At 41.9% G+C, this 121,161-nt stretch overlaps 3 protein-coding genes across 3 annotated transcripts; 1 reads left to right on the top strand and 2 right to left on the bottom strand.

Annotated features, from left to right (window-relative positions):
* Window positions 1-11,785: 11,785 nt before the first annotated feature.
* On the bottom strand, window positions 11,786-13,189 carry LOC115407960 (transmembrane protein 26). The gene is made up of 2 exons (XM_030118537.1): window positions 13,025-13,189; window positions 11,786-12,523 (listed from the first exon to the last, which is right to left on the bottom strand). The coding sequence occupies exons 1-2, from the start codon at window positions 13,187-13,189 to the stop codon at window positions 11,786-11,788; spliced, it is 903 nt and encodes a 300-aa protein (XP_029974397.1).
* Window positions 13,190-30,264: 17,075 nt separating this feature from the next.
* Window positions 30,265-48,489, bottom strand: gabrd (gamma-aminobutyric acid type A receptor subunit delta). Its single transcript, XM_030118502.1, has 9 exons — window positions 48,134-48,489; window positions 38,801-38,916; window positions 36,690-36,757; window positions 34,919-35,139; window positions 34,168-34,250; window positions 33,832-33,969; window positions 33,198-33,353; window positions 31,913-32,124; window positions 30,265-30,852 (listed from the first exon to the last, which is right to left on the bottom strand). The coding sequence occupies exons 1-9, from the start codon at window positions 48,199-48,201 to the stop codon at window positions 30,520-30,522; spliced, it is 1,395 nt and encodes a 464-aa protein (XP_029974362.1). The 5' UTR covers window positions 48,202-48,489; the 3' UTR covers window positions 30,265-30,519.
* A 4,742-nt stretch (window positions 48,490-53,231) lies between these two features.
* cfap74 (cilia and flagella associated protein 74) lies at window positions 53,232-113,044 on the top strand. The gene is made up of 38 exons (XM_030119489.1): window positions 53,232-53,298; window positions 53,428-53,509; window positions 53,650-53,808; window positions 54,709-54,807; window positions 54,897-55,001; window positions 56,091-56,264; window positions 56,465-56,575; window positions 57,093-57,195; window positions 57,761-57,918; window positions 58,075-58,288; window positions 58,385-58,540; window positions 61,098-61,244; window positions 61,317-61,435; window positions 77,430-77,496; window positions 78,927-79,016; window positions 79,309-79,494; window positions 79,598-79,724; window positions 81,016-81,113; window positions 82,780-82,902; window positions 83,004-83,125; window positions 89,373-89,501; window positions 95,845-95,932; window positions 99,842-100,015; window positions 100,564-100,697; window positions 100,825-101,077; window positions 102,321-102,455; window positions 102,611-102,729; window positions 103,206-103,340; window positions 105,905-106,014; window positions 106,148-106,203; window positions 106,463-106,582; window positions 108,593-108,748; window positions 108,822-108,954; window positions 110,368-110,522; window positions 110,737-110,869; window positions 111,988-112,124; window positions 112,227-112,361; window positions 112,905-113,044. The coding sequence occupies exons 1-38, from the start codon at window positions 53,232-53,234 to the stop codon at window positions 113,007-113,009; spliced, it is 4,914 nt and encodes a 1,637-aa protein (XP_029975349.1). The 3' UTR covers window positions 113,010-113,044.
* Window positions 113,045-121,161: the final 8,117 nt, after the last annotated feature.

Below are 121,161 nucleotides of genomic sequence, written 5' to 3' on the forward strand. Positions count from 1 at the left end.
CCTTTTCAACTTTTTGCAGTGTTTTCAAACTTTTGTAATCTTTTCAACTTTTTTTCAACCTTTTTCAACTTTTTTCAACCCTTTTCAACTTTTTGCAGTGTTTTCGAACTTTTTTAACCTTTTCAACTTTTTTTTAACCTTTTTCAACTTGTTGCAGTGTTTTCAAACTTTTTCAAACTTTTTCAACTTTTTTAAAACTTTTTCAACTTTTTGCAGTGTTTTTAACCTTTTTCAACATTTTCAAGTTTTTTTTCAGTGTTTTCAACCTTTTTTCAACTTTTTCAACTTTTTGCAGTGTTTTCAACCTTTTCTAACCTTTTTCAACTTTCTGCAGTGTTTTCAAAATTTTTCAACCTTTTTCAACTTTCTTCAACCCTTTTCAACTTTTTGCAGTTTTTTCAACATTTTTCAACCTTTTTCTACTTTTTGCAGTGTTTTCAACCTTTTTCAACATTTTCAAGGTTTTTTTTCAGTGTTTTCAACCTTTTTTCAAGTTTTTTTACTTTTTGCAGTGTTTTCAACCCATTTTCAACAGTTTTCAACTTTTTGCAGTGTTTTCAAACTTTTTCAAACTTTTTCAACTTTCTTCAACCCTTTTCAACTTTTTGCAGTGTTTTCAACATTTTTCAACATTTTTCAACTTTTTGCAGTGTTTTCAACCTTTTTCAACTTTTTGCAGTGTTTTTCTACCTTTTTCAACCTTTTTCAACTTTATTTCAGGGTTTTTCACCTTTTCTTATTCAGTTTTTCTGCATTACAGTTTAACATTTTCAGCTCAGCATTCACACTTGCAGTTTCTTCAGGAACTGCAAATTTTTTCTAGTTCTTCTTATTATTATTATTCTGACTTCTTCCGCCGTTTTTTAACGCTTAACTACTCCTCCAAATTTGGTCCGATTTGAACCATTCATATATCAAATTGTGCAGCTTTTTAAGGACTTGGGTGCTATGTTCTAACTTTTTTATATCTTTTAAACTTTTTGAAATATTTCAACTTTTGTGCAACTTTTTGCCCCATGTTAACGGATGGAGATTTTTTCAAACTTTGGAACCTTATAACTTCTTCAAATCTTAACCGATTTTAACCATTCAACTTTTAAAATATTCAACTTTTTAAACCCTTTCTTCAACCTTTTTCAACTTTTTCAACTTTGTTCAACTTTTTGAAATATTTCAACTTTTTAAAATTATTTTTAACATTGAAGTGGATGGGAAAACCCTTCAACTGACCTTTCAACTCCTTCAACTTTGAACCCTTACTACTTTGTCATACTTTCACATAGACAAGTCATTTTACTTTTAAAACGTAGGCATTTTTGTCCTTTATTCAGGTATGTAGTATCATCTCAAGATCTTCTACCAAATTCAAACTGTGGGCCTTAAAGTACAGAGAGAATTTCAGCCGTTTTTGGAGTTTACAATGGGTGTGTATTGGAAAAGCTAGAGTGGGAGAGTGGCAGTTAGAGTGCGGGAGGCTCTGAATTTTAACCAAAAAAAAAATGATTTTCTCGTCCGTACGGCCACATTTCTGGCTCAATCTGCACAATAACCCCTCAAAACGTAGGAATTTTTCTTGTGACCCGTAAAATTGAGTCACTTTGTCTCTATCTCAAACGGTTCTCTCTCCAGAGGCATTTGTTTGAGGAGAGTGCAGAATTTTCTCCCATCCGCTGCAATGCATTTTCGAGACGCCTGAATCCAAAACTTCACTCGTGTTCGCACAATCGCCGTGGCTGAATGGAAGATCCTACAGACATGATTCCTGCACCATTAAATTCATGAAAGGCTTCTGAATCTGACTGTGTGAAAATCTTTTTCAATTTCACATCTTGGTCCCCGAGAAACGCCATTTCTTCAACCATGCGCACTCCATTAAAAAGTGCTGATTCACTGTCATGGCTGCTGTGCAGCTGGTCTCCATTGCAACAGACACACCTGTTGTGCTGCTGCTGCTTGATTAGTCTGGATTTTTCCATTAAGACTGGAGCTCTATTGATCCTCTGTTACTCTGACACTGACTCCACTGCTTCTTCAAGGTATTTCAACGTTTTTAAATTTTTTGCACTGTTTTTAACCTTTTTCAACTTTTTTCAACATTTTTCAACTTTTTGCAGTGTTTTCAACCTTTTTCAAAATTTTTCAACCTTTCTCAACTTTTTTCAACCCTTTTCAACTTTTTGCAGTGTTTTAAAACTTTTTCAAACTTTTTCAACTTTTTTCAACGCTTGTCAACTTTTTGCAGTGTTTTCAAACTTTTTCAACCTTTTCAACTTTTTTTTTAACCTTTTTCATCTTTTTGCAGTGTTTTCAACATTTTTCAACCTCATTCAACCTTTTTCAACTTTTTACAGTGTTTTCAGCCTTTTTCAACGTTTTTCAACTTTTTTGCAGTTTTCAACCTTTTTCAAAATTTTTCAAACTTTTTCAACTTTTTTACAACCCTTTTCAACTTTTTGCAGGGTTTTCAACATTTTTCAACCTTTTTCAACTTTTTGCAGTGTTTTCAACCTTTTTCAACATTTTTCAACTTTTTGCAGTTTTTTCAACCTTTTTCAAACTTTTTCATCTTTTTGCAGTGTTTTCAAACTTTTTCAACATTTTTCAGCTTTTTGCAGTGTTTTCAACCTTTTTCAACATTTTTCAACTTTTTGCAGTTTTTTCAACCTTTTTCAAACTTTTTCATCTTTTTGCAGTGTTTTCAAACTTTTTCAACATTTTTCAGCTTTTTGCAGTGTTTTCAGCCTTTTTCAACTTTTTGCAATGTTTTTCAACCTTTTTCAACCTTTTTTGACTTTTTGCCGTGTTTTAACATTTTTTCAACCTTTTTCAACTTTATTTCAGGTTTTTTCACCTTTTCTTATTCAGTTTTTCTGCATTACAGTTTAACATTTTCAGCTCAGCATTCACACTTGCAGTTTCTTCAGGAACTGCAAATTTGTTCTAGTATTATTCTGTATTCTTCCCCTGTTTTTTGACGCTTAACTCCTCCTACAGTTTTTGTCCGATTTGAACCATTCAAGTATCAAAATGTTCAGCTTTTTAAGGACATGGGTGCTATGTTCTAGCTTTTTAAAACCTTTTAAACTTTTTGAAATATTTCAACTTTTGTGCAACTTTTTGCCCCATGTTAACGGATGGAGAAATTTTTAAACTTTATAACCCTTTAACTCCTTCAAATCTTAACCGATTTTAACCATTCAACTTTTAAACTATTCAACTTTTTAAACCCTTTCTTAAACCTTTTTAAACTTTTTAAACTTTTTTCAACTTTTTGAAATATTTCAACTTTTTAAAATTATTTTTAACATTGAAGTGGATGGAAAACCCCTTCAACTGACCTTTCAACTCCTTCAACTTTGAACCCTTAAAACTTTGTCATACTTTCACATAGAAAAGTCATTTAACTTTTAAAACGTAGGCATTTTTGTCCTCTATTCAGGTATGTTATATCATTGCAAGATCTTTCACCAAATTTAAACTGTGAGCCTTCAAGTACAGAGAGAATTTCAGCCGTTTTTGGAGTTTACAATAGGTGTGTATTGGAAAAGCTCGAGTGGGAGAAAGGAATTTACAGTGCGGGAGGCTCTGAATTTTAACCAAAAAAAAAATACTTTTCTCGTCCGTATGGCCACATTTCTGACTCAATCTGCACAAATTATAGCTCAAAACGTAGGAATTTTTCTTGTGACCCGTAAAATTGAGTCACTTTGTCTCTATCTCAAACGGTTCTCTCTCCAGAGGCATTTGTTTGAGGAGAGTGCAGATTTTTCTCCCATCCGCTCCAATGCATTTTCGAGACGCCTGAATCCAAAACTTCTCTCATGTTCGCACAATCGCTGTGGCTGAATGGATGATCCTACAGACATGATTCCTGCACCATTACATTCATGAAAGGCTTCTGAATCTGACTGTGTGAAAATCTTTTTCAATTTCACATCTTGGTCCCCGAGAAATGCCATTTCTTCAACCATGCGCACTCCATTAAATAGTGCTGATTCACTGTCATGGCTGCTGTGCAGCTGGTCTCCATAGCAACAGACACACCTGTTGTGCTGACTGCTGCTTGATTAGACTGGATTTTTCCATTCAGACTGGAGCTCTATTGATCCTCTGTTACTCTGACACTGACTCCACTGCTCCTTCTACCTTTTTCAACCTTTTTCAACTTTTTTCAGCCCTTTTCAACTTTTTGCAGTGTTTTCAACCTTTTTCAACTTTTTTCAACCCTTTTCAACTTTTTGCAGTGTTTTCAAAATGTTTCAACCTTTTCAACTTTTTTTTAACCTTTTCAACTTTTTGCAGTTTTCAAGCTTTTTCAAACTTTTTCAACTTTTTTTAAACGTTTTTGACTTTTTGCAGTGTTTTCAGCCTTTTTCAACATTATTCAAGTTTTTGCAGTGTTTTTAACATTTTTCAACCTTTTTCAACATTTTTCAACGTTTTGCAGTGTTTTCAACCTTTTTCAACTTTTTTCAACCCTTTTCAAATTTTTGCAGTGTTTTCAACATTTCTCAACCTTTTTCAACTTTTTGCAGTGTTTTCAACCTTTTTCAACATTTTTCAACTTTTTACAGTGTTTTCAACCTTTTTCAAACTTTTTCAACTTTTTTCAACCCTTTTCAACTTTTTGCAGTGTTTTCAACCTTTTTCAACATTTTTCAACTTTTTGCAGTGTTTTCAACCTTTTTCAAACTTTTTCAACTTTTTTCAACCCTTTTCAACTTTTTTCAACCCTTTTCAACTTTTTTTTAACCTTTTTCAACTTTTTGCAGTGTTTTCAAACTTTTTCAAACTTTTTAAACTTTTTTTAAAACTTTTTCAACTTTTTGCAGTGTTTTCAACCTTTTTCAAAATTTTTCAACCTTTTTCAACTTTTTTCATCCCTTTTCAACTTTTTGCAGTGTTTTCAACCTTTTTCAACATTTTTCAACTTTTTGCAGTGTTTTCAAACTTTTTCAACTTTTTGCAGTGTTTTTCTACCTTTTTCAAACTTTTTCAACTTTGTTTCAGGGTTTTTCACCTTTTCTTATTCAGTTTTTCTGCATTACAGTTTAACATTTTCAGCTCAGCATTCACACTTGCAGTTTCTTCAGGAACTGCAAATTTTTTCTAGTTCTCCCAACCTTCCTTTACCTACCTAGGCAGTGTGTTTTCCACTGATGCTGACTCCAGAAAGAATGTACAGGCAAGAATCGGTGAAGCTAGATCTGCTTTTCTTTTGCTAAAATCAAAATGGAGTAATTAAGCCTTAAAAGCAAGCTGAAGATCTTCAACAGCAACATCTGAGATGTTCTACTCTGAGACCTGGAGGGGAACCAAAAGCAACACAGACAGGGTCCAGGTGTTTGTTAGTGCCGTATGTTTGTGGCTATTTGATGCTCGTCTTAGGAGCAATTTGGTTAATTAAGTTAAATGACTTTCATTGTTTTCAGTGGATTTGTGTAGACAGAAATATTCCTTGATGCAGTTTCATCGACAAAGGAGCACAGTTCTTATTTTCCAAGTAAACACCTAGTTTGTCTTTGCTGTAATGCGTCAAGATATTCCTTTATATTTTCTAAGACGTGACTATTAACTGTGATCAGTTGCAAAATTTTATGAAGTCCTCAAGCGCTCCTCATGACCTGAAGTGGTGTGATTCAGCTGAAAGTCGAAGTGACTGAAGAGGCAGTGTCAGAAGTCGGCCCGCTATCGTCACTCTCCCTTTTGAAAATCACTAAAAAGCTGCACAATTTTGCCGAAGGTAAGAAAAAATAATGACCAACTCTGTCATGTCTACCCTCTAAAAATCTCCCTCTCTGGGAAAGTTGTCACTTCAAAGTTGGGGAAAGAGTTTTTAAAACCTGCCAGTCTTCCTCACTCCGCAGGGTGCTGATTGCTGACTGGACCTTTTTGTCCGATCCGGCCATTACTCTGTGACACGTCGGTGCATAGCCCAGACACTGATGCAATACAGACAGCAGAATATTCTTGCTCCTTTTAGTTTTGTATGAAAATCAGTGTGAGCCACACGCCCGACGCGTAAGACGGCGGAATGCGCCGCACGCATACTTTAAATGTGGATCGCAGTGTGTGTTCTTGTTCTTATACGCTGAAGGTGACGGCTGGTCAACACATCGTTTTCCACGTATTAAACAGCTGGTTTGAAGATGCTGTTGGGTTAAGGTTTGTAAGGTGGAGGCACTCAGCTGTGAGGGCTGAGGTTCATGTAAAGATCAAGGGAATACAGTATGTCAATGGGCTGGACCCAAATGGAGTGAATTTCATGTGTGTGTGTGTGTGTGTGTGTGTGTGTGTGTATATCTCCCATGGGGAAAAAAAAACCAAGCCTGCCGCTGTTGACTCTGATCTTCGACGGACATTAGAGTGAATTTCAGCTGAGTGTGAGGCGACATCAAAGAAATAACTCGACTTCCTTATTTAGATGACTGACTTCCTCGTAAATTCAATACTTAGTCTTTTCTATTGCTTCAGAGTAGATTGTAGTGGGGAGTTTTTTTTTTTTTTTTTCCATACAAAGATAAAGCTTGAATCGTGTCAAGTCGTTTGACCTCTTCACCAACGGACCAGCACATGCTGTATTTACCAAACTTTTAATCAGTTTGACTATAAATATAAGTGAGGATGCCGCCTTCACTTCATATTTGATTTGTTTTACGCCATCCTGCAAGCCTGCTGTTATAAAAATAAGCCTGAATTATTTACTTCTTTCATAGTGTTTTGTTCGGTATTTGTTTGAGAACACTGTTAACATTAATAATGGTGAGTAGACAGACATTCTTATGGACAGGCAGAGAAACTGAATTGCTATTACTGATAACTTTAAACCATAAAACTACCAAGTCCCTGTAGAATATGCACTGGGACTCATGACGTTTCACCACTGTTGTCCTTGCTGTTATTATTTATCCACTTTTTGCATGTTTTATGCATTTTCTCCAGTTTTCACCTTGATGGAGCATTTTCGAAAAGCTCCACCTTGAGCGCTGTTCTCAAAATGCTGCATTTTCAGTGTCTGCAAGCAGCCCTGCCCTGTAAATGGACCTCCACAATGCAATGAAAGTTTCCCATCTTCACTTGAAAATGTTGTGTAAACAGGGCTTAAATCAGATCTCCTGGCTCATGCACGTCTACTCTATATTTAAATCAGAATGGCTGTTTGATTAACTTGGCAGCACTTGAAGTGGCTGTATAGGCACTTCTATATTACGCAGCTGACTCCTTCTCAAGAAATCCTGTATCATGTGAGAGCAGAACAACATACCGGCTCCCTGATCTGCAGCCAGTGAAGTAAAGCTCATTAGTTTCCATCCATGGCAGCGCGCGAGGCGGCGTGAGCTGGATGCACAGCCGCCTGTCAGAAAGTTGCGGAGTTCATTTGAAGTTTGTCTTTGTTTTCGCCGTACCATATCAGCCACATTTTGACGGGTTTATCTGTAGGATTGGAGGCTGATGAGGAGCACCTCGGCGTGTTTGGACTTCCTGATTAGTTGACACAAAATAGGGAAATTGTGTCATGTGGTTAAAACCACTCCGCACGCCGTCTTGTGAAATGCACCTGTTCAGGTTGACTGAATCTCTCCCGTTTTCATTCCAGTGCTTCTTTCCGGCCTTCAGGTAGTGTTAGAAATTTCAGTGGTGTGCTTACTTACACCCCAGAAACATAATAATCCGATAAAGAGTCTAAAAATGGCAAGCAATGATTTTCTGCCGCCGTTTTCTAAACACTTGATTGCTAAATAGGCTCCCTGCTAACTCTTGCAGGAGTATAGCTTACAGTTTATTGTTTCATCAGTGAGTTATTTTTTTGAAGTGCACTGTTAAGAGGAGCGACTTCCTCGCCTTCAAGATGTTGGTTGCAATTAAATTCCTGAATAGACGGAGACTTTGCAAGCTGCTGTGTATTTTTTGTTGACTGGCTGTGTTGGATGAACTCAAATGAAATAGATCAGCCGACACTCTTCTCGGCCTCTGCTGTTCTGGCATAACCTGCTGTCAGCCGGGGAGAGACTGAAATATAGATGGACAGTAATGCTAGAAGCCATGTTGTCAAACATTCGACCCCCTTGAATCTCTTTAATTTTCAATTTAACTTTCATTTTGTGATCAAATCAACAGTTTCTTCATAAAGTTGAGGGGATCAGATTGTTTTATTAAGAGTGAATGCTAATGAACGTACAGCTTAACGTTCCAATTGTAATGCAAGCGCATTATTTTTGCTTTTACACAGCAATGTTTCGAAAACTATGTCTACACGGAAATGGCAGAAATGCTGAAACTGATTTAGTGAGCATGCCAGGCCGCGAACTAGAGCTGTTTTTTTATTTTCGTAATCAAACCACACACACAATCAAACACTAGCAATGGTGAATACACAGACATTTGTTCAGACAGACCATAAAGTTAGATCGCTATTATGAGTGACCCTCAACTATAAAACTACTAAATCCCGGTAGAATATTGACTGAGAGTCATGATGCTAGGGAGACCGCCATTGTTGTTATTGTCCATTTACTCATGCATGTGCAGAAAAGTCTCCACATCCATGGAGACAGATTAAGAGAATTTTCAAAAAGCTGCATTTTCAGTGGATCCAAGCGCCAGTGTTGCATAAAGAGACATCCAAAGCGTTGCATATTTTTTCCATTATCACTTGGAAAATGTTGTGTAATCGGCGCCTGAGTCTCAGCGCGCTTCACACCATCAGTCACCATCATCCATTCACATGGTCTCACACAGATTCTCACGCCAGGTAGAACATTTGCATCAAAGCTTTGCCATGAGGGTGACTTTATTAAAACATTTTTAATACTTTTCTATCATTCAAATCAAAGTTCCACAACTTGAGATGGTACCTTCATGATTTTTTTTTCTTTTTTTAGCTTTTAAATGTGTGAAACTCCAGAAAATCTGTTGCTGATCATCTCAGTTAAACACTCACAGTTAATAACGAGAGAAAACCTTGCGTGTTAGAGGATTGACAAAAGGCAGTTCTCTGTGCTACGGAAGGTTAATTACAGTTTTTTGAAATCAGGCTCGATGTTGCGCTGGTAGATGATGGTTCCAATTAAATTAACCAAACAGATGGAAAATTCAACGGCCTTTAGAGTAAATGTATATAAAAAAGCGTGAGAGAATCGGCGTATACAGACACCTGAAAAGTACGTCCCACTTCTGGCCTGCACGTCAAACCTCAAAGAGAGTAGTCACATCCATAATCTATGATGGTGTGTGACACATGAGTGTAAGCTTGGGAGAGCAGCGATGGAGCCGCTGGTTGAGTACCTTCAGTATGACTAATGGTCTCATCGCTCAAGCAAATGATATGTTGTCAGTGATCAGTCATCCCTCTTTGTCCTTAGAAACATGATCATATAAGTTTGAAAGATTTGACTGGGAGCTGTATCCGTAGCAGAAGAAAGACTCCTCAAGGACTTAATGATTTGATGTAATCAGAGAAATAAACGCCTCACAGAGTGCTGGTGTCTCTCTTTTCCATGTGAACAGATATGGCCTGTGAGGATTGGTTTGTTTTTTTTTAATATTCATATTTGTTTTAATACAGTCATGTGTAGCGGAGTTTCAGGCTCTCTCTCTCTCTCTCTCTCTCCCTCCCTCTCCCTCTCTCTCTCTCTCTCTCTCTCTCCCTCTCCCTGTCTATGTAGGGCAGCCCATGGATCAGCTGACATCCCCATCCTCCCACATACCCACACAATCTTGTTAAAGCATGCAGTTAATCTGAGGAGGAAAAGGACTCTCTTTCACCAGCATGCGCCACTTTCATCACCCTATTGTATTGCCCACATCATTTTGTCACACAAATATCGGATTCTCCCATAACTCAGGTGCTTAGGACGAGCTTTCTGTAACGGCCCCATGCGATGTCATTTGGCTGCGAGTGACTGTAAACTGGGCATTAGCGAGCGCTCGGGGAGCACAGAGAGCATTATGCGGCAGAAAGAATTAACGTCTCAGTGGGAGACTCTCTATTACTATTTTTTTTTTTCTTTTTCTTGTACAAGTTGGCTCTATCGTTAATCATTTAGAGGGCCACCACAGAGGAAATACAGTGGTGCTCTCCAGAAAGTCCTTCACACAGGTACGCACACACTCACCTTTTCGGCAGAATGCCGTGCAATCTTTGCATTTTTCCAGCGCCTTCTTTCTGTGACCTCCGACTCTTTCTGTCAATAAGTCTCATTTGGTTCACAGCCCCAGCTCCTATCATCATCTTACAGCCCAGGTGAAGTGTGGCAGTTTGGTGAACACAGACACAGGCCGGGGCTCAAAGGGCCTCTGATTGAATTGCCACTCGCCACCGCAGCGCAGTGTGAGAGGCGAGCAGTGAGAGGGTCATCCATACATGCAAGGGGGACGGCGTCCCTGGCCCTCGTTTGACAGGAGAGGCATTGTCTGGATCAAGCCTCAAAGAGGACGCGTGGAAAGGGTTTACGCTGAGGAGCTTTGTCCCCCTGCACCATGAAGCAGCAGCTGAAAACCTTGAGGCTCTGGACTCACTCGTCTCTCTCTCTCTCTCTCACTCTCTCTCTCTCTCTCTCTCTCTCTCTCTCTCTCTCTCTCTCTCTCTCTCTCTCTCTCTCTCTGTCCTTGCAGGTTCTCAGAGAGTCTCTCACTTTATAGACTGGCAGAGAAATATCTCAGAAGCGCCTCGCATCTCTCAGAAAGTGGTAGCAAATCATGCCAAACTTAAACAACACCCACATAATCACGGGTGTGCTTTTTCAGACGTAATAAAAATGCACGCAGCTCTCAAACAGTCGTCCATGGGCTGATTGTGCTCGAGAGGAAAATGAACCTTGAAAAGTGAAGCAAACCTCTTCAGCCTTCCACCTACTTGTTATACTTTATGAAGAGTCTCTAGACTGGCTGCGACTGACTATTAATTACAGAGACAATGCCTGAAGGTGACTAAAGCTTTCAGGTACATTTATCTCGTGTGTGCCGATTACCTGCCTGCCTCACAGAGTCCCAGGAAGAAAATCTCCTCAACAAACACCAAAGGTGAACGCTGCTGCCCGCCGCCGCCGCCGCCGCTGCTGCTGCCTGGCAGTTCATTTCTCCTATGTTGCTTGCATGCATGTTCCAGACAAATAAACATGCATATCAGTGCTCGTGCATATTGGTTGACTTGGCAACACTGCCATCTCATGGCCATCACAGTAAACAAACCTCATTCTGCTTTTCCCATGCACATTTTTTATTTTCAAAAGGTTTATGAGTGTAGTAAAGTGGGATTACCTGATCAGCTATCACAGAGAATTAGTGCACATGTTGGTTCCCCTTCAATACCAGGTTTATTTAAAGAAAAATGTTTATAAGCAACATTAGAACATCTTTGCATTTCATTCTGATGTGGTGAAAAAGACAAATTAGTCCAGCTGTAAGGCACAAGAGCTTCAATCACCTGTTTGCACCGTATTTCCTCTTCACATTGCAGAGACTTAAAGATCATGGTAACTTGTTGAGCTCATTTTCCTGAGCAGAGAAATCTCCCGTGACTGAAACACCACTTTTACTTAAAGGTTCCACCAAAGGGGTTTGCAAAAATTCATCTGTGATCTCTTCAGCAGCGACTGATTCTCTCCTCCTGTGGTCTATTTCTAGTCACTGAACCTCCAGAGAACTGAAAACTGTCTCTGAACAAGGCTACGATGGAAGAGATGGCAGATGGGTTCAACTTTTCTCTCAGTGTGTGAAAGCCGTTTCCTCCTCCTCCCCCCCCCCGAGGGCCTAAGTCATGCCTCACGGCATTTTGAGCCTTTCTTTACCTGGACGCCTCTGATCTTCCCCCCTCATGGCTCCCACCCTCCACATCGTCGTGACAGCTCTGCCCACCACAATCTTCCTCTTTCCCTGCGTCCTCCTCCACCCCCTCCTCCTCCTCACTGCCCTCCCGGGCTTGACGCTGAAGCACCCGAGCAGCACGCCTTTCCGGCCGCGCTCCGGCTCCCTGCTGCTCGCACTGCACTACCAAGATCCTGTACAGCTCCAAGACGATGCTGAGGATGTTCTTGCAGGTGAAGAAAATCATTAGCTGGTTGAGCACCCGCTCCTGCGCCATCAGGTAAATGCGGTAAATCAGAAACGGGCCGTCTTGAAGTCCGACCGTTATCAACAAGCTCCACACTTCACTGGAGCAGCATGAGGCAAAGGACCCCGGAGCGCCGGAGAGGCAGGTGGGACCACCAGCCCTCCCCTGGGGAGGCTCTCCCTTCGGGGATTGGGTCTGTGTGGGAACCAGAGGAAACTGCATGAGCGCCCAGGAGAAAAGGGCCAGGCCCGCGATGGCGACAGGCCACTTGTTTTTGATCTCGGGCTCCTTGAAGGTGTCCAAAATGTCCAGGATATCAGCCCCCAGTCCTACGTAGTTCACGAGGAGCTGGGAGAGCTGGTCACGTGACATGTCCCCCTTGGGCATCAGCCAGCGACCCAGAACCAGCACGATCAGCATGGTCTGCTCCAGCCCCTGCACCCAGTTCTCCGGCTCCAGGTTCTTGATGCCCTGCATGAGAAAAAAACAGGCAAAGCCTCAGTCCCATCATTCCTTTGGGCTCTTCTGTTGTTTCTTTTATTATTTAATCATATTCATAATTGAATTAAACAGGCTTGAGTCTTTTCTTTTATATCCAATATAAATTTGATGTCTTCAGATTCAGCTTGTTGTTGTGTCAAGCTTCATTATAATGATCCTGCCAGCATCTCTTCCCAAAACACTACGTCTCCAAGTTTCTAAAGCTGCCCCCCCCCCCAGCCACGATTACAGCCAAGGGGCAAGAGCGGCTCCCAAATCCTACTTGAAAGAAAGTGTACTAAAACCGTCCCGGAAGCTGAGAGATCTGAGAGTCTCTCCAGCAGGAGCCGATCTGGATCTCATCTCCGTGCGTCTATTACACATTTCCTGCAACTAATAGTTTTTCCACACCCCCCGTTTGCTAGATTTGAATCTTATCTGATATCAGGTGTTGCTTTAATGTGGAGGGCAGTTCTGCGGTGGGACGCCTACCTCTGGCATGCGGATGTGATCAAGTGCGGGAAACTCGTGGCCGGAGGAACCGTGGCTGGAGGAATCGTTGACGGAGGAACCGTTGGACTCCAGCTTGGACTCCAGCAGATTCAGCTCCAGGAACCAAATGGAGGGGACGACAGTACTGAGGTAGAGAAAAACCATGGGGGAGAACCTAAAAGAGGACCACCAAAGGAGAGGGATGAAGGGGGGGAGAAAGGTGGGGATGGATTATTTTAAGAAGCATGCTTTTCTTTTTCTTTTTTTTTTTATGCCACCCTCCAAAGAAGAAAGACTGTCTTTTTTTCGTCTCTCTCTCTCTCTCTCTTTCTCCCCACCCAAAGGAGCATCGAATTTCAGACAGGCAATTATTCTCATCATATATGCAAATCCCACTTGACAGTGCAAAGCCTTCTCCATGAGGAGAGAACTTCAAAGTATAGCGCAGTGAGAAAGAGAGAGGCGTGAAGAAAGCTGGTGTCTGAGGACGATGGGTCCGTGTGTGGCGGAGAGCTCCCCTTCCTCAATGAGCCCGGCGCTCGGCGCCGAACGAGGCGTGACACTAAACGCTTATATCAGTTTGAGGCTGGCGTAATAAAGGCCGGCGTCAGTCTGTGTTTACTCAAGTCGCGTGTTTCTCTTCATTTTAATGACAAGAGCAGGGTGGGTGAGAGACGCTATTTCTCCGCGACTGGACGGAGGGAGGCTGTGACAGAGACGGCGCTGGCAGGTTCACAATATCAGCTCGGTGAAAGACAGAGCAATAACGCGGCGGGCGAAGAGATTTGTTTTTGATAGACAGTGAAAGAGAGAAAGAGGCGAGAAGTGGAGTGCAGAATTTAGTGGCATGCAGGGAATATTACAGGCCTTATGGGCGAGCTGCCTCGCATGGCCCCGGGCGCACGGGCTGAAAGTGTTCGCACGGGTTCACCCGTTATTTACTCAGGTTTACAAAGGCTGCCTGCAACGTCTCAAACCTTGTGAAGTTTTTTTTTTTTTTTTTTCTTTTAAAGAGTGAAAAACAATCTGGGAGCAGCTGGCTCACATTTGGTGATTTATCACGCAGGTGAATTGTTTTTAATCACAAGTGAAGCAACGGAGGGAACTTTTTAAATGGCAAAGTTATTGCTTAGAACAGGGGTGTCAAACTTAGTTCAGGAACCACAGACAGTCCAATTTCATCTTGAGTGAGCCGACCTGGTAAAATGGCTCCATAATGACCATAAAATTCAAACTTACTAAAGTTTGTTCTTGATGTGGTTTAGAGTATATGTAATTGAAATGATATTATTTGCAATTTCTACTGAAAATGGCTACAATCTCAATACAAAACCAATTTCATTGATATCCTCTGATGGGAAATACAGTCGAATGACCAAAATATCTCTTATAGTTTGCTGGAAGCGACGTGGCTTATCTTCCATGGCAGCATCACCGATTTCTCTGCTCAGGTTTCAGATTTGTATTTTTGTTTTTATAAATCTATGTTTGCTTTGAAATTTTTGCCGTCTGTTTGGTGGTTTGGCGGCCTGGATTGGAGTTTTGGCTCATGGGCTTTGTGTGTTTTTGCGATAGAGTTGCACATTCAAGTCGGGTTGCGTGTAATGAGGAGCAGGTGTGATTCGGTGGAGGGACTATCTCTCTCTTCTTCCTTTTACTGAACTATTTCCATTGCATGCGGAGAATTAAAGCTACTTCACCAGCAGACCAGACAAAACACGTCCAATAATGGCGAATATCAGGGTGTAACAGATAACGTGTAGCATGCCCAGTCTGAAACTAAATGGATATTCTGCTTGAATTATGGTAAAAAATTACTTTCACACCCCTTTTTTAGACCGTTATATTTCTCTGTATTTTACCCACATTAGCTCAGCAGTGCTTTTATGAAAGTGCTCCAAGCACATTCAAAATGCATATAAACTCCAGCTCGAAACGGCACCTGAACACCTGCTGTGTACACACACACACACACACACACACAGATCTGCGAAGGCTGCTTATGTTGATCCTTTATTGTAGACTCAGTGCAGCTCTGCCGCTGCTGTAGCCTGGTAATATTTAGCTCTTTAAAGTTGTTATAATAAATATGTGCTGTCTCGTAGCCAAATCTGTTCGCAGGTGTAACAGCAAGCTCAATGTTGATATGAACATCAGTTTGGAATATTTTTCCTCAGTGCTTCTGTTGCATTCATCTTTTCTTTTTTTTTTTTCATCAGTCCAATAGATATGAGAAGAAAAGGGCCCAACAGGGTGCGATATGAGCAGAAGGAATGGTGTTTTCCAGCATCTTTCAAACAAAAGTCAGTGATGCCTTGATGTATTTTGTTATGAATCAAGACAGAATTTGGTAGTTTCTTTGAAGCAAATGGGCCACAGCGTGAGCGAGAGTTCATCACATTACTTTTATGGGAAAATGAGAAGGTTTGTTTTTTTTCGGTAGAACGCATGACGGACAAGACAAAAAGCAACTTGCTCTTGGGTTTGAAAATAACCTTTACTGCGCTCTCCCTCTAAAATGGGTGTCAAACGCATGGCCCAGGAGCAAAAAGTGGCCATTCAGAGAGTCCAATCGGTTCCGCAAGATCAAATTTATCAGCTGTGACAAATTCTGTCACTAACTGTTACAGGTTTATTTTACCATTACTTTAGTTGGTGTCATGTGGTGAATCAGTCCAGGTGATCAAGATTACGACATCGATGCAGAAATGTGTGCACATTAAAGGTAATTTCCAGAATTGAACAAGTTATTCTGGTCTTAATATCAAACACTCGAAGTATTTGGAAAATGGAGAATTTCATCACTTATGGGTTTCAAAGTTTTGCTTTGTTTTTTTACATGTTGGACATTTTAAGATCTGTTAAAAACACACACTTGCAATTAAATATTGTGTGTAATAATATATATGATGTAAATTGCCAAAATACCAAAAAAGCTAATATATTTTGCAACTTCCAGGCTAAAATTCTCATTGGAGGTCTTCAAAATACTCTTACAAACCTGTTGTATCGTTTTAATCTCAACATGCTACAGATATTCTACAAAAGAATGTTTGAAAAAGAAATATTGTAAACTCATAATGGTTAATAAATACATATTTATGTGATATAACAATCTGGACTTTGACCTGTGAGAATAAAAAAAAAAAAAAAAAGATGTATCACGTGTAAAGTGCAAGTCCTGGTAAATGTTTGAATCCACACGTGCGTGTGTGTTACCGTTTCCACTCCGCATTCTGGGTACATCTCAGAGTGACGGCCATTTCCACGCAGAGCAGAGCCACGCCCATCAGCAGCAGGCAATAGAGCGGCTCCCGTGTGACGACCACCACGCGCCACACTGTCATCACGCCGTGCACCAGGAACAGGAAGCGGCTCAGCAGAGCCAGCAGGACGTTCAGGACACGACCCATGATGCTCCACAGAAAACCTGCAACAAATAACAGCTCAAATAGAGTTGACCAGTTTAAAGCCTGTGTTGAGCCGGTTTGGCTTCGTGTTTGCAGTGACTGAACCTTCGATCTGGACCAGTTTGTGGCATAAGACTGAAAAGGAAAATCCTTTATTTTATGTGTCATATTTGCTTTGTAACTGATCACTCTTGTAAAGTTGATGAAAATGTCAATTTTTGGCCAAAAACTCAGTGAAGTGAGCAAAATCAATGAGCGGCTGTGAGCAAGTGAATTGTTCAAAGAAATACAAAATTTGAATCCACAAAATTGAGGCAAGAAAAATATCAATTTGCCAAGTTTAAGCAGAGAATGTTTGATTTACTGATGTGTGGTTGTAGTGATACCAGAACGTAAACTAAACTACAACCACTGGAAAATCTGTGAGATTTTTTTTTTTTTTTTTTTCGTTAAGAATAAATTAATTCAACCAAACATGAAAAATTATCAACAAGCTTATGTAACCACCAGCAACATTACACATCAAAACAAAGTCAAATCTTCATTATGGATGAATATTACACCATGTGTTAGTGCACAAACAGTCCTCACTGTCAGCTCATCAGCAGGATAAAAGCTTTTCAGCTTGGAGAGAATTCAAAGGAGGCAGTGATTAGGAAGAAAAGAGTCAGACAAACTGATCTGCAATCAATATGGAAGGACTCCTGGAGGCTTTGCATGAGTTTGCCTGAATTTGATCCCCGGATCTCGGTGGACGGTTGTGCCGGCTCTGTGGCGTGAAAGCGCTGCTTTATTACAGCTGGATATTTATTATGTGGTTCGCATTTGTCCACAGACAAATCCACTTTTATCCTCTATAGAAGGCAGAGTTAAAAAGTCACAGAGTACAAGCACATAAATCCTGAAACTATTTTTTTTTTCTGCTGTCAGCACTTGACTATTTGTTTTTCTCACAACGTTATGCTTCTGTTAACATTTCAACTTTTATCCTACTCTATAGAACTGTCTGTTCATGTGCTCAACTGAGCATTTATCATCAGTGGTCATTTATAGTTAAAAAATAATTTTCTAATATGAAAGAGGGATTGTTTTGTCATTAGGAATTTCAAAAGACGAGGCAAATAGAAATGATTCTCAGTCTTCAAAACCATTCAGAGACAAAGCATACAAAGAAAATCCACCATGATTTAACTTGACTTTCTTAGATGTTCAGATCAATCGAATTGATTCAGTCAAATTAATGTACAGTTTTCTTGTAAATTCCAGACTGTCTAATATAAGTGCAGGATTATTCTAGGTACAGATGCAGTACAGACCTGGAGGACTCCTGTCGTGACCGTCAGTTTCGTCAGTGAGCTCCAGAAGTGTCCGGATGCTGTGGGATGAAACGTGAAAACCCTGCAACAGTCACACATGGAGTGACCTGACTTCTGTCTGACGGTCTTTTAAGTGACAGCCTACAGCAACAGTACAGCACAGCATGTGGAGTCATGTGTGTTTGTGTTCTTCTTCTTCCTCAATACTTTTGAGGACAGCAACTTCATTTACGCTGTTTTCAAAAGGTAATTCTTTGACTCGGGCTTGGAATTTGCAGCTTAATTTAAATAAATTCTGGAGGAAGTGATCATTTAAGTTGATTTATGTACCTTTAAAGGTTAAAAACATGTGTCTGTGTGTGCAGTTTGAGGACCGAGTTTAAGTAAGTCTGTCGGAAAGGATTGTTAGTCGATGGTTAATAAAATTACTTGGAAACCTCAGCTGATTTACATTGATTTACGGGAATGCGATCTGAGGCAAATTCAGGCAAAGACTTGTTTGTATGACGCTTCGGCAAATAGTTGCTCGGGCTGTGTGTGGGTGGGTGGGTGGGTGGGAGTGTGTGTGTGTGTGTGTGTGTGTGTGTGTGTGTGTGTGTGTGTGTGTGTGTGTGTGTGTGTGTGTGTGTGTGTGTGTGTGTCTGTGTGTGTGTGTGTGTGTGTGTGTGTAGGCGTGTGTTCAGCGGGGAGTGACTGCCGTTCAAGTCCACTGGATTATCGCTGATCGACAGCGTGAGCCAGGAGTGTATGGGAGTTTGTCTCCGTCGCCCCGGTGCCACCGCGGGAGATAAGTTTCGCCGCCCCTCGACTCCACGTCTTCATCACCATCCGTCATGATGTCATCTCTCATGGCCCAGAACAAAGCTATCTGCCTGGGAGAAGCCCGGCTGCCGCGCTCCCTGTTCAGAGAGCGGCCGGCCCTGCCCGGCTCCCGGCCCTCCTGATAACGGCTCCCGCTTCCTGAGTGTCTGTGCACACAAAGACACGGAGCAACAGCGGTTAAAAGGAGATGCTTAACGCCCCGTGAGCCGTCGCTACAGGAGTGTGTGGGTATGTTACAGCCGTTGCATCAGAATGAGGATGCTGCGTGGGCTGAGGCTGTCCGTGAACGTCAATCCACTTAACTGCTGAAGGAGGGCAGAGACAGATGATTGACAAGATGTTTTTATATATATATTTATACTTTGGCCAGCATGTAAATCTGCTGCACTGAGGACAAAGTTCCCTTAAATCTGCATCACACAATTATTAGAATATTTTGAGAGGACTGGAAACAGAAGAGAGAAGGAAGAGAACTTCCCCCCAGAGCGCGAACCACAAATGGCAGAAAGCACCCCTGTCACCCAGGAGCCCCACGACGAACGACAAGGCCAGGAGTGCCACCCCCCCGCCAAAAGGACCAGGGTGGACGGCGACCATAGCGAGAGAGCCACCGATCCAAGAAGCATCCATCTATCATGCATCAGGAGGAGTGAAGGCGAGGACAGACAGGAGGCAGTGGAAGAACCCAGACCCAGGGCCCACCACCCCCTGGCCCACCGGGGCCACCCCCCACAGGGCACCACACTCACTCCTCACATATACACCAGTGGTGGGCCGTCAGGGCCTGCAAGGCCTTCTCTGCTGGCCTAAAAAGTATCTGAATTACAGACTGATGTAAATCCATGAATACTTATTAAATGATTTCAAACGGTATGTTCCGGTTCCTTTCATAGTTTTTCCCGTGGTTGCGCTGTTTCCAGACATTTTTTTTTTTTTTTTCATATTAAATCATTTAACCAATCAGATTTCAGGCATCATCTCTTGCTAGGGTCAAAGAAATCTGCCTGAGGCCTTCACAGTCCGGTCCTGATGGCTCAGTAAAGTAAAGTCAAATGTCAAACAGACAGTTACTTCAACCAATCAGAATTCGAGTTGGCGACTCAGCGCCTTCTAGCATGCATACACTAACAACCGCATATCCAGGCCTTCTGATTTACATTCACCAAGAGATACAGTAGGTGGCGGTATGCACCTAAGTTGTTGGTCGCCTACTGCAATTATTCCAAAGAAGAAGAAGAAGAAGAAGAAGAAGAAGAAGAAGAAGAAGACCTGAAGAGAATTAAAACTTACGCCAGAAATACCACAGGGCAAGCTCAGCTTTCAGCCCCAAAGATATCATATAAAAACCAGATGCCTTAAGGCGGAGTTAACGTCGTTCACTGGCGGCCATCTTAGGACAGTGGACCATTCTGGGGCGCTCTGTATAATCTAAGGGAAGGTGAGTGATTTGCACTAACTAAAATACTCAACTCATTGAATTCTTGACGGATTTACAGACGGTTTGATTTATTACGAATGTTACGTTGCTATGATGCAGACTAAATGATGTTAGCATCACAACTTTTCGTTTTGCACGCAGTTAAATATCTACGTGTCTGACGTTTATAACAAACCAAGTCGTTTGAATCAATTGAAAATCGAGCAATCTATAGCTATTTCAAAGTTGACGCTCCATTGACATTAATGTGATGAGTGAGTGAGCGGCCCTGTACCAATATGGCCGCCATGTAACACGTTAGTCCCCATTGGGTCACAGCGCGCATGAGCTATCTTGTGTTTGTATATATATCTATGTTCAGCCCTGGCTTTGATGGCAATCGAGAAGGATCTGATGGAACTGAAACGCACGGATAATCTATATGACAGAGCAAATTAACTCTTTTTGAGGAAGGAAAGGAGGATGGATTTTGTTGACAAATAATTGGGATTTTGGTAAGTACAATTTTCCTCTTTTCCTAAATAATATTGCTGTTTTATTAAGTTGTTGATGCTTATTCTATGTGCACAGATGTAGTAGGAGACTTGTGCACTTCAGTAAAGGCATTGATTCTGGCTGCACAAGTATCTATTTGCTATGCACCAACTCTTTATATGTGTATCTGTATAATAAGATGTTTTTTATAGACATAAAGTAGTTACTGAGAGGTGGACTGGTTCAGGTGGATCTGTTCTGAAGGCCTTAGTGTGAAATGCACGGTCCGCCACTGATATACACCCATACATAAACAGCCTGAAAACATCAGACTTTTAACAGTCTTATTATTATTTTTTTTTAATATCAGTCATGAACTATGTATCATTTAAATGTATCTTTACATTTCAGCAGGGTTACATGTGCATGTTTGGTTCTTGAAAAAAAAAAGTGAAGCTTAGCAAAAAACAAAACTTACCAAACAATTAATGACTCTATCCATAAGTTGATAGTTGTAAAAAAAAACAATAATAATAATAAAGAAGGAAAAACACACAGTTCTTTCATTAAAAAGTAAAAAACAAAAACATAAAACTATTTAAAAAAAAAATAGCATTATCATCCAAAAACCTGCAGTTCCACCCATGTCCAGCAGGTGTCGGTATGAAGCTGACACTGTGTGTGATGCAGCAAAAACAAAAACAAACAAAAAAATCGCAGAGAACAAGTTATTAGCATTTTTTCAAATCTGTTTTTTTCAGTTGAAACCGTTATTTTTCAGTTGTATCTCATCTCTTGAACAACATGGCTGCAGTGCAGACTCTTAGAGAGTTTATTCAGGACGAACTAGCTGCTGCCACTGGAGAAATCCTCATACTGTTTAATCAAATAATTCTTCAACAACAGCAGGAGATTGATGGGCTGGACAGAACTCTGGATTTCAGCACAAAACCTCTAATGAACTTCTCCAGAACAGGTATGGAAAATGAACACTTGAATGGTGTAGGACCATCTTCCTCTCACGTTTCTTGTTGCTGCTGGATGTTAAAAACGTTTTAATGAATTGAGAATTTTTTTGAATGTTGTAGCCTGTCCTGTCTTGTGCATCTATCTCTGTAAAACATTCACATCCATCACATCAGTGACTTCCTCTTGTTTCCCTCCAGAGAGTCCACAGCAGCACATTGGCGTCCAGACGACGATCTCCTGCCTGGAGCAGGAGGAACATGAAGCTCCACATATTAAAGAGGAGGAGGAGGATGCTGAGGAGTCTGCTACTGATGGTGGACATTCCCTGGACTCTGTGAGAGACTTGACCACCCAGATTCTGACTGCTGCTGCTGAGGAAATCTCCTCCGTGCTCGAACAAAAGATCGTCCGGCACAAGGGAAAGGTTGCTCATCGTCACAGACAGCTAGAAATCATCTGGAAACCTGAAATCAAGTTACACAGAACAGGTATGGAAAAGTGTGAATGAACACATAAATCTGACTGTGGAGGATCTAATAACTCCAACTCCAGTTACACTGACTCCTCTTCTCCACTTTCTACTTCAACTCAACCACACAGCGCCCCCTCTGGTGTGGAAGTGCTGTGATGTGTTGTTTCATCTTGTGTTCTAAAGTCAATTGCTATGTGTACATGTACCGTATTAGACGACTCCGATTATAACACAACCCCTATTTTTCAAAGATCATTTTGTGTAAATTAAAAAAAAAAAAAGTGCTGAAGACAATAAGGTCTCTCATAAAACAACTTTTTATTATACAATTATTATAAACTCAAAAACTCACAACTGAGATAACATTTCATGAGATATAATACTAAAAATATTACTACAGTGTTGAATAAAAAATATATTCTCTTTCTCAAAATAAGAAACAATAAGCAACAAATAAGAAGCCTCAAGGGGTCAAAACTGCATAAATGATGTAAATAACTTTCCAGTGCCTTCAGCTGAATCACGGCTCTGGTGCTAGGCATTCCGTCTTTCCATTTTTCAGTGATGTATTCACTCACCCTTCTATCAATCTCTCTGAAGCTTCCACTCTTGGGACCACAGAAAGCTTTTCTCATAGTGTTAGCATTCTGTAGGCGTTTTTTCTGTGCTCTCCAATATCGAACGAGGCACTCTGCTACACCAGATCTCTTGGCGGCTTGGCAGTTGTTTGATGACTCTGCTGCGTTGATCACCATCAGTTTAAAGTTGGTATCATAACTTCGCCTCTGTTGTTTGCTCAGTTGTCCAGCGTTCAATCCCCTTTGTTCCAGATGATCCGCCATTTTTCATCAGATCATTTGATCTCATTTCATCACTCCACTCGCTCTCTGATCAGTGATACTTTGGCTCCATCTAGCGGCGCGGATGCGTATTGACCATCTACCGTAAGTCCGCGATTATAACATGACCCCACTTTTGGGGATTCAATTTCTGGAAAAAAACATCGTCTTATATTCGGGCCAATACGGTAGTCAAAGACCCTTTCATAACTACTGACAGCCAGCGCTGCTGCCCTGTAAGCCCGCTCAGTCATGGCGGACTGGACGCGGTCTGCTTTCCCAGCGTGGGATCCCTGGAAGAAGCGGCCAGCCGCGGGTGCAAATGTGCAGCGACTAGCGGCTCCATGTGGGGCATACGGAGAATACTGAGCTTGTTCATGCCCTCACAATCCAGGGAGGAAGCTCCATGTATGGAGCTTCTTCCGCTGAACGGGTGATCCTTCCATGAGGAGGACAACTGTGTGGCATGCCAGGACATGAATCTTGTACCACATAACACACACGCATTCATAGGCAGGCACATGCACATGCTACTGTGTAATGGCCTGGGCATGGATGATAAAATTATGTATAAATACAACAACATTGCCATGTGACCCTCAGTGATATAATTACGAGATATGGGAAGGGGTAGGCACTGATAAGCTTCTGCTTCAGCCTACTCCTTTTGGGCTTTCATTGAATGGTTTTGTATATTTTTGTTGGTTTACAGTCAGGTCGGCACCACTCCAAGTCGGCCCCAGCCAACTCGGCACCGCCCCGGGATATAGTCAACTCGGCATCAAGCCAAGTCGGCATCAAGCCAAGTCGGCATCTCGCCAAGTCGGCCTCGCGGGCGGGGGGGCTCTCGAGTGGCCGAGTTGGTCGGTGCGGACTTGACTGTAAGCTGCTTACCAACTCGGCCAAAAGCGTCTTTCTTTTTTTTTTAATCACGATGGTGGATAATGTACCTGGGAGCTTCATGTTTGACGTCCGAGTAGCTTAGCTACAAGCGCGCAGCGCTTAGCGGCTGTCTGGTCATGTGACCGGTCCCAAGGCATTCTGGGAATCGTAGTGCAGCAATGCCGGCTGCGCCGCGACGATTTGCAGTTTTTTTTCGTGCCGGCAGCGCTGCTTCTCCTCACGTAGCAGGCAGGGGACTGGAGGACAAACTGTGTGGTTATGGTGACTGACAGGTCAGAGGTGGAGAATGGACCTGGAGCTTCATGGTTGACGTCCTGTTTGAACCGAGTAGCTTAGCTACGAGCGCACAGCGCGAGCGGCTGTCTGGTCATGTGACCAGATCATGTGACCGGCATGTGATCCGCGAACGCCGCATGATCAAACCAGTCGCCTGCATTATAATTTCATTGTAATGTTCTCCACCCCTGAAGTTTGGTCAGCCAGTACAATTAGATTTACAATTAGATCTAAAACATGTAGGGACACTGCTCCTGAGGAGTGGAGTTTGACACGTGATTTAAATGTATACATGACGACCGTCATTTCAGTGAAATGAAATGTATATAATATTTTACCGGAGGGCTACGTTTATGAGCTTATGAACGCCAAGACACCATATGAACAGCTTAACATGTACTACTGGTAATCGTTTGATAATACAGTCCCAGTTGCTATTACTGTTGACGCACACTAGATGGCGGGCAAACAACATTTACAACAAAATACATGCTTTTGCAAATGACAATGTTTGTTAAAGAAAAGAATAATGACTGATAAACTAACAATGTTGATCAGAAATGAACAAATCAGCCTAAGCATAATGCAATACAGGTATTATGTTGTGGTTGGGATGCAATACAACAAGTATGATCGAGTTCGTCATGCAGCTTCGGTCTTCCTAGGTTTCCACTGATTGGGTAAAAATAAATTAATTGTACTGGCTGACCAAACTTGAGGGGTGGAGAAAATTACAATAAAATTATAATGCAGGCGACTGGTTTGATCATGCGGCGTTCGCGGATCACATGCCGGTCACATGATCTGGTCACATGACCAGACAGCCGCTCGCGCTGTGCGCTCGTAGCTAAGCTACTCGGTTCAAACAGGACGTCAACCATGAAGCTCCAGGTCCATTCTCCACCTCTAACCTGTCAGTCACCATAACCACACAGTTTGTCCTCCAGTCCCCTGCCTGCTACGTGAGCAGAAGCGGCGCTGCCGGCACGAAAAAAACTGCAAATCGTCGCGGCGCAGCCGGCATCGCTGCACTACGATTCCCAGAATGCCTTGGGACCGGTCACATGACCAGACAGCCGCTAAGCGCTGCGCGCTTGTAGCTAAGCTACTCGGACGTCAAACATGAAGCTCCCAGGTACATTATCCACCATCGTGATTAAAAAAAAAAAGAAAGACGCTTTTGGCCGAGTTGGTAAGCAGCTTACAGTCAAGTCCGCACCGACCAACTCGGCCACTCGAGAGCCCCCCCCGCCCGCGAGGCCGACTTGGCTTGATGCCGACTTGGCTTGATGCCGACTTGGCTTGATGCCGAGTTGACTATATCCCGGGGCGGTGCCGAGTTGGCTGGGGCCGACTTGGAGTGGTGCCGACCTGACTGTATCCCATTTTTGTTGGCATGTTTGTTATGTTATGTGATATGCCCAAATAAACGAAACGAAACGAAACGAACTCGTCGAGCAGCTCAGGGAAGACGGGGAGCAGCTGCTTAGCTGTCCTCGCAGCCTGTGGGAATTTCTTCCCTTCATAACGGGACCTGGTGGTCTCCATTATTGCTTCAGGCCAGGGAATGTTCAGCCGGGATGCAGCGCGTTTGCACACAGCCTGCATGTCCATGCTGACAGCGGAGGGAGCGGGCGCGCTTCCCTCCTCGTCCCCGAGCCAATCAGCGTTGCCGCTTTTTGTTTTCAAATTTTTTTGGCGAATTCCGGCGGCTAAACCGGAAGTGCCGTCATCGCGGAGCGTAGTGGAGATTACGGACTTTAACTATCCTCTGAAAGCTGCAATAAATAAAGTTACAGCCAAAATACCAAGTATTACAACAATCAAGCAAGAGCAAGAGTCTGCGCCTGGTGAGTTTCTAACAGAAAAAGACGTTTTCATGTGTCTTTGTGTGTAGAGAAGCTAAAGCTAACTCTTAGAGAACCTAACGCATTTTGATGACGTATTTGTTTTGAAGCGCTGATTGGCTGAAGTACGCTGTCAGTCAAAGGAATAACCAACGCCCCCTGCACGGAGTTTGTATTGGCTTGTCCCCAGACCCACCCCAGCTACTAAATCCGAATGTGGATGTGGAGTGGGCGGGGCTGGTTCATGAGGCTAGTTCGATACGACTTCTGGCACCCAATTCACTGGTAAAACACCCACAGAGGTAAACAAACACAGCGGAACTCCAACACAGGTGCAGCACAGCAAGCGTGGAGGAAACAAATGACTTTATTATAAATTTTGGGTGCATGATGTAGCAATAGGAACTGCTCTGCGTGTCATTGTTTTACCCAGACATGTTAAAGTGTAACAAGCAGGGCTGCTGCTCAAATGTCTTATTTGTAGCCACTGGAGGACAGAACAAATACAAACAGATGTGTGGGGCACATTTTTAATTTCTCCGTCACGTTCTCTCCTTTTATTAATGATGATCATGAAGTACTGCTGGTGGATCTGCCTTACTGCTGCTGCTGCTGCTGCTGTTTGTTCTTTTGGGATACAATTTGACCTTACCCCGAATATTGATTTTATGTAAACATAGCCACAGACAAGCCCCTTGGTCCTGCTGGTGTTCGGGAGCAAGTCATTGTTCAGACACCAGGATGTGAGGACCTGGACCTCCTCTCTGTAGACCGTCTCCTCATTGTTGATTATGAATCCCGCCTTGGCTGTGTCATCAGCTGATCAGCATGTACGGTCTGTGTCGTGAATTTCACTGAAATCATGAGTTGAAAGTGAGCATGAAGCTCAGTGAGGACTCAGCTCTGGGTGGTGTCCGTGTTGAGAACAGTGCTGGAGGAGAGCAGCTCTCAAAGTCTCACATGTTGGAAGGGAAGTCCTTCATCCAACTGCAGAGGTGCTTGATGGAACTATGACTTTATTTTTCCCCCTCAACTCAGCGTGGTAAACAGTTAACAGAATGCTGTGTGAATGTGTGTTTCACCGCTTTGAGTCCCAGTCTTGTTTTTGTTTTGTTTTTTAAGATGGAACTGTTTAAGAAATGTAACTGATCTTTTTATCTTGTACATTGTTTGTCCCTGCAGAGCTCCAACAGCACCATGGCCACAGGAAGGAGCAGCTCTTTGAACAGGAAGCAAGCCACTGTCGAGGGCAGGAAGAACCACGACTTCCACAGATTAAAGAGGAGGAAGAAGAGCTAGGACTTTTACAGGTTACAGAGGACCAGGAGGAACCAGAACCTCCTCAGACTGAGGAGCACGAGGGTCTGCGTACCAGCCAGAAGGCAGAGCAGCTTATTCTGAAGTCCGAAAGTGAAAACTTTAAGGTTCCTTCTCTTCAAGAGCAAAGTGCCCTGACTGAACCACAAGAAGCACCAGACACCGGACAGGTCCTCTCTCAGGACTCTGAAGTCCACCGTGAGAAAGAACATCTTCACTTTCCTGTTTCAAAGAAGCGGGCTGAATGTGACGAAGCATCTGGTGAAACTGTCCGTAAAAAAAAGCAGCTAACTCAAACGGTCGGGCCGCTCACCGGGAATGTTTGTGAAACGTGTGGCAAAAGTTTCAGTTCACAGAGTTATGTGTTGATCCACATGAGAATTCACACAGGTGAGAAGCCATATCCTTGTGAAACATGTGGGAAACGTTTCAGTCACTGCAGTTATTTATTGACCCACATGAGAATTCACACAGGTGAGAAGCCATATCTTTGTGAAACATGTGGGAAACGTTTCAGTCAACGCAGTAGTTTATTGAGCCACATGAGAATTCACTCAGGTGAGAAGCCATATCTTTGTGAAACATGTGGGAAAAGCTTCAGTCAATGCAGTAATTTATTGACCCATATGAGAACTCACTCAGATGAGAGGCCATATCTTTGTGAAACATGTGGGAAAAGTTTCCGTTGGAGCAGTCAGTTATTGATCCACATGAAGACTCACTGATGAGCTCATTAAAGAATCTATGGAAGAGCTATTTCTGGAAGTCAGCCCAAAATATGAAGATGTCCTGTTCATGCTGTTCTTCATGATTTTTTTTGTTTTGTTTTGTTTTTTTTTTTGTTTTTGTTTGTGACTTTGTTTGAGAAATTTTGAAAAATGCAAATAAAAAACTTGATATGAACCCAGTGGGTTTGGTCATTAAGTCTTTCTTGTTTTAGTTAACATGGCTGAATTGTAATTTAACTTTTCACTCTTTTAATCCTTCATAGCAAAACAGTTTTTGCTTCCCCACAATGCATAACTGCTGTCAGGGACTCCAGCACCAATAAAACTTACACATGGGGTTTAATGAGACCTTCAGGGGTCGGAGAGCTGCCGAGACAATGTTGAACTGTTGATCTAGAAACACTGTAAGCTCATTACAAGGCTTTTTTTTTTCATCTTTTGTGCAATTCTGATCAGTATTGCTCCCAGTAAATCATAGCTATATGTTGCTGTGGTTTCCTTATGACTCTTCAATTGGGAAGATTTTCTGCACGTCTGAAAAAAAATACTCAAACTTTAAACAAGTACTTTCATTGTCCTTGGATTTGCATTGATGTGTAATGCCAATGCCAAACTCTCTTTTGCTGCAAAAAAAATTAGCTTTTTTCCACATAATTGTTTAGTGGGAAGATGGTTTATAAAATTACTTGGAATCCTCAGCTGACACTGATTTACAGGAATGGGATCTGAGGTAATGACAAGTGAAGTTGTGAAATATTCAGGCAACGACTTGTTTGTATGACGCTTCGGCAAATACTTGCTAGGGCTGTGTGTGTGTGTGTGTGTGTGTGTGTGTGTGTGTGTGTGTGTTTTGTATTTCCATTTCAACTTGCACTCATTTAAAGGTAGTTATTTTTTATATTTTCAAATTCATGTCAAACCATATAGATCTGTGGATCACTGGTGATTGAAGACATACAGTTAAGATTTATGTTTGTTTTCAATCTAGGAATAATACAATATTTATATCCTATTTTCTATATACATTATGTATTTATTTTCCAAATCATCAGAAATCACAGGTGTGCACTGTATGATGGCAGGTTCTAACATATGGTAGTGTGCATATTGCCAGAGTGCTTAAAGTGTCAAACTTAAGAGTACAACTACTCTTATGTTGCTTAAATTACAATCAGGTATATACAAGTAGAAGTGGCTAAAACAATTTACTGGGGTGAAAGTAGATTTTTCAAAAACTCATTAAAGTATTACTTCTGTTTCACTGTACTGTCTGTAGCAGGAATTAATTTTAGTTTACCCTTTTGGAATATATGAACCCTATTTCTCAGAAGGGAATAATAATAATAATAATAATAATGATAATAATAATAATAATCAGAAGTGATTTTAACTCACCACATTAAAGTGCTCCTCTGAGCTATAGTGTGTATTTTTTATAAAATCAGCTCCTCCTATACCTGTAATTTATGTCTCCTTGTCTTAAAATCTTAAAACATGAGATCTGATGGTGACCAGAGGAAGCAGTGACCGTCACAGAACCGTGCTGCGACGTGAGAGCCAAAAAAAGAAGAAGAAAAAAAAAAAGAGGTCATTGTTGTGTCTGAAGAAATGGTGCTTTCTCATCCATAAATATCCTGGAATCAATTTCCACAGTTCAGACGAAGGATGGACACGAGTGTGACATTTTTACCACGGTACTGTTCCTGACCTGTAATAATTTGACGAGTCAATTTTTCCACAATCCCTCAAGAAACTGTGAATCCAAGATCACGCATGTACAAAAAGTTGCATTGGCATCCAGAGATTTGAACTCCTAAAAAAAAAAAAAAAACCCACACACACACTGAAGAATTGTGGATTTAATGCTGCAGCGATAATTGAGAGAGAGAGAGAGAGAGAGAGAGAGAGAGAGACACACACACAGGTAGTGAAGGAAGTCCTTTAATGGAGAGGAAACAGGCAGAACTGGCAGAAGGAGATAAGACACTCCAGACTGTGTCCTAAAAGTGGAAATGAAGTTTAAAAAAAAAAAAAATGGGTGGAGGACCAAAGGAGAACGAAAAAAGAGAGTGGCTAGCGATGGTGGTGGGGAAGAGGGCGAATGAGTTATCAGCCATGCAGAATAGCAGAACGCCTCATCTGGTTATCCTCCTGTCGGGGTGGTGTCTTCGCTTTTTCAGATAACAGGCGGCGGCTCGCCGAAGACTCGGGCTTCGACTTAAGTCAGGCTTACTGTGCTTGTTTGTGTCTGTTCGGGGGAAGAGTACAAGCCTCTGAGTGGGGGGGGGGGGGGGGGGGGGGGTGTTCAGCGTCCTGTTTTGAGTTAGTTCTTACAGCAGGATGGCGGATGGGAATCTCGGTTGTTAGTTGAACTGTATTCGCCGTGACGTGTGAACCTGCGGCAGGCAACGCAGTCCTCTGCCTTTATACAGCCGCCGCTTCTATGCAAATGTAATGAAGTCCTCTTAACACCTTTTAAACTCATAACTACTTCCATTAAATAGCAGATTTCCATATTCACAGGCTGTCTTCCGGAGGCTTGAATTTTTTTTTTTTTTTTTTTTTTTGTTCCTGTAACTCGAGGCCTGCGTCAGTCCGCCGGCATCAGCGTGGCGCCGCTCCAGCAGTTTCTTATATACAGCTCTGGACGGCGGCCACTCGCGCAGGCTCCCGCTGCCTCCTCTTCACATGGTGTACGCCACCCAGTAGATCACGTTCACCACGGCGAAGGTGAAGGGGAACACGGCCCGGGCGTAGATGTCGATGGTGTCGGCGTCGATGGGCTTGCAGACGCACTTGGAACAGCACTTCTTCTCCTCCTCGCTCTCCTCCGCCTGCTTGGACCGCCTCCTCCTGGGCTCGGGCTCCTCGCCGCCGCCGCCGCCGCCCTCCCCCGGGATCTCGCTGCTGGCGCGCTGCGCCCGGCCCTGGCGGTTGGAGATGACCACGCCCTGGTTCATGCCGGTGACCGACAGGGAAAACAGAACCATGGCCTGTTTTCCATTCTTCACAATGGACTGGAAAGAAAAACAAACAAACAAACAAACAGACGTCAGGCAGTTAAAAGGCGCTTAAATGTAAAAATGGCAGCGAGCCGCTTGGCGCTTGAGTGTTTAATTGCAAACTTCTCACATCCACAGTGAAAGTTAATACAGAACAAGCACAAATAATAAAAAGAAAGACCCTTGAGCAGAGATGTTTCAAAAGCCCTGACTCGGCCTGGAGACCCGCACATTAAGAATTCATGGTTGATTCGTCTCTCCAACTGTAAGCTTTGCATATCATCCTGCAGTTGTGATCCACTCTCTCCTTCAGTAAAATTACATTTTATTTTGGAATCGCTTTGGTTTGTGTTGGCTCAGATTAAAGTGTTGCTCATTTGAACCATTTTACTCCAGTTTACCCGCAAATCTCTCATCGCAAACAATCAGTTCTGATGCACAGTGGCAGAGGGCAGACTTTAAAAATAACACCTGAGTTGTGTTATTGTCTTTAAATTCACTGTTGTCACTTTGGAAGAAAACATAAAGAAATTTAGAAGTTAATTATGGTCATTTGTGGAATAAAGGGTTAAAATGAAAACTGGTCTATTGCAGTGATTACTTGATATACCGTCTCCTGTTGGTTTTCTGGAATCGTAGCTCTCAGCATCGCCGCTGCAGATTTCAGACTCGATATGCTTGCGCAGTGATGTTAAACTTTAATCACCTCCCTCATACCCCTCTCGCTCCGTCATATCATCAGGCACGCTGTTAGGTTTGTATTTCTTTATTCATAAGAAATTCCGGCTCCCTGTGTTATTCTGGAGACGCAGCTGAAAGTTGCAATGATGGAAAAACAGGAAGTATGAAGAGAATCACTGTAACTCCCTGTATGGATGTCATCTATTTTCTCATTATGCCGCGCAGAGATTCATTGTCTGGCTGAAGGTCAGAAGGAAGGATGCTGTCAACACCAAGTCTAAAGCCGGACTCAGGCCTATGTGTGAAAGACGTGCTCATCATTCCCTCCGCCGCCGCCGCCGCCGCCCCGGAGCTCTGCACGGCCGTTTGCCAGCAGCGGGAAGGAGTTCCTCACCTCAGAACTGAGCTTGTTGGCCTTCACCTTGGCCTTCTCTTTGAGCCGGTAGTCCGCGTTGTAGTGAGCGAAGGCGTACTCGATGAGCGCCGCGAACACAAACACGTAGCAGATCCAGAAGTAGACGTCCAACGCCTTGATGGCCGAGGCTCGCGGCAGGGAGGAGCGGGCGCTCACCATCAGGGTGGTCATGGTGAGCACGGTGGTGATGCCTGAGGAGGGAACAGCCAGGAACGATATCATAAAGGGACTCTGAGTTAACCGTTCTCTGAAATAAGAACAAGGAAGTAAGCAAAACAATACGAGGGTCATACAGTATTTATTGGTCTTCTGTCTGAATTTTCAGTATCTGCTTAAGCAGGTGTTTAATTTTACTATAATTAAATGCATTTGCGTGTCAGGATTACTGGCACTGCTGGTTTTTAAAACAGAATAGAATGCAAATTTGGTATAATCCTAATATTCAACTAACTGTCAAAAAAGGAGCAAAATAAAAGTTTACTTATTTAAATGTCCTGCAGCTGCTACTAGGTTTGCCACATTTCTACAACAATCCGTTTTAAGCTCTTTCAGGTCTGCACGTGCGCTCCCTGCGGAGGCAGGCTCCGGCTCACTTCACAGGGTTTCATTTGGATTTATGTGTGAACTCAGAGCCGTTCTCCTTCAAATCATCCTGTTGTGCTTTTGGGGCTGAGATTTGGTTCTTTTGTCCTGCTAAAAGACCCGAGACCTTCATCTAATTTTTCTCCCACCTGGTGACACATTTTTCTCCACAACGTCCAGCTAGCGCTCAGATTACATCAATCTTTTGATGCATTTAATGCTTCTAGTACCAGAGGCGGCGAAGCAGCCTGACGGGGCTCCATGTTTTACAAGCTGTGCCTCTGTTACAGGCACAGAACGCCTCAAGAAGCTCGACTTTAATTTTGTTTCTCTCTGTAATTTTTGTAATTGTTTGGGAAACTTGCTGATCATCAGTGTCAGGTGACCTTTGTGAGGCTGACCTTGAAACATCTACACCCTGTGAAAGTCAAGCTCACTCCAGAGAAGTCAACTCTCAGTTAATCAGGTTGCTCATTTCAGATTTTTGTAAATTTATGTAGAATTCCCTTTTGCTTAATAGCTTTTATCCCATTTCTGCACTATGAGTAACTAGATAAATGTATATATCTACAGTTTCTGAAGCTCTGTGTCTAATATTTTTCACATTTTAAGTCATGACTGATTACAGATTTTCATTTAAATACCCTTTAAGAAGAAACAAAGAGACTTTTTCAATACCAACCTAAGGACACCCGGGCAGGGACGGCTGACTGGCTGATCCAGAAGGAAACCCAGGACATGGCCACCAGAAGTATGGAAGGCATGTACGACTGGATGATGTAGACGCCTCGGTTCCGTCTCAGCTGAAAGCGAAGACTGAGTCTTGGAAATCGTCCCGCTGGAGGAGCAAAGCAAGAAGACACCCCGTTTCACTGTTTGACTTCAACAGCAAATTAACCACAACAAAGTAACCCACTGTTCTTCACAGGCACCGGCATTACGGACCATCTGCTCACTTGCGCCCCCTAGTGGCAGAACTTCTAGCCGTGAGACGTAAAGAGGAGTCGCAGACTGCATCCTCCCAGCAGGAGCACCTGTCATCTCCTAAATCTCCTGCCTGGCTCGGCGGCGTCTCTGTCTTGATCCATTCCTTCTATGCATAGAATATATCCGCAGAAGCGCCTGAAGTTGTGAAGGAAGCTCGCTTCAAAAAGAATGTGCTAAGTTTTCAAACATAAAGAGTGGAGCCAAGTTCAAAAAGCCCCAAATAGTACACGGCGCATGAAACATTCAAGCCACTAGGACGGGGCTTTTAAAGCGCCAGAGCGAGCCTCAGAGGCTGGAGGGAACAGACACCCAGGAAGGACGCTGCTCACCTGATTTGAAGTTCATCATCTCGGTGACGAATCGGTAGTCTGTGATGGTGAACTGGGAAAGCTCCAGCTTGTCCAGGCCGTGGATGTATCTCTGGCTCTCCGACCAGTGATACACGATGTCCTCTGAGGAGTACCCGTCTGGAACGTTAAAAAAAAAGAAACGTTTCATCCATGAGGAGGACCGAGGTGTGACACGGTTTCGATGTGACCTTTTCTAAATGTCACTCTGCTCGGACAATGAAAAATTTCAGCAATTTAAACCCCAAATTTACCCAGAAAGGTGCAAGTGGGTGAAGAAAAAGGTGGAAAAAAAAACTAGGAGTATGTCAGACTTACAGCTTTCCAAGTCCAGCATGCATTCCTGTTCGTCCATGGGATACTTGGTCAGGTCCATGTCGCACGCCACCGTCGAAGTGATTCTATCAATGAAAACAGCACGTTTAAACACTGTAATACATGGAGATCCACTGGAGCAACTTTTCATGACTCATCATTCAAAAGAAATCCAGAAACAATCAGTTTTATTCAATATTTTTTAAGTCTCTGACAGCAACCAGTGTCAAAACCCAGCCTCTCCAGGATGTCTAGTTTATCATAAACAGATTTCAAATTATTATTATTATCATGAACCATATTATTTCAGAATTGAGTCAATACAAATTAGCAGCCTCCTCCTTTGTATAACTGCTCATGATGAACCTTCAAACTTGTAATTTCTCATTTCTGATGATGTTAATGCCAGTGTCATACTTGACTCACTGCATTACTGAAAAGTGGCTCTCTTTGATCAAAATTTCCCCACTTAATGTGATTAAAGTATTTCCTATCTTCATTCTCTCTATAGATGAAAGAAAATTAAAATTAACAGGAAAATGCTCTATTATGCTAATTGCAAGCCGCTAAATTTGCCCGTGTTGTAAACAGAAAGCTTCCAGAAACAATGCAGTGGAGATGCAATGCAGTGCACAGGAAAATGAAAACAACGACTTGGAGAAAGACTGAAAATCTCCGCCGAACCGAGTGGGAACTGCAGAGTTGGCGGGCAGTCCTCTGAGAGGAGCGAGGACAATAATCTGTTTGTTCCTACCTGCTGCTGTATAGGATGACTCCGTTGGGCTGCAGGCGGATCAGCTTGTTCTCCACGGTCACGTCGTGAAACCAGGCGGATTTGGCGTTGACGATGAAGGTGTCGGGCAGCCACAGCTTGTCCACGAAGCGACTGTCCAGTCCTAAAGTCTTGTTGGTGTGGTTGTAAGACAGGCGGTCGTCGTGCCAGCTCTGCCGCAGGAATACGGTCATGGTGTATTCCTGTCGGGGAACAGCACAGCAAGCCAAGAGGGATTTCAAGAAAATATACCAGAGTACAGTGTTCAAATCTGTTTTCTAGCCGGACTAATGCGTGATATTATTATGCGTGCATAATATTTGAAGGTTGGTACAAAGTCTTTGAGGATATTCAGTGCTGTTTTAAAAGAAACAGAGTTGAACTGAAGTCGAAGTGAAAATCTGCCACAAATGTAACGGCCTCCATTTATTCCACCTCTCGATAGGCAGTCAGATAATGCATGAGACCTACTTCAGAGCAGATTAAGAGAAATGTGCAAAATCTAACAAAGTAGATGACAGTCTGGATCCAACTCCATATCCTTTCATCTTTTTTTTTTCATAGTTTAACTGTGTAGTCTTTTACTTTGCATCAACAAGTTGACAGAAAACTGTGTGTCAAAAAAAAATATGAAGAAAGAAATTATTACACTTCTGTTACAATTCCAAACGTTACATCTCATTAAAGGACTCCCTGCGGTTTGACACTCTTAGAAAAATGCTTTTAAGTAAGTCTGGATTAGCCAAATCATCTACATCAAACGCATTCCTCTTAAGACGGAAATAATCCTTTGAGCCGTTGTAGTTGTAAAAACTGTTGAGTCGCGTTATCAGCTGTCAGTTTCCTTGATCCCATTGATATGAAGAGCTAAAGCTGCACCTACTGGAGCCACAAAGTAAGATTTATGGTGTTTTATTAATTATTGCAGAAGCAATGCTGACAGGAAATGAAACATAAAGGAGAAAAGAGTCTGCATCAGGCTGAGAGTCTCCATAATTTATGAGGATCTGTGTTTACACTATTGGCTTTAACGAATCTTAGTGCAGCTGCAAACGAATCGGCGAGTCATTTTGATAAGCTGGTCCTGGTCCGTCGTCCGGTTCTATTAAACTCCAACTGAAGTCTGAACACATCACGTATAAAAAATAAGTAAACAGAACAAAACTCACGATGTGACAGACTGAAACACTGGAGATCAGCAGGTCAACAAGACTTTTTCATCCATCTTTTGGATATAGAGTGTACGCACAAACTTCTTGTTCAGCTTTTGTCTAGATCAGGTTCTCCATGTGGATAAAAAGTTGGATCACATGCTTAACGTATGCAGTTAACTGACCAAATATGACTGTGTTTTCTTAAATTTTACTAAATTTCCTTAAATCTACCTGTTTTTCTGTTTCGTCTTCAGCTGTAGGTGCTGCTACACAGGTGAAGCTGATATTATGTCGACCTGCGTTTTCTTGAGATTTTCTTGAACACGAAAAATATTTATTTCCTTCGAGCAAAATCAGAGCTCCATACATTAAAGGGAATCATCCCGCTCGGTTTAATTTAAAATCCATAAAAGTATCGAATTATCTAACAACTCAGCCAGTGTGTCACACATGTTCACAGTGAATACTTCCAAACCTTCAAGTAGGATAAATCAGGATTATGCAAATGCAAATCTTTGATCTTTTGCTGCACTGGTGAAGCTGAGTGATGATGGAGAATCTGAATGTGGAGGGAAGGAGGGAGCGGCTGTGTACTTTACCATGTTGGCTTCGGAGATGTGGTCAATGCTGGCCACCTCAATAGCCATGGCCACATTCACAGGCGGACCTGCAGAGGAAGAAGTGAGAAAACAGCGCAAACCTGCATCCTCCCCGCCTAGGAAAACACACCTTCTAACTGCCTATTGTGAATCCATAGGTCCCTCCTATCACCCATCTGTTCCCCCTCCCGCCAACCGGCCTCCCCCCCCATCGTCCCAGGCGCCCCTACGGTGCACGGAAGATTAGACATTATCCAGTTTAACCATGCTAAGTGGCACATCACACTGTGGGCATTCATAAACAGCACTGGGCTTTCACGGACTCGCACAGAGAGAGCTTCTGCCAACATCCATACACACACACACACACACACACACACACACACACACACACACACCGTGGCGTTTTCACTCAACAGTTTGCCGTATGATGAGCATGAAGTGGGCCGCAGCCATCGGATGCTAGAGGGCACAAACCACAGGGGAGCTCGCCGATGCCCAACAGAGTGGCTATTTATACTGAACATTAAGGAATCATGCATCACGATTTCCCATCATTCAACACCTCTCCGTGACCGGTTCTGCATGTCGGGTTTATCTTTTTTGTTTACATCCAGCAGACATATAAAGCGAGCTGATTGACAGGAGGTGCCTCTAAGTTTACTTGAAGGATGCTTGCACTGATTGTTAGCACAGTTTCTACATTGTGTATTTATTTATGTCTAATGGAAACAGCAGTCGCACTGACGTATTTAATTGGAGAGGATTGAGAAAATGCTGCAATAAAATGTTTCAGGAAAAAAACAAATGAAAGGAGAAAAAAAAACCCTCCACTGTCGCGCTGAAGCAGCTCTTATTTATGGGATGATGCACTTTCAGTTTTTAATAACACTTGACACTTTGGAGCCGAGCTCATTATGAATAAATGCCATGAAATAATGTAGTGGAAAATGTTGTAAAAACACACAAACAATGAGAGCCACCATGTATTTTGTTGCACAGACAACAACAAAAATACCACTGTTGCATCAAGAAAAAGAATAAGGTTTTTTTTTTTACTGTTCACAGCAACCATGTTTGTGACAAAATCCACAAATTTAGAATTGAAAAAAAACTTCGGGCTGTCTGAAACATATTCATTTATCAATAACAGAAAAGATGTGAATATTTTAAAAGCATACCAGCTGTGCATCATTGAATATTGTACTGATATATTATGTTCAGATCGCCCAGCCTATTTTTCCAAAGCCAAATCACTTTGCTCTGATGAGAGCTTTCAAAATGGTCACGTCATCTTATCTGTGGATGTTGCACGCTGACAAAACATTCAGAGATTCAGATCTTCTTTTCAAGTTTCACTTCACACTGATGACACAAATAAATGTCATGAGCGATGGGATTTGTGCCGAATGATGGAAAATACCACGAATAGCCGAATAGCAGACACGATTCCTCAATGGTCACAACAGCCCTTTGTTTTAGCGTCTCTTTTCAGCCCATTGTAATGTCACATCAGCAGGAGTGCGGTGACCATGATGCTGCGTCACGATGGCTGGTGAAGGTGTGTGTTGCACAGGGCGTGCGTGCATATGCGTGTGTGTTTGTGTGTGTGTTGTGATAGCAGCGTTTCAGCCCCACATTTTCACCTCTGCTCAGCTGAGTTAAGCTGTGAGATTGAGAAATCTATCGCTGTGGTCATTGGATGTTTCACATTTTGCAGCCATTCTTAGCAAAGTCTGTGGAGCGGCGCGCGTCGTTCGTGCCGCTCCTTCACTTCAGTTTGTCCTTGGAAGATATCATCCTTTATAATCCCCTTTCAGCAAAGCTGCTCTTTACCTTTGTTCCTGTGTGAGTGTGTGTGTGTGTCCTTTGGGAGCGATTCACCTTATTGACAAGTCAAAGCAGGTATTTGCATGAGGTAAACACAGCTTTGTTCTAATGCAGTGCGAGAAAAGAGAGGCAAAATGAGAAGACACCACTCAGGATAATGGAATCGAGAGAATGGAATGCAAACATCCACATTTCCACGGTCTGGGTTATGCTAAGCATGGCTGTATATGTGAGAGGGTGAAAAGCAATCCAATGCCACAAGCAGTAGATCTCATACTCACCTCCTATCCCAGGGCGAAAATTTCTGGCATAGCCCTTCATTAAATCATCCAGATTAGGTAACCAGGATATTTCAATGTCTGTACCTACATAGTCCCCAATGTCACTCAGCATGGCCCTAAAGGAGACAAACAGCAAACAGAGCGGCCTTCAGAGTGTGTTGGCGGGACGGAACGGCAGGGCTTCAGGTTCGCTCGGGGACACACACAAGAAAAAAGATCAGGTCACACAAGGAAAAGAATTACAGAGAGCCACAACTACATCGGCATGGGCTTTCTCCTCTTGCATGTCCTCTCAATCATTACTGATAAATGGATTTTAAGAGGGTTTTTTTTGTCCATTTGGGGGCAGCAGAGCACTCATATTATCATTTACAGTAAAGAGCTGCATGCTTTCATAAAAGTAGGTGCTTGTTGTAGTTGTTTATACTTACCTGATACACAACTGTAAAAACCTTCTGTTAGAGGAAAGATTCACATGTTAGCCAGAGAAATGATTCTACACCCGCTCCCAGACTCCAAGCTCTATATCAACTCATGAAAGGATTACTTGACCTTGTGAATAGTGTCACGTTGAAAAAAATCAAGTTCATTCAGACGGAACGGAGAGCAGAAGAAGATGGAAGTTTACTCAAACCTGGAGTAGATTTTAATTTAACTACAGTTGTGTTCCTGTCAGTAACAAATTGTCCACCTTATTTTATCGGCAAGTAATCGGAAGTGTCCTCTTGCACCACCGTTTAGTTATTTCTGTCTGTTTAGTGTCGATATTGTTCCTGCATCCCACACTGTTTTATCCCCAGATTTGTCACTGCGGCACAAAAAAGACTTCAATGGTGATCTGTTGAAATAGACATATAGATAGATATGAATATAGATTTAATATAGATATTACAGAACACACATGAAAAGAAGCTTATTGTTGGTGTACAAACCGTTATTAATAGATCTATTCTCATGAAATTCAGGCCCACAGTGATATTCTGGTGAAAATCAATTTACCATGATTGACAACCACAAATGCAGCACACGTGATTCATGTCATTTATCCTGTGATGTTCTATCAATTAAAATGAAAATGACTCCGATGCTGTGACAGCAAATCAGAAAGTGTATGACGTTACAAAAATGCAACATTTTTGTGCATTAAACTGATAAAATCTCAGCTGATAAAAAAAAAAAAAAAAAAATCTAATAAATTTCCCATCCACTGCATCCTTCCAGAAAGCTGCAGTTGTATTATCTACCCAGAAGCCACATTGATTAAAGCCTGGCTGGCATATTTTCCTTCAGTGGCGTGTCGCACAGTGTGGTTTTGTCCACAGCAGATACGGATCTGCCAGCTTCAGAGTCCACACACAGACTGAGCAGCAAGCTGCGCCGCGGTCCGTCAGCCTCCAAACCTGGTTGTCATGAGACAACAGACCCTCAGATTAATGGATTTGTCTCTTACAAGTCATCACCTTTCTACACTGACGTTTATTTGACAGCGTGATTATTGATGAGATGGGGTAAAGCAGTATGGAGTATGGAAACAAAACGCCTCCACTGAGGCCAGACTCAGCGAGAGCAGCTTGGCTCACACACCACCAGGTGGCAGTTTTGTATTCTGGAACGCAGATGAACATATTCTGTATACAGCGGGGATTTTCACTGCTTGCTCTGCAAACAGGCCGAGCTTCACCAGCAGCTATTTTCAGCAGGCGAATCAACATTTTGAAACTGTTGAGACTTGAAAGCGCCGGCTGCTGTTGCGGTGAATAAACTGAATAAGACTAAAGGTTTCTCTGACATTCAAAGGCACAAAGGCTGCCGGTGCCACTGACAGGGAAATTGACCACATGGGAGAGGGGGGCGTTGATCGAAGGTCTTCCCTTTGACCGGCGATAAAAAGACATTTGGTGACCTTTCAAATAAAGCTGACATTTGAGTGCGGCCGGCTTGTGAGAGAGCCCAATGCTGCACACAAACCAACACGGGAGACTGACCGTCTCCACAAAACCGAAAACCAAAAAAGTCACATTTGCGCCCTGTCGTGAACATTTTCCTCATTTTATAGTGGCAGGAGTATTTTTATCCTGGCAATCACAGCAGAGCGGAGTGGATTCATTAATCACTATGTGACTCCTGGATTTCTCCACTAATTGGCACGTTCTAAATCTGGACATAAAGAGTTTTTCCTTCGTGAAATTCGTAACCATGCCAAGGTCAAAGAGCCCTCATCACACGGAGGGACCAGGCAGCGTGTGGAAGTGTCAGGATGCCAGCGACAAACTCCACAACATTACAACATTTAATGTCGTTTAATAGTAACGTATCACAGGAACTTGTCATTTTGTGTGTGTGTGTGTGTGTACAATCCCACAAACTCCTGACCTGTAACAGCTCTAATTTCCCGATACCAGCTAAATGTAAATGAAGGCACGACTTTTAGCTCCATGTCTCAGCCTGAAGCCGCGTGTCGCTTCTAGCTGAGATGATGGCTTTTGGCTCGCCTCAGTCCTCAGACAGTGACGACCGGACACGCACGGCGCTGTCTTTATTTATTTGACACACATGAGAAGCGAGCCGTCCAGCAGGGGATTCCGAACACACACTGATGGCTGTTTACCAACCGAATTAGGCTTGAAATACCAGGCGATGTGTTAAAAGTCGCTGCTTTATTTAAGGGCCGTTCACCGACGATCTGACTTTTCCTGTGAGAAAAAGAAGCGCTCTCGCCGTGTTGTGCTGAAAGACATGCACAGGTTTGAAAATTTGATTGCGTTCTGGGAGGATTCGCCGAACAGTCGAGATCCCGCTCCGCTTGCTTCGATATTTCACTTTCATTAAACGCCTCTCTCGGGGCCCGGATCTGCCGTCTGTTGACGAGCTAACATTAAACAGATGGGGAGAGGAGACAGAGGAAAGACGGAGAGTGGCAGCCTCGCACCAAATTATGGCGTCTCTTTTTTGTGAACCCAACGTGCGGCTCGCTCTAACAAGCCTAATTAGTTTTACACACTGACACTGCTGGTTACCTGAGCGCCAGACGGGCGCCGGTCCCCTGATCCGCACTGTTTAATGTTTTCTACATCAGAATACAGTTGAATAATCAGAATGAAATATGCAAAAGATGTTTCCATTGACAAACAGCTCCTTCATATTTAGGAGGGTATTTCTGTGTGTGCACTGAATGGATAATGTTCCACTTATTACACAGCTAAATATGGAGTTGAAGAAGCAAAATACATCTTTAAATCTTTATCACAAACACGTCCTGTGGTTTTATTTTAATGTATTACTGACTTTATCATTCAAAGAAATGTGTGCAACGACAGAGTTCAGAAATAAATTTTAAAAACTGTATGATAACTAATGTTTGGACACGATTTTACCAAGAACAGAAGTTGAAAACTGTGACTGAGCCTGTTTGAGTAAATCACAGTGATCCTTTCTTGGAATTAAGTTGCTCAGCACTGTCAGCTGTATTGATCATTTGGAGCAGAGAGAAGAGAAAGACTCGAGCGTTAAATCTGTGGTCTATGAGAATGTAAAAAGTCTCCTGTTATTAGAACAATTAATAATGTTTTTTGCACAAAGTATCACAATCAAAAGCATAGTAGTTTCCATACATAGATTTGAGATTTGACATCTCAAGTAAAAAGGTGAAAACAAGGTTCGTTCACACGGAAACAGCAGAAACTCTGAAAGTGATGTAGTTTTCATGTTGAACCACTAGTAGGTGCTGACATTTGTTTTTGTAATAAAAACCACACACAGAAAACCCAATCTACTCATACATGTGCAGAATATCTATTTACTACGACCGTGATGCACATGCACACTGGCAGTGTTTTCAAAAAATTCCACCTTGCGACTAGTTTTCAAAGTTGTTGGCAACAAATAAGATACATCCCATAATTATTGTCTTTCTTGCAGACTTTCCAGTCCTGCGGCTGAGCTGATGGAGCAGAGACGCTTCCAATCTGAATAAGGTTGGTAGTTCAATCCCCTTATCTGAATGTGAATGTTTTTAGGCAGAACAGGGAAGAGTGTAGAGACTGTGACTGATCACGTCGAGTCCACCACTGACACTGCTTAAGCAGCAGCATCTACCAACTGTGAAAAAACTTGCATCAGACTAAAAATCATCTCTGACTAATATTATACAAAAATGTTTTTGTTCAGATTTTTAACGTGATTCACCGAAATCACTCCAGTAAATGAATCACTGCGATCAAGCCAAACGATTTACACAACACCACAGATCAGATCCAGTACATGAAGGTCTCTGAACAGTTTCTCCTGCAGGACAGATCCAAATCACTTCCATCTCACAGCATTTGATAAATTTTCCTTTCCTTAGGGAGGTGATGTGTACTGTGAAAGATCTGACTGCCTGGTATCATGTTGCTGTGGATATTCACTTTTAACGTGATATTTTTACATTTTGGTAAAGATATGAATCACAAATCACTAAAAGACGTCCTCACTTTCGTACATCAGAACATCAGCAACAAAGAAATGAAAATCTCTGTTTTTTTTTCTGATTAGATTTCAACCTTCTCTTAAATGTCATATAAAAATAATATATTAAGCAATTGACCCTCATGACTAAAATCTAAAAAGCATTACCATTCTTCATGGAGTCATTACACCAAATGAGGCTGTTCATAATGTGGAAATGTTGAGTATAATTACCCTTCATTCAGCTCTGATTGCAACAGATAAGTCAACAGTGAGGATGTTATCTGCTCATAAAGGCAGGAGTGGAGGCATAAATCAAAGCTCTGACCAGCAGATTAAACATAATTCTTGCACAGACTCATTTCTGGATAATGGGGTGAATCCAGATTTGACCCTTTGAGTAGAGCCTCCTATAATAGATCAGTCTGTTTACTATCAGTGGACCGGAAGTAGAAGGAAGAGGATCGTGAACGCACATGAATGGACACATCTTATAGACCAGGACAGATAAAGGAGACTGTGTAACAAATCAACCAATACAGATTAAATTTGTGTGGGAAATGGAATTGAAGAGTGAACAATACAATAATCTGATTGTGTAACGCACGTAATACTCTGCTAAAAGGAAACGGACCTGACAGGAGCACGGCTGGACTATAAACAGGGCAATAAAAAAATGACCCTGAAGCACATTTGAGTTCAAGTCTAGGCTCCCAAGATGCTGCAGAACCCAGAGGGGCCAACAGAAGTACATCTTGAAAACATAAAAAGAAACATTGTTGGCATGTTTCAGCTTTACACAACATGTCCGATCACAGATAAAACACACTTTATCGGTATGCCGCCCTGCATCTCAGCGTAAGCGTCACGCTTGTCCTCAAACCTGCGCTCAGGTGACACGGTTCTCCTGACTAATCTGCGTGAGAGGCTGACTCAGCGGATAAATCGCTCCCACCATCCAGGGAGCGCATTTCCCCAATAACACAGTGATTCGATCATGTTGCTCGGGCGCCGTGAACCGGCTCGAAAGCCCGAGTCTGCGCTGGCTGCAGGCTGAGGTGATTCAGGAACACTTCAGCGCCTCCGCTAAAAGCCTCCTACTCTATTTGAGGTGACACATACAGTGCAAAGAGGGAGAACTACCAGTACAGACCGACGTTTATCAGATAAATACGCTGACAAGGTTTCTATTTTTAACATGCGTGTCACATTGAAGGCGACGAGCGTGTTTGTAGTTGAGGATTGAGGTTGAAATTTAAATGTATGTTTAATTTCATGCATTAGTCACTAATTTTAGCCCACTGGTAAATATCCTTGCTGGATTATTAGTCCCTGAGAGGAGAAACTCAAATGTCAGCGCAGCACATGACAAATATTAATATAGCAAGATAAAGAATAACATTAATAAAAACAGTGCGACACGTACTCCAGAATTTGCACTTCTTGAAATGATACGTTGGGTTAGGTTCTGATGCGTGTGTGAATCGATCGACAATAACGTTTGCCTCCACAGTGATGCAACCCTCAGTCCATATTCTCCTGAGACTTGGTAGTTTATTGTGCAGAGTCACCCGTAATAGCAGTCCAGCTTCATCAGATGTCTTTACTGTCGTCATTGTTGATGTTGTTCTCTTCGTGCATGTGGTTTCATTCCGAAAACGGCAAACAGCACCCACTAGTGGCGCAACATGACAACTGTGACGTTCTCATGTACATGGAGATTGTTTTCAAAATGTTGCCGGATAAACATACAACTTTTCAAAAATTAAAATACAGAAATGATGCATTATCACTTTGATGTTTGTCATGTGAGCAGGGCTTCAACAAGAGATGGAATCTCCACTTTTACGAGGAGATATCAGTCAAATGTTCAATTCTCACGCTTTAAAAGGAAGATCGAGATTAAAACGACTAAACAGCTGAAGTGTCAGTGTGCAGGACACTGAAATGCTCACAGCCTTTCCACAAACTGACCTTTAACTATCCTGCAGAAGGAGGAAGGAAGCAGAAATGTTCTGTCTCTGTAAGTTAAGAGTCGCTAATCCATTCAGACAGAATAAAAACTAGCTGAGTGACACATAAATCCACTGAACGCAAAGACTCCCTTTACCAATTAAAGTCTTCATTTCAAACCGGACACATGCAAACCGTGCACCGACAATGATGTGCTTCACCCACTGAGGCTACGATGCAGCACAGTTTCTCAGGATTTCAAAGGCAAACGGTTGAATTATTTCACCGGAGCTACAAGTCGAAGGCAAATTGTTTATAAATCATTTGAACGTCTGTCAGCTGTTTTTCATGACACATCAAGAGGCCGTGAAGGAAAACAGTTTGGCTCTCTGCAGCTGAAGTCAGCTGGTTTAAGCATGTTTGGACAGAAGACCTGATAGGTGATGACGACACTGAGGCTCTTTAATTCCAGAACAGTAGAAATATGGGAATTATTCTTATATCCACTGGTTATTTTGAACCTAGATTGACACTCTTGTTGGAAATCTTAGCAAAAAAAAAAAAAAAAATTATAACAGCATTTGATTGATGTCTTTCAAAATTTTTGTGCTGTAGTGGTTGCCTCAAAGAAAGATTATCCCGGGTTTGATGAGGAACCTCCTGTGCAGAATTTGCATGTTCTCCCCAGTTTCATCCCACAGTTCAAAACATGTAGTTGAGGCCAATAACTGTAAAATTGCATGCGGATGTGTGATAAAGTGGGGATGAAGATGGCGAAAAACATTTGTTTGTCTTTGGGATTGAAGTTTCGACCACAGCACCTTTCTTTCAAACCTTCCCACTGAATTTAGTTTCACATCTTCTCATCTCATTGACTCAACTCATCCAGTACAGCAGGCCTGACATGAAACATTTCAGCATCTCATACACGATCCTCACTTTGTACCACAGTGACAAATGTGAAAAAAGGGAAAATGTGGCTCGCCTGAAATGGACCAGAGTAGATTTACTGCCTGCCGTTTTTAATGTCTGAATACCAACTTTGACAGGAATAACTGAAGACTGTGACTGGAATAAATCAAGCCGCGTCTTTGGTAAGTACCCTGTTTTCAGCTATTAATCCCTCTGTGCGTTTAGTAATGTTCATTATCATGCAGTATGTACATAGACAATTATTCATCATCAGCTAATTAGGGCACGTTTTTGGATGTCAGTGTCACTGTATTGCTTCATACTTTCATTCTTAACCTTTGTGCGGCGATCTGTTCATTGGCCCTCCACTCATGTTCGTCTTTAAAAGGAGGGTCAATGCAGTTTTCTGCAAAAACAAAAGTATTTCTCAAATCATTTACAACATTGCAATTCAAAATCACACCAAAACGTGAAGGGCCTTGACAAGACATCTGTGTTTTCGTCATAGTCTAACGAAGACTAAACCTTGAGCCTCTTCTTTATGAGGCACTGTTTGAGCCCAGTTCGTTTTGGCTGCAGATATTACGCCATCGCGTCGCTGCAGATTGTGTTCAGTCAAGTGAAGGGTAAGTGACTCTTCAGCTGAAAAGAATAGCTGTGAAATGTACGCAACACCAAGAGGTGGCGAGGCAGAACTTAGCTAAGCAACTTTTCGTGAAATGGATAAACGAGGAGCTAAAAACGGAGCCGGAGTAATTTTCCTCAGAGGAGGGGAGCGAGGAAGGGAAGCAGCTTGCAACTCGCAGCCATCGACGGCAGAACAGAACAGTGTGTGCATGTGTGTGTGTGAGAGAGAGAGAGAGAGGGGGAGAGAGAGAGAGAGAGATGACACATAATGAGGTGCAAGAAAAAGCCTACACTCTGCATTGTACTGAGAACAAAATAATAATAATTACAGCAGTAACTAGAGGCAGGAAAATCCAATTACAACAGCTATTACTCCCTCTACTGGTGAACAGCCAAGAGGAACAATGGAAGTGATTTTCCCAAAATTCACCCAAAGCTGAAGTGGCTTCGCCCTTTGCCCCTTCATTCTGGAGGCGCCCGCCAGCATGCCGGCTTGTTACTGTGAACGGATTATCCTCCGAATTGGACGGCGGTGAAAGCTTATGGACACGAGCATGAGGAGATTTCAAGAGTGCTGGCAAAAAGGCCTTATTGAAAACGGAAAGTTTGAGGCGCTTAATCTCCCCATCTTGTGTTGACACACCTGTCCTGTCCTGAAATCCAGGGAGTGTGTGACAGAGCTTCTTACAATGAGGACTGGCTGCAGTGTGAGGACTGTCATAAATCACAATGTCATGATTAAGAATAGGGATTTTTTTTTTTCATTTTTTGAATTCAGAATTCAAAAAAGGCATCATATTGTATCATTTCGAGAAGCTGTCTTCACATCCTCACCCTCTCCTAACCTCAGCATCTACTTCATACACCCACAGAGGCCACTTCAGATGCCCAGACCATCTGATCCAGCTGACCTCCATCAAACAGGCCTGGAGGTGGGATGGGGGGGGGATGACATTATCTGCCACACAGAAAGGTACATCTCATCCCACCTTGTAGTCATTTCCATTTTCAAAAGAGTCTCCTCTTGCTATGCATATGCATTAGATATGCTAATACGGTGTCATTGGCTGTCTGGTGTCACCAGCAGAGCAGATGAAGAGAGCAGACCTGAGGCTGACGGTGTGGAGGAGTGTTAGATAGATTAAATCTAACCTTGACCGTGCAGTAATACTGATGGAATAAAGTCGTGGGAGGCAATGCGAGAGAGACAAGAATCCTTCTCAAACCTTGTCGAGATGCGTTTTCCCCTAATATTGATTGATGATCGTTTGCGTATCGTCAAAAATCCTGGAGCATCTAAACTGGTATTGTGAATTTTAGGGGGCGCTCTTGACAACACGGGGAAAAGACACCTGCCAGAAGTGGGGGGGGGGGGGAAAGCAAGGCGGATCTCACCTGGTGAAAATATCCCCTCCGACGAAGAGCAGAGCGGCACTCGACAGCAGGAAAGTTGGGATCTCCATTCCACTCGACGCTCCGCCGCGCACGACGACGAACACCGGGAAATCAAGATAGAAAAGTTTCCTGCGATTCAAGCCGATGGAAAAAGCCCCGCTGAGTTTCTTATTTTAGTGCGCTCTCCTCCGACGCTGCGGAGCGCAAAGTAAAGTGCGGCGCTGCTGCTGCTGCTGCTGCTGGAGGTGACGGCGACGATGACCCCATGATGAAGATCCCCAGATCGATCCCCCCCCCCCAACCGTGCGTCCGGGAGCGCACGAAGAGCGCAGAGCGCACCTGGAAACTCCCGCTCCGACCGCAACAACCAGCAACAACCGGGAGATCCACCGCCGCCACTGCCTGTCATCCAGCAACACAGAGAGAGAGAGAGAGAGAGAGAGAGAGAGAGAGAGAGAGAGAGAGAGAGAGAGAGAGAGAGGAGAGAGAGAGGAGAGAGAGAGAGAGAGAGAGAGAGAGAGAGAGAGAGAGAGAGAGAGAGAGAGAGAGAGACGCACTAATCTGTCCATCCCTCCGTCGCTTGGCCTCTCAACGTCAGATCCAATCTGGCCGCGGGAGGGGGGAGGATGTCACGAGCAGAGCGCGGGACTTCGATATATTACATAATATTTGACACATCTCGGTGATTTAATTAGGATCTCAAACAAAGTTGTTTCTGTTTTTTGAAACAGTCACAAACCCCCGAAACACTGAGCAGGATTAAATTCTAAGTGGCTCCCTCTCACATAATAAGGTGAGATGCAGTTAAGCCACAATTAATCAATACCAAACCTAGTTGATTAGCTAATCTTAATCGAATACCACCACTAATACCTGAGCTATTTGTGCACCATTTATATATGTACTGATTTCTTCATTTTACTTTTGTTGGCAAATATACCCCTTTCTCTGAGTAGAGAAAATGCACATGACTCTTTCATTTTCCACTGTCTCCATTAGCAGCTATTAGCTTGGACATGTCGCCTTGGTTACATCCTTCTCTTTAACATCCTCTGCTTCAGTGAACTTCAAAGTTATTCGAGAGACCAGAGCAACACTGTTTCAGCACTGTAAATGATCCCATGATGCTGTACATCTGTTCACTGTCTGGCAGGTCAAAACAGGGCTTCAGTCTTAAAAAAATGAATAAATCGATTGGTTTACTGCAAACCAACTTTTAAAACCTCAATCATTCAAAGAGAGCATGTTGGACTTTTACTTATGTATAGGGTCAGCTCCAAATCAATGCAAAAATGTAAACAGTATTCAATAACTTTGTTCATCCCTGAAGGCATCTCTGTTCCAGAAAGCATTCGCTTGAAAGAAAGATACTTGCAAAACATTCAGGCACTTGTCAGAGAAAACAAATACAGATTTAGGAACCAAAACATCAAAGTAGACAGTTTCCATGTGTGGACGACCAAGGACCAAAAAATGATTATCAGCATTAAACAGGATTTTTGGTTTTAGAATTTGTAAACTTGGCGGCTGAGGAACACAGGAATTCTTTATATGTAGTTATTTTTCTTTAGGGAGCAAAGCAGCACCTTCTTGAACAGCTTTAATTATAGACAGTCAATAAAGGCAAAGGAAAATATTATTATTGAAGTGTAGAGGGGAGAGTTCAGAGCCATGAGGAGAACCTGTGTTTGAAGTCATCATGTCGGACACTGGACCATTTAAAAATTCCTGACAAATTCTGTTACGTAGTCAAAGATCATGAGTAAAATTTGACCTGTTAATGTAAGAGACAGCCCACTGCTTTAAAAACTTGGGTTGGATTTTGCTGGAAGCTGTCACATCTCAACCTCCAATCCCGATATATTTATGTGATCTTCAGTAGAACTTCTGACTATAGCTGTATAGGTGTATCACTGACATCATGGCTGGGGTCCTTCATTACCTGCCCTTTGACTCCTCTGTGTCATTTTTTGTGACCTATATCTTGCCATTAAAAGATGAAGGGCAGCAGAAATATCCTTATAAAATCAAAGCAGCAGCGGCTGCGTGGTGATGCTCGTGGGACAGCATCAAATCATTGAGTCGTAGAGGAGGAACATTTACTCAGCGTCATTATATAAAGATACTTTATATGCTATTAAGTTACAGCAAGAGACTGAGTTCAGTTATGTCTGAATTTGCATTTTGTTTCCTCCGCTAAGCATACCTCCTTTTGCATGCTGTGGGGAGAGAGTATCAACCAGCGGTGGACCTGCCCTGGTTTCTATTACTTCACCAGGGAATGAAGGCAGGTCTTCAAGTCCACAGCAGCGGATTCAAACCATCCCCACTCCCTCTGGATTCTGTGCAAGGATTTGCACTGCAACTTCCCTTCAATGCAGAGCGCTAGTGGTGCATGTTAGCACATAGTGTGGAAAAGGAGTCACTCTGTCTCAAAACCAAAAAGTATTTCTTATTCCTTTTACTCACTGCTCTCGTCATGCATTATTTGTCTCTATTCTGTTAATCTATTCTTTATACTCGATAAAGTCTTTGTTTCAGCTCCACTTACTTCACCCAGTGTTTGTAAAGCGCCCGGCCTCTCTTCTGGTGGTGTGGAGCCGTCCTCCCCATGGGGAAATGAGTGAGGAATAAAGCTATCATTTATTTATCAACATACACAATTTTAAAAGTGCGCCATAATGTAGCTGTCATTAAGATGAAGCCATTAGTCTTACAGTCACGACAGTTGTAGAGCACTTTTTATGAAAACTTACATTATCATAATAATGTCTTGATATGTAAAAATAATACTCATTCACTGCTTGAAGCAAAGCATGTACAATTGAGGGCATAATGGGGTTCAGGCTCTGTGAGGTGGGACTCACAAAGTCCCCAGACTGAATGAAATTTTGTCTGAGTGTTACTAACTGATGAGTGAATCTCTTCCTGGCTCCTTTTATATGCCTCAGAACACATTTTGTATTATCACACTGTCAAAAAGAACCAAGTTCATCTTAATGGAAATGGAAATATGGTGAAAATTCTGTAACAGGGGCATTCTCCCAATCTTTGAACCCCTGCTCTTCACCCAACAGCCCCACAGCACACTGACACTATATGACACAAGCTTCCCTCTGTGATGCAAAATACAGTCTTTTAATGTGGCTTTGCTGTGTAGTACAGAAGAACAAACACTTTCCCTCTTTTTTTAAATCCTCCAGTACTAGAATAAACCGCAAAAAGATAGAAACAAAAATACACAGGGGCTCATTGTGACAGCACATTAAGCCAGTAATCAAACAGAAATTCATCTCTTTTCCCAAGTCAGATGAGGACGCACAATCCTGCATGCTTGACAAAAGATTTCAGACACGGATTCACCATTTGATCAGCTTGATGTTTACTTCTGTCTGTGGTTTAACTGATGTCAGTCTAAAAACAATAATAGAGGAGGTTTTCTTTGTGTAGCAGTAGCGGCAGGAAAGAACTGAGTGTCAGACGATGATAGTTCCTTGTGATGGTCTTGATCCTGAATACATCTCAGATTTGCTTGAAGAATATGAAACTACCAGACCCCTCTGGTCCTCATGAAGAGGTCTCCCCAGAGTCACAAGTAAGTTCCTACGCTCGTCACCGGTGGAACAAACCTCCTGAACACGTTGGGACTACTGACAAACTGACCTCTTTAAAATCAGGCCATAAAACATGATTATTTGCTCAGACTTTCCAATAAACAATAGATGAAGTAATTTTGTGTTGTATTCTATTCTATTATCTTTATCTTAATAAAGTTTTTACTTTTGTGTCATGCCTTTCTTAATTACTTCATTTTCATGTATTTTATAATTTTAAGTGCTTTCAGATTGACAATCTTAATTGCCTTTTTTAAATTTCCTTGTGAAGCTTTGTGAATTGCCTTGTCAGAATGGTAGCTACTTTAGAAATAAACTTGCCTTGACCTCTAATTTGTGAGGAGAAATTATGTTAAAAAGAAGGAAGTGCCCATTCAAACAATAATTTAGTCAAAAATAATGAGGAAACTTAAGAGGAACAGTTTGGAAAAGTAACAAGTGGAAGATAAAACTTTTTTTTTTTTTTTTTTTAAACACATTTTGAAAGGAAGTATGACCGAAAACTTTAATATGCAGATAAACTATCGCTAAAACAAATGTAACAGCTATTTACTATATCTATGAGAGGAAAAAAATAATAAAAGCTGTAAATATGAAGACTTGTTTCTTCACTTGATTGCTGCTCATCGGAATTTTATTTGTTTTATTTTTATTTTATTTCAATTTATTTATTGTCGAGTGTAATGACTGGACGGCGTTTTTTCTTCTCTGACGGCTCCAGAGGCTTTTCCTCTCGAGTCCCGTCTCCATGGAAACAGTAACAAATATGGCGGATCGCTTGCTGAGAGGAGACAAGTAAGTGAGAAGTGCAACCAAGTTAAACAGCCGAGCTAAACAGAGAGACGGGTTCGTTTGGTGAATTATAAAATTTCGAGATGTGAATCTTCAGTCACTATCTATTTAATTTAGCTTTTCAAATTTAGTCAGTTTGTGTGGCGTCAGCGACACGCCAAATTCCATTCACAAATCTTGAAATTGAATATCATTTCACTGTAGAGCAAATACCACATCTCCCCAAAATAGCATAACTCTTGGAGAGATAAAGTCAAAGTTGAACTTCACTTCGGCATTGCTTTAATTTATTATATGGGAGTTAAAATGTGAAATGTCCACTGTTTAAAACACTCTGCACAGTGCAGTTTGTGAACCGACGCGTGCATTGTGCGAAGATTTTAAAATTAATTTCACGTGTCGCGTTAACAGAAAGTCGCGTTATTCGGCAGAATAGAACTTTCCTCATCAGCCAAATATTATTTTTGAGGATTATGTGTGTCAGGCGCTTTATGGGTGCAAATAATGAATCCATAATTATCGCGTGGCGCAAATAATCAATTGAAGTGGGTGAAATACGTTTTGAAATATGTTTCCAAAAACGAGTTCATTGCCTGCACAGTTGGTAGCAAGTCGCGCAAAAAACGCCCCAAAGCGCCTTTCATATGATCTTTTACTGACATATATTTCTTTACAGTCTCAAATAAGGTGACATGGACGCAGATGACAGTCAGTCTGACGCAGTGTTGTACAGCTGTGAACAGCTGGATGTGGACTCTGGTGAGTATCATGGCGAAGTTGTTCCTTTTTGATGAACAGTGAAGTTGCAAATATACCTGCTGCAACACATTCACAAAACTATCAGCTTAAGTCATCCTCACAATTATATTTCATTTTCATTTGATTTAGATGGTTGTTCAGGCATGAACGCCATTCAAGATGAAGAGCCCGACCTTCCTCCTGATTTCGAGTGGTTAGAAGAATTATATGAGTGGGTATTTCTTGCTGCTTAGTTGTGCATACAGAAGTCATGTATAATAGGGTTTTTTATGTGTATGCATGTAAAATACAGTCCGTGTCAAATCACACAAGCAGCCTATAGCCTAAAAGTCATTTTGCATCTGTCCCCAGAGAGGACGGTGATGAAAGCGATGCTGACCTTGCGGTTGCGGCCGATTATGCTCAGAAGAGGAGTTGTGCCGAGACAGCACGGATGTTCAAGCTGAGACGAAACCTGGACCAGCTGGACTGTTTTCACCAACAGAAGGAGCATGACGTGCTGAAAGCCAGGTCTGGACCTGGCAACAACACACTTCCAGAGCTAATGTGGCACCTTGAGCTAGATAAAATCCCATGTGTCTTTTCTTGACTTTAGAAGAATATATCTGTATGTAGGAGAAAACCTGCTTTCCTGGGAATTTGAATAAGTTTAATCTTTTTTGTAGCAGGGTTTACCCCAGCATTCAGCTCCTGGGAAGATTGTTTTCTCCTCAGTTTTTCCCCCTACTTTCGCAAGGCCTTTCCCCTTTTGCCCCTTTCACACAATCATTTCTGTACCAATTGATTCAGCAGTTTGCAGGAATCATCTCGGCCGCAGAGAGAACATTTCCCATTATTTCCTCTCCCCCTACTTTTCTTCCCCTCTTTATTTGTCTGCCCTGCGAGCCATTAGGCACCTGATGAACTGTGATACAGTCTCCAGCAAAAAAAAAAAAAGTCTGTCATCTATCCTTAGCACAGGCATGCGTGGTCAGGGTGGAGCTCTGCTGCACTCTGATTAAACAGGAGTTTAATGGAACCAAAGCACACCTGCCTTTTAACCAATCTGCAGCTCTGATTGTACCATGTGCCACAGATTTCTTTATAAGTCCACCTTTTGCCTCCATCACAGCTTGTTTTGTTGCGCACTATTAGACTGCAACGAGAACATTGGGCAATTTTGAACTGTTGGAGTGTGTGTGTGTGTGTGTCTACACTTTCAGCCTTTTTAATATCTTCATTAGATTACCTTGTTAGGCAACGGAATGAACTCTTTTTTTTTCAATGGCGGTGAAGGAATCCATTAGCCTGATGCTCTGAACATATTCCACTTTAAGTGCCTTGTAAATGTTTGAAATCTGCCTCGTTTCTCTGTGTCAGCATTGTAACTTGTCTTTTATATCTTGTGCTTTTTTGTGGTTTTTCTTACAGAGAGGAGCTGAAACTCTGTCGTCAGAATATCGAAGCCCTTTTGGAGCAGAGGGCTGAATTGGAGGGAGAAATAGAACAGCAGAAAGCTGCAGACAACGCGTGAGTTCAAAATGAACAAGCAATAGTTTATTTTCACCTGTAAGAATGTTCTGCTTCAGCTTACACATGCATTTGCTTTTTTTTCCCAGCGTGTCTGTGTTTCGATTGCGATCCCAACACAAGCGTCTATGCCAACAGTTGCAGAGTGAGGAGGAGCTGGAGGCCCACATCTCCACCGAGCTGAAGCTACGAGAGTGAGTGAGACAGGAAAACGGTTTGACAGTAAGGTCATGTTCTGACAGGTGCGAGTTCCTCCTGAAAAGGGCAGCTTCCTTGTCTGCTTGAATTGAGGCACTGCTTTGACAGTGTGGGAGTGACCGCAGGGGGCTGACAGAGGGGAAAAGGGCATTTTAATCCCACGGAAAACGTTTTAACCTGCCTTTATTTTTGTCACTACGCAGTTTGATCTCACCTCGCCACAGAAGTGTTTAGAAATCACACGAATAAGTGCAAATGAAAGTATAATATGGACACTATGTTTTTTCAGTTAGCAGTTTTCACAAGAGAGGATTAAACAGTATCTACAGTATAGAGTTCCAACACCTTGTCTAATTGTGCTACTAGATGTTACTAAACCTCTTCACAATGCATGGGTGTTCGAAAAACCTTCAACCTCTGGATGTATTCCTCTTACTGGACTCCTGCATTGTATTTCAGCATCGCCGTGGTATCTGGAAAAATACACCCACACTTCTGCAGCCGCTTGTGTTTTTTGTGTGCGTGTGTGTGTTTGTGTGTGTGTGTGTGTGTGTGTGTGTGTTTTTAGAGCTTTTTTCAGGCAGAAAGCCTGGTTACTCAATACTTTGTACAGCTGCAGCACAGCAACAACCACTGTAAACATTTCGCTGTGTAAAATCAGCTTGGATCGCTGCCTCGATCTGCTCTCAGTGGTTTTCCGAAGGTAAATTATGTCCTCAAACAAGCTCATTGCTGTTTGAAAAGCTTTTTAGCTTTTTTAGCTGAAAATTTTCCTCTCAGGTTAATTAACTCAATTCAACACATTGAAGCCTCATGGAGCATACCTTACTTTATAATTATGTAGTTTCATGAAAGATAAAAAGGCATGACTAAATCACAAAGTCTACCATCGGTCACTGAGGACACAGCATTGCCTTTTTTCATTGTGTTCAATTGTGGGGAGGGTTAAGCCAACACGGGGCATCACAAGCTTTTATTTAGTGAACTTTACACATCTATTGAGTGGTTCTGCGGGCTGGCGTTGTGTGTCAGTCAGCATTTTTAAAGTCATGTCCTTCCCACATTTATGTGTCCTTGATGATCAGATCGGAGTTGAGTGAGCTGGAAGTGGAACTTGGCAGGTTCTCCTCGCTCCGGGAGGAGGTGCAGCAAGAGGAGCAGCTCTTCCAGGCCCTGAAGGTCCAGAAGGCAACGGCCAGACTGCAGCGAGAGAGGAAGGTCGGCCAGAACCTGCAGCTCAAGATCCAGCGTCTCAGGGAGTAAGGAAATAACCTTTGTTCCCATTTACAGTTTAATAATAACCAAGAAATGTAACATTCAGCATGAGTCAACTATGTTAAAAAAATGATTTTTTAATTTGTGACTTTGCTTATATCACACCTAAAGTACATTGTGCTGCTTTGATGTGCATTAATGCTTTATTTTCTATTATTAATTGTCTGTGATTGTGCTCGGAAAGGAAACAGGCCTCCATGCTGAAGAAAGAGGAGACTGAATGTCAGAAGGAAATAGAAGATGCCAGAGCAAACCGCAAGATAGCTGCCAAGTACTTGAAACAGACCATTAAAAGGTAATCAGATTGTGGACCAATAAACACTGGCAGAGTAGAACAAAGATGGGAATTATCTCAGAAGGACTCGCTGGAGAGTCGACTCGTCCTATTGATCATTTGTTAATAGAGGCAAAATTTATCTCAAGCAGGCCAGACGTTACACTTGCAACAGATCGACGCAGCAGAGTTCAAGTAAATAAAAAAGAAAAAAATTCAAACACATACACAATAAATAGTTTCAAGTCATAGCATTTCACGAAATGCATCAAGTTTAAAGACATTGTGAATAAACTGGAGATTTCACATTGTCTTAGTATAAATAATTCTAAATGTGTTCCTTTACCACAACAGTCCAGCAAAGCACTTTAGGGGTGGTGTTTTTTTGTCAGAAAATTTCTAAAAAATATCAGAATATCATCCTCTAACTATCATTTGTATCATTTGAATGTGTACTAAACATACAAATAAAGTTATATGTCTGTGATCAAGACACTTGACATTTGTTTGCTTTGTAACGTCTCTCTGGTTCATTCAGGATGCGGCAGCAAGAGGCCGAGAAGGAGAAGCAGAACAGGGAGTTCATCGAAAAAAGGATACAGGCTGTCCAGGCGCTGAAATCTAACATTGCAGCCACACAGGTAAGTCGCCACACCGTGTTGATCCCATAAAGTCATGGCCCTTCGTGGAGTAAGAATGAAATTTAACACCCAAAACCTTATGAATTTATGATTTTTATGTCGCGATCATATCCATCATAATACAGCTGGAATGTGTAATTGAGCAAGCACTATGATGAATTCTTTTCTGATCTCATTTGGTTTGTACATATTTTTAAACTGCTGGTTCAAACACATGTGACACTGACAATATTGTTCTGATGTGTGTTTGATGAGTTATAACTGAATCACAACCTTAATGGTTCATAATGCGTTCATATGGAAAATACACATAATTTATTGCTCCTGTTCACTCCAGATTATATCTGTAAGAGCTATAGGAACAGTATTTGGAATTCACTTTTGGAAATTAATTGACACTGCAGTGTTGACTTTCTCTTACAAATCGGATTTTCATAAATAAGAGAAAATTAAAGATTCATAATCTTTGGAGGAGACAAATTTGTCAATAGAGCCCGTTCTTCTCTTAGTTCATGACAGCCTGTGGTCAAAAATAGCTTTTTTTTTCCTGTTGTTGTTTTGTCAGGAGAGTTTACGGGTCCAACAAAGCAGAGCCAAAGCAAACGCCCAGAAGAAAGCGCAGCAGCAGAGACTGCTGAGAGAATCCCTTCAGGCCCAAGGCATCAACAGCGTCAAGCATATGCACCAGCAGAAACAACTGGAGGAGACCAAACGCAAACAAGAGTACGTCCTCTCCTCTCCTCTCCTCTCCTCTCCCACATGCATGTCCTCCACTCCCACTCCGTGCGGCAGCGTGTGGGTGTTTTTCTCTCACCGTGCGCTGAGGAATACGTGACCCCATTTCGGTGTAATGCAGCGCTGTTCATTTACCCTTCTCAGGCAATTCGAGGAGAGCCACAAGTCAAAGAGGGTGGAGATAGTGGCGAAAATCCTTCATGAAGAACAGGTGATGAAGAGCAGAAAGAAGAACCAGGCACAGATGCCCAAACCCCCGGCCACCAATCGGTTGCCAGCTCTGAGCAGGGTGAGAGAGAAGCTCCTGCACTACCTGGATCCCGTCCCTCCAGCAGCCGGCGGGGAGAGAGACACACTTGTGAGGGCTTCCTGACACCTGAAATCCCATTTATGAAATGAATGCGCAGAGACTGAGTGCAGTTTGAGCATTTTATGCGTGTTTGTGTTCATGCAGCAGTTCAGAGAGATCAGTGACGCCAGCAGCTCTTCATCAGCTTCATCTGATACCGAGGACCTGAAGGAGGCCACCCAGCATGATGTGGACCACCAGAGCCTTGCTGACAGCTTGGCGGAGCCTGAATTCACCGGGCTGTGGGACCAGAATTTCAAGGTGCACTAAAACAACAGCCTCCGCCATCCAAAAGCAAATCCATTTCAAGCTGCTAAATATAAACACCCATAAATCATGTGCCGTTCAGCAGGCGGATCATTTATCCAACGCTTTCATCTGAGACTCCTGTTAGTCGGTGGAAACAATGAGGCGCTGGGCTGTGGATGGGAAATAACATTAACTTCCACATGCTCACCATGACAATTATTTCAGGCACGCGGAAGAAGATCCCACAACACTGTTCGTGCTTAAATGTCAGTGTGTAGGTAATTAGGACAAGCAAGACTTTAAATGAGCCATATGACAAATAGGACTGCGCTGTGGTATTTAGTATCAGATTATAAGCAAAACATTTAAAGCCAGGTAATCGCTTCAGTGTCGCCACTTCAGTGCTTTTTACAGATAGTGACAAGAGCTGAAGTTATAGAGATGCCCTCATCCGGTTGTCTAGCCGTTAACCGTTTAATCCTTCACGCTCACTCAAACCTCACACTTGTTCATTTCTCTGCTCCTGAGGACAAAATGTTCGCTTGTCGCCTCATATATCCAACCTGCTCAAAGGTTTTATAACAAATAGATAACAGGTTATGATATTATGGCTTTTATAGGGACATCAATGATTTAGCTATTTCTTATATTTTTCACTAAACTGGTTTATTTGGGTTTCAGAGAGTTTGATTCATGATGTGATTTCTTTTTAATGAGTTTATGATTAGATCATCATTTCTATGCATCGGATTCTCCTTTTTTCTGCAAATAGCTCTCCGAATAAGTTCTGTTAATCTTATATTTCTGTGAGAATGTACAGGAATTCACAAAAATTACAGTTCAGGGGGAAATGGAGTGATTTTTTTACCTGCTGGCCCCTAAACCGACTCACAAGTGACGCTGTGTGAGCGTGGTGAACCAAACTGGCGTCCTCGTGTGGGAGGACACGCTCTGCTTTCACGTCCACCCCATCCTCTTTTAAAAGGACAAGAAGTGGTTTATTTTCAGCCAGATGTTTCTGTGTGATAACTACTACGCTATTATAATAGACACGAGGTTATTGCACTGTGTTTTGCAGTTATTTTGCAAATGGGTGCATTTTCACCGTACTGTTGGAGAGATGAAGCTTCAAATTAGGTCACGTCGACAATAAGTTCTGCTCTGAAGCACATAATGGTTGGATTTTGAAAGTAATGTGGGGAATAAAATTCACATTCTCAATCAGGGACGTGAAACATAAGGTCCGTGGTCCAAAACCGGGAAAGGCTCCAATCCAGAACACCAAAGCAAAACCCAGCACCAAGAGCCGAGCTGAGATATCGGTGATACTGCCATGAAAGATAGCTGCCACACTGATAGAGAGTACACTCTTACAAGGTGTTGTAAAACTCAGCCATGGCAACTCCCACTGTCCTCTCTTCACTCCGGAAGTGACTTTTTCCTCTGCTGCATGTCTTGCTTTACGTCTAATGTGGTGACTGTCACATAGCAAATCAGAATAATTGGTTTACATGCACCAAGACATTGGCGTGTTGTGGAGAAACGGAGTCGTGTTTGACACATTTTTGATCTCTTGAATAATCTCAATAATCTGATACAGTCAAGACAGACTTGTATATATAAAAAAAAAAAAGATTGCCTGGCTGGACTTGGAATAAAACAGTATAAATTCTTTTTACTTTATAATATGAATTATTTCGAATGAATGACACAGAAGCGAGAAGCTTTGCTATTTCTGTATTATTGATGTCAGTTTATCACTCTTAAATTCAGTGTGAATAACAGCTGATCTAGAGTGGTGTTGATGACTAAACTAATAAACGTCTCATATGAATCATATTATAACGACAGTCTCTTGATGAATGAGGAAATTATGTGCCTTGCTCAAAGGCTTCCGCTGGATGTAGGAGTCTTTTAGCTCACTGCCAATGGGGGTGAATCGGCTCCGTGTCTCATCTGGCGCCCCCACGCACATCTGAAATGTGGGGCGACAGGCATCACTTCTCGTTGTGCTGGTGTCTTTGAGGCCTGGGAGTCAGCGCGGCGTTACGGCTCGGGGGTCCGGGCAAGCGACAAGCGAGGTGGAAGGAATCCGTCCTCCCAACATACAGATCCGCCCGACGCGCTCATCCGAGGCCGCGACTCAACACAGTAACGGGCGGCACGATGGAAGAGCACAGCCATGCAACAAAGCTAATGAGATGATTCATGAGGGGGAGAACGATGATTAAATGTCAGCACTTCTCTTCATAGCAAAGTTCTAAAAGTGCTTCACAATACAGAATAAAACACAAGCCGGGACAAAAATATAAAGTGCTGAATGCGGCAGGATTCTGAATCACACAGTTCTGCCTGTAGGTAAATAATCACTTTGAAACATTTGCCTGTTTCTGTAGATGTCATGTGACAATCTGCATCTGCTTTTCGATGGATTATAAATACAAATAGAGAATGCCGACTTATTTATTGAAAGAAAAGTGTTTCTATGTAATTTTATAAAAGCTTTCTGAATGCTTGTTAGTGATGAGACGTTGATTTCTGCAGAACTTTCTTCTCTGTGCAATTGCAGAAAGTTCTCCATGAAAAACCTCCTCCGATCCAAACAAAAGTGACACCAGAAGAACCTGCAGCGGCCAGTTCGAAATTCAAGAGAGTTCAGGGAAAAGAGCAGCAGAGGCCTTCGTTCATCAGCAAACCAGATGTCGTTGTCTTCAAGGTAAGGATCTGTTAATAATAATTTGGTCGTGGTAAATGTTTAATGACGCCTCACAGACATTTCTTGTCTCAGGACTTTGACGTGGGGAAAACGTATAAGAAGAAGGTTGTCCTGACAAACACCAGCTACTCCGTCAACCAGTGCAAGCTCCTCGGCGTCTCCCCTCCGCTGAAGGACTTTGTCTCTGTCAAGTAAGATTTGCTCCTCACGGTTTGCAGATGAGCACATGTAGGATGCTATTAGCTTTAGTAGGAGGCAAGTGGGCGGAAAATAGAGACGAATATGAACAGAAAGTTCTGTATATAATTTTTACTCTGAAGTCAGCATGTTGGTTTGGAATGTTGAGCATTAAAACGTCAGAACCTCGGGACATAAAGTACAAAAATGAAGAATTTTCAACTCAGAAAAACTCTTAAACGTTTAAGTGCGTATTCCAGCAAGTAATATTTGAATTCTCATTATTTCTCATGACATATGCCCATCAAATGAATGTAGTCCTTATAAAAAAACACATGTAAATTCCATAACTTGAGAGGTATTGTGGTATTAAGTATCATTCAAAGATGACCTGATCTCTCTGACTCATGGTAAAGGACAAACAATTGTTGCAATATGGTCCAAAGATTGCCATGCAGACCACTAAATTGATGGACTAATAGCATAAATAACAAAAATTCCTAACCTTGACTTTGTTTCAGTGCAGAGATGTCAAGTACAATGTTAAAAAGTCAAGTTTTTAAAAGGAAACAAGTGTGATTTTAACATTGTTCTGTTGATGACAATGCCTCCTGCTATCAAAATACAATTTACAGAAGTGATGTCCTCCATTGGTAGCTTGTGATCGCTCTTCAGATGTTATGAGAAATTATTGAACTTCATGCTGCTACATAATCAAATCAAAATGACTGTTATTATTTTCTTTAATACATGTGTCACATTTTTCATGTCCTTGATCATTATTACATTATTGGCTGTGCCTGGCAGTGCTAGCAACTGTTAGTTCACAAAATTGGTATTTCACAGTGGCAAAAAAGACATTGAATGAAGTAATATAATTTTCTTTGTTTTATTTATTCATGTACTGACCTTTAAATTTAAAACAAATAATTATGATTTTCAGACAAAAAGTGGATTTAGCAATAAGGTAGCAAGCTGTCTCTGCTGCGTCACTCTCTGGGAGGAGGTGTCAGCTTCTCTTTCTAAAAAGGGCAATCTGAAAATAATTTAAAAAAGATTATGAATTCAAAACTGCAGTTCATTTTTAAAGAGGTACTTTTTTTACGGTTTCTTTGCCCTTATATTAGAGATTCCTACTTTCAAACTGAATTCAGAATCACAATAGCTACAAGTACAACAAAATTAAGCAGCAGCTCTGAATGAGGGAACAGCAGTGAGTGACGAGTGCTTAGTGCCGCTTATAGTTTGAGTTCAAAACTGAGACAGCTCTTGGGAAGAAGCTGTCTCTGAGTCTGTTTGTTCTGGCTGCTAATGACCTGTAGCGCCTGCCAGAGGGCAACAGGTCGAAGAGGCAGCGTCCCGAGTGAGATGTGTCCTTAGCAATGTTCTGAGCTTTGCTGAGGCAGTGAGACCTGTAGATGTCCACCAGAGAGGGCAGGAGACAGCCGGTGATCCTCTCCGCGGTCTTTACCACCCTCTGCAGCCTCTCCCGCTCTGCCTCAGTGCAGCTGGAGTGCCGCACCGTGATGGCAAAGGTCAGGAGACTCTCTCTGCTGGAGCGGCAGAAGGTCGCCAGCAGCCGGGTGTTCAGGATTCCCCCTCTGAGAACCCTCTGGAAGTGAAGCCGCTGCTGGGCCTTCTTTACAACTGTGGACACCGAAGGAGTTCATCCTCTCCACACGTACGCCATTGATAAAAAGGTTCTTCCTGAAGTCCAGGATCAGCTCCTTGGTTTTGGTTCAGTAACAGGCCGTTCACTGAACACCACTTTTTCATGCAAAGGACCGCATCCCTATAGGCTGCCTCGTTCTCTCCAGCACTCAGCCCCACCACCATTGTGTTGTCATCCTGTTGAATTTGTGATTTTTTTTTTTTTTTTCCAATTTACAAACTGACGATTTTAAAAAAAGAAGAAGAAAAAAGCCAATATCTTGACTCATGAGTCATGGTGGGAAAGATCAGTTTCTGTAGGGGGGAGGCGCACAGACTGGAGCAGCCCACCAGAGCCAACCCTGAATCACATCGGAGCAAATTCATCATCATATACAGAAGCGACTGTTGTGTGATTTTTCTTTTTCACGGGTTTTTTCTCTTGGACAAAAATATTGTAGCTGCTACGAAACTCTTCAGTCGTTCTGAAATGTGTTGTTATAACAGTCAAGCCTCACGTGATCACACACAACACAAACGTCAAAGGACTTCAGCACGTTGAACATCCTCAGTTATCACACTGAAACATCTGTTTATCTACCACCGGTTAGAAACACAACCACTTCTTGTCCTTTAAAAAAAAAAAAATAAAAAGAAGAAGAAGAGGATGGGGTGGACGTGAAAGCAAAGCCTGTCCTCCCACATATGGACGCCAGCTTGGATCACCACGCTCACACAGCTCCTCTTATGAGACTCAGCTAAGTGAGTCAGTCTCCGTCTCTTCTCTCTCCTCCAGCCTGCCAGCAGCCCACAGGCCCCGGGCGGGGAGGCATTGTTCTCCAGGTCACTCGCTGCGTATCACTTGTTCCCGTCGGCCCTCCCATGACTTGACGTGGTTTCTCCATCTCTGCTCTTCACGCCTGACTGGGTGAAGAGGCTCTCGGATCGAGCTGGGATCCACCGCTGACGCCGTTCTCCAGGCTTCGTGAGGGACCGCTTGTCTGAACGTATCAGTCCTCTGGTGCTCTGTTCCCAACTCGCATTTCCCTGACGAACGGGCGAGTGCACACATACTGTGTACCGCACATTATACCCACTTAGTCCGTCGCACTTCAACTTTCTTGTGACCGCAACAGTCAATTGGATTGTTCATGGATTCTGATTGTTCATTTCTGATTGTTCATCACTGCTCATATTTTATTTATAGAGACCCATTTGAAACCCGAAGAAGAGCTGAAAATGAAATTCCAACAAAATAATTGAAACCGAGGACATTAACGTACAGCTGCTTTCCCACAATACAATGATAAAGCATTATTAAATACAAACACATCCTGCTTGTCTTTTTCAACCTTAATAAAATTAATTACAAATATGTACTGAAACTGGAGGCTCATCAGCAAGATAACACCGTTACCAAAAAAATGATCGAGAATAACATTTTCCCATCATTCTCAACAGTCAAACTTTATTTTTAACAATGGAACTGTTTTTGCTTTCTGAAAAACAAATATTTTTTTTTTTTTCCTCATTGTGGATCCAGTACACTTTAACAGACTATAAAAGCAGCTCCTTCTGTGCGAAACGCTGCTTATTCACATGCTGAAGGATGCAATATTGCAATCAGTCATGACAACTGTAAATTCTTTATGACTCACCCAATTTAAAACCTGAGCGCGGCAGGAAAGAAAAAAACATGAACCAGGAACTCACCGGGCTTTTTCACACCAGCCCATGGATCCAGTACGCCCCCTGATTTCTAAAAATGGCTGCCCCCCCCCCCCCCCGCCACTCCCCCTTCTGCCCAGCGTAGGTGCATTTGTGCCAAAATGGGCTGTGCTGAATCTTTTCACTACTGGGACAAAGACAAAAAAAAAAGATTGCTCAAGCTTGCCAGACTTGGTGAAAAGCCATCGAAGCCATAGAAGCTGTGTTTTTGCAGCGAGTGTCACATCCTCGCACGATTTGTAGCTGACTGGCTGAGAGGAAGACACCCCTCTGCGGTCTCTGTGCACCTCAGCGCCTCGGTGAGATAATTCCTAAAAGTGTTGTGGGAATGGTGGTACTCGATACAGTCTGATGGTGTGATCACACCTATGGTTGGTTTCATTTTCTCTGGAAGTTGGTTAATGACGAATCTGTTACAATATAAAGCAAAAACCGAAACCTTTAAAGACTCACTGAATTAAATCCGTGTTTTATTTCAATTCTAGTATTATAAATGTATGCTGGAATCACAACCCAATCCAAAATAGTAATAGAAAAGTATAATAGCGGCGTTGATGAGGGGAAGTTCAGGCATGATGGACTGGTCAGATACTGAACTGTAACCTGTCTCTGATTGGTTCGTGATTTTCTGAATAAGCCCTCAAATGGATGCCATAAGTGAACAATGCATTTCAAAGATGACTTTCAAGTTAATCCATTTTTTGCTTTCTTTCTACTATATCTATGCTGTATAGGAATAATGCACTGTAAAGGAACACGTTACTTTATATTTTATTTATACCAAATTAGTCAGCTGCTGGAGGAGGAAAGTCTCATTATTCCTGAACTAAATCAGTTCTTCTTGCTGCAGATGCTTCACTTCTATCTACAGCATCTTTACTTAATCAGCGGATTTGAATACGTCAGTTTACGTTCCTAAGAGTTCTCCGCTGCTTCATTTATATCAGCTGGTTGCTGACGGATCGTACAATACAACGTTTTCAAGTGGAAACGGAAAGCTTTGATTGTGTTTCGGTCTCACTTTACGCGACAGCAGCGCTCAGAGCAACTGAAGAAAAAAACCTTTTCAAAATCACCCCTAAAGTAGTTCTTGTGTAAATGGAGGAAAACACAACTGTTCTGAAAGAGATGTTACTGCACATGTGGACCTAACCTTGCATAACAGATGGGCCTGCCTGATTCAGTTCCTGAAATCCTGCAGATCCCATCTCAGTAGCGCTCCGTTGACCAATGATTTCACTCGGTTACAATTTTACCAGTCCAGTCAGGGAAAAGAGGCGGAAGCTGCGGGAAGAGCAGAAGTGACGAGAAGACGTGACGACAGCAGGAAGCGCCTGAAAGTTCGAAAACAGTGGCGGCATGTGAAGCGATCTCCGTGGACACGGCAATATCTGCAGTTTTATAAGAAAGCGACTCAATTTCTTCTTTGAAAGAGGAACAGAGAACATCACTTCAAGCCTTTTTGTCAGGAAACGATGTCTACTGCTTCTCAGCAGTAGCGCAAGTAAGCTACGTTATTCCGTGGCTTGATGTGGATTGGTCTGTGGTGAGTGTGTCGTGTGTCAATCAGAACGGTCATCCAATCTTCTTCTTCTTTGGTTCAAACGGTCGTCCAATCGCCAGCTACTGATTGTTTTGAAGGGCCCACCTCCGAAATCGAATTGGAAGAGCGGCTACCCAGATGGACTTGTGAAATATTTCCGTGGCGGACATATGAAACTGTCCATCTGGCGTGTCGGGTTAATGTAGACCAAGGTCACAGTAAATAGTTCTTCTGCACATGTGCGAGTAGATGGACAACAACAACAATAGTGGCCTCCACAGTGAGCTGACTCCCAGTTCATATTCTCCTGGGAGTTTCTCGTCGTCGCATTGTCTGTCCATGCTGATGTCTGTGTACTCGCCATTGTTGTTGTGTATATAGCGTATTGTTCTTTGCGTGCATGTGTGGAGTTTGATTACAAATACAACCAGCAGCACAAACACGTGGCCTGGCTTTCTAGCTACATTGTTTTTAGCCTTTCTGTCACTTCCGTATAAACTGAGAACTTTCCCAAAACCAGGACACTAAAACTGTGTTTTCACTTCATATAAAAAGTCATAAAAAGGGTCTTGTTCTGACAACTGTTCTGCGACGGCAAAGCTATAATGAAACAATTAGTGCCAGGGATGGAGGGATGGAAATTGTTTCTCACTGACTCTTCAAATAAGTAACTGCTTCCTCCAATTCAGTACTAATTTTCCACTGACTGGTCGAACTCTTAATGTAAGCCACTAAGCATCCCCACATTTTAAAATGTTTGATGAAGTCCTGCATGTTCTTGGTTCTAAAGCTGCATCGTGTGCACGAGTGGAGGCCGATTTTACATTCCGTCTCTTTCACTATCATTGTCAATCAACCGCTCACTGAATCATAACTTTACCATCTGACGACTGAGAGATTAAACATTTGAAATATAATTTCAGTCAGACTTTGGCCATATGAAAGCTACATGCAAGTTGTCTGCTGGACTTTGGAGAGCATTGAGCTTGTAGGGACCGATTTTTCGAGCCCAGATCAAATCTTGACAGCAAGCAATGACGGAACTATTCTGGTAGCTGTCGAGAACTGAGTGGTAGCAGAGCTTTCGGGGCCTGATGTGTTTAAAACCGCCTGTCTTCAGATTGTATGCCGTGCATGCACTCTCAAGCAATGATCATAAGTAAAGTTTGATGAAGTTACACCTCTCAGTTACCCTTAAGGCCTCCACACACTACAGGATAATCGGGCCGAATTTTGGCCCGATCTTCTCCTCCCGATCGAAGCCGACAGGGTCCGATTGTCGGGAGTATGCAAATGAGTTCGGGTCCGATCTTCGTGTAGCGTGCGGTGTGTTCCGAGAGATTTTTTCCGGTCGGAGCCTCTCGGGAGGCGTCGGAAGGGGACATCGTAGATAATGAACATGTTTAATATTTCCGATCGCAAATCCTGTAGTGTGTGGTGCGCTCCGAGAGGCGCCGATCAGCTCCGAGTAGAGCTGTCCACACCCTCGAAATAAAGCTTCCTGATTAGCTGAACAGCTCCGTCTCACCAAGGTGCCGCTGATTAAAAAAATCCACTCACTGCTGTCAGAGGTGGATGAATATATGTCTGTGAAATATATTCACTATATATGACAGTGAAACAGAAAAGCCAGAGCTTCTAAACTCAGCCGGGCAGAAAGTGATGGTTAATCCTGTCGCTCCTGGATGAACTGTATTTCCTCCAGTCAGACCCAAACTCTGATCTAATATCTGCATCTCCGCCAGTCCTGCAATAATCCTAATGTTTTAATTAATCTCCGTTATTAACCATCACGGAAGAATGGGGAAGAAAAAACAATAATAATAAAAGAAAAAAAAACTTTCCGCTGACTCCGTGCCTTCAGAGAGAGAGCGGACTATAATGAAACTTACCTAATCAAAGCTCAACGTGTTTTTATTCTGGTGTAAACTATCAAATCTGTGGACATAAAGAATGATTTAAGATATTTGGTAATTAAAAAAAAGTAGCTTTTATTTGACACGGACTGCTAATAACTTTATTCTACTGCTCCACTCGGGACTCAAAAGTAAAAAAAAACAAAAAAAACAACAAAAAAAAAACCACACACAAACAGATTAGCTAATAAGCTGAATTATTATTAAATGTGGAGGGTAAATTATAATAAAATGATCTGAAACTATGTTTCCCTCTTCTGTACTGGAACATTTAAATTTTCTGACAAGGTGCTGACAGTCCGTGCTCCGTGCGCACTGGGGGGGGGGGGGGGGGGGGGGGGGGGGGGGGGGGGGGTCTGCACTGAAGGAGCGATACCGATGTGAATGAATGAACTGAGGGAATGAATAAGTTCTTCACTTATTATTGGAAGTGGAGATGAATGTAAAAACAGCAATGAAGGGAAACAGCACAAAGTCACGTTGGACGATGCGAGATTTGGAGGAGCGAGGAGCCGATTCTCGGCTGAAGAATCTGCTAGCGTGTGGTCTGCTCCGGAGTGACACCACACACTAGAAGATCAGGAGAAGAAGATCGGGTGCGATCTGTCCTCTGTTGTCTTGTAGTATGTGGTGTCTGGATCGGGGAAGATTGAAAAAATCCTGTAGTGTGTGGCGGGCTTTAGTTGTTGCTTCCATGTGAATCATTATATTTTCAAGATTATTTGATTAAAATCCTCACACATCAGCAGTTTATTTTGTGTCTGATCATCATTGTTTGTGAATATCATCGTTTTCTTCAACCTAAATTTCTTGATTGAGATGGCGCTTTTGTATTGTTGTCTTATAAAAGGAACATCCAAGGCTCAAGTCAGGGTTTGAGGGCCTTTCTGTGTGGCGTTTACATCTTCTCCCTCTATGTGTCTGGGGTTTTCTTTCGGTTCCCAGGTTTACTCTCACAGTCCCAAAACATGTGTTTGAATTATTTAAAAGAAAAATACAGTCATTTCTACATCGATAAAACATTAACTGGCTAATATGTCTGGTGCTATCCAATGAGGTCAGCGAAACCATTTAGCCTACTGTTTGCACACATTTGTTGTCTGGGGTGTACTTTTCATGAGATCAGTTCATAAGTTGGATAAAATCTTGTGGAAGATGGATGGTTGACTTGATTGATTTACTGTAGAAGCCCTGGACAGAGAGCAGCATTAATGCGGAATGTAGGACACAATATATTCAGTCCCACTGTATGGCCTCAATTTGAACTTCATCACTCAGCGCTCCTCCTATAGATACTCTGTATACTATGGCCTCATTTGCAGCTGTTTATATGGGACTGGAGTCGCTTTTTTCCAAACGCCTCCCCACTCAGCATTCAATCCCAAGTGCACTGCTCTATTTTCACACCACCTGTCTTAAAGCTGTGAGAAGAATAGCAGCAGTACAGGAGGAAATTTGCCAGTAAGAGAAAGACAGAGAAGTGTGACGCGACACTGAATTTCCTCCATGTTTATCCAGTCGGGTGGATGTTTCTCTGGACAAAGGCTGCAGCTCCCCCACCCTGCAGTTTCTGACCTGGCAGCTGCACCAAGTGTTTAAACCCATCAACCCAAGTTCCATCCGTCCTGTGAAGGAAGTTTTATCACTTTGGTTCAGTTTACTGTTTTTCAGATGATAAAACTTTGCTTTTTTAAATACACTTTCCAAGGCATCTGACAATAAAACTGCCAGACGGTTTGGGAGAAGGTCTGAAGCTGTTCAAACCTTTGTGAAGATGTGAAACATTTCTACAAAGACACGTATCAAACAGTGTTACAGTTACAGACTACAAAAAAAAAAAGATGTTATAAATTGCACTGGAAAAACAAAGGTAAAAATAACTTCTTTCAACACTGTATTGTGCTCGTATGCACTTTGTTTCTGTATTCAGTGTATTTTCTGTTAAAAAAAGAAATAATTTTTTCAAAAGACAGAATTGGAAGAGTGTATTGTATAGATTTTATCCATCATGCATGTTAAGCCATTGTGTATCGTGTGTAAGTATGTGAACGAATCACACCACAGTAGAGTCAGTTATGCACATTAGAAAGAAATTATAATCAGACATTATGATCAAATAGTGTAGTTGTACAAAAGACACTCTATATAGGAATTATAAAAGTCTGTTCTTGATGAGCCAGTGATGAGGTTTTTTTTTTTTTTAAGCTCTTTCTCTGATGTATTTTTGGTGCCAGGTTCTGTTATTTTTATATTCAGTGTATGTATCAATCATTAGATGTGCATCAGTTGACAAATGCTGAGGAACCAAACTGAAGCTTCTTTGACTCATTTTGCGGTTGAACAGCTGTGTGAATGCACACTGTCTATCTTTTGCAGCAGGGTGATGCAAACAGAAAAGTAGTTTGATGTCTGTTACATTGTGTAACTGCATCCGATGTCTAATTATGCTCACAGTTGTATGATTCAAACTTTCTGTTTATGTATTGAGTTTTGCGAGTCCACCCTGCTTCCCTGGCCGCCTGCCTGCTGTATTCGTATCGATCGGCCTTCTTCGTGTGTCTCTGGAAGGGCGGCAAGAAGTCAGGCTCCTCGGGGCAGCGATCGGGTTGGCGGCAACATGTGCTGTTGGAGCCACATGTTGCTTTAAAACAGCCTGCAGTCCTCGCGCCTGTTCTCGATTCGCTCTGCAATATAATGAGAACTACCGTTTCATTATGATTCCGACTGAACCACCTTTCAGCTCAACATAGAAATGCCTTCTTTTGCAACAGGAGATTTTCCTCGTGCTTTGTTTTGCTTGCATGCAGGCTGAGCACCAGGGTGACCTTTGACCTCAGTTCTATTTTCTGCTTCTCCCGCTTCGTGAAAAGACACTGGTGCTTGTTGCTGCAGTTTATTTTCTGTGGCAGGGGAATTTACGTGACATTGTACTAGGGTTGTCCTCAGATAGTCGACGATTCGATGATTCGTTCGAAGGGGCCTGATTCGACTACCAATCACGCAGTCGAAGCATCGAAAAAATGTGGTTATTAAACGAGGACCATTCCATCACAGCTGTATGGGGGTGCTGAATGACTGATTTTACATAGAATTGCTTGTTTTTTCCAAATAAACATGATATAAAGCCTATTTGATATACATGTTAGCCTATCAAATACACTGTGGAAAAATTTACTTAACTTGTACTTTTATTCAATACTCTATCTATTTACTGTTTGTGAATGAACCACCATGGTGAGTGGCACAATCCGATTTTGCGCAGAGCTCCGTCACAGAGCAGCATCTCGGTGGTGATTTGGCTGAACTTTAAAAGGCTCACAATGTCAGGAAAAAAAACAGAACTTCAGACCAAGTCAAAAATGATCCAAAAAAAGTCAAATGCAGATTGTGTCCTTTCATATCACTTCACAACAACATGGCTTTCCACATTAAACGGGTAAGTAGCCAGATAATTGGGCTAATAAAAGACGGTTCTGTTCCTCAATTCTCATATTTAATGCTGATGCTTTTATTTCGTTTAATTGTAATATTTTAGGTTATTATTATTTTTATTTATCTAAAAGGCTAATTCTATTTAATTTAGTGTTTGTTTTTGCATGGGTGTTGCGCTGCGAAACGGACCGACACAGTGCAATTAAGCCTATTGCATTTAATTTGAGCAGATAATGTGAGAAATTGTTTAGCCAAAAAATGTGAGTTTATCTGCAGAGATTTTAGATATAAATAAATGACATGCTTTAGCCCGTTTGTTAGAAGTGGGTTTGGTTCTGGTCATTTGAACTATACTTCATTTGTTTGATGTTTAGAGTCACCGACACTTTGTTCCAGGCTGTGTTTCAGTGTGTAGGGAAAAAAATAAGTGTTGTTTACCTGGCTGCACTGCTTTTTTTTAAATTTTTTTATTTATTTTATTTTTTTATTATTCTTAGTGCAATCAGGGCTGGCTGTAGGCATAGGCGCCGACGCTCCGTGTACCTTGTGAGCACCGCTCTGCACTGTGCTGCGCTGCTCCGACGCCCTGTGTAGGCATGCTCCGCGGCCCCCGCGGCTCCCCCCGCTCCGCCAAGCAAGATGATAGATTCGACTATCAGTCGACTATTGGCAGAATCGGACGAATCAGATTCGACTATGGAAATTCTTAGTCGGGGACACCTCTACATTGTACATTGCATCGGCGGCTCTCCAACACTCGAAGGTCTCATTAAACCCCATGTGTAAGTTTTATTGGTGCTGGAGTCCCTGACAGCGGCTATGTGTTGCGGGGAAGCAAAAACTGTTTTCCTATGAAGGATTAAAAGAGTGAAAAGTTAAATTACAATTCAGCCATGTTAACTAAAACAAGAAAGACTTAATGACCAAACCCACTGGGTTCATATCAACTTTTTTATTTACATTTTTCAAAATTTCTCAAACAAAGCCACAAACAAAAATCATGAAGAACAGTATGAACAGGACATCTGTATATTTTGAGCTAATTTCCAGAAACAGCTCTTCCATAGACTCTTTAATGAGCTCATCGGTGAGTTTTCATGTGTCTCAATAAACTCCTCTTCCAACGGAAGCTTTTCCCACATGTTTCACAAAGATATGGCCTCTCATCTGAGTGAATTCCCATGTGGCTCAATAAACTACTGCGTTGACTGAAACGTTTCCCACATGTTTCACAAAGATATGGCTTCTCACCTGTGTGAATTCTCATATGGATCAACACATAACTCTTTGAACTGAAACTTTTGCCACACGTTTCACAAACATTCCCGGTGAGCGGCCCGACCTTTTGATTTAGCTGTTTTTTTTTACGGACAGTTTCACCAGATGCTTCGTCACATTCAGCCCACTTCTTTGAAACAGGAAAGTGAAGATGTTCTTTCTCACGGTGGACTTCAGAGTCCTGAGAGAGGACCTGTCCAGTGTCTGGTGCTTCTTGTGGTTCAGTCAAGGCGCTTTGCTCTTGAAGAGAAGGAACCTTAAAGTTTTCACTTTCGGACTTCAGAATAAGCTGCTCTGCCTTCTGGCTGGTACCCAGACCCTCGTGCTCCTCAGTCTGAGGAGGTCCTGGTTCCTCCTGGTCCTCTGTAACCTGTACAAGTCCTGATTCTTCTTCCTCCTCTTTAATCTGTGGAAGTCGTGGTTCTTCCTGCCCTCGACAGTGGCTTGCTTCCTGTTCAAAGAGCTGCTCCTTCCTGTGGCCATGGTGCTGTTGGAGCTCTGCAGGGACAAACAATGTACAAGATAAAAAGATCAGTTACATTTCTTAAACAGTTCCATCTTTAAAAAAAAACAAAACTGGGACTCAAAGCGGTGAAACACGCTGAGTTGAAGGGAAAAATATAGTCATAGTTCCATCAAGAGCTGAGTCCTCACTCAGCTTCACGCTCACTTTTAACTCATGACTGCAGTGAAATCCACGACACAGACACAGACCGTACATGCTGATCTGCTGATAATAATGCATTGGTTTTATATTGCGCTTTTCAGGACACTCAAAGACACTTTTACATTGCATTATTCATTCACACCATACTGTGGTGGTGGTAAGCTACTACTGTAGCCAAAGTGACTGACGGAAGCGAGGCTGCCAATCTGCACCATCGGCCCCTCCGACCACCACCAACCATCAACTTTCATACTAGGCAAGGTGGGTGAAGTGTCTTGCCCAAGGACACAACGACAGTTTTACGCCTGCGGGAGTGGGGATCGAACCACCAACCTCCCGGTTATAAGACGACCTGCTCTACCAACTGAGCTACTATCGCCCCTGATGACACAGCCAAGGTGGGATTCATAACCAGCAATGAGGAGACGGTCTACAGAGAGGAGGTCCAGGTCCTCAAATCCTAGTGTCTGAACAATGACTTGCTCCCGAACACCAGCAGGACCAAGGGGCTTGTCTGTGGCTATGTTTACGTAAAATCAATATTCGGGGTAAGGTCAAATTGTATCCCAAAAGAACAAACAGCAGCAGCAGCAGCAAGGCAGATCCACCAGCAGTACTTCATATTGACATATTGACAGATACGGACCTTTGGTCTCAATACAAAACGTCAGTAACATACAAAGGGCACCTTCATCCCATCGTTGAGAGGTGGACTACAAGCTCATTTTTATTAAAAGTATCTGTCTATGAAGCAGCAGAAACAATATTGATTTCAATCAGCACCTGGTGGTGCTGTGGTTTTAAGGGACCGTCTACAATTTACAAGACGCAGGAACAGTGAAGACAAATAGCACAAAAAACAACAACAACAACAACGACAACAAAAAAAAAACGTAATACCACCACTGGGATTCACTACAGTGTCACCATAATCACTACAACCTTCATTTGTCTCCTATCAAATTTATTGGATATGGTATTTGTCTTCACTGTTGCAGCGTCTTGTAAATTTTAGACGGTCCCTTAACCCTGCAGCCCTTTCTGCTGCTTGATAGACAGATACTTTCAATAAAAATGAGCTTGTAGCATGTCGTCCACCTCACAACGATGAGATAAAGGCGCCCTTTGTATGTTACTGATGTTTTGTTAAAGAGTTACTGAGACTGAAAGTTCGTATCTGTCAATATGCTGCCAACTTTGCTGGACTGTTCAGTATATGAATGATATAACTAATTCGTGGGAACGAATTAGTAATTCGTGGCCACAATTAATTTTTTTTTTTTTACCACGTCATGTCCGGGGCTCCATAGTATAGCAATTGACTTTAGAGGACAAGCTGAAACAACACATCACAGCACTTCCACACCAGAGGGGGCGCTGTGTGGTTGAGTTGAAGTAGAAAGTGGAGAAGAGGAGTCAGTGTATCTGGAGTAGAGTTATCAAATCCTCCACCAGTCACATTCATGTGTTCATTCAGACTTTTCCATACCTGTTCTGTGTAACTTGATGTCAGGTTTCCAGATGATTTCTAGCTGTCTGAGAGGATGAACAACCTTTCCCTCGTACCGGACGATCTTTCGTTCGAGCACGGAGGAGATTTCCTCAGCAGCAGCAGTCAGAATCTGGGTGGTCAAGTCTCTCACAGAGTCCAGGGAATTTCCACCATCAGTAGCAGCCTCCTCAACATCCTCAACATCCTCCTCCTCTTTAATGTGTGGAGCTTCATGTTCCTCCTGCTTCAGGCAGGAGATCGTCGTCTGGACGCCAATGTGCTGCTGTGGACTCTCTGGAGGGAAATAAGAGGAAGTCACTGATGTGATGGATGTGAATGTTTTACAGAGATAGATGCACAAGACAGTACAGGCTACAACATTCAAAAGAATTCTCAATTCAATAAAACGTTTTTAACATCCAGCAGCAACAAGAAACGTGAGAGGAAGATGGTCACCAGTTAACAAGGAAACCAGTTAATGTGAAACACCAGCTCTGCTCCAGTCTGCAGTCACTCCTCCTCAGCTACATTAGCTGCTGCGTGCACGTGACAGGAGTGTGCATGTCAACGTGAAGGGCATTGACAGCTCAGACTTATCAGACACAGGTGACACATTAAGAAAGCCAGGACATGAATTGATCATGATTTTAACATGAGCAGCTGTTCTCATCGTTTTTAAAAGAGTCATTAGCAGGAAGCTCCCAGTGTCATGCAGTCAGACAGGTTTTGTCTTCCCCCAGAAAAACTTGAAAGCATCATAATTCTGAAAGATTTGCTCTTTAAGGCCAGTGGGTGGCTTTACTGGAGCCCAGGAAGAGATATTTTAGATCCCTGCAGCAGTGGAAATGTCTCTACCATAAGTAGCATTAGCATGTTAGCTCAGACAAGTCAGTAAATCAATTATTTCATCTGAAAACAGCACAAACTCCGTTTGTTCTGTTTATGGTGCAGATGCTGTGTAACGCTGAAGGTTTCTGCTTGAAAATCACTCCTGTTATTTCACTTTGAACAAGAAGTACAGTCTAATTTCAGTCTTTTTAGCTCCAAAATAAAAGGTAATGATCTTCCAACATTCACAGAATTTTCCATACCTGTTCTGTCCAGTCCATCACTCTCCTGCAGTTGTTGAAGAATTAGTTGATCAAACAGGGTGAGGATTTCTCCAGCGGCAGCAGCGAGTCGGTCCTGAATAAACTCTCTAAAAGTCTGGACTGCAGCCATGTTGGTCAAGGAGATGAGATATAACTGAAAAATAACGGTTTCAACTGAAAAACAAGTTTGAAAAAATGCTAAGTAACTTCTTCTCTGCAGTTTTCTGTTTGTTTTTGTTTTTGCTGCATCACATACAGTGTCACCTTCATACCGACACCTGCTGGACATGGGTGGAACTGCAGGTTGTTGGATGGTAATGGATGGATGGTAAAAGATACATTGAAATAATACATAGTTCATGACTGATTAAAAAAATTAAGACTGTTAAAAGTCTGATGTTTTCAGGGTGTGTATGGGTGGGTGTATATGTGTGGGCGATTGGATCGGTCTGTATGTGAGGGGAGAGTGTGGTGCCCTGTGGGGGGTGGTGGGCCCTGGGTCTGGGTTCTTCCACTGCCTCCTGTCTGTCCTCGCCTTCACTCCTCCTGATGCATGATGGTTGTGTGCTTCTTGGGTCAGTGACTCTCTCGCTAAGATCGCTGTCTGCCCTTGCCCCGGGAAGAAGGGGGGGGGGGGGTTACACTCCTGGCCTTGTCCTTTGTCGTGGGGCTTCTGGGTGATGGGGGTGCTTTCTGCCATTTGCGGTTCGCCCTTTGGGGGAAGGTTCTCTTCCCCCTAGACGACATCCCCGGACCCCTCTGTCCTCACGCTACCATTCACACACACGTAGGTTTTTGTGGAGGTGTACTTATCAAGTTGGGTGTGGTGGAGGGGGCCATAAGTGGCCTCAATCACTGCGCCCTTCGGTGGCTCGCCTTTCAGTCTTAAGGCCCGTCCATGCTTCACATGTCCGTGTGGGTGCGCGTTGTGCATTGGTCCGCGTGACATAAAAGTCGTCATGAATTCCTGTCCGCGCGGGTCCGCGGGGAACGATCCGCGGACGTCTTCGCAGCAGCCAGATTTTGTGACCGCGTTGCACGTATGGTGCCGCCCCTGCGATTCAGAAACAGAAAAAAAAGGCTAAATAAACGCTGTCTTGTTTCCTATCTTTGCTGTCATAAGTTGTATTTTCTGCTTTTCCATTGTAGAGGAAATGATTTGAAAAATGACAACAGACTCATTTGTAACAAATCATGTTTTTGTATTTCAGCTTTGAGCCTCCCGGCTCTTTGTCCACTGGGATGTCCTGTGACATGCAGGCTGTTTTCCAACCTAAGGTTAGTGTACCCAAAACTCATGTCGAACCTCTACAGATAAATAAACAGATCTCCTAAAAACATTTGGCGGTGGTTTGCATAACTGTGCTCACATTAGATTTAATTAAACAAATAAAATGAAAAGGTGACTGTAAGAAAGACCGAAATGTGAACAGTCAGAGAGATTCAGTAAATCAAGTAACTTCTATACATGATGCATTTTTTTTCTTTTTTTCAGTGTCTTAAGTTCAAGTTTTTGGCTGGCAGAGCTAACTCATTACACATTCATGCTCCATGTCAAGTTTTTGCTGAGATATTGAGTGATTTACTGAGCTAGAGGAGAGTGTTGTGTTCTTTTTTTGGATGGAACAGGTCACTGTATCGAAGGATTAAAAATCTGAATAGACATAGCCAAGTCAAACACACTGAGAAAGCCAACACAGTGCAGAGCAGAAACCTTGTCAGAAAATGCTTCTTTTTAACAAAAGCCAACTTACTGCTGGAATCTCCTCAGCAGTCCTAGTTTCCCAAGTGTCCTCACGGGGGAACAATGTATTTGGCCACCCCGCTTCGAGGTGGAAGTGTATAAGTAATAGAAGGAAGCAGGTCTATGTGCTGTACAGGCACAGAAAGTTTATGTACACTTCTTTGGATGTTAGGACTGCAAATACAACATCAGTTGTCTGCATTGTAATCCAAGTATATAGAGGACGTTTTGCAATGAGACTTTCCTGAATCGTGACTTTCCAATCCCTTCTCAACAAATTTTTCAAACTGTAAAATATGAAACCCTCAGCAACCTTAAGTTGTATATGCCTTATTATTAGAAAAAAAAACTGCCAACATTCCATCATTCACTAAAATATGTGTGTACTAAAAATGTTCCGTACCTAAAGTGGGTGTGAAGATACATGATTAACTATTATACAGTCGAATCAAGTACAAAGTGACACAAAACCAAATCACACATTAGCATTTTGTCATTAGCTCAGTTTTGCTCTTCTTCACATGCTTGTTAAGGCATTAACCAAAGATGAATGTAAAATATATATATATATATATATATATATATATATATATATATATATATATATATATATATATATATATATATATATTCTAAACAGTGCAGACAATAGATAAAGCAGATGGGTAAGCATTAAGTGAGCAAATAAATAATAGAGTGCCTAAGACAAATATGCCAATCAGTATAGACACAGAAAAACCTACAAAACCGTCTCTCCAAAGGCACAACTTTTAGCCAATGGACTTTATTTCTTACATATTTTCTCATTTTCTTGACGACAGTTTCAGAGACATAGAACCAGAATCAGCTTGACATCCATGACAGTGATCCTCTCCATGACGCTCTGCCAGTCAGAGGCTGAATCAAACATCAGACCTTTGTTTGGTTTCAAACATCACGTCATGCCACTTTCTGCCTCCTGCAGGTAAACGAGGACCTGGAAGGCGAGATTCGGTTTGCGTCAGCAGCCGGGCCGTTCTCAGTGCCTGTCAGATGCACCATAAAGAAATGTAAAGTAAGTGGTCTGTTATAAACAATCTTAATAGCCATTTTATCATTTTTCTCATACTGTCATTTCTTGGTGAGTGTACATTTGTTTTGGCAGCTTTGGGCTAATAATTTGGTAAAAAAAATAATAAAATAAAAAAAAAACAAACATTTTTGATCATGTCATAACTCAATTTACTACAGCTTTTTTCAAACCCTCACCATAAACCAACCCTGACTGGGTCTTCGATCAATGATTCATGTTGATGCACAGTAACATTGGGCTCTCGAGTGATTGCGAACATTGATCCTTCCTCCAGATGGAGGTCGACATCCAGCTCGTTGATTTCGGCTCACACGTTGCGGGCCAGACCATTTCACGGACTATCACCTTGATCAACAAGGGCGCACTGGCCACCCTCTTTCGCCTGGACACGTCCACGCTTCCCAGTCCAGGAAGTAGCCGTGTCCAGATGCCATCCCACAGCTCTGCCAACACATGCCAGGTCCAGACTTCCACATTCGGAGCTCGAGAGTTACTCTGTCGAGGAAATTAAATACAAGCAATAACAATTATTTCAAAGTAATGAGTGTTTTTCTGGCTCATAGGAAACGTTCAGTCAAATAACAGCAAGCAACCAGGACAGGTCTACCGCCCTGGACGCTGATGCTGGAGGAACCCAAACCGATCAGCGGAGTCAGCTGCTCTCCGAATCTTTACAGCAAAAGCAACCAGGTAACAAACCGACCATCACTTTTACTCTGAGCTGCAAAAACCAACTGGAACCTGAATCTGTAAGGCTGAACGCGTCTTAATGTGACTCACTGACAAACTGGGTACGTTTTATTTTTCTTTCCTACTGGGCTCGGTCATTTCTCTCACATCAAAATAGGCAAAAGTTATTTTAAACATCACCTTGTTTGAAAGACAGGAAAGGTTTATTTGAAACATGTTTTTAATTCGATCTGTATTTAATAAGCACTTTATCCAGAAATGTGTCTGTTTCCACTGTAATTTCCAGCTTTTCAGCTGACAAAGCATCTCCAGACGACTCTCCCGTAAAAATCAAACCACAGCCACGCGTCAGACTCCACACTGAAGAAGTAGAGCCGGCACAAAACAAAGAAATGATTTCTAACTCTGGTTCAAGATGGAGTGTTTTTTTAATTTAGCAGATATTAGTGAGGCCATGAACCAAAGTGAGCAGGAAAACATTGTGAACATTGGATCTAGAAAAACATCCCAAGCTTCATGTTTTGACATTAGCATGTAGTTCAAAGAGCCACAGTGATTAAACACAGCATCGCAGGGCCGCCCGATCGTGTTTGAACATAATTTATTGGAGAAAGTGTTTATTTGAGTCCTCTAATGAGAAACACAAAGTGAGATCTGACACAGTCTTCTCACCATGGATGATTTTCCTCGCGTTCCTGTTCCTTGTTAGGTCTTTCAGTCCTTGTAAGAACAGAAAGAAAAGGACACAGAGAAAGCGGTGGGTTCACCTTGCTCTCACAGCTGGTGACAAGGAGGCATCTTCTCTTTAATGCTCGTTCGGATCTGAAGTCTTCATCGCTGCTCTCAGCACTTTCCGCTGCTGATGCTTTGATAAGCTGTGCAGTCTTTTGCCTCTGCTGTGCTGGCGGTGGAAATTGGGCATTGAAGTAGCTCCGTCTCACTGCTTTTTCTTTTTTTTTTTCTACTTCACTTTTGTTGGAAAAGCACATCTCTTGCGTTGGAAACATTCATATGGAGTTTATGCCAGTTTTTTTTTACTGAAGCTGGCAGCAGATGCTACATTAAACTGTGTTCCCAGTTCTGCTGTTCTATGAAATAATTGTTTGGTTGCAGAATTTGCATTAATTTATGGTTTCATCTTAATTATATTTCTCTTTCTGTGCATATTTGCACTTACATTTCATTAACTTGTTTTTTGTTTTGTTTGTTTGTTTGTTTGGTAGAGCTTTCAGATCACTTAGCCAGAGAAGAAGTGGTGTTTGATGAGGATTGTCTGTTTCTGTCTGTGCAGCAGGTCCAGGAGCTCATCCTGAGATTTGTAAGTCCTCACTTGTGGACATCCAGACAGATCCGACCGCCTCAGACTCCAGCGATATAAGACTTGGAAATGTGAGTACTGGGTCCTTCTTTGAGTTTATTGTTTACTGTTTGTTTACTGTTTTCCATGTTGTTCACTATATCCAACAATATGCAAGTCTTTAAATGAATCAACTTGATTATGAAGTGATTGTAATGTTAAAAGGAGACAAGCAAAAAGAAACATCACAAAACGATTGAACTCAGTGGATGAATTCTTTTGGAACTTAATCATGATGTTGGTTGACATGATTCAGACTTGAGCCACACATATGTTTCACAAACAGACTCAATTCCAAGCTTTCAATGGGAGGATGCCAGTAGAATCTGGCTCACGTACATCCATGTCAGCAAAAGCCACCACAAGACTAGAAACGGCCGGACCTGGATACAAAATGTGAACGCGAAGACGCACACATGACAGAAAACCATGATTCTGTTAAAAACGTCACAGGATCCCAGTAGACGGACACAAACAAAAGACAAATATTTAATGGCTTTACCAGTGACTTCACAACAAGACAAATCACTGATAATTAACCTTTAGCTGTAATGACCCTGGACACTCCTCCAGACAGAACGATGATCAGACAGTGAAAGTCTGACTGATGAGGCTGTGGATGAATCGTCTGCATGCGTATGATTATTTCTCTCTTCATACCCAAAAACATTCAAATCGGTAGAATCTTTAAACATGTCTGCCTGGGGAACTCTCTGCCTCTCTGTTTTGTTTTCAGCTGTGTGATGCCATGTGTGCCTTGTGGCCCATGTGAATTTCTGGATCTGTTCAGGGTTCATTACGCCTCTCCGGTGGGGGGCTAATGGTGCATCACCTCTCCCTCTGCGCTCATTGTGACTGTGTGTATTGCATGTGCCTGCGTGCCCTCAGCTCCATCGTTGGCATTTTGAATGATAGTTGAGCATCGTGTGTCTTAAATGACAGCTTCTGCATCAGATTATCACAGCCCCACAAAACTGAGTGACTCTCTGCATCCCAAGCATGTCGATATCTTTTGTTTGGTAGGATGATTGCTTTATGATGATTATTTATGGCGTGGGTGTCCAAACCTTTTCCAGCGGATCGATTTCATTATTCTAAACAATAAAAACACCTAATGTCTGATGATAGCGCTTTATTTTTACTGCTATAGCATAACTAAGCAGGCATCAATCAGCAAACTTTTATAGATGTCTCCCTTTAATAATCTCCCATCCTGTGAAATATTTGCATCTTTAATATTAAATAGATCCACTTAGTAGCTTGCTGTGATTATGTCTTTAGTTTATGAACGTGACTAAGTAAGAAACTGCTGCTATGTGGTTAACCTGATGTAATCTTGCTCTTTCTGCGTGGTCGCTGTGATAACTTGTTGTAAACATTAGCATGGTTTGGGAACTTGCAGTTTTATGTGTTGATCAGTTTATTTTGAATGTATGAAATGCAAAAAAAAAAAAAGAAGAAAAAAAAAGAATGTATGAAATGCAAACATAGAGGTTTGGAAAAAGGAGTTCAGGTACGTGAGGGTCAATGATAGAGAGTCACTGATGGTACACAAAAGAGAAGAAGAAGAAAGTACGCAAGATCGTATGCAAGATCGGATTAGTGACGGGAGGTTAGCAGAAAAGAGAAGGTTTTTGAAAACTTTGTTTTCTTGAGTTTTCTATATCTGCATATTCTCTCCTCTCAATCTTTCTTCAGGTGAGAGAGGGAGAGATTGGACCATTTGAAAGCATCAAACTGGAAATCATCTTCAGCCCGACTCTTCCCGGAGAGACCAAACTCGACTTCCACATCAAATTCTCAGACAAAACAACCAAACCTGTGAGAGAAGAACACTCACTGATTGGAGAAATTACGTGATAATGAATTAGTGGGCCAAATTTTATGATGATTTTAAATTAAATGAAATTGTGTTCAAACAGATTCCCATTCAGGTGAGGGGTGTGGCGGTCAGCGTCCCGGTGTGGGTGGTCCGTCCCAGTGTGGACTTCAAGATCTGCTGGTTCGACCGTCTTTTTCAAGACACCGTCACGGTTCAGAGCAGGTGGGTCCCAGAAAGCCAGCCGGCTGACAGCTTTGTTTTGTGCACAACTCATTGATATCTGGACTGACATTTCTGGACGTACACCACATTCCAAACAACAGTCATGAAGGAAAACACACAAATGTTGTCTCTCTTCACTGAAATGCAGCATTGTGGAGCAATGGCTAAAAAATACTGAACGTACTGAAAAGGAAGTTTACCAAAAATGAAATAGTTTCAACTTTTTTTCATAAATATAAGATACTCAATGATGAAATAATTCAAATCAGATCTAATAGAATAGAAAAAGGCTTTAAAATGAATCTTTCGATCCATGTAGGATGAATTGTAGGAAAAGGAGCAAAGTCAACCTGCTGAACTAAAGGCTAAAAGTCATATTCGACATTGCTGCATGGCGATCTCAGTTTGGAAGAAATGTTGTTTTCATGTACAGTTTCAGCAGATGGTCCACAACCACACACACATATGCAGGCTTCTCCCAATGGAAACGGCACAGTGTTCACTAACAGTTCATTTGTACAGGACTATATTTAAACTTTGGGTTGCCAATGCAGCATGAGGCTTTGGGCTTTCAAGACATCTCCATCTCTACAAAGTGTATAATTTGGCAAAGATTGTAAACATAAACAAACATAATACAGCAGCATCACCACAGGCTGCGATATCAGATCTTTTCTTGGCACTTCTCTGACGCCATGCTGGCATTCATTACATAAATAATGCCAATTCTTCCCCGTTTGCGCTCAGCGTTTGCTGTCATGGGGAGTGATTTGAACATTGAGTGCAGTTTGTGTTTGTGAGAGTGAAGATTATCTAGCAGCATGTCAGACCGTGCAACGTCATCTCTCTGAAACACGGAAAAGAAAATGAGTCTGATCCATACTTGATTAAGCACACACTTGATTAATATTAATAATAATAATTAAAAAAAAAAAGGTTGGGAATCCCCATAATTTATTTGCAATTTCAGCATCCCCACAAAAAAAATCTGACAAAACATCAAAAACTGAAATTCATGCAAACAAAAGTTTAGCTATTTGAGAAAACGCATAAAGACCTCAATGCAATGATTTGGTTGCAGAAATAAGTGGTGCATGTCCTGTTTCCCCTTTTTTTTTTTTTTTTTTTTTTTTTTTTCTTTGTCGTGCTCGGGAGCATCCTTGAAATAGAGTTGGAAAAAGTAGCATGGACTGCTGATGTAGCATGCTGGCTTATCTGCTGAATGCAATGCTAAAACTCCCTCACACGCTCGGCCGCTGCCAAAACAGGCACTTTCACAGAAAAACGGCTCATGGAAATCCCTTAAAATTGACAGGGCCCGCTTTACTTGTCAGCCAGCGTAATACTCCCCCCTCTAACTGTTGCTTACAGCCAAAGCCGCACGTTGAGATATTCAAAACAAATGCGTGGCCGCGATCAAAGAGAAATGTATTAGCCGATAAATGCTACCTTAACAAAGGATGATGTAAGGGGCCAAGCGGGAAGCACGCACCGCCGCAATCCCCCGTGATCTCTAAAGTAGCACCGACCCAAATCCTTTTTGATTATGGATGTGATACATTATGAAGCACACACGAGGTTAAGAAGTCACCGGGGGCGGCAGGAGTGCAGGCCATCACCTTAGCCAGTCATTGTGTCACATTATGTGGGGGAGGGAGCGCACGAGTCGGGGGGGGTGGGGGCGTGGAGGGGGATTTGTGACAACTGCCATCTGGTGCGCTGGCACACCAGCACATGTGACAACATGACGGTGACAGCGTCAGTGTGAAACGGCGGCTTTTAAAGCAAGGAGGAGAAGAGAGAAGAAGCAGCAAAGCATGAAATATGTCACTCTGCCTGGAAGACAATAATTTGGACACAAAATCACTTGGCAGGCTCCGGAGGAAAAAACAATAGGAGAGCTGATGCTTTCATCATCCACTTTGTCACTTTCTTCTTTGAGGAGATCGTAGATATCCCACAAGTCCTCTTCAGTTTGTGACAGATTTTTAAGAGAGCAGCACAAAGCATAAATTGAATATGCCGATCTTGTCCAGGAGCCAGTGAATTGAATATCACTCCTGCTAATTGAAAGTATTTATTAGAGGCTTTGAAATGTGCAGTGTTCGACTTTGGCTCATGAGCCAATGATCGGAATATTCAGAACACACTTGGCAGAGTTTTTCCTCTTTTTTTCCCTTTTCTCTCGTTCTCTCTTTCTTTCTTTTTTTCCGTATTTCAAACACTCAGCCTGGACTTTCAAACCCTCCTCCACTGGCACCAGCTGGGGAGTCGAGAATTCCTGCCCAAGCTCAGGCCACAGAAACACAACCAACCCGCTTTTTTTTTCTTCTTTCAGTGAGCATTCTGTCCTTGATTTGTCCCTGTTTACTGTAATTCTAATGTGCCTACTGTACCTCGTCTTAGTGCAGCCAAAGTCCGGTTCAGTCTGAGCAATGCGACTGTGTTGATGAAATGTGTTGGATCTCCCTTTTTTTTTTTCTTCTTTTTTTTTTTTTCTTTTTTTTTTTATACAATAGGGAAAATAGAAACGTAGATGCTAATGAAAAATCTGTTCTTCCAGCTGGTTGTTTTTGAAGTATGTGGTATAAAGCAGACAGTGCTGCATTATGGGGACAGTTGCCCGGAGCCCTTGCCACGAAGGCTTCGGTATCCCGCGGGGTTTGGGAGTACATGTGGAATACACAAGCACAACCACCTGGCCCTTTTAAGAAAGGGCAGAGGCACTGCAGTCGCCACGGGCGCTCACAGTCCTGGCACTCACTTCTTCAGCTCTGTATACACACTCAGCATGAGCAGCGTCTCTGCAACATGGCCCGAAACCACCGAAAGAGCCACGAAACTTGGAGAAGATCATGGGTGTTACCACTGCTACTAATAGATTTTGAATAGATTATATTTACCAGTTCAAGCTGATGGGGAGCATAAGCTGGATTTACCACTGCTGCTTTATGGCGCCGCCATGGCTCAGCCAGTAGAGCGTTCCGGTTTAGAATTGTCAAAGTCATGCGAAGAAGTGTCCTTGGGGAAGACACTGAACCCAGGTTCTTCCCTTCGGTGAAACTTCACATGGCAGAAAAGACCACTGATGTGTGAGGAAATGTGATCGATCATATGAAGCTCATCTCGACTCCTGAAGCAGTAAAGTCCATTATTTCGTGTTGAAGTCTTTTTTTTTTTCTGTTTGCTGTGGTTTTTGCCTTCTGTTGTAGTCAGTTACTGTAAATGCCTTTTTAAGGGAAGGTATTGATCTGTTGATGATGTGCTCTGCCACCTTCAGCTGCTGCTGCAAGTCCTTCCTCTTCTCCACCGTACAGGGAGAAAAGCAGTTCATGAGGCTGACTTTCTGTGGCTGACTGCCTTACTGTACAGGTGATTCCCCCTCTGGACCAGAGTGGAGGCTTTTTTTCTTCTTTTGTTTCACTTTTTTCTCAAGCCATGAAAACCCTTTCTTTGGTCTAATGAGACAAAAGGAGTTATTAGACCATTCCCCCAACTTTTGAAGTAGCCAATTAGCGCATTTTATAAACTCTTGAAGAAAAATGCGGACCGAATCTTCTATTTTTATCATATAATTCTACCTTTATTTTAGTCAGTTTCGATATACATGTGTTGCTCGACTTTGTTTCTTGAGCACTTTAAAAACAAAATGTACTTGAATAACCAGAGAGCATAAATACACAAAACAGAAAAACAAAACCTGAAGCTAAACTGAAAGCAGAAAACTTAAGTTAAAGGGGCTTATCTAATGTCGAGAAAAAACTTTCATAACTTTGTCTCTAAAGTGGCAACCAGTTGTGTAATGCATGTTATGTGCTCTCCTTTACATGTTACAGGACGCCGTACGATACTATTTAATTGCATTAAGTTTCGGTGTCACCCCTCAACAGCTTTTACATTACCTTAAGAAAAAATAGCATGAAAAAGTCAAAATTCTTTTGAATGTTAAAAGGCTTTATAAACTCTGATGAAATTCCTAGTCAATTCTTGGAAACAATTGTTGCGAACACAATTTCCGATGTGTTTTGCTGGACTGCACGGTGAAAATGATGTAAACACAACCATTTCATAACGGAAGGGGATAATCTGATGCTACAACAGCCCCTCTTCTGGGAGCACTTTGTATAAGATTTAGTGACCCGCCTGCAGGGTTTTGCTCCAATTCAGCCACAAGAACATTGTTGTTGTTGTCCACCGATGTATTAAAGGATAAGGCCTGGCTCAAACTCTATTTCATCCTCAAGATAATAATATTTGATGGTGTAATGATTAGGCTGCTGTTGCCACGAGACAAGATATGCCTCATAAAATTAAGATAAAAACATTTTATATTGGAGCTTTTCTTTCCCTAACAGTACAGTCATCTTGAAACTAGAAAAATGCTTCTTGAAACTGTTACTGCAAATGTAAAAAACGCAATTTCTTGTACATGCGCTGGCATTGATAAATCCATGTATTGCCCTTAAACCCTCAACAACAGCCTCTGGCAAGAAGTCAATAATGAAACTTTTGACCGATACAGTGATATTACACAATGTGATCTGCCTGAGAAGCTCTTCTTTTACTCCTGTTACAGATTATGGCACTGGTTTTACAGAAACCATGTGTTATGTCACGTGGATCGCTACCAAAGTAGCAGATTTTAAGGGGTAATGTGATCAACATCATGCTGCCCTTTATCTCGATGACACAAAGTTTGCATTACTATAAACTCACCTTTAAATCATTTATCGTTTAAACTGGTCACAGCCCAGCAGTAAAAGCAGATAAGAACAGCTAAATGCACATTAATTAAAATGCCTAATTGCCCTAAAAGATTATACGTCCATGAATATTCCCCGGAGAGTGATTTGAAGGTTATCATTTAACTGGAATAAAGATAGCGACTTAATATCCCCCAAGTGTCCCGGTGAGTCCTTGCCTCGGGGAATCAGCCATCTGGTTGACCTTGCTGCTCAAAGTGGGTCGTTCCATTTGAGAGGGGAATGGAAAAATGAAGGGTCCGTCTGTCGGTCTGGCCGCAGCGCTCTCCTGGCCACCTCGGTGGCTTTGAAGATGAAAGAAGACGCAATGAAACGCTATCACCGCTTACACGTATCACCTCCAGCAAACAAGGTTTTCTTGTTTTTTTGTTTCCCAGCTTGTTTGTGCTGTCATCGTTTCTAAAAGGTGTGGGCCGCGGTTGGATGTGTTGGAGAATTCCCAAGGTGGGGATCCATTTATATCACAGGCCTCGGCAATAACGGAGGCTTGTAGACACGGGCACAACCATCTGTTGGATCCTCTAGAAAATTGGGTCACTTAAATGTTCTGGACTTTGGATATTGCACTGTGTCACTCAAATGGAGTGGAGTCTTTCATCCGTCCTTGCCAAGTGATAAGGGGTAATAGGTTTGTCCTGCGATACACGCTGGGTGAATAGTGTTTTTGTTTGTTCTACTTGACAGAGCTAATATCGAAGGACTTTGTGTCAAATGGGCCTGAGGATTACATAAGGTACACAATCGAAAATTACCTGTTTGGATAACAAAGTCAGATAAATCCTTACCGTGAATAGTAAAAACTATTTTTAAATAAACAGATTTTAACCTCAGTTTAGTTGCAGTTCTATACACATGCTTTACTCATGTAAAGGGACAAAATTACAGATTTAATTCCTTGAATAAACATTTAAAAACAGTCCAGCTGTGCTTAAAACAGTCTGACAGTTGCAATATATTTGTTGTCAAATGGAATTATGTAATTTTATGTTAATCCAAAAGTGTACACAAAATACAAACTGGAATGCTGGTCACCTCGAGTTGAATACATAAACAGATTTGTTGTTCTTGGTTACTTCCCGCTGCTGGAGAAGCCCAACACTTCCCCTTGATTGAGCATTTGGCAACTCTGAAGAAGAAAAACTCCCTTTTACCAGAAAGAAGCCTCAGACAGAGCCATGTTTGGGATGGGCGGCCATCTGCCTCGAGCGGCTGGGGTGTGATTTACGTCAAACATCATTGCAATGCAGTCAGTCGTGTGCCCTTCATGTAGACGAGTAGGCGTGGAGGATCAGTCTAGTGGATGTGCAAATACTGCATCCAACTTTCACAGCAGAGAGCCTCCATAGGTCATGTAGCACCGCCATCTGCATCTTTGCTGGCAGGCACTGGCAGCCTGTTTGTTACTCTGGGTTATCCCTGTAATGTCACCAAAGTGCAAGAGCTGTTGGATCAAAACTAATGAAACAATCTCTCTCTCATAACAGGGCCAGCACAGCCTTGAAACTGACCTTTGAGGTGTGTCCGGAAATGAGGAAACACATGGAGATCCTCCCGAAGACGGGCTTCGTTCAGGCTCAGTCAGGCTTTAACGCCCAGCTGAAGTTCACGCCAAGGTAAGTAGGGACGCACGGAGGATGCGGCGATAATGGAATCAGTGGAGCCGTGATAATCTTATTTTGGAGTGAGGTTGTTATGATGCTGTCAGCCTTCACCGAAAGTGCAGCGGTTTCACTCGAAAGGAGACTCATGTTGCGTATTGAAACCCACTCGCTGTTTTTCCACCTCTTCAGCACAGCACAAGCATTGTCCTACTCACTGCACTGGAGCGAGTTGTAAGAGAGCCTCAAGTTCGTTTAGTCTAACTGACTGTTTAATTTTTCAGATTAGTCAAAAATGAGGTTAAAAAAAGATGTTATCCTAAAGATTTATTCCCAAACGTTCAGCAGTTCAGAACTGCTTGTCTTCTTCATTTTTACAATGAATAAATGTCATTAAATACCAAATGGACAACGAATAGGAATTCCCTTCGTCACCTCCCATCGGGGTCTCCCAAACAAGTACCATCGGGAGAATTCCAGAAGGTTGGCCTGGCACCAGCAGGAGAGATTGGTTGGTCTGAGAACTCTTTGGAGAAACGCAATGAGAAAAGTTAAACACCAGGCTGGACGTCTGAAAAAGCTCCACACTAAGCTGGGATAATCTGGAGAGCTGCTTTCAGCCTGTACTCTGCACCAAAAACTGAAACAAGTAGTACTTTTTACATGAGGGTCCATGAGGATACCACTGCTTAAAGGCACCAACATACTGTATCTCATATGGCAGCACGCAAATGCAACAATACGTTTCTCGTCAGCTGAATATAAAAGACAACCATCATTACAGTCAAAGCTTTGGTCAGAAAATATTTTTAAAAAGCGCCAGTGTTGCATTTAGGGTATGTTTTCTGTTCCAAAGTAAATTCTGTGGGTTTGGGCATTTTATTGAATATTCAGATATGAGTTTTTATTTATACTTGAAGATGTTCTAAATTCCTTACCAGTAATTCTGTTGCGGGCATATAAATGGACAGAAACTGCCTTCTGATGTCAGAGGTGACTGACTATCGATTTAGCTGCAGGAGGTACATGCAGTACGTCTGCGGCAAATATTATAATACTGCGTTTATATGTTTGCATCCCTTTTTTTAATGAGCTGAGAAGTCTCATAAAGCAGCGACTGGCAGCAAACGGTAGCCAGTCAGCAGCCAGCGGGCCAAAAGCAGTCGCTTCCACACACCTGCATGCGCCCCGAGCAAAGGCTTCTGATAATGGTTCCTAATGACTTTGAAGGACATGATAATTCTTTCCACAACAATTCCAGTTCTATATTTAGATGGAGAGGCAGGAGTTGAACTGCAGTTTGAACGCCAGGAGAGCGGACAGGGGACCCCCAGGGCAAGTATGAGAGGCGTGCAGTATGTAAAAACGCAGCGTGGGCGCCAGTATTCTTCTGCCCACCCTCTCCTTTTTTTTTTTTTTTTTTTTTTTTTTTTTTTTTTTTCCATTTCACGGTTCAACAGCTCGGTGTATTGATAGCCGCAAGGCTATTGGTATGGAAAAATAAAATAATAACGGCAGATGACAAAAGTTAGGGGCACGCACTGGTCACGATACAGTAGGAGGACAGAAGAGGAAAGTGGGAAAATGTCAGTAATCTGCCTTAGTGAATCAGCAGAGGTTTTAATGCGAGGATTAGAGCAGAGCTTTGCTTGTGCTGCTGCTTAGATGGTGCATCGTTCACCAGCACCAACACAACTACCGCTCCTACCCCCTCCCTACTGCATCACACTTTCTCTCCGTGCCTCTCTTTTTCACTTTCTGTGCTGTCTTCTCCCACTCTCTCTCACACACTTCTCTTTTTATTGGCCTCTCACCTCTGTGCTTAACTATGCTTCTTACTCGTTGGGTTTTTCTTTTTTTTTTTCTTTCTGCAGTCTTCTGTCTCTGTGCTTCTCCACTTCCCCTCGAACTCGCCGTTCATTCTGCCTCTCTCTGTTATGATCAAACTGCTCTCATCCCTCCATGCATCTCCCATCCATCGCTGCTTATATGACGGCCCTGATTCGGCTTACATAACCTAAGACACTAGACTCAGCTGGCTGTGCTCTGACTTTGTTGTTTTTAAATAATTACAGGTTTGTATGGCTCAGATCATATTTTGTAGCTTTTGCCATCCGTTTTTACTTCTTATTTCTCATATAAGTTAGCTGCTGATGCATGAGGCTACAGCTAAAAATAAACCTGACAATAACTGAATTGTTGTTCCATCCCTCATTAGTCTGGGGTCTTAATGTTGCGTTGATGAAAGCTTTGTTTGGCTAAACTAATGAGTAATGTAAAAAAAAAAACCCTCCTATAGACTTTAATCATGTCATGAAGGCTTAGTTAATGGCAGTTTAGTTAACTTAAATGTTTAAATAATCCTTTAACATAGAGCTTTCACAGTCGATAGTCTTTCTGGAACCATTCAACTTTAGTGAGTCAAAGCTTCGTAGCTTTGATTGAATATGGCTTTAAGAGGTTTGTATGCACTTTCTGTCTGCAGTGACAGGATAGGAGTAAACGGGTCGTCATCTGAATGAAGAATCATTTTATATTAGTTTGCTGGAAAAAAAAAAAACAACAGAAAGTCTTTTACGTCTTCATGGTGAGTGGGTCCTTCTCAGCGAAGCCATTTGGTTCTGCTACCATGTTCATAGAGTGACTCAGAGCACAACACAGCTCATGTTCACACTCAAGTAGAGAGTCAGAGGAGCAGACCTTTTCTTTTTGGGTGGAATAGAGAACACATCAAATATCAAACATGGACGAATAACTAACTATCACAATTTACATTGGCAGAATACAAAAAAACATGGAGTTATTACCATGCACAAGCAGCGGTGTAACTGGAAAGCCTTCTTTGTTCAGGGATTTTGTTTTACAAACTCAGTCTGTCTTTTCTGCACCCCGGTTCAACTTCCCACCGCTGCCTGCCAGGTGGAAGCTTTCTGGAGGACAGAAGTCCTGACACGAGCTCAGCACACAGTCTGTCATCTGTGTTTTGCCAAACTTGCTGTGGGAGAGACTGACAACACTTAAAATATGCAAGTGAATATTCAGAGACATCACCTCAGCGGCGTGCCAGGAGCGCACATCAACAGTTGTGTGTGTTGTGCGCTCAGGTCTCATGCTAAGTAGCAGGCTTTGGTTGTTGTTGGACTTTCTTAGAAACATTACCACTGAGCCAAAAATATTTTTATTACAGTTTTACTTTTATAGTGATCTTCAAAAATTCAATTTAATGGTAGATAAAATGATAAAGGTATGTATATTTCCGTATGAGGCCGTCTTTAGTCATGACTCAGGGAAGGGGCTATATAGTCCCGTGGATCTGAAACAACCGATTCTCATAAATGGGCATGAAAAACAAGTTCAGGCCTGATCCCTCTGCGTCTGGCCACATTTGACGAGGGAGTCTAAAGCTGAAAGGCTGAAAAAACCCTGAGTCAAAGGTATATTATTGATGATGTGTCCCAAGGTTTGCATCCTTCCCACAGCTGAGACAAAGCTTCCAGGGTAAACCTCATGTGAATTCCACCTACTGGCACAAGACAGTTTTCCATAACATACCGTGTTTATCGTTTTTATCTAAACTAATGGAAGTAAATGATCAAAAGCAGCCTGATCCTTTAAGATGCTCCAAGAGCCCAAACAGTGTCGTCCACCCACACCGGGAATTCACACTCTTCGGACTGTGAGTGGAAAATAAGTATTTCTCCAGCACACCAGCGAGCTTTGTGTCAACTCTGTCATGGTTGGATTTTGCTTTCCAATCTGTTGCTTTTTGGTGGGTTTGCTTTTGTTTTGCGCTGTGGCAGTGTGTCATTTGAAATGACGCCGCCAGTCTCCCCGGCCAGAGCCGATGATTGGATTTCCAAATCCTCATTAACCGCACTGCTTTCACTCACTGTCTCATCCACGCATACACTCACACACTGTTAAATCTGGATGCCGACGTGACTCATAGCTTTCATTCTTTACACAGGTGTTTGCTTCTTGCCTTTCCCTCCCCAGGCTTTTGGGAGAGGGTTGCGCGCATTTCTTGCTTCCTCCTCTGAAGGATTGAGCTCAGCCTGCCCACGTCGTTCAGCGTCTTTCTCTCGCCTCATTCCTCGCCGCCTGTCTTCCTCCACCTTTTGTTTGTCACCGTGCAGCCCACACTTTCCCCTCGCAGATGCACAGCGTTGCTCCACACGATGCGTAATCCCCTCCCTGCACTGTCGCGGCCAGCGGTTCACACATTTGTGATCCCATTTGGCCAAGAGGCATTCAGCTCGCTAGAATTCAGGAAGATAATCAGAGTAAATCTTAAAGCTGTGTGACATGGCGCACTCAGCTCTTGATTTTTAGCTTGAAAAAGTTCCTCTCGAGCAATCAGAAAGCACATTTTCGTTTTAAAATCCATCGTTTTGTTTTTCTACGGTCACATAAAACAATCTCCGTGCAAAGAATTTGTTTTTGATTCCTTTTTTTTTGCTGTGTAGACACGATGTGGGGATCATTAGAATGAGATTGTTTGAATGAGCGGTTTTAGGTGTAATCTCTGAAGAGCAGGCGATGTGTCCAACCCCGGCAGTTCCGGCTGATAAAAGGGAGATTACAAGGATGATTTACCACAGATTACACTGCAGTGCTCCGCCAGTACTTTCACCGCTGGTACACAGCTCACGTCAACAACAGCAACTTTAATGATGGGAGAGAGAAAGCACAACCCGGCACAAGAACCTGCTTGGCTAACATGTTTTTCAAGATTTCTTCTTTACGGTCATTTACTGCAATTTGTACCTATTCATTTTACCAAACTAAAAAATCCTTAAGCCTCTTAATCCTTTTTGTAATCCTTTTTATAATCACTTTTTTTAATGGTGAGGAGAAATCCACACAAGCTTCAACACTAAAGAGTGTTATGTGTATTTTCAGTCTTGTTTTTGGCAAAAAATGATTTTAATAAACATTTCGTCTTAAACTTTGCTTTCACCTTGTCTTTCACCATCTCTTGACTCATTATTTGATTTTGGTTGAAAACATACCTGACAGCTCCACAAAGTGCGAACAACTTTTTTTTTTTTTTTAAGTGTCCTCGAGTAATCTCAGAACGACAGCTAAAGCCGATGCGGGACGATTACTTTTTGGCTGTGGATAATCTGGCGGCCAGCGAGTAGAAGTACACAAGTAAATCTGCTCGGGACGTTCGGCAAATCTGAAACCTCATCCATCCACAAAATTCTCCTGAGCATATGGGCCCGGCGACGCCCCACCAGGCTTTTCCACTCAGCGCTGCCAAGCTAATTCAAGAGTGACTCTCCAGCAGCGATTCTATTAGCAGGCAGAACAAGAGAGCTTCCTTAAATACACCCTCTGTGCTCATTGGTCAAGCTATGGAGATGAGTGAGAGACACAAAAAAAAAGAGTTTGGAAATGGGTAATTTTAATTTTGACGGCTGAGGGACAGACCTTTCTGACTTCGAGTCATGAAAGTTGTCCGATTATTAGAGCGCGTGTACAAAAGGCTCCACAAGGTCTGGGAAACAGCAAACCTGTCCCCAAACCTGAAGCTGGCAGATTTGGTGAAGGCGAGAACCGGTAGTAGAAGCTTTAAAAAGGAAGGAAGAAACAGAAAGAAAAAAAAAAAAACTGTGACATCTGGAGAGCCTTAAAACCACTGACATTTACAGCATTAGCTCTCAAGCCTTCAACCAGCATTAAGAGTGAGCCTAAAGAGGGAAAGACAGAGAAGCCAGTTAATAGGAGGGAAGAAAAGAGAGAGATGCTGGAAGAAGGAGAGCGAAAACGTGAGGTGGTGGGCGGATCCGAGCCACAAACTGCATTTGACATTTGACCATTGTTTACATGGAGATGAATTATGCATGCATACATGTATGGGGAGTGTGTGCATGTGATCACGAGAGCAGCTCTTGATACAGGGGAATGTTGAGGCACAGGAGTTTTTACATAAGCCTGTGCATGACTACTGGTCCTCTTTGAATCATACTTACGTCTCCCATCACCATGGCTACAACCTACAGTAGTGTGGAGGCGCGTTCCACATCGCTCCCCTGCCTTCCCTGGCGAGCCGATCCTACAGTCGTGGGTTAAAGCAAAGTAATGGGTCTTCAGGGTCTAAATCTTTATCTTTCTTTGTAAAGCTCGACAGTGGCTCATGGCTTTTGATTTGCGATCCGACATCAGCTCATAATAATGCACCGACACGAATGTTTTAGTAGTCGTGCATTTGTTTTTCAGCCCTAAATTAGTGTTTTGCTCCCTTCTGCTGTTGAACATGAAAATTAAGCTTTTTTTTTTTTTTTTTAAAGCAAGTGCTGCTTTGCATAAAAGTGTGTGCTGTTTTCACATTTGTAATTTCCTTCCCTCCCAGACGTTCGCTCGCCCAAGATGCCGGGGAGTTTTTCGACAGCGATACAGGAGTCCTGGAGGTCCCGATGACAGTTCAGGTCGCAGGCCAGGTTCGTGTTTGGTTCGTGGCGCACGTCGTCATCACTAAGTTACTGTAAGCCTCCCCGTGGTGCCCCGTGGAAACGCTGCAGCGAGTGTGCCCTACTTTGTCCCAAACCGAAGCAGAGCCACTGAAGGTTGTAACCTATTTTGCTTCTAACAAGCTAAAATTATCTCCCACCCTCAAGGCCGAGTTACTCCAATAAGGCAAGCATAAAGGTTATCCCAGATTGTTTTACTGGAAACGTCTGAAGTTGCTCAAAACATGCACACAGGGATCAGACGTGTCCTGTTCTTATATCATGGACCTGACAATATGTTGGAGGCCTGACTGTATTTTTTTTTTACAACACTGTTTAAGAGATTTATTGCCAGTTAAACATGTTACATAACTTCACATATAATTTATAGAGCAAAAAGATAGTTATGCTTCTGTCTTCAATGTAGCTATCAGCAATGAAAATGACTAAATCGTACCTATTTTTTTTTTAATTTCAAATGTAAATGATTATTTGTGGTTCTCATGGAGCTATACCTGGCCACACAGTAGTGCAGTGGTTAATAGTTTTAGTTTGAGTTAGTGTTCGACTTGAAGGTCTTTCTGTGTGATGTTTTGTTCTCCCTATGCATTCCTGCATTTCATGAGTTCTCTGGTGTCTTCCCACACTCCAAAAACAGATATTTGAGGTTATTTGGTTAACTGGTGACAGTGTGTGCCTGTAGGTGTGTGTGTGAGTGTGTGTGACAGTCTGTCTTTCTGCGTTTGCCTTGTGATAGCGATCTGTCACATAGTCAGCGAGGATGTGCTTCAGCACCCCACTTGGAAAAAAAGATTGATTAGCTCATTCAAAATTAAAACCGAAGCAACATACCCGATTATAAAAATGAGATATTTTGATATTTCATGTAAAATATCACTGCTTTTTATTTTGATTTCAGAAAAAAAGTCCTGTTTTTCATCATGTGTCAGCCGTACTAAATCACCCTAATGCTTTGCTCCACATGTAAAATTGCAATCCCTGCATCCAGTACAGTTTATACGTTGAAGTAACTGTCTCCTTTTGCGATTTCCGTGCATGTTCACCGTGCTCTAAGTGCATGTGAGGTGACAGGTTTGGACTGTAGGTGTGCCAGTTCAGTACACAGTGTTTCACTACAACCACAACTTCTAAACCAGCAACAGTTGCTACGCTACGGCTGCTTCTATGTTCCAGGCTTCTTTTTTTTTTTTTAACCCAACTTTATCTCTTTCTTTTCAGTTGTGTGCAACTTGTGACGTCAGTTGTTGACACCGGGGCAAAACTTACTGGGGAAGAGAGGGATTCCCCTCCAGGGCTTCACTTCTCCTATCCTGCCTTATTATTATGACCGCAGGAGGGGATAGAAATGTATTTAGCCAAAGTAGTGATTAAAGCGACCTCTCCAGCACATCAATCCATGAAAATATGGACTAAATGTATTTTGAAATCTAAGTAAAGCAAAGCTGTCAGCTTTTATGCACTGACAGTGAAGCTCTCAAGATTAACCAACTCAGCTGACAGTTCCGGCTACTCTTTGTCACACTGGCACTTTGAGGAAAATGGCACACAACAAAATTCTAAGCAACATTTTTTTTTTTAGCACAAAGAGTAACTGTGAGATCCTGTAATTGATAAGCAGCTGTTTGTAAGCTGAACTTGATGTGAAGGTTGAGCTGAGCTCATTTTTAGCTCATTTTCTATCACATTGCGGAAATCCGCTCGCGAAAATGAAAAGTACCTACATCAGTCTGGATCGACAAGGCTTTCTTGACAGTAACTTTTTCTTTGAAACAACGCCTGCTCAGTGAAAGCACAAACCTGTCACCTTCAAAAGACAAAATATTAATGTATTGAAGATCATAGAGAGTCCCAACGTTTAGCTGAAGCAGGGTTTGAATCCCTCGTCGTAAACTCTCTGTCTGTCCTGTCAGAACAGCAGAAAGCCTCCACCTCTGAGCCTGGTTTTGATACATTTTGTGCTTTAGAAAGTAAAAGTTCCTGAAAATTAATGATGATTTCAAGTGTGATACATTTTTGAATTAGGCTTTTCTCCACTGGCTACCCTTGCATTTTAGAATTAATTTTAAAATTTGTTCATTTGTGTTTATTTTTAAAGTGTAGAAATTAGGTTGAGTTGCATTAGTTACATTTATGAATAATAGATTAATTCTGGCATCAAATATATGGATTCTTCATGTTGTAACTCTATTACGTAATAATTATGTGGTCTTGTTGACACAATATGGCAGTGCATAAAAAAACTTCCCAATGTTAATCCACATTTTCATAGTATATGTGCTGATATGTTGATCACATGCAAAACTATACTTAAATTCCTTCAATGCATCACCACAGGCGCAGAGCAGCTGCTCAGACATCCGTGCTGCACTTTTGCCAGGCCTCTTTTTTTTTTTTTTACTGTACATCTAAATCTGGTCCCTTTTCTTGCCAAACTGTCACCTTCCTCTTCCTCTTCCTTCAAAACCCAACCAGCCAAAGCTGGTCTCTACAGGGACGAGGGGGGGGGTGAGAGGATCGGGGCGGTGGCAGGGGTCAGGGAGGGGTGTGTGCAGCCAACGACCGGGCCAGGATGTTCCCGCGAAGCACCAAAGCTGTTGCCCCCAGCCCCAGACCCCGAGCTCCTGGCACTAAACCACGAAAACACACACACTCACGTTCACAACCACACACACTGTTTCGGTCACCAGACGCCACAGCAGCCGGGAAAGCAATGGTGCAGAGACCAATAAACAAGGTCATCTGCTCAGCAGTGACGTGACTCAAGAAGACGTCATTCCCAGTGAAACAACACAAAAATCACAGATTTTCTCTCCTTTCTAGACAATTCTCTCATCATAATGATGATGCTGGTAACAATCAGTGTTTTTTGCATGAGACTAACCTCAGCGCTGAATTAATCTCTCTTCTGTCTGTGTGATCCACCTCGATTGTTGACACAAAGAAGGTGTTGATCGGGGCTGTTGCGCTGAGTGACGCGTCGATTCATTAACACAAACAGCCACGGCAGTTTATTTTGAGTCAGTCCCAAACACATCATCCTGCCGCCATAAATGTTCACTGGAGCATGAAATGTGTATTAATCCCCTGCTTAAAATAGTCTCCGGCAAACACGCCGCTCGAGAAGTGGCATTTACACCGAAAACAACTGTTCCCAAATGTTTCAGGGAACCACAGAGCCTTTTTAGAGGAATCAGAAAGGGTTTGTGCAGAATATTTTTAGAGTGTTCAAGGGAGGCCCGGCGGGATTGGGGCTGAGTAACACAGAGAGGAAACTGAGTTCTGAAAGCACAGGGATGTGGACAGACACTGTATTGGTTTTCGTCTTTTTATGAGAAATGTGAATATTGAGGAAACTACAGAATCAGCGAGAGGAGGAAAGTTAGTGTCACTGCTCAGAAGTTCCTTTGAGCCAAAGCTCTGTTTTCAATCTTGATAAAAAGAGGGATGGCTGCATGTTCAGCAACAAAAAAGTTATGAATTAATTGAATTCATGACTTACTTAAAGTGCATAATTCATATATTTGAAATCACAGACCTAAGAATATTTTTTAGGAAACATTGGTTCATAACATACATCAAGTATCCTTTTGTCTTCAATCAGAATGTGGAAATCTTATCATTAAGACCTAAAATTCAATGGCAGATGCTACAGAATTTGTAGGTCAAACCAGTCTGCAGCATCATTAATACTGATAGATTATTTCACTGATCCCTTTATAGAGTTTGCTCAGAAAGTCAATTCAACTTACACTATTAATATGGCAGCTTTTGAAAGTTTGTATCTTCCTGCTGCAACAGGGATTCAAACCATGTCCCCTACTATAGGTCTCATGACCCAAACTACTGTGTAATGACCAAAGCGGCTTGATGTCTGTGCAGGTGCAGCCTGCGTGTTTTACCGTGCACGCCGTCGTGACGTCCTCAGACCTGCAGTTTGACCGCACCGACGTGGACTTTGGCTTCTGCTCCATCTCCCAGTCGGTCAAGAGCAGCGTCCGCCTCACCAACCTGTCTCTGCTGCCGCAAGACTTTGGCTTCTTGGGTGTCCCAGAGGTACGGCATGACTGCCATAAACACCTCACTATCTGGTCATTTTGAAGCACAATCACTCGTTAAAAGGTAGAAATGGAAGCTATAAAGTCATGCTTTTCCTTTCTTCTTCACAGGACTTATTTAACTCTCTCTTTGTTTTGTTTTTTTTGTTTTTTTTTTACAATGGATTTCCCATCACTTCAAGCAGTTTGCATTAGTGACAACTTAATACAGCTTTCATTGTGTGTGTGTGTGTGTGTGTGTGTGTGTGTGTGTGTACACAGAGCGTGAGCATTAATCACTAAGATAAACTGCATTCATGCTTTGTTTTCGAAGAATCTGCTCTGCTTGAGTAGGCAATCTAAATCCCGTGTGGGAATGGCAGCTTCCACAAATAAAAGCTACCGCATAAAGGCCGAGATAAACATTGCAGGAAGTAAAAAAAAAAATAAAACCTATAAATAGTTTCATAATCTCTTTGATTGCTTCAGATCTGCAGGGTTATGACTTCCAGCTGGAAATCGGAGCTGTTTGAATTGACTGAGAACTGTTTGTATTTGCACTCGCAGTTTATTGAGGTCCAGCCAAATGATGGGTTTGGTACTCTACTTCCTCAAGAAACCCTGGAGATCCATCTGATTTTCAGTGCCAGATTCGCCAGAGAGTACCATTTCCAACTCTGCTGCAAGTCTGGAATAAACAGGTTTTTTATTTATTTTTTTTTTTTTTTATACTCCCTCACTGTGCCTGCATAAACCTTGTTAAAATGGAATTTGAGTTGTTGTTTTCACTGATAACACCTGGTTTTTCTCGTTTTCCACCACCTTCAGGGATTTTCCGCTGTCATGCCGAGCGGTGGGCGTGCAGCCGCCGCTGGAGCTCTCGCACTCCCTGGTGCAGTTTGGGGCCACGGCAGTGGGCGACCACTCCACTGCCGTCCTCCACCTGATCAGCCGTCAGAACGACCGTAGCCGGTCTAAACAGGCACCGGCCCCCGCGGGTCCCAGGTTGTTCTCCTTCGCCGTTCCTGAGGGCTCGGACCTCAGCATCACGCCTGCAGCAGGACGTCTGCTGCCCGGGGAGGTGGAGCGCATCGCCTCTTCTCTTAACAGCAAACACAAAGCAATGCAGCAACAATAATGTTTTGACTGCCAACAACATGATAATTTTGATTGTCATGAAGCCAATAATGTGATAAAATAGCAAAACATTAACAAATAGAAATGAAAGAGAGATCAAATGCAATCCACTTTGCCTATTTTTGATAAGCAAATTGCACAGTACCTGCCAAAAAAAAACAATTCTCAAGAATTGTGGTTCCGTTTATGTATTATTTGAAAATTAGCTGCAGTCAATACATTTCAAAGGGTTTTTCTTTAAATGCTACTTCATTAATGTAATGGCTTGTTAGTTGACAGTAAAAATGTTATTTGCTCAAATATTAAATCATATTGACAAGTTCTTGCATTATTGGCTTTATTATGTTGAAAAAGGTTCAGATTAGTAGATCATTGACAGGTACATTATGACATTATTGGTTGTTTTCTTTTTAAATGTGTCTCATCGTATTGAAGTGCTTTTGTGCAACTTTATGTGGACTGTTATGCATTCAAACCAAGCATTTTTTAATATTAACAAAGCAAACTGAAGAATTTCTTAATGTGAGCCATTCTTCTGTAATCCCCTGGAGGTTGTGTTTAATATTTTATGGATATTATTTCACCATAGCAACCGTTGCAGAAAGTACAGTAAGCGAATATAAAATGGCTCTGGGTGAGCGCGAGTCTGCTGTGCATTTAATCCAAAACAAACTAAATGAGTATTCTTTTATATATGTTGATAATGATTTGCGTGTGAGACGTAATGGTTGCAGAGCAAATGGGTCTCTTCACAGCTCGGCTCTGTGCAGATGGACACACATTTACAGTATGATGAAGAGCAGAGCCTCCACTGAGTCCCTGTCGATGCCTCTGCAGTGCAGTGATGCTCTCTACTGGACATCACATGGAAGTGAAAGAGTTCTTTTTTTTTTCTGCACTATTTTTAAGATCATTTTAAGATGAGTGTATTCTGACTGTTAATAATTGGATTAGAAGTCCTATTTTTTTCCTCCAGACTTTCTATGTCAACACAATTCATCTGTTGTTTTCTGAGCGAACAGAGGCCCAGTGAGAGGAATCCAGTTTTAAAAAAATAAAAAAACCTGCAATGAGAAGATTACATCCCAGATGTACATGCATCAGTCAAAACAAAAAACAACACAAAAAAAACAGGATACTGCCCAAAACTAATTTAGATCTCCAAAAACCTGTCTCTTCTGTCCCAGAGATGTCCCATCCAGGTGACGTTCCGGCCCAGACTGCTGGACCAGGAGATCAAAGACGAGGCGCTGCGTCTCGTCCACCGAGCCAAGTTACTCCGGGAAAAGGAGCTGCAGAGAAACAGACTTGCTGAGCAGGAGGTACAACTGCACGCCCACCTCCTCACTCCACTCACCTCCTGCGAGTGCCAGGGTTTTTAAATGTGAACACGTCCTCTGCAGCTCTGGGAGCCATGCTGCTGCTTCTTTTAGAAAGTGGAGCCACCTTATTTATCTGACACCTATGAACTTTTTAGGCTAAAAAGGAGATCTCAGGCAAAAAGGTGCCTGGGAATGCAAAGAGCAGGAAGATGTCGGGCACTCCAAAGACAGAGAGCCTCCCTGAATCACCAGATCCTGTCGATATAGAGCCTGGGTAGGTTTACGTTCATCTGTCTATCCCTCTTCTATACTGCCTCATCCTTCTCAGGGTCATCAGGAGTCTCCTGGAAACATCTCACTGGGCCAGAAAGAGTAATCAATATTCTCTCTGAGCACTCACTGCAACACCTCTGCTAAACTCAAAGATGACTTCTGTCTAATGCATCCTCATCCTCCACCAAAGTGAAGATCTCTTAATTACATCTGCAGCCACTTATCAAAGAGAATAAAGATTTTTGTATATACTTAATCAATGCCTCTTAATGTAGAGATGCAGCAGAAATCTGACACCCCAACAACAGTGAAATACAGATTACTCGCCATGATTTTATCTGCCCTCTTCCTCCAGTAATGAATTGATTCCTTTTCCTTCAATCACACCAGGCCTGGTCTCAGTGGAAGCGTGCTCTCTTTGAGTGGGGTGTTTTTAAAGTTTAATACCGAGATTTATTTTTTATTTTTCCTGTCAAGGTCAGAGCAGTACGAGAACGCCAAGGCCTCCCTGTTGTACTCCTTCAGTAAACGCTACACGGAGCACACCGTTCCCTGCTTCGTGTCAGACGGAGACCCTCCGGAGGACGACGGACAGGTCCAGCCAGCATGGAGGTACGAGCCAGCCTCTCTCTGTCAGCCCTGTCATGTCACTTTTGTGCCATGTGTTTAATCTTTGGGACCTCACCAGACCCAACACAGAATCCTCTCTGCAACATTGCATTTGCAGACCAAAGTTTTTGTCTGATCCAGTTCTGGAAAAACTCACTCCAGGACCAAAGTGTGATGTTGGGTCCCTGCTGACTCGTTCATGCACTTTGGGGATGGTAGCAGCTCTGTGAGGAAGGGAAAGAATTACCACCTGTTCCCCTTGTGTTTCTGCGTTTAATTAGTTACTGAAGAATTGAATGTGGGAATAGAAGTTTAATTATGAGCCTGCTTTTGTAAACAAAAAATCCAATTAAAAAGTTTTTTTAAGTCCTAAAGCATTATGTGACTTGAGTTCCCCAGGACTCTGGGATAGCTCTAGTTAGTAAAGACATAATAAGTTTGAGTTGTGTGACAGGTGCCAGCCTTTTCATGTGCTTAAAACTGTTTTCAAAGCTTAGACCGAGCCCTTTCAAATCCTGAGAAGTTTTGAGAGCATCTCAAACCAACTTTTTCATCAAAAAGATATTAAAGTACACTGAATCGCTATACGTATGTGTTGGCTTTCTCTCTCTCACAGTATAAGAGGAAGCTCAAAGGAGAGGAACTCTCTGAGGGAAACTGTGAAACAATAAAATACAGAAACTTTACATCCAACAGAAGAAAGCAGTACAAGATTATGGAGTAACTAATAGGGTGTATAGAAAGCAGACAGCTGCTTCTAAAGTCACAGACATTGGAAATCTGGAGTGGGGCGCATGGACTTTTTAAATTAAACAGTGTTTTTCAGAACATCGTATCAATACTCATGTTATGTGTTTCTAGCAACGCATTTATGCATCACAGGAGAGTTATACCTAAGCTATCTGGCAAATCCCCGTAGTCAGGTTTTTCTGTGCAGTTTGAATGGTGATCTGTTGTACATCTTACAATGACATAATAATTTAAATGAAAGTGCATAATATGAAATAATGATAACATTTACATTATGATGCACTATATTGTGCTTTGTAAAAAAAAAAAAAAAAAAATGTTTCCAGTGATTAGCGCTTTTGCCTCTCGGCAAAAAGGTCCTGGGTTCAAATACTGGTTGGGGCTTTGGGGCCTTTCTGTGTAGAGTTTGCATGTTCTCCCAGTGTGTGCGTGGTTTCCCTCCGGGTACTCCAGCATCCCTCCACGGTCCAAAAACATGCATGTCAGGTTTATTGGTAACTCTAAATTGCCCCGAGGTGTGAAAGTGAGAGGGAATGGTTGTATGTTTTATGTGTCAGCCTGGTGACAGACAGGCGACCTGTCCAGGGTGAACCCCGCCCTCGCCCACAGCACCTGGGATTGGCTCCAGCACCCCGCAACCCTGAGAAGGACCAAGCAGGTCTACACAATGAATGAACAAAAAATTGTTGCTTTAAAACCAATACATTGTTGCCAACTCCTCAGAATGTATGATGTCATCATCTCATTTTGCATATCTATGTCAAATTTGATGATGACGTCATTTAAAACTGATACATTGTTGCCAACTCCTCAGTCAGGAAAGTCTCCATACAGAAAGAAGGAACCATATTGGGGCAGAGTGCGTCATACAACATGACAGAGATACAGCTATAGAGCCCTGATCATTCAAAGGCAGCTTTTCATTGGAAGTAGAGACATCTATTGACATACATCTATTGTGTTTTATTATTCTTTCACAAATGTAGAAATGCTGTCTGCAGTTACAAATGAAATTTAATAGGTGTCTTGTCCCATAACATCACACAGCATAATTTCAATCATTTTGATTAGTGTTGAATTTCCTGTTTGTAATTTATTCTTTCAAGTGTCCATTTACTTAATTAATCATATATTCAGGTGTATAATAAATAACTGAACATGCACCTTAAAGTTCCATGAAGAGAGGATCCAAATTCTTTGACATCTTTACATTTCGGATTCCAGATTCCGGATTTCCTTTTTTCGTCCCACAGCAGGGAAATTTACTGTGCAGCAGAAAGAAAAAGCACAGACAAAAAGCTGAACACAAACTAAAATAAGAATACGATAAGAATATGGAATATGAATATTTAAAAAAAAAAAAAAAAAATCCAAGGTAAAGTGCAAACAGTGAAGAACAGTGAACATGTTAATATTACAACTTAGTTGCTAACTCCGTTACTTTTTTGAAGAAGTAAACAGTTACAGTAACTAATTGCTTTTAACTTGCCCATCACTGGTTATAACAATGCAGTTAAAAACCAAACCCCCTCACCCGAGAGACAGTATTTTAAAAGACCTCACCTATCTTCTCTCCTCATCGCAAGGAAACAGACTCCTGAAAACCTCAACAAATATTGTAAAATCCTGCTCTAACCCCACACAGCCAAGTCAAATCAATCTCTAATTTCTAGGTATGATTGAAAGTGAAATACTCAACATCTGGGTACCCTGCTAATGAAGTGCAAAGTTTTGGAAAAAAGTTTTATCACATCTGATTTAGACATGCTCTGTCAGCTGCTTTCAGTTTAGATTATGTGTGTCCACCATCTCCACAGTACCTTCAACACGCTCTACCTGAGGCTGGCGTGTCCCGCTGTACAGCCCCCTCTAGTGGTGCTGTCAAACAGCGGACACGATCTCATCGACTTCCACCAGGTAGCAGTGGGTGAGTTCATCCTAAAGGCATACATCAACGACACTCAGGGGTGTCTTCACTGGGGTTTTGTCTTGTTGTCTTTTGTTTTTTCCACACTGCATCCCGGTATATCTATATTTGTGTCTGTCTGATTTTTTTGCAGGGGAGAAAGTGATTCAGCGGGTTACAGTTCAAAACATTTCAAAGGAACCTTTGGATGTATCCTTTTGCATCTTCTGTAACTAGTTACTGTTACATAGAATTGCGTGACTGAAAATGTCTTAAACATTTCTTCAGATGACTGTATTGCCTTTTTGAAATGAATTGAACACAACATTGCGCTATAGCTGTGACGCCGTGAAAACAATACAAGCAGGAGTCAGAGAGACTGACAGACTCTTCTTCACTTGCAGACACTTTGTCAAAAACACGTCTAGAATTTCCGAACACTGACAGCTTTTCTTTGACCTTTTGCAAGCTGAGGTCGTCGGTGTTGGACATATGCGGTCCTTTTTCCCTGCTCAATGCTCTGAGACGTATCCGACCAGGAGAGAATCACACGCTGATCTTGGCGTTCAGTCCAGCTCTGGACAAAAAGGTGAGACAACTGTGAGAAATGTATCATTTAACGCTTTATTATAATCAGAGTTACACACTGTACATGTTGAGGCTATCACTTTATGAAGCAATACATGTATCTGATACCAATACTTTTGACAGTAATGTGCTGCTTGATTTTTTTTTCCCTAAAACAAATTTATTGTGTATTTTACATCTACCAACTGTGAGCGCCAATAAATCTGAAGTCACACTCACATGCAGGTCAATCTTGAAAGGGCCTATGATTTTACAATTATATTATGGGTTTTAATATATCATTAAATCAACAGAGGTTCAGTTCTGAAAAAATATTTAATCAAAATGAAAACATTTTGACACATGCACTTTGACAAAGTAGAAAACATGATCGGAAAACTTCAAGCCCTCATCCCAGTTTCCTGACAAATCGTATCCAAAATATTGCTATAAGCACATTATTGTAATGATGTAATTAGAACATAAAATTGAATTCAGAGGGGGTTACACCACTTATATTCTGTACTTCAATATATATATATATATATATATATATATATATATATATATATATATATATATATATATATATATATATATATATATATATATATATATATATTATATATATATATATATATTTATACACACATATATATATACATACATATACATATATACATATATATACATATATATATATATATATATATATATATATATATATATATATTATTCATCTATTTATGCAATAATCTAATCTCTGCTATGTTTCAAATCGCTACCAACATTTTCATACAAGAAATTAAAATATAATTATTATATTGTTTTTATACAAGTAATTGTTAAAGGTGCTGTAGGTAGGATTCGCCATCTCTGCCATCTTGCTAAGGCTTACCTAAGCAAGATGGCGATTTGACCCATCTAAGATGGAGATTTGAAACCCAGCACAGCCAATCCTTTCCTGTTTTCTCTGACATCACGCCCTTACGCAAGTTAAGCCCTTCCCACAACGCCCCTCGACCAATCACGGTTAGAGCCTCATGGGCTCTTCTGATTGGTCAAAGATACCGGGAGCGGTCAAGATTCCTTTTCAGCTCAGAACAGAGACAGATGGAAACGCTGCGCCCTCGCGGTAGTGCAGTTATGCTACACTCCTAAAGGATTATCAATGGATACTCCAACATTTAATCCAAAGAAAACACAGAAAAATTAGCATTGGCTAGCAAAATCCTGCCTACAGCAGCTTTAATATTTATTATATAGTTTTTAATCTTTATTACTGGCCACATGCTGCTGCAACAATGCAAATTTCTCCACTGTGGGACATATAAAGGATTATCTTTGCTTATTTTATGTCACTTAAGTAGAAGCACCTATATTTTGTTCAATAAAAGTTTGTTTGAAAGATTGGACGATTGAAAGAGCAACGTTTCTGAAGTAGAAAAGTACAAAAATAAAAACGAATGACTGTCTTGATTCATATACCAATGCTCACACATATTATATAACTATTTAATATTGTAATACTATATTTATTAGCCTGAATACACCACTAGATGGACATTGGAACTGAAAATTAAGTACCTCAATCTAAATTGTGTGTAAAAGGCATTGAGCCAATGTTTGAATATTTTAATTTTTGTGTGACACAATTATATTTATTGCTTCAGTGTGTCTACTTCTACAGCTCTTGTGTGGGAATTACTGTCAGCAGCTTGGATCTGTTCCCTCTATCTCAGATATTTGATTTCAAATGTAGTGAGGAAATGTCAAAAGTCATTAGAATAATTAATATCCATGTAACAAAACTTGAAAGAAAATGTGAATATTCAAAGTAAGAAAGTACAAATGCTTCATTTGTTGCTCCATGTGAGTAAAAGATATGGAGATTACTTTTAAAAGACCTAACTTGTAACTGTTATAAGAAGAGATTTTCTACATGACAGGTTCCATGTGTGGATATCATCATATCTCCTCCTCCCCTCGAGTGTTTTGTGCCTGACGACAGACACCCTTTGCTGTCCCTCAGTATGGCGAGGTGCTGGAGGTGCGCAGCCAGAGGATGACCCTGACCCTGCGGCTGCGGGGAGAGGGAGTCGTCTCTGCCGTCACCTCGTCCCACTCTGGAGGGATCCTCGACTTTGGTTACGTGTTGGAAAAGGAGACGGTCTCACAAGTGGTGAAAGTCAGTTAATCGTGTGTTAAAGTGAGAGCTGAATGCTGTGCTTTCAGTGACGTGTCGGCTTCTTTGAATGCAGTTGCAGAACGACTCGGTGCTGGCAGTGGGTTTCCGGGCCCTGCTGGAGAGTCTCTCTGCGTCCAGGCCTCAGGGGGGAGTTGAACAGGTTTCCCTCCTGCTGGACAGACATTCCCAGGTCACCCCTGCTGCAGGTCAGATGGAGTCAACATCAGAGTGAAAATGATGTGATTAACATTTTTAAAGTGTCTCCAGAGCGACACTTCACTGTGTCACTAACAGGACATGAGACAAGACATCAAACTTCCCCCTGCTGTGAAATCTGAATAAGCACAATCACATTCAGTAGACTCGTTCCACTGAGATGACACAATGAGTTTAAAAACGTCAGGTGTATTTTTATCATTTCTATTTTCAGTAGCCGCAGCAGATGAAGCAGCTGACATCGTAGAAGGAGGAAGTGATCAAGTCTGATGAATTTTTTTCCGGTGTTGTTTTTTCTGGAAACTTTTAGCTTCACACAGTAAATATCACTCATGTTGCACCGTACGTTTTCAGAAGATTGACAGTTTGGCTCCCGTCTAGTTGTGTTTCTTTTTCAACTTCAACCAGACCAGAGAACCGCAACTTGAATATCAGTGCTTTTATAGGTGTGACAAACATAAAAACTCCACAGTGGCTGGACCTGGCTGGAAGCAGAAGCTTGAAGACAAAAACAAGGAGACTATTGAAAGCTCATGTTGAGAATATGGAGGCAGGAAAGATCTGCAAACTCCCAGTGAAGATGACACTGTTCATCCAGTGACACGGAACAGAGCATAAGAATCTAACACATGAAAGCTTTTCACAAGATCATACCAAAAAAAAGTATATCAAAAACTTGGGCTCAGCTCACACAGTGAACTCCCACTGAGCCTCTGCTGCACATCAGGCCCATACATCTGATATCTTCAAAACAGTAAAGACAAATTCAAACCATCCACACCAACTAGACTTAATGTTTCCCTCCATGTTATACCCAGAAATCTGAAACAGCATCCAGAAATCAGGATGCTCAGGCCTTAAGAGAACATCTGGAAAGACAGGATAGCATGAGATATGTTGTTCTTCCTTATGAAGATATTTCCTGTGGACATCACTCAGCTGCACATTAGCACTCAGAGAAATAATACCAATGGAGTGAATTATTCTTGCATATTGAATAATATGCATGTTTGGATATATTGCATGTGTCAGATGTTCATTGCGGAAATTGCACATCACATATGTATGTAATGGAGAGAACAGGATGTTTTGTGGATTGCGGTTTGCTCAATAGCTTCATAAATCAAACAATGGTACACAAATTCGCGTGCTTTAAATTCACTCCCAACACATGTTAAATCCCAGCTGAATGGGCTTGTATTTCAGTAAATTGTCCAGTTTAAAGAAAAGATGAGGAAAATTAAAATATTCCTCTAATGGCTACTTCCTACTTTTACAGTTTAGAGAGGGTGTGTTGACGACGATCAGCTCTCGTGGTTTCCAGCCACTGATGAAGTTTTTTAGAAGACAGATGGATATATGGGCACGTGGACACAGTGACATAACGCTGCTGTTCCACACAGGAACTCAGAACTACAGCGGCCTGAGCGTGTTCAGCGTGGCGCCAGCAGAGGGCAGCATTGCTCCAGGAGACAGTCAAGACATCACAGTCAGCTTCCAGCCGGACCACCCTTCCCTCAACTACCACGACAGACTCACCATAGAGCTGCTGAATAAGGTCAGCACTCGTTCACACACACACACACACACACACAATTGTGCCGTGAGCCCTGAACACGTGTTTTCTCTCACTTTGTCCTTGTCTTGAATTACTGGTAAACATAATCACATGATCGAAATACTGCCCTCTAGTGTAGCTTGTCTCTCAGGATGACCTCTCGTCACATTGGTCCTCATGATGTGAAAACATTAACCCTGTTTCATCCTCGCAGACCAAAGTGTGTGTGATGGATCTGAAGGGCGCAGCCTCTTCACACAACACGTATCTACACGGCGGAGACCTGCTGACTGTCCCCATTGAGTCTCTGCTCCCTTCGCTCACAGCCAGCCCACGTCTGCACACAGGTAGGATTTCTCCATCTCATCTCGTCCTCACCACAAAGCTGAATGGGACACATAACCGGGGTGGAATCACTCTCGATCAGTGGCGGGCAACTCATTTTCCCACAGCTCCACATGAGTCGGCTTCAGTTTTGCTCAAATTATCTCTGGATAAAAGAAACATTTCCTGAAGACACCATGCATGATCTATGTGAGGAAGCATATGTGACAGAGTAATTTATGCTAATCGTGGCGTGCTCACAGCCCGTGCACTTGTCACCAAGAGTCAGATCATGTTTCACTGCGAGAGAATAAGCTCTCGCCAAGAGGAGGTTGGAATAAGTTTTCCTAAATCACGCAGCCGCTTCAGATGGCTTTTGGAGAAGAGGCGTCGGTTTCATCTGAAGGTATCTCACTGATTTCCAGTAGAAGTTGCACTGTTTGTGATTGATGTGAGGAAAGAGCACACAGAAGACAGAGGGTTTTGGGAAAAATGATGTGCAGTGGAAAATGCAGAGAGAAGATTTCTGCAGCAGCGTTTTTTTGAAGGGTTCAGGTCACTTAAAAATGTGTCCATAGTTGAAAATGTGCATTGGAAAGGCCCAGCAAATGCATGAATATATACTTAGTAGTTCATTGTGATGTGGACAGCACCCTGCCTCTTCCTCTTTTTTTCCCTAAAATTCAGTAAAGTTGTCACATAAATTGTACCAGTTTGTAAAGATACTCACTCTGCTGTTGTGGATCTGTCCACGGTCAGTCAAGCTGAGGTTGACTCCAGCTCCAAACAACCCTAAATAAGAGAAATCTGGTAGAGAAAATGATTTAGTAGGGTTGAATTTATATCTGGAGGAAACTCGTGAGTGTAAAACTACAGATGGCGGTGAAGCCATGCTTTACTGCAGTGACGTTTGAAAGGCTAGTCTGAAATTAATTTTTTTTGGTCAGTCTTAGGTCAAAGTGTTGCACCATTAGAATTTGTATTGTGATGATATTGCTTTATAAGTCACTTGGACTCATCCAATATCAAGATATTCAGTCCTGGAGTTGTGGCTGTTTGCTTGGTGAGTGAAGTGAAGAAGTAATAAAAAGTGACAGATTTTCGGAGAAATGGCCTAAACTTGCAAATCTCCTTTACGTAGCCGAGTCAGGCATGATGGAAGGTCCCAGCGTCCCTGTACTGGTGAGCCTGCAGGCCAGCTACAGCTGTGGGGTCCTGAGTCCTGCAGTCAGGGAGCTGCAGGTGGGCTGCATCCACTCAACACAGGCCAGTAAAAAGGTACAGTGGAGCCATCAGGAGCTGACATTCCATTATTCATTCTTTCAATACAGGTAAAGGAGATGCATATTAACACATTTTCTCTTTTTTTTTCCTCCCTAGACTGGTGAGTTTTACTGGGATAACCTCACATCCCTGCAGCAGCAAGGCTTCAGCATCGAGCCTGTTAAAGGCAGCTTGGAGGCGGGTCACAGACGTACCATCACCATCAGGTGGAGTCCCTGCGCCGGGTACAAGGTGAAGAAGAGTTGTTTTCCTCATTTCATGTCATGCACCTGGATAAATTGCTTGTATTTGTTTGTGCTGCTTGCATGGACGCTGTCTGTATTGTACAAGAAATACGGTGAGTGAATATTCTTCTGGGGAAAAAAAAAGCTTGTTTTAACCACATTTTAAAGCTCTAAATCAGTCCAAATAGAAAACAACCTTGATTTTACGAATTAAACTTTAGAGACACATTAAATGCAACCACTGCTTTTTTTTTATGTCAACCACACGCACAGAAGCAAGAACACTCAACAGTCCAGTTGTGATGAACTTCTCAGATGTCTCTTGGTCTCGTACACAGTTTCATATACAGTTTCCAGAGTCATCAGTCTATTTGCTGCCTTGGTGTCTTGACCAAGTTTCCCTTGAAAAAGAGATCATTGTGTCTCAATGGGACTGACCTGCTTAAATAAAAAAAAAAACATTCAGAATCACTGAGAAATATAAATAAATAAAAGCCCGATTGCGATTTGTATAAGTCAACCAGCGCTCTGGTTTGTTTGTGTGTTTCAGCCTCATGAGGTGGTGCAGGCGTGCGCGCCTCTTACCGTAAAGGGCGACGAGTCGACTGTTTACAGAGTTACCCTCCTGGCTTTGGTCTCTGTGACTGCCAGCTGACCTCCACGGCCCCGGGACGCGGGCCAGCAGGAAGTCTGCTCGCTCACACACACATATGTGACATACTGTATCCACACAGAGCCCAGATGGAGCCATTATTCCATTATTAAAGATACTATTTAAAAATGCCATTCCTCTTTAAAGTGTCTGTGGGAGCTTTGTGAAGAAGAGCAGATCAGCACACTTTAAGGCTTTTGAGCGTGACTCCTAGAAAGCAAAAAAATGAGTCAAAGTTCCTTCATTCTGGCCAGATTTAAGGACATTGAGACGCTCCTGACAGCACCGCAGAAAGCACACATCACACCCGCAGACGGTAGAAATAGTGTGGAAGAAGGAAGCTCAACATTAACCGTGCAAATACATTGTATGGATCAAATATATCCGACAACGAGAGTGTTTTGACAACAGGAAAACCCGTGCACACCCGTATATACATCGTACACATCGTGAGAAGGTGAAGACAGCCTCGTTATGAGTATCCTTTTTTGAAAATGCAACATCGACTTACACATGTTCATCACCCCACTGAGTATCACAGTATTTATGTGATTTACAGTTTGATCTGCCTGAGCAAATATTCAGTTTAAAAAACCTAATCACACAAAATAACAGTCAGTCTTCAGCGAATCTCTATATTTATGAGAGTATCTCATGTTTATTAATACATTTTTTGGAATAAGTATTTTTTTTTTCCAAAAATATGTCATTATGTTGTCAAACAAATACCCACTAGATTATTCCAAAATCAAATGAGAGGATACATGATCAGTGGCACACTTTTAAAAATTAACAATTCTGTGTTTGAATCTATTTTCTCATTACAGTATGTTGCTGCAGATATAGTGTGCTCAACATCTCACTCACATTTATCATAACAAAAAAGGTTACACACATTTTATTTAACTAAAAGCGCAAAACACAGAAATAAAAGAGTTGTTTCTCAAAAAAAAAAAAATAGAAGAATGTAAGAATGAAGGGCAGTTTTCTTTCTCAATTTTTTCTATACCTCTAACAAAATGAAAAACTTCATTCACATTTTTCAAATGTTCGTTATGGTGAAAATCAGAAGATCCTCTTATCTTAAGCTACTGCATTTCTTTATTTTCCTTAGCTGTGTATAAAGCAGAGTCATGAAGAAGAGTGGAAAAATGATTAAACATTGTAGTTTATGTGTAATAAAGACGGATGAACGTCAGATCAAACGTTCATATTTTGAACCTCCAAATTGTATTAACATCATTTTAAATTTCTGACATGAACACAAAGTGTCTCTCTACCAGTCACACAATCTCTCTCAGCCAATATCCCTGAATTATAAATTAACTCATGCCATGAGCTTCACAGATTTTTTCATTTACATGTCAAATTCTTACTGGAGAATCATTATTGAGTCCATAAAATCCATTTGAAATCCATCCTGATGATGGAAATGTGTGTATTTGGATTTCAACAATCTCAAATACAATTGTAAAAAGAAAATATCTGAGAAATGGTTTTACTGAAGAGTTTAAACAGGAAAAAAAACTAAAGGTAACCTCGATTGATCTTAACTTGATGGTTTAGTTAATTCTATCACTAAACACTGTTCATATTGGTGCAGGAGGATTACAGGACGGATCACACCGACGCTGAAAAGCCCTAAAATAGTCACGCTTGACTTTGACAGCAAACAAAAAGAAAATCTATTGAAGAAGAGAGGGCGGGCAGGATGCAGTGGGTGGAGATGAGTGATGGGACTGCTTTATTAGAGGGACAGCTAATGTTGAGCACTTTCTAGAAACAGCCTGAGATAGATCAGGTTGAGATGGCTTGATGACGCGAGGAAACAGTGCTGGTCTTATTTTCATATATTTTCTTCATATTTTTAAAGTGAGTAAGAGACATTTTTAGTGTGCCAGTTTTGCAATATATATCATGAGCATCTTTAATTTTTAAAAAGCAGTTTGAAAGTTAACCTATTTGATCACTCACACTTTAAATGACTTAATATCCAGCAAATGGTTGAGAGTAAGTGTTTAAGTATTAAGTAAGTTCATGTATCAACAGGAATCGTGTAAACAAAGCCAAGTGACGGTAAAAGAATAATAAAAAAAATTGTTCCCCTCCCTCTTCTCCCACAGGTATAATTATGACAAACCGAAACAAGCCCTGGGAATTACCATGACCCTGTACCTGAGGACAAAACTTCAGTGGTTTAAAATTGCCTTGAAATACAGAAATGAGCTTCCTGGAGATTAACAGCGCTCGAAAATATCTGGCTTTCCCAATCCTCTCACCATTCTGCCCAAACGTACATGAACTTTCAGTAAAACACTGGATCAATAAACCTTTCGGTACACGATGCAGTGCAGCCTCGGGTTGCGGGACTTCATTCAACCATTAGAGGGTGTTTGTGTGTCACCGAGTGAGCAGCTGTGCCAGAGCAGCACTGACATGGTGAAGGGCGTGTCAGCTGATGTAAGCCAGCAGATGTATACAGTACATACTGTAGCAGTGCTGGTACTGTACAGTGAGACCGGAGGGTTCACACTCGGGTCACACACACACACACACACGCACACACACACAAGAACTTTTTGAAATGCAAAAGAAAAATGGGAGAAGTTGATGATGACAGAGAGCTTTTCACACAGATGTTGATCTGAAAAGCCTCACCAGACGTGAAACCGTTTTATTAAAAAAGAAATTATGCTGAAAAAGTGAAAAAGCAGTTAATAGTCGTTTCACACTCATGAGTTGTGAATGAGCAGCGTGAATCTGAAAGTACTGGAGCTACTGTCAGCTTTCAGAAAACACACTTTAATGTGCACACTCTTTCTGTTTCAGTATGCTTTTCAGCAAGAACTACGAGATGGTGTAGTGGTTAGCCATCAGAAGGTCGCTGGTTTGAGCCCAGACATGCAGGCCGTTTGATACTGAGTTTGCTTGTTCTCAACTGGTTTAAAGAGAAATTGTGAATCAAGTCAGTACTAGTTTAGATTAAAGTAACCTATCGCTGGTAAAGTTGGTTGAGTAATTGCAACAAAAGAAAACTTGATTCAGAATGTTGGGTTTTTAACAGGACATGTCTATTTAAACATTTATTTACTGAAGTTAAACACAATCAACACACTGCTTTGCAGACTGCATTGGGCCTCATACTGTAGAATGGTTAATCCTTCAGATCTGCTTTCTTGTGTGAAGGTTGCATGTTTTCCCTGTGCATTCGTGCAGTTCTTTAACAGATATTCCATCCTAAAACATGCATTTGAAGTTAACTCATACTCAGCTGCAGGTACAAGTAGGATCAGCACCATCTATAGATGGATGAGTGGTTTATATTGGGAAGAACTGGGTTCAATATAAATCAAGCAGTCCCAACCAGGAGACGCTTATCATAGGACTTTCTCTTGGAGAAAGACAAACATCCTAACATCCACTGACAGCTTCAACCAACTTAGATCCAACAAGTACACTCAACTGAACAAGCCAGTGTTTGGATTGTGTGAAGACAGTTGTGCGAGAAAAAAATCAAACTTCAGACGAGGAACCTTCTTGAAAGGAGAGTCTTGTGTGTATCAAGAAAAAACAAAACAAAAAAAAAACATTGAAATGAGAAAAAAAAGTCAACCTAAGTGGTTATTATTATGGCATGTCTGTTTTACACCTGATTAGCTGATATGAATATTTCACAACCTGGACCTGCAAGGGTTTCCATACAACACCAACTGTCGTATTCACAGAGAATAACCAGAATAAGTGAAAATATCCACTGAGTGTCTGGTCTTTATCGTCTGTGTTGTATCAGCTGGCCGGCCCTTCACCAGTGTCCCATCTTCCAGCGTTACAGCAGCAGACCGAGCTCCAAAAACTCCCCGACGCCGTCATACCAATGTCCAATCATATCATTTCTCACTGCAAAAGAGGGCTCAAGCAGCAGATCGGGAGACGTATCGTACCTCATATATTAGTGAAAAGTGTCATCCAGTCTATTTTTCTCTGCGATAGACCCGCAACCTCTTCCAGGGTTTACCCTGCCTGACGTCAGCCCGGACAGACTCCAGCCCTCTGTGCAGGATAAAGTGGTTACAGACATTAGATGGTAAGTGGTCTGATTTTCTGGAAGAGGAGGAGCAAGTCACACGCACATTACAAAAGAGATTCACCAGACAAGAGGTTCCCAACCAAGTGTTTGTACTTTCATCCAACAAATCTCAGCAACACAGTATATCTAATTTCAACAATTCATTTATTTATAGTAAGGAGACCTTTTACGCAATTATAGCGCATAGTTAATTTCATTTTGACTGAATATTAAATTCTGTGGCTCTGAGATGGGATTCAAACTGCATTTCAATCGATGTTAGTCGGTGTTACTCACTTTTTATGTGCTAGATGTTTTCAGTATGTTGCATGTCTGGTCCATAACAGCAGTTATAGATATAACACTGGGTTTTAGCATGTTACTAAATTCATATACCTTAGATAAATGGTTAATATACTGAATATACATTTAATCCTTTACAGGGCACTTGCTGAAAAAAAAAATCAAAGCTTCAAGATATAAATGTAATATATCAATAAATCAATTCTGCATGGGTAATCTGTTTAAAAGGTGGAAAACATAAATGTCACAAATTTTACCATTTCAGCTTAAATATACTCTTAATTTCCATGAAAAAGATGACTATACTCTCTACTGAATGGTTAAAATGTGATATTTTACTCCCAAATAATAACTCTAAATATTACGAATTAGATGCGTTCATTAAAGGTTTGCTGTTCTACCTGCTATCAGCTAAATGAGTTGTATGTGTAAAGTGCATATGGTTAATACTTTGGGGTATTTTTTTATATCAGTTAGGGGTGGTGATGGTGGAAAAGGTTCAAAACAGAATAGTGTCTGCGTTAGTATAAGCAGAAATCCTACACAGGCTAAATCAATCTCAATGGCTAACTGTATTTACTAATATAATATGACTTCTCTGCCACACTGCTCACCAGTTAACCACATAAATTTAATGTCATTACTGCATACAAGCATAAACCGTTGGACAAGATGAATTTCTTCTTTTTTGTTTTTTAACAGCATTGCTTTGTATATATGAATTTAATAAACCCTGAGTGAGCTGTGGGCGCTGTGTTTGTGAACAGCAGATGTCAGTAATGTCTCACAGTGGACCAATAGGATCTGCCCTCTCAGAGAGATACATGCTGTAAGCATTTATCAGAGATTGTAGGAGATTACGCTAAATCAGATTACTGTACCCCAACCTGCCTATAAAAAGCAAGGTCATTATGAGCTTAGCCTCATGTAATGTCACTCGTTTTATGAAATGTATGAGATCATATTAGGCGATATTTGTGTTGCCGTTTTGCCTCTTTTTCTAATCTGATTTCTCCTCTGATCTCTCTCTAATGCTGCCAGATAGTGCTACTTACTGCCCTTGCTCTGCGGTCGGGGCTCTTTGCAGAGACAGCCAGCGAATGGGACTTTACTGAAGCCAGGGAGCGCTTCAGTATTATGAAAGTTAGTTTTCCTGAAGGTCACATGGATGAATTCAATTAATACTGCATTGAAATACAGCACAGAAGTCATTTTCAGAGTGCAATTATATTATTTCCTAATGGCATTTTAAACATGTCATAAACTGCCATTGTAGCCTGTTGATTTGCTATTTTTCCAAGCTTTTGTCAAATTGCACAATGTGTGATAAGCCATATAGAAGATGGATGGATATGTTTAAAAAAAATGCTCATTATTGAAGACTTCATTCATCATAACTTTGCTCCGACTTTAAGGTGTGGGATGATCTCGTCTCCTCATCAAAAGCCTGAATGCACACACAATAAGCTTTCTCCCCTGGGTCCTCTGAGGCTCTGCTGCAGCAGCTTCACAACACATGCATGCAGGCAGGCAGGGGTGTATCCAGGGGCAACTAAATCTCAGCAGCATTAACCCCAGCAGATGAGTCCCAGTGGAAACCCACAACAGTCTCATAAACCGTGTCGTGCCCGTCCACTGCTCCGTTTAAAAATGCATACGTGCGAACAGATCTAAATCTGAGAGGGAACATACATCTCTATACTTACTTGGTGCCAGATGAAGAGTTTCCTCCTCTTATGATTCCACTTTACAAAAGATGGGAGGACGGACACAAACACACATTCATCTGCACTCAGCTGAAAATTCAGATCACTGAGACAGGGAGTGTATTGACTGATGCTTTTTTAGGGGGCAATAATCAATCACCGTTGACATTTCTCCCTCGGCACTACATTCACACAAGTGCGTGTGAGTGTGTGTGTGTGTGTGTTTGTATGTAAAAACTATATATCAGCTTCTGACTGCTGCTGTCCTTTCATTTGAAGAGAGCCACAACAATGACTCAGTGCAAAACGTGAAAAGACAACAGCTCACAGACAGACAGGCCAGCGCTCTCTCAGGAGCCATCTCTACACAAAGCAGAACCCATGATGCTGTTGTCGCTCCCCCATCGGACCGAGCCCGCGAACACTTTGTTGTCTCCGAGGACGGCAAAGTGTTCCACGTCTCCAAGTAACGCCTTAACCCGCCGAGCATTAACTCTCCTCTGAGCGCTCTACCAAGACTACTGGTGATAATGATCAAGTCGTCTCTGCGCTGTCGTGAGGATCCACCCACAAACACGAAGAACAGGAAGCAAATCCCTCTTGAGTTTTCTGCTTGAGGGAGGCAAGTTTATGAACCATGAATGTCCAAACAAAAAGAACATTTTTTTCCATTAGCAGCTTATACTGGCACAAATCACAGAGGCCACCAGGCAGCAGAAACTGGATCCTGTCAATAACATGAATAATGAACCAGTACTACTTAACAAGTCTGCTGTTGGATCTAAGACTTAAAAAGATGTTTGATAATGAATGTACAGGTCTGGCTAGAAATCAGTAGTGCACCTGGCACAAGGAAGCACTGTCCAGTCTGCCTACTTTGGATTGCAAATGAAACAACGTTGTTGGCTTTTAATAACAGGTGTTGCACCAACATCATTTCCCTGCAAGTCATATTAACATTTTCATATAGAAACACACAAAGCCTCTGTGGGACGTGCATCCATCTCATTTGTTTTTGTCATTCTTTGGAATTTAAATTCCAGAGAAAAACACACAGCACACCAACATGGCAACCACATCTGTAGAGAAAAACATCAAAACAAGCCGGAGTGAAAGAGCAGCTTGGATCTTAAAAATGAGTTAAAAGAAATCATACTATGTGCTTAAAGTGAAGTGACTGATCTCATGGGAAAATGATTCCAAACTTATGAAGGTTTAATCAATTCAGTCTGTAATGTGGAGTTTTCGGGCAACAGCCCAGAATCAAAGTATCTGAGCAGTGAGAAAGAATAGATTCCACATTTTCTTTAATGTATTGTTGATCTCTTGAGCATACATCTTTATCTTATCTTGTCCAAGACAGTCAAGAGAATGAACAAAGTGCAGGTTATGAGAAATTGGAAGTAAGGACTTCCGCTGACTCAGAGGTGAAACAACACATTCAGTTTATGAAATGTTCTAGCGGCAGGGTTATTTGGAATGAAACACAATCATCAGAGGGATGTTATTATTATTATTTATTTACAATATTATTTCAGGGGGCCCATACAGACTGATTTAATTCTGAATAGGAACATAGCAACCCTGTCATACAACATTTTGGACAATTCTCCCTTTGTTTACATGTAAACAACTATGACACATGCAAAATAAATATGAAAGACAAAAGGTGCAACATCTGAACAATAATAATAATACTACTACTAATAATAATAATAATAATAATAATAATAATAATAATAAATTGCATTAAAACAAGGTCCAATGCATTCCTGGTGTTCGGACCCAAACAGCAGGCACTACAATCTTTGCTTTTCTGCTTTAAAAATGTATCCTCTGGGTTGGACTTGACCTTCTAGGAGGCAGTTATGATCCGCAGGTTGTACGTTTGACAACAGATATTATAGCAACTCACCTTTTAATTAAGCATCCTATTCTTAGCCAGAAATTGTGTATATAAAAAAAAACCCTGCATCTTCTGTGCAGCGATTTTTCCATTTCAGTTTGAGTTTAGTAGTATTTCTACAAGTGCGAAGGCTGTAGTGTTGATTAATCATTGCTTTCTACACATTTTTACTTA

The sequence above is a fragment of the Salarias fasciatus genome, chromosome 20, assembly GCF_902148845.1.
Source record: "Salarias fasciatus chromosome 20, fSalaFa1.1, whole genome shotgun sequence".
NCBI classification, from domain to species: Eukaryota; Metazoa; Chordata; class Actinopteri; order Blenniiformes; family Blenniidae; genus Salarias; species Salarias fasciatus.

Bases quoted from the DNA above. Each gene is read 5' to 3' on its own strand.
- LOC115407960 (XM_030118537.1), bottom strand. From the start codon at position 13,189: ATGGTTTTTCTCTACCTCAGTACTGTCGTCCCCTCCATTTGGTTCCTG. The intron at 12,524-13,024 runs GTAGGCGTCCCA...TTTCTCATGCAG, and splicing joins ATCACATCCGCATGCCAGAG to GGCATCAAGAACCTGGAGCC.
- gabrd (XM_030118502.1), bottom strand. From the start codon at position 48,201: ATGGAGATCCCAACTTTCCTGCTGTCGAGTGCCGCTCTGCTCTTCGTC. The intron at 34,251-34,918 runs GTAGGAACAAAC...TTTCATTGATAG, and splicing joins GTCATCCTATACAGCAGCAG to AATCACTTCGACGGTGGCGT. The intron at 33,970-34,167 runs GTAAGTCTGACA...TTAACGTTCCAG, and splicing joins CATGCTGGACTTGGAAAGCT to ACGGGTACTCCTCAGAGGAC.
- cfap74 (XM_030119489.1), top strand. From the start codon at position 53,232: ATGGACGCAGATGACAGTCAGTCTGACGCAGTGTTGTACAGCTGTGAA. The intron at 61,245-61,316 runs GTAAGGATCTGT...TTCTTGTCTCAG, and splicing joins CAGATGTCGTTGTCTTCAAG to GACTTTGACGTGGGGAAAAC. The intron at 103,341-105,904 runs GTACGAGCCAGC...CCATCTCCACAG, and splicing joins CAGGTCCAGCCAGCATGGAG to TACCTTCAACACGCTCTACC.